This window comes from Carassius carassius, chromosome 30 (genome assembly GCF_963082965.1).
Source record: "Carassius carassius chromosome 30, fCarCar2.1, whole genome shotgun sequence".
In the NCBI taxonomy this organism is placed as follows: domain Eukaryota; kingdom Metazoa; phylum Chordata; class Actinopteri; order Cypriniformes; family Cyprinidae; genus Carassius; species Carassius carassius.
The window spans coordinates 23234577-23378755 of NC_081784.1; the positions used below are offsets into that span (position 1 = coordinate 23234577).

Genomic DNA, 144179 nt, shown 5'->3' on the forward strand with positions numbered 1-144179 from the left:
CTAATTTTCAGTTTAACTGGATATGATACACAATGAAAATATTCTGTTCATAAATGATATTTACCTTGGTTTTTCTTTGTTTTCTTAACATTTTCATTTACTTGACTGACACATTTTGGGTAAATACATTGTTTTTTTATTATTATTAGAAAGATTGTTGAGTGTGACATATTGTGCTTTATTTACAGTTTTACAGTATTTATTCATGTCATTATTTTCATATTTTAAGATTGAAGGTCTGGATCTAGTAGAACAATAAATTAAATCTAAACACAAATGGCAGTAAAACACGTATTAATGTGTAATGTTTTCATGTGAACAAAACTGTAAAAGTTAAAATGTTTTTATAAATCAACCTCTGATCTACTGACTAAATGAGTTTGTCCACTTTTTAGGGAAAATGGCTTTTGATCAGATAAGCACTCTTTAAGATTTGTGAGAGGATGGTGGTTTCTCAGTAAGGGAAACAGGTCAATTTAGCTCAAAGGGAATCATTTAAGATTTTAAAGGGAATTTGAACAGAATCACTGTTTCACGGCTGATCACTGAGACGCCCTGCGATTCACTGAACGAGCGATATTAATATCCAAAGTATAGTGAAAACACTATCAATTAGCACAGTAACAAGATCGGCAGTTTAAGACATTAACTTGTAAGCATAAAACACAAGATACTTCTCTTTTCAATATGAATAAGGCTTTATTAGATAAATCTAAGACATATAAACTAATCTAACACATAAGCACATGCATTCACACATTCACACAAGAAGATAGAAAGTTAGGGAAGAATGAGTTTAAGAGAATGAAAATGTGGAATCCCAAGTTTACAGCAATACGTGAAATTGCATAGACATGAACAGCCATCAATCACTTAATTAACCCTCGCATTGAGTTCCTCAATGAGGTTAATATTATATTAGATACACCAGTATGTATATATTAGTCTGGAGGTAATTGCATTGCCTGTGTAAAGGGATTCCCTTTGTTGTCGTTGAAAGGGGGTTTCCCGATGTTGCTGATTGGCTGGAAGTTCAGTAGTCGGTGAGTGACGTCTTGGGAAGCCCGTGGTTGGGCTTTGGCTGAAGACGCGGAGTTGTGTGGCTGCTTGAAGTGGAACGGACGCCCGAGGTCAGACTTGGAGACACGGCGTTACAAAACTTAACTCAGAACACAAAACTCTCAAACGGAAAAGAAAACAAACTAAAGTAAAAGAACAGAACAGAAGTAAAGTTTGACGAGACTAGGTGGTATTTCTTCTCATCGTGACTAAGTAGCAGCAGGCGTGCAGTCCGAAGCACGCTGGAACCGCGCTCAAAGAACGCTTACAGTGATGACTAAAAGCATGGCTAAAAGCAAAGCGCAAAGCAAACTAAAAGCAGGCATGACTAATAGCAGAAGCAAAGCTAAAAGCTAAAAGCTAAATTTGATGGTGTCCTGAGAATTTAAACTGGCCTGTTGGCCACACCTCAAATGTTGTCTTGACCAATCAGATATTTTCTTTGCTCGGGGTATCATAAATCATTTGTTATCTCATAAAGCATGTGGTCCGAATTTTCCCGCTCTTGCAGGGTCTAATTTTGGACATGATTCCTATAACAAGAATATGATGCATTTGACAAATAACTGACGGTCAGGACTGTTTCAAGCTAACAGATTCAAACACGTACACACTAAACATGAATATGTATCCTTAAGCTTTATCCCCGGGAACACATGATAGGTAAAAAGTGATAGCCTGAATGCACTGTAAGTCGCTTTGGATAAAACCTTCTGCTAAATGCATAAAATTTAATTTTAAGCTATCCAATAGTTATTAAAAGACATACACAATAAGTGATTAAACATGATAGTCAAATGTGTGGGTTACAAATAAATGAATATGGAGTTAAGCGGTGGACTGATATTCATTTATAAGTCATTTTGAGTTCATTTTGGTCCATTTATATCTAGAAAAGACAGTTTCTTTGCCATTCTCTGATATAAAGATTTCTGTGGAGACCAGAGGTTAAGAGGTCCCCTTAGGAATTTCTGTCTGGTTCTGCTAATTGGGGGGAAGTCAATCCAAGCATCTTGTGTATTACTCTCATGGGTTTACATGTGATGTCCGGCGTTGCATCTTGATTACTTGCCCCAAATTTGACAATCTCTTCTCCGAATTGAAATGGTCAATAATTGTTCTAATGGTGTTAATGTCAAAAGCTGTTCTGTGAAAGAGTTGGTTGGTTGGTAACTTGTTTCTGACTTGTGGCACTAGGAATGAATTACAACATCCTGTTGCCTTTCTGAGGAATTCGGCTCGTGCTTCAACCACAGTTCTGATCGGCTCTTTAATTTGTCTGGTTCGGGTCTGATACGCTACAGCTCCAAGATGATTGTATTGCCTGGACTCAAAGTATTGCAAATATCTCCCCTGTGGGGAACACAAGAGCTTCGTTCAAATGAGTCCCTGCCATTAAATTCATGTGACTCATATAACTGGAAAAGCATGACAAAAAGCCATCAGCCTTATTTTCTGATTGCCCACTTCAGCTTCGCTTGAATTGAAACTCTCTTTGTAAGGGTACAGGGGTGAGGCGTCAAATTGTTTACAGACATTGTAATGGGCCTAATGTGGGACTAAATCACACAATAAGAGTACCTTGTTTTTTTAAAGATGAGCCATAGTATGACAGCCATAATCATCAAAAGGACTGAATTTAGCTTGAGTTTGTTTAATGAAGTATAACATCCCATTATAGGGTCATTGCCAAAATGAATAATAACCACCTATAGAAAACAACTATGAAGAGCAATTCCACAAAAAATAAATAAATAATAATAACAATTTTTGTTTCTTTGCTTTTCTTCTTTTTTTGATCTTCTTTTTTTCTTTTTTTGTAATACACTTCATAAAAAAGAGCTAGCATTATTTTAATACACTGCCTGCGCATATCGTCCCTTTGTAATGAGCAGCTGATATTAATATTTTAATTGGTATTTTGCTGAAATTGTTTGGGTTTGATGCAAGCTGCAATTTATGTGGTGCCAGATTTATTTATTTTTTTCTAGTGGTAATGGAGGTGTGAGCACATGGTGTCAGTATGCATTGGGCACACTTAATCTGTCCCTCATCCTGCTGAGGAGTGAAAGACTGCATCGGCACTCGTACATGATTGACAGGTGGCTCTACACACTGAAGCACACACTTTTTTGGTTCCCTCTGTGATAGAAGCTGGACTAAACAACTTCTGGAGCATTTTACTGATTTCAACATTCTTCTAATCAGACATCTCCTCATACACAATCATCACTCAAATATCTGCTGGCTATCAGAAATTCTGACACACACACACAGGGGTGCACACATACGTTTTCACTCAGTGGAAAGTAGAGCAGGATGGATTCGGCTTTTCAGAAGAAATTGAAAAGATGACAGGAATGACCTTAACTCCACTGTCAGAATGTGGCCTATTTTTATACTCTCAGGCCAGACTCGGAGATAATCATCTGATATAAATTATGAGTTTTCCATTTTACTAATTTGACACTGCAAAATGATCAGTGTAACTGCAGATTATTGGAGAAATGTTTCTGGAGTGAACAACTAAAAAAAATACTTTTTATACTAAAGGAATAAGGAATGGATCTTAGTTTGGCTAGACACTGTAATTTTGAGGGGTTTATGATTGACACAAAGACACGCAGCAGCACGTATTAAATGGATCGTGCTTCTATTCTGGAACAGTAGTCAAGGCAAAATGTCATTAAAATGATAAAAAGGTAGCAAAATAGAAATGTTTTTTTTAATAATAATAACACATAACAGTAAACATACTTTATTGTTGCATTATTGCATAAAGTATGCATTGTGTTGATATAAATTTATCAGTCATGGTATATGATTAAAGCTTAAATGTGTTTTCCAAAAAAAATAAAAAATAAATAAAGTTTTGATTGCCCACTTTTGTGGCATGTGCACTCTCTAGTGGTAATAAATGAAATAACAAACACTAAGGGAACATGGCTAAGATGGAAATTGTCACAAAACTTGTTGACACACAGGAAGTCATTTTAGTATGAGGAGAGATCTTCATGCATTCAGGACTAGAAAAACATTTGTACTAACTTCTAGATCACATATGAGAATATATAAAGGGCCATAATAATCAGAAACAAATGAAGATATGGTCCTCTCCTTTTTAAATATTAATTACCTTCAAACGAACAAAATATACCAGGCTGAATTTAATTGCACATTTATGTTTATAAAACATGTTCATGTTTTACAGTATACCATGTTCAGAACAAAAAAGGGGAAATATTTGTTAGCAACAATCAGTGTTACTCAGGTTATCACTTTTGTTTAGGATCTACTTGTTTATTTTAGTAGATAGCCTTCATGCTTTTAATGTGAAACTAGCCACGGCTAGACAGAATTTCTTCTCAAACCTTATAAACAGTAACTTAAATAACACTCGTAATCTTTTTGCTACTGTTGAGAGACTGACAAACCCCCCAAGTCAGATTCCCAGTAAAATGCTCTCAGACAGCAAATGCAATGAGTTTGCATCCTTCTTTTCAGAGAAGATCATCAATATCAGGAAGGCGATTAGCACATCCTCAAGTAAAGCAGAGGTCAGACTGATTAGGCCACAATATCAAAAAGATACTACGTCTATTTTTGAAGCAATTGATATCAAAATTCTGGAAGACATAGTGTAGCACCTAAAATCGCCAACCTGCTATCTTGAGACACTTCCCACATCTTTTTTCGAAAGTGTGCTTAACTGGTAGTTTAATCAGCTGAACAAATACTTAAACTCAAATTTTCAATCTGGTTTTCAACCGCATCACAGCACAGAGACAGCACTCATTAAGATAATAAATGATATTCGCTTAAATTCTCTGGCAAAATAACAGTGCTGGTATTGCTAGATCTCAGTGCTGCGTTTGACACTGTCAATCGTAACATACAACTAGATAGACTGGAAAACTGGGTCGGGCTTTCTGGGATGGTTCTCAAATGGTTCAGGTCATACAGTGCTTAGAAGGGAGAGGCTATTATGTGAATCTAGGAGAGCATAAGTCTAAGTGGACATCCATGACATGCGGAGTCCCACAAGGGTCAATTCTCGCACCGCTCTTGTTTAGCCTGTATATGCTCCCACTAAGTCAAATAATGAGAAAGAACCAAATTGCCTATCACAGCTATGCTGATGATACCCAGATTTACCTAGCCTTATCTCCAAATGACTACAGCCCCATTGACTCCCTCTGCCAATGCATTGATGAAATTAATAGTTGGATGTGCCAGAACTTTCTTCAGTTAAACAAAGAAAAAACTGATATCATTGCGTTTGGAAACAAAGATGAAGTTTTCAAGGTGAATGCATACCTTGACTCTAGGGGCCAAACAACTAAAAATCAAGTCAGGAACATTGGTGTGATTCTGGAGATCGACCTTAGTTTCAGTAGTCATGTCAAAGCAGTAACTAAATCAGCATACAATCATTTAAAAAACATTGCAAGAATTAGATGCCCTTGCGAAAGGAAAATATATTTGCCAATATATTTCTTAAAATATATTGTAATACATTGTAATATATTATTTTCCCTTTTTATTTTCTAATATTTTATATATTTGAATACATTTAATAATATATTGATGATTCATATATTATATAATATATTACAAAATATACAAATGATTGCCGCTTTCAATATATTGCAATATATTGGAAAAAAATATATATATAAAAATATATGCCTAATATATTACATGATATTTTCCAATATACTGCAATATATTTTTGTTTCATAAGGGTGTTTTGTTTCCAGCCAAGACTTGGACCAGCAGGGTGGACTATTGTAATGGGCTCCTCACCGGCCTTCCCAAAAAGACAATTAGACAGCTGCAGCTTATCCAGAATGCTGCTGCCAGGATTCTGACTAGAACAAGAAAATCTGAGCATATCACCCCAGTCCTCAGGTCCTTACACTGGCTTCCAGTTACATTTAGGATTGATTTTAAAGTACTTTTACTCGTATATAAGTCACTAAATGCCCTAGGACTGAAATATATTGCAGATATGCTCACTGAATATAAACCTAACAGAGCACTCAGAACATTAGGATCGAGTCAGTTAGAAATACCAAGGGTTCACACAAAACAAGGGGAGTCCGCCTTTAGTTACTATGCCGCCCGCAGTTGGAATCAGCTTCCAGAAGAGATCAGATGTGCTAAAACACTAGTCACATTTAAATCTAGAGTTAAAACTCATCTGTTTAGCTGTGCATTTATTGAATGAGCACTGTGAAATGTCCGAACTGATTGCACTATATTTTCACTGTTTTTTATTTTATTTTTTATTTTTTTATGTTTTTATTTATTTAAAAAATAAAATCATTTTCTAACTGTTTTAAATTCATAAATTTAAGTTCTTTTATGTAAAGCACTTTGAATTACCACTGTGTACGAAATGTGCTATATAAATAAACTTGACTTGCCTTGCCTAGTTATACCTGCTAAACAACATTCTTAAACCACTGAGGTTTCAACTGATTGGGAGAAAATGAAAGTAACATTATTCCGCAGCACACACCAGAGACCTCAACCCAACCTTGGAAAGATTTTGAAAAGAAAACCTACTGAGATGGCCTACCAAGCTTCATTTTCAGAAGAAGATCTGCACTGCCCTGTGTGCTTTGAGCTGTTCACCAACCCTGTGGTTCTGGAATGCAGCCATAGTTTCTGCAAGACATGCATTGACAACTGCTGGAACGGTCAGTTCAAAAGAATATGCCCTGTTTGTAGGACGCCATGTCTCAGTGAAAGGCCTCCAGCTAGTTTGGTTCTGAGAAACATAGTGGAGAGTTTTCGAGTCCGGCAACAGTCTAGTTTAGAATGGACAGAACAATCCAAGGAAGAGAGTCAAGAAACGGAATCAACACAGAGTCCTGAGGAGCGCTGTAGTGTGCATAAAAAGAGATTCTTCTTCTTTTGCGAGGATGACCAGGAGGCTTTGTGTATGGTTTGTCAGCGATCTAAGAAGCACAAGGACCATCAAATTATTCCACTAGAGGAAGCTGTCCAAGAACTTAAGGTCTTGTAAAACATTAAATTTCAAGCATATAGATGCTTATGCAGTGATTATTATTGTAAGTACACTAAATCAAGCTGCAACGGTTCTGTAGTAAAAACAAGTGTATTTGTGTATTTTGCATCCTCAAAACGTTTTAAAGGGTCAAAGCATGAGAATTGTATTTATTTATTTATTATTGTCACTTTAAAATAATGTCCTATTAGTTAAAGCTGCGGTATGTAACTTTTGCCTTTCTATCGCCATCTCTGTTTGAAACATGAAACGTCTCTTGTGACCTACATAATATAACCTCTGTTCCCTGAGAGAGAAGGGGACGAGACACTTTGGGGTTATCCCCTCCTTTCTCAAATCTACTGAAGCCTTATGAAATCTTGCTGGAGACAATTTGCCCGCCAATGGTGTTCAAGTGCACGAAATAGAGGCGTGTTTACTCAGGTAATAGGTATTAGGTAAACTTAGGTATTAGTTCATGTCACTTACCTATGTTATCAAATGGAAAAGTATTCTAAAGGGTTACCTTTTTTTGCAGTTAATTGTATTATGTTGTAACTTAAAACTTAAAAAAAGTGTCAAAAATGACTATATATTGAAAAATAAATGTGAAAATTTTGCAGACATATGTTTAACAAAACAGTGAATGGCAGGAAAGGCAGGTAAAACAGCAAAAAAAAGTTATTCCAGCCGATAAACAAACGCAGGCAGGACCGGAAACTTTAGGGTACTTACGTAACCCCGGTTCTCTGATAACATGAGTGAGGTATCTCACAATGGGAATCGCCTCAGGCATGACCAATCCTGGAAGCACCAATTACACCACGTCTGTCGGTTGACAGACCAATCACGACAGTGATGAGGGACACCCGCCTCCCTAGTATAGACCACTGCATAACGGTCTCCACTTCATTCTCAGCAAATCTCTTTCCCGTGCTACTGCAAGGAGGGAAGTGTGGTGAGATACCTCGCTCTCCACGAGGTGACTAATCCACGGGCACTATGAGTCTTCAGCCCCTCTGTAGGACTTAGACCCATGCTATTATAACAAAATATAATAGCTTCCACCAGCCAGTGGAACAGGCGCTGATGAGAAATAGGTTTACCTTTATTAGAATCAGCCCATGAAACAAATAACTGATAACTCTTTCTTAATCCCTACGTCCTGTCCACATAGTTACACAACGCACAGACAGGGCACAAACAATGAAGCCGCTCGTCTTCCGGCAAAGAAAAAGGGGGACGTGAAAAGCCAGTAAATCCACCTGTCTACAGGCGAAAGTTGACTCGCTCACCTTAGGCACAAACGCTGGGTTAGTCTTGAGAGATACTCGTCAGAAATCCTGTTCAGACGCCACGCACCCCTCATAAACATGCACACAAGTGGCTGTTGGCCTATAGTATTCCTGTCAATCCCCACATGGCAAGCAGAAATTGTAGCAAGAAAAACCTTTACGGTAGAGAATGCTCTCCCCTTATCTAAAAGAAAACACAACACCTCTGCCACTGAACATTGAAAAGGTACAGTTTGCCTTTGCGCAAACCACAATTCAAATACAAACAATTTCCTATCATATGCAGAGTGTGTCGAAGCCAGTCTTGCATTTTGAATTGTTGCAATTACCCTCGGAGGCAAACCTGTAACAGTTAAATTCAACCTCTCACGGGCCAGGCCCAAAGAGCCAATTTGTCCGGTGCTGGATGAAAAATCTCGAGCTTGTGAGAGGAGGTATCTGTGCAACGGGAGAGGCCTACGTTCAGGGTGATGGAGTTGGAGGTGTACTGGCCTACTTTCACCACTTAGGTCTTCCAGTGAGGAAATCAAGAATCCAGTTGCAGAGTGAAGAATTCAGGCCGAGGTCCATGAGTTTAGAAACTAGCTTTATGGGGACTATAGTATTAAAAGCTGAGCTATAGTCTATAAATAGCAGCCTTACATAGTTCCCGTTATTGCTGTCAATGTGTGTGAGAGAAGAGTGCAGGATGTGAGAGACGGCATCATCAGTGGATCTGTTTGGGCGATAGGCAAACTGAAGAGGGTCCAAAGTATCCGGGATGGAGGAGCAGATGACATTTTTAACCAGTCCCTCGAAGACCTTCATGACTATTGATGTGAGGGTAACTGGACGATAGTCATTCAGACAAGAGGGTTTATTGTTCTTAGGCACGGGGATGATGAAAGATTTTTTGAAGTAGGTGGGAACAACCGATTAAAAATGGATGTAAACAAACCAGCGAGCTGATCAGCGCAGGTCCTCAGAACACGGCCAGAAATCCCATCAGGTCCAGCTGCTTTCCTGACATTCACTCGCTTTAGTGCCCTCCGAACCTCGTCATCTGACACGGTGATCACATGATGATCACTGCTCTGACTGCTGCTTCCTGACGTGCTGATCAGCAGACTCGCGCTGCTTAGATCGCTTTCAAAGCGGCCGTAGAAAGTGTTTAGCTCATCAGCCAGTGACGGATCTGCTCTCACCTCTGCAGAGGATTTATTTCCAAATGCACAGAAGGTCGTTAGTCCTTGCCACATGCGTCGGGAGTCATTTTGCTGGAAATGTGACTCTATGCGTTCCCTGTATCTGTATTTGGTGGCTCTTACTGCGTATCGGAGAACATAACAAGATGCTTTATACTCGCTCATGTTTCCTGACAGAAGATCGGTGTTATAAGTAGCAGTGCATTTGTTTACTGCTGCACGGATTGTTCTGTCCACCCACGGTTTCTGATTAGAGAAGGTCCTTATAGTTATTGTATCCAAAGCTTGTTCGGCTAGCGTGCTTATAAAGCTTAATGCTACATCCGTGAACTTGCTGACGTCAGATGAACTTGCCCAAAACATGTCCCAGTCTACATTTATTTATTCATTTAGCAGACGCTTTTATCCTAAGCGACTTACAGATGAGGACAGTGGGAGCAATCAAAAACAACAAAAAAGCAATGATATATAAGTGCTATAACAAGTCTCAGTTAGGTTAACACAGTACACTTAGCATGGGATTTTAAATAATATAATATAAAGAAAACAGTTAGAATAAAAAAAGAATAGAGCAAGATAGTGTTAGAGGTCTTTACACATACATACACACACATACAATTGCATAATTAATGAAAAGAAAATGGAATATAAAAAGATTAGAAAGGTAGTTAGATTTTTTTAAAGAATAGAATTAGAATAGTGAGTGTTAAAGGTCAAATAAAGATGGAAGAGATGTGTTTTAAGCCGATTCTTGAAGATGGCTAAGGACTCAGCTGTCCGGATAGAGTTGGGGAGGTCATTCCACCAGGAGGGAACATTTAATTTAAAAGTCCGTAAAAGTGACTTTGTGCTTCTTTGGGATGGCACAATCAAGCGACGTTCACTTGCAGAACGCAAGCTTCTAGAGGGCACATAAGTCTGAAGTAACAAATTTAGGTAAATGGGTGCAGAGCCAGTGGTAGTTTTGTAGGCAAACATCAATGCCTTGAATTTTATATGAGCAGCTATTGGAAGCCAGTGCAAATTGATAAACAGAGGTGTTACATGTATTCTTTTTGGCTCATTAAAAATTTATCTTGCTGCCGCGTTCTGAATTAATTGTAAAGGTTTGATCGAATTGGCTGGAAGACCTGCCAAGAGGGCATTGCAATAGTCCAGCCTGGACAGAACAAGAGCTTGAACAATGAGTTGTGCAGCATGTTCCGAAAGAAAGGGCTTGATCTTCTTGATGTTGAATAAAGCAAATCTGCAGGATCGGACAGTTTTAGCAATGTGGTCTGAGAAAGTCAGCTGATCATCAATCATAACTCCAAGGCTTCTAGCTGTTTTTGAAAGAGTTATGGTTGATGTGCCTAACTTGATGGTGAAATTGTGATGAAACGATGATTATTAAATTATTAAACGAGTCATTAAAGGACCTGCTGAGATCAGTAATAGTCTTGTTAACTCAGGTGAGAATGTTGACGAGCACAAGGCTGGAGATCATTATGTCAGGCTGATTGGGTTAGAATGGCAGACTTGACATGTTAAAAGGAGGGTGATGCTTGAAATCATTGTTCTTCCATTGTTAACCATGGTGACCTGCAAAGAAACGCGTGCAGCCATCATTGCGTTGCATAAAAATGGCTTCACAGGCAAGGATATTGTGGCTACTAAGATTGCACCTAAATCAACAATTTATAGGATCATCAAGAACTTCAAGGAAAGAGGTTCAATTCTTGTAAAGAAGGCTTCAGGGCGTCCAAGAAAGTCCAGCAAGCGCCAGGATCGTCTCCTAAAGAGGATTCAGCTGCAGGATCGGAGTGCCACCAGTGCAGAGCTTGCTCAGGAATGGCAGCAGGCAGGTGTGAGCGCATCTGCACGAACAGTGAGACGAAGACTTTTGGAAGATGGCCTTGTGTCAAGAAGGGCAGCAAAGAAGCCACTTCTCTCCAAAAAAACATCAGGGACAGATTGAGTGCTACCATCAGTCCTGTGTCATGCCAACAGTAAAGCATCCTGACACCATTCATGTGTGGGGTTGCTTCTCATCCAAGGGAGTGGGCTCACTCACAATTCTGCCCAAATACACAGCCATGAATAAAGAATGGTGCCAAAACACCCTCCAACAGCAACTTCTTCCAGCAATCCAACAACAGTTTGGTGAAGAACAATGCATTTTCCAGCACGATGGAGCACCGTGCCATAAGGCAAAAGTGAGAACTAAGTGGCTCGGGGACCAGAATGTTGAAATTTTGGGTCCATGGCCTGGAAACTCCACGGATCTTAATCCCATTGAGAACTTGTGGTCAATCCTCAAGAGGCGGGTGGAAAAACAAAAACCCATTAATTCTGACAAACTCCAAGATGTGATTATGAAAGAATGGGTTGCTATCAGTCAGAATTTGGCCCAGAAGTTGATTGAGAGCACGCCCAGTCGAATTGCAGAGGTCCTGAAAAAGAAGGGCCAACACTGCAAATACTGACTCTTTGCATAAATGTCACGTTGAAACGTATGAAGTGCTTGTAATTATATTTCAGTACATCACAGAAACAACTGAAACAAAGATCTAAAATCAGTTTAGCAGCAAACTTTTTGAAAACGAATATTTATGTAATTCTCAAAACTTAGGTTATGTGTGTAAAAAGAGAAAGCAAAAGTAGGTAAAAAAGTAAATAAAAACACAATCTAAGCAGAGCGACCTGGACGGTGACCGGGCTCAGCAGCGCCATCTTGAGTCAGGATTTCTGTACCCTGACTGACCCCCCCGGAAGGAGAGGCAAACCCTGGATGCATGGGTTGAAGTGGCCGAGCAGTCGGCTACCTGGGAAGGCATGTTTCAAAAACTTCCCCATCCTTCTTGCGCAAGTTGTACAGCTGACACATATTTGTCACTGCAGTTCCAAAAAGGACTTTTGGCTCCGCCGGGGCATTGAGAAAATCTGCCTTCTCCCTTTCTGATAAGCCCATCAGGCCCAACCACAGAGCCCTTTCACCCACCACGGCCAAGCCCATGCTGCGGCCACAGCTCTGGACCGCTCCCCTTGATGAACGCAGGTTGAGATCTGCAATGACATAGATCTCTTCCCACAAAGCTGAATCGGGTGACCCAGCATCAATCTGCCTCCCCATTTCCTCCTTGAGCTCAGCTTGGTATGCTGTGAGTAGTGAGGTGGCATTTAGGGCTCTGACAGCCAGGGCAGAGGAGCAGTAAATTTTTTGAAAATAGAAGCAGACAACCTCTCTGTCCTTCCTTGTAGAGAAGGAGAGGAGGAGGATAGGGATGCACGTCAATTGGGGTGGAGGTGACTTGCCACTGACAATTTGACTGGAGATAGGTTGGACATCCCCAACTCTTCCATATTATGAACATCCAGCCGAGAAAAACCTTTAACAAGAACCCTATCTGAGAAGTGTGTCCCAGTAGCGCCACATCTCTGTAACATATGCTGGAACGGCTGGTAGCCGTTGCTTGATTGGGGAAGCACGTGATGGCAGCCTCTTCCCATCATATAAATCTTCCTCCTCGTTGTCCCCTGCCAAAGGGTGTGATTCAAAGAGTGTAGCAAGTTCCAGAGATATCGTCCATTTACTCTCCCCAGCTGTACTGAGCCCGCGAAGCAAACTCGTTCATTTCAGCGTGAGGCGCCGGAAAAACTCGGGTCCCCTTTATTCTTACTCTGTGCTCCAAAACCCTTGACGGGAAGTGAGAGCAGTGCGGGTAGCACTCGGGATTAGTAAGCGCAGCATGTGCATGTCTAACTCTCAAATACGCTATGCACAGCAGGTGAGAATCTTTAGACGAGATCATTGACCCGCATGTGCATGGACGAGAGGGATCTTTCCCTTTCGCTGTGCAGCTGGATGATCTCGCAGTCACCGTAACAGAGACGTGAAAACCAAGAGATCATAGAGGTCACCACAAAGTGCCTCTCGATAATGGGTCTTACCGCAAATTATTCCAGTAAATGCTCCGAGATCGTAACAATTCATACACCACTTAATGTGAGGGAATATTAAGAGAAAAAGCTGTAACCTCTCGATAAAGAAAATGAGAACCTGCCTTGACGCACTGGTCCCCAATGCAAAATAAACAACAGCAAAAAGAAAATATACACTTTAACAGAGAGTATTTTCCCATCCAAACAGAAGTGGCCACCGACAGAAGTGGTGTAATTGGTGCTTCCAGGATTGGTCCCGAGGCGATTCCCATAGTGTGATACCGAACGAATGTTTGAAAGAGAACTAGGGTTTATAAGCCAGGAAAGCTATACTGACTGACTTGCTATAAATTGCCAGGCAGAAACACATAATCCATCAGAAAAGCTATGTAATCCTAGACAAAACAAATAGGATAAGACTTAACAAACAATGCAGCAGGACTGGTGCTGGTAATAGCTGGGAAACACAATCTGGCAGACTACAGGAGAATGAGGATGTAAACTTGATATCTGTAAACAAAAACAAGCAAACATGAAAAATAGAGAAAAATTATAGTTTTTTATCCATTACAAATGACTACCTTGGGGTCCAAGGGATGTAGAATTTAGCATTGTTCTCACACCTGAACCTAATTCATAAGTTTCCAACTTCAGAAAAAGGTGAGGCTCTCATTAACGCCACTTAAGGAGGATCTAATGACCTTCCAGACACAAAAGGAAGAGTGTCTTAGGACAACACGGCTAATCAAGGTACTGACCACAATCACCAGAGTCATAGTGTAACTTCATCTGCATATCACATTAAATGAGATACACCGACTGAAAATTTTTCCCACAGGAACAAACCAAACACACTAGGAATTTGATCAAAAAGGATTTTGAGCAGTTGCATCACTTCCTGCGGCTGGAGGAATCGGCACGGATCTCAATGCTGGAAGATGAAGCAGAGATGAAAGGTGAAATCATGCAGGAGAAAATGGAGGATCTCAGCAATAAAATAGTCAGCTTCTCGGACACCATCCAAAACAAAGAGACAGATCTAGAAAGAGAAGATATCCAGTTCCTCCAGGTAACCAGACAATAATGGATAAAACATGCAGTGCTTCCTGTAAGACACTTACCTCTAAAAAATATTTTTAGTAATTTATGCTATTTAAGTTTTCAATATTTATTGTAATTTTTGTTTCCTCCATTCCTATAGGCTTATAAAAGCTACACTGACAGGTAATATGAGAGTGTATCTGAAAACATTTGCACACTCGCACGCACGCACACACGCACACACACACACACACACACACACACACACACACGCACACACACACACACACACGCACACACACACACACACGCACACACACAAATATTTATATATATATATATATATATATACTATCACAAACTACCATGAACTATCAATTTAATGTTAATAAAACAAAAAATACAAAGAGAAAAATCACTCACTGCTCTTTAATGCAGTTGTTTTAATAATAATCGATGTATAACTAATGTACTATATAGCATTTTATTTTTATATTTTTTTTATACAATTTCTTGAATTCTGCTGCTAATTACACATACTGTATGTATCTGAAAAATAAAGGACTGTTTTATTTATTTGTATACAATATATTATGTGTATTTGTAGTGCGTATCTTTATTCTAATTTTAATGACAAATATTCTTATCTTCTCCCACTTTGGCCTAAATATCTACCATTCTTTATTAATATTATTTTATATTTTGTTACCTTGTAAGACTTTGTTTTCAAAATAGGGAATTTGGTTTGGCTGTACTGCTCAGACAACTTGCAAAATAGTAAAACCAACATGAAAAAGATAAAATCATGAATTGTGATATTCCTGAAAAAAAGGACACCCCTAAAGTACATTGTTTCGAATCAATATGTTTGATTTTATTTTTTATTTTATTGAGAACACAACCTGGAAATGTTCTTGACAGTTTTCTAAGATTTACTCATATATTCATCCATGTTATTTAAATAAAGCAGTATGTTCTCTTCCATTATGAATATGTTATGGTATATCATCAATGTAAAGTATTTGATACATTTTATGTTGCAGTGTTCCTTACAATCCTCAAGACTACAATGTTTTAGTGCCAGATTCTCTTGTAGATGTCGCTAAACACCTGGGAAACCTGAAGTTTAAAGTGTGGGAGAAGATGTTGGGACAAGTGCAGTACAGTAAGTGTTAGGATCATTTAAGGTGTGTTCACACTTAGCAGGTTTGGTTTGATTAAAACAATAGCAATAGCTCTGTTTGTGCAGTTAATTTGAAGAAGTGTGAGTGCTGCCATTTGAAATATTCATCATAAAAGCTGTCCAGGCATGATATGAGTTATGACAGTATCCATATGCTTTTGTTATGTATATTTAGATTCTGAGTTAAAAACGACTAGCCAAACCAGACTAAATGTATCACTTATTTTTGGTCCAGACCAAAAGAACCAAGAGAACAGAACTGCTACAAGTGTAAACACACTCTTAGATTCATTGAGCATTTTCAACCCTGTCTACATGGACTTAAACTGTTGCACATTTCAGGTCCCATAATAATGGATCCAAACACTGCAGCTAAATGGCTAAAACTGTCTGAGGACTTGACCAGTGTACATTTCGGAGAGTTACAGTCAGACATCCCAGATAACCCAGAGCGCTTTGACCTCTGTGTTTGCGTTCTGGGTAACGAAACTCTCGACGCAGGAATACACTGTTGGGAGGTGGAGGTGGGGAATAAGACTAAATGGGACTTGGGTGTTGTGATGGAGTCTGTGAGCCATCAGGGCATTCTGAATGTCAACTCCGAATGTGGATTTTGGACTCTGGCTTTAAGAGAGGGTGGCCAATACAGTGCCAGTACAATACCGTGGACTAGACTCTACTTGAAAAGAAAACCACATAGGATCCGTTTCTGCTTGAACAACAACAAAAAGGAAATCTCCTTTTATGACTCACTTGACATGACTCATATCTACACCTTCTCACGTCTGCCCACCAAAAAGCTCATTCCTTTCTTCTCTCCATGTGTGAGTGAGCAGGGCAGTAATACTGAGCCGTTGAGAATTGTGCCAGTGAAGGTGGCAGTAACCATCACTCCAGAACTAGCTGACTAAACATACTGTATCAACATTCTCAAGATATCCTATAGACTTTACATTATACTGTACATGTCACATACAACAAAGTACCAAAATGATTATTCATAGTTTTCAAAGACATGGCGGGCAAAACATCCATAACTGCAGCGAAGCCTGTCAATTTTCCATCTGTTTCCAATCCACAAATATTTAGATCATGTCTCAAAAGAATAAAACAACGATATGTGAAGAAAATGCTAGTTTTGGCCATTTGCAATTCATATAAAACACCCACAGCAAAATATTTCTATTAAAAACAGCATGACATTCAAAAAAAAATTATGTGAAAACACTTAAAGTGCTTTCAAAACAGTGATATTAAAAGATCATATTCAGTACAGGCCTTATTGATGGTGCGTGCTGCGGGCAAGCAGATGAGCCCGGAATATGAACGCTACATGGCTAAATGTTTTCTTTATAACTGTTTGGTATGGGAAAACATTTGCACATCACATTTATATTCTAAGTTCATCTGCTTGTCTGTGTAAAGTATTTATCATCAATAAAGGGTATACTGAATTTACTACATTATTACTTAATGCAAACCTCATAAAAATAACTGGTGGTCAGCAAAGGAAAGCCTTGTTTTGCCCTCCATGTGGGGGTTCCTGTAAAGGTGTAATGTCACTTGAAAACTATGAATTGGCTTTTATATATATATATATATATATATATATATATATATATTTTTTTTTTTTTTTTTTTTGTTTTTTGTGTTTGTGTGATGCCAAAGATCTACAATACATTTAGATACATTATCATTAAGTAAATACCGTACATACTGTTAAATATATGTATCAAGTAAAGATTCACAGCATGGGAGAGAATGGTTTCTTTTGACACTCTGATAATCTTATTTAATCTTTATTATAATCATTGCTATTATATTTCAAATTTTCAGTCCAATTCATGTGAATAGTGTTAATTTACTTATTAGGAATGTAATTTTTTCCTTTTTTCGAGTGATATAATATGGAAATGAGAGCATATGGTGATCTGTGTACATTATATTATTTTATAGAGGCAGTTTTTCAGAGGCATTTACTCAAAGAGGCTGCTTGTTTTCTGTGTTGTGTCAGGTATGTGTTCTGCTTTGTTATTCTCATAACCATAGGAAAATGTTTATTATTCATTATATCTGTCTGTATGTCAAGCACAGCAGGCACATCATATCCTTCTTAACTTCCAATTACAACCAGCTCATTATCTGTTCATCATGTGCTGGATTCACTTATGCACGGATATCACCACACAGCACAGGATGTCCCACAACAGAAGCGTTCCCAGATGACACAGCATTAAAGAGTTCTGTTTACAGATAAACACAATGTTCTCACATGTAGTGTTGATCTCAGGAATGTGAACTGGTGGGAAATGAAGTGTGACAGAGGTAGTGAACGGCAGCTGTCTTTGTATGCTTCATGCATCATTAAAGTGTCAGCAGTGGGAGTGGTGGTGTTCGCATAAAGTAGATCAGGGGTGTCAAATTCAGTTCCTGGAAAGCCTTAGGCTGCAGGCTTGCAGAAAGCCAAAACAAAAACCTTGGCTTTCAAATAAGCTTGAAGGACTTGATTAGCTGGATCAGGTGCTTTTAATCAGGGTTGAATCTAAACTGCAGGGCTGGGGCTTTCTAGGAACTGAGCTTGAGACGCCTGACAGATGAAAAAGATTAAGGGGTGGGTTTACTGTTTGTTTGGTTTTTTTTTTTCTAGGCTTGATTGTGTTTATTGGGTGCATTCTAACACTGCATGCACTTCATGCTTCATTTTTTTTTTTAAAAACACATTATTTTTTCACATAATTTACCTTCATTCCACACCAATCTGTCCCTTCTCTGACAAACGCCTCAATTTATTTCCTGTTATTATGAAGCCCCTCCCTCAAAAATACATGATGGGCTGAGATTGGTCAGCTCTGTGTGTTGTGATTCGCTAAACCGCCTTGAGCGCGTCTAAAGATTTGAAAATACGTGTATTAATGGAACAGTTTGTTGGAGCAGTTTGTCACGGTTCTTCTTATTTGTGAATTCAGTTCACTGGAGACTCGCACTAAACGGTTCATGTGAATCAGTGAGTTGTCGACACTAGAACAGCTGCAATCAGATCATTCTAATTCGTAAACGAACCGTTTGGCGTGATTTCCAATCCAATTCAAAAGGTTCATTGAAAAGACTCAGTTCGTTCGTAAATCAGAAACCGCTTCTGTGTGTCGGAGCACGTGATAAATTATGAGTAATGACATGTTTTATGAAATGTAGTGAAATAAAAAGTACGATCTTATGCTTTTGGAATATACTGAAGTAAAAGTTACTCAAAATAATACTTCTCCAGTATAGTACAGATACTTCGAGCTACTCCGTTACTGACCACCACTGTGATCAGAATGAGAGAGAGAGAGAGAGATGCAGAGTAGGGAGACGCGAGGAACAAGATTGAGAACCACTGCTTTAGAACATTGGGTTTGAAACTTGTTCAAACATTAGAATCGTTAGAAGACAGAATCGTGATTCATATATGCACAGATTTTTACATGCAGCCCTAGTTTTCTCTTCCTCTTCTCTAAAGCAGCGCACCATGGCCCCACCCCATTTGTTGTGTGTTCCCGGAGGGCGGGGTTTATCTGGGTTTGTGACATAACCACCCCTTTAAACTCTTGCAATTATATAAGTAATACTGCGGTTACCACACCTCAAGACATCGATCAGATTATATATTTAAAGGGATTTTTCCGGTTTTTGTACTTAAATCGCTATTGTGAGTAGGTTTATTTCTTCTGCATCTCATCTAACGCCTCTTTTGCTAGTTCCAAAATGTAATTTTAAACCTGGTATTGGAGGCTTGAGCTGTTGATAGCATTCTAATGCAGTTATTATTTAAGTTTTTAGAAAGAGAGTGAGAGAGTCACAGAGAGAGAGAGAGAGAGATAGAGAGAGAGAGAGAACTTGTGTGAATTAGGCTAATTCTTTAAACAGCGCTTTCTCCTCACTAGCGATAAATATCATGTGTGGCCTTTAAGTTGCTACACTATAAACCCCTTCCTCAAATCTTGCCCTGAAGGTCCAATGCACTTCAGAGTTTAGCTCCAACCCTGATCAAAGTCACCTGCCTGTAATTTTCTAATGATCCCAAAGACTATTGATTGGCATTGATAATCATGCTCAGGTGTATTTGATTAGGGTTAGAGCTAAACTCTGCAGGAAAGTGGATCTCGAGGTCCAGATTTAAGGATCCCTGCCGTATAGGCTAACTGATAAAATCATCAGGGCAGCGCTGACAACTACTTTTTGTGCAAACTGCGTGACCGTTATCACAGTTAACTATGCGAAGTGATATGGGACTGTAATGCGGTCAAGAGAGCTGCCGGGAACTACGTTCGCTGTGAAAATTTCCCAGAAAATAATTGCACACGTCAGAACGTTCATCAGCCAATCATATTCAAGCATTCAGGCCCTGTAGTATGACTAAATTAAATCAACCAAGTATTAAATTTGCTTGCAATTGTTTAAATAAATCATAAAAAAATAAAAATAAAAAAATATCTTCATATTACATAATTATGCAACATATTATTTAAATAATATATATATATATATATATATATAGCCTATATATACATAATATTTATACATGTATTGAGCAGGTTAACCAAAATCATTACCGGATAATGTATTTAAAACAATAATCTAAGCGAGATTCACATTATCATGCCTAATTTATTAATTTAATAAAACAATGTTATATTGTAAATACATTATTCTTAATATATTGTTTATTTAATATTTACATATATTCGTTAGCTAATAAGTTGAGAACAGTGTTAAAAATAGATACTTCAATTAAATGATCATCATTGCATGTTTTAAAGATGATAATCTCACAATTTAGTTATACAGTTTATATTTCAGAACACATAGAACTGAAATATTGTCACATGATGTAACAACAAAATATATTGTTACATATTATGTCTACCCAGAGAATGTACGTATGTTTCAATTATACAGGTTTTATGGCAATATCACTCTTTATAAAAGGCAATATACATCACATACTATTACATTTCCATATGGGCTGGTAGTATAGGCTATGTCAAATCTTAAAAGTGTATTTTATATATTAAGTATGTACTATAGTATATTATAATACATATTATTTAAATTAAAGGCCATAAAATGATACACTTTCATGTTTCTTAACACTTTGTAATCAAAACACTACAATATCCAGTAAAGCAGGGTTTATCTGTATATTTTATGCTGACCTCATTCATTCAGAGAATACTCTTTCATCATTATGTGTTCCTAGAAGTATCAGTGGAGATAAGACTGTTTACGCTTTGCACACTCTGTGTTTGGTGTGTGTTTGAAACACGTGATCCTGCGTCTCCACCCCTATAAAAAAGCAAAAGTTCATATTCCAGCAGTTATTTCAAAACCACAGACCCAAGATGAAAGCCTGGTTCGTTCTGTTACTGCTGCTGCCTCTCTGCATGGGTAAGTCATTTCAGATCGTTTGCCATCACTGTTGAAGAATGTTACTTTATTGTTGCAAGCTGTGAATCCTTGCCGAGAACAGCTGAAATGATATTGATTTCTACAACATCAACTTATTTTTGCTTTCAAAGAAGAGTATTTTTCCAATTCTCTAAACACCCATTTTAATTAAAAACCTTTATGTAAATATAACATGTTACTACAACAGGGGGGCACGGTGACTCATTTGAGGTCCATGCTGACCCGGGAGTTTGCATGTTCTCCCCGTGTTGGGGCGGGGTTCCTCCGGGTGCTCTGGTTTCCCCCACAATCCATAGACATACAGGTCAGGTGAATTAGAGATCCTAAATTGCCCTTAGGAGTGAGTGAGTGAATGAATGTGTGTGTGTGTGTGTGCTGGCTCTGTGATGGACTATACATCCGTCCAGATATGCTGGAATAGACTTGCTTATTCCTAATATTCCTATGGGCAATTTAGAGGACAAGCCAGTGTGGAGAATGGTTGGAGGTTATTACAAAAAAGTAAAATAAATAAAAGTAATAAAAGGCAATGTCTAAATTCAATTCGAGTTTTGCTAGTAATTTAGTTCATTAGTATTGCTCAGCATTTGTGAATACACAGTAACATGAACATAAAATGTGAATAATAAGAGTGGAAATGCAATGTAATTAATAGATAAAGTGATTAAAAACACAATTGTGGTAATACCATAGTAATATGAGATAAACACTATAATCAAACAATCAAAATATTGTGAACTATTATTACATTTTAAAATAAATATTTTCTATTTGAATATATTTTAACTTGTAAGATTACTGTGATTCAAAGCTGAATTTTCAGCATCATCTTAATATGATAATTAGGTGCTCGAGAAACATTTCTTGTTATAATCCATGTTGAAAAAAAAAGTCCAAGTTCAAAATAACATAAATGTTTTTACTGTCACTTTTGATAAATTGGCAGCTTCTTTGCTGAATAAAAGTATTAATTTCCGCTACACAAAATGATAATAATAATCTTACCGACCCCAAACCTTTGAACACTAGTGTAACATACAGTATTTTACTTTCTATTCTTTTGAGTTACCATTGCAATTTTCTGAAATCCTTCATAATGCTGTTTCATGCCTAACTGAACAAACTAAAGGTCCTTTTGTGTTTGTGGTGCAGCGGATCACTACATTGAGTGCTATGGTGAAGATTTCCTGATGGTGAGAAACATGATTCTGCAGTGCACGAGTAAAGTTGCTCAGGCCTGCTATACCAGAGGTAAATGAATGTAGAGCAAATTCAGCCGAGACTCAAGGGCAGCTTCAGGGCAATATAAACACTGCATGTTTCTGCACTAAACAATCAGGGGAATTATATAAAAATCAGATTTCTAAGAACAGTGGATTTCATAATGGTGATAAGTTGTTGACACAACAAAGCTGTGATGATCAGGATGTTTTGTAACAACCCGTCATCTTCTAATAAGAAATATTTACAAGTGCAAACAGTAATAACACAAAGTCATAGTGGAAAGGTAGAAGTCATGAATGAATGGTAAAACCAACGACAACCACAAAAAAGCAGCAGTATTTTAAATAAAAACACACCTTAAAGTAAAGATACACCTTACTAGCATTTTAGCTGTCAGGATAATATGGGTAACAACAATATAATATAATAACAGAAAATATACTTTTTTCATTTAACATTTACATATATTGTTTATTTAATAAGTTGTGTGATAGATTCTTCAATCCTCATTACACATTTTAAAGATGGAAAGATTTATTCATACAATTTTTATTTCATAACAACCCTTGTGGATAAAAGTCCATTCATTTGGTTTTATCTGTATTGTAAAAAAACGCTATACAAATAAACTCGAATTGAATTTAATTGAATCACTTTGTAATAATGAATAATTAAAATTTTGCTTTAAAGCATATTTTAAATAATAATTATTTTTTTTAAATAATCTTTAATCTTTTTTTTTGAAGTTTTTACTAAGATACTAAAGCAAATGTAAAGTGCTTTAATTTCAACTGCAGTATAATACAATGTTTTATATTATTACATAACATTTAAAGTTAATACGTTTTAGTTTTTTAGATGAAGTCGTAACTTCATCAGTGCAAATGTGTAATTTTTTAATTATAGTATCATTTTTAAATGCATGCAAGTTTCAGTAGAAATTACGTTAAAGCATATTGTAATTTACAATAAATGATTGTTCAATACATTCATCAGAAAACTTGAACCATATTTAAAAGACAACAGAATTATGAAATGATATATAAAGATTTACTTACGTCCTACTACAAAAGATAATACTACAATAAGTGATTTGCACACATCTTACATGTTCTGTTACTGATCTGATATCTCTTCCACAGAAACTGGAGAGAAAGGCTGCGTCAGCGTGGAGTTCTGTCAAAGGAAAGGCTGGACGTGTTGTTATAAAGACTGGTGCAACGCTTGATCCTCACATAGAGTCTGCTAACCGCCAGCTTGATTTATGCCTCGGTCATTTGTTTTCATTTTATACTCTGACACTTAGTGCAATTTTATATTGTGACAGTATTGACTTAAAATAAAAATAAGTCATTTTCAATAGGCAGCATGTGATGTTGTGCTCTCACTTGGCCATGTTGCCCAAGGTTTTGCAGATAGCACATTACACACATACACCAAACTTTGGCCCAGTCAGTTTATTTATTTATTTGCACAGCAGAGAACAGACCGTTTTGCTGAGTCAAGAAGCGTCTCTCTCAATGAGGTCCTCATTCTCTAACACAGACAGAAGAAATCAATAAAGAACATAAACAACATTCAAGGCCTGCAATTTTGCTTGTTTACTGATCCAAACTTCAATGTTTACAGATGTACCAGGCCTGAGGGGTCAAGGTTTGCTTGGGATGACTCCATTAGCCCCTGCTGGTAGATATCGCTAGTTCATGACCACACCATCTGCCAAAAAAAAGAAACTTTCTTCACTGACAAGTCATTCAGAATTAGCTGTGTATACTGACAAAAGTTATTTGGAAGCAACATATTGCTAATATCGACCAAGTGTTGAATTTTATGACGTGAGAAAGGAATGGATAATTTAAAGATTTACATGTGCTGAATATTTACTCTCCCTTTGTTTGTTTCTTCATCCAAATATATTTGGAGAAATTTAGCATTACATCTGTGAATATTTCTCTCCTCATTCAGATGATCTACTATTTTGTTCCAATAAACTAACTCTATATCTTGAAATGGCTCAGGGTAAAGGCATTTTCATCAAATTGATCAAGTTTTGGCCGAACTATTCCTATAAAGAGATAAAGTGGTATTCAGCTAGTCATGTGTGTAGACACCACTTATATTTGCCACTATCAGTACTATTCATTCAGGTGTTCACTATAGAGAAAAAATAAGAATTTTATATGCACAAATGACTCCGGGCTTCTTCAAGAGACAACACAACTGTTTTTAAAAATGTTTCTTTATTTTCTAAATTCTTCAGTATTTTCTGCCTATTGGCAGGAATGCATAAGAGACAGATTGGCTCAAACTTTGTCACAAAAAAAAAAAAAAGCTTTGCAAAATTTTCAGATTTTGTTAACATCATTGGATCATTTGCAGATCATCACTGTGGTTTTCATAACTGTCATTCTGTTTATCGAAAAAGCTTAGCTTTATCTCCGCACCTTTATTCGATGAAGATATACTGTAGTCAAATGCCCTGCAAACAGCAAAGCATTTGGAATTCCAGAGTTGTACTCAAGCCCAACATTTCCTCCAAATGTAGATACAATCACCAACTGGACTTTTCCATTCCCCCTTTCTCTCCCTGTGTATGCTTTGAAAATTAGCTCTTAGATATTAGAGGATATAAAAATCACAAACAGCAGTCTCCTCAATGATGAACACCAATACATTTATATCAACGGCTTCTGAACAGTTTCACTCGTATTTTGAAGACTCTCTCAAAATACCCAAACCATTAACCAATACTACTACCAACACACTCACCATTCTTTTCAATATCAAAATACAAAGGCAAATAATCTGTGACATTCAAGAAACAGTTATGTATGCAATGCTTCATTCGGCTAACAGGTTTCAGATAAACAAGTATGTTCTTGGAAGTGACAGGTCTATAGAAAAATCCCTGGAGTCTTCAAACTGAGAAATATCCAGGTGGAGAAACAACAGCCACAGTGCAACAAATCCTAAAATCTGAACTCATGCCACAAGGCCACAATACCTGCATCTGGAGAAGAACAGTCCCCCAGCTTTTTTGTGGATGAAAACAAACATGGAATCGTAGCCCTTTCAGAGAACCTACCAACCCACAAAAGTTATATACATACAGGTACACCAATATATACACATTAAAGCCAGCCCTGAATGCAACAATAAAGGTCTGTGAAAGATCAACATCCTCGTTTGCAACTTGTGTAAAGCTTCTGAGAGTTGCCCTTTTGATATCAATGGTGTCCTGAAGTTTTAAGAGGCCAGATGTTCAGGAGAGCCTAGATAGCGGCCTTAAAAAAAGTATTCTGATACTCCAGATACACTTGAAAATGTCTTATGTAATTTATGCAATACCCCCCCAAGTTCAAATGTGTAGAATACATTTTGAACTTGAAATGCTTTTTGTCTTGCTTTAAAAGTGTGCTTGTTTTATGTTTCTGTAAGGTAAATGCTACTTGCATTTACTTGACACTTTGCCATCTAATGCTAGGACATTCATACATTTTTAAGTGTGGCTTAAGTTTCCTACTGTATAGGACAAGGAAATCTAACTAAAAACCTAACTAAGGCAATCTCAGTGAAAACCTTCTAGCGTGCTTAGAAAAACAGGAAAAGTCCATAAAGCATTCATAAAAAGGAAACTGCAGACCAGCTGAGAAGCATTCAACTTATCACCATCTACAGCGCACCATTGCATAAAAAACACCAACACCACGAAAACAATCGGGTATCATTCCATCTATCTACAGTATCTAAACATTGCCAAAGACACATAGTCCACTACTACATCAATTCTATGCACTTAAAAATCAACTAAAACAACTGGATCAGACATATGAATTTGAGGCAGTTGGGTAAAATAGTTAGCATCTGAAAGCTGATGTGTATTGTGTTATACACATTACAGAAGATTGTCATTCTTTCACAATCAAAAATTCAAATGTAAATGTAATTCAAATTGTAAATGTATATTTGAAACAGGCTTTTCAATTCCATGCATCAATACAGCATTACATCCTTAAACCATGTAAACCATGTAAACCTGTAAACCATGCTTTTTCAAGCACAGAGACTGCACAAATAAATGTGTTTTAATACTCTGCAATGCTTTAAAATCTAGAGGTTGCCTCCAAAGCTGGTTTGAGATCTGTATTTCTTTTTTTTTTTTCTGGTGTAATATTGATGATTTAGGTTCACATTCATCAAGGAGTACTGGAGGGAATCTCTCTCAGCAGCTGTGCTCTTTTGTTTCTCTGATATTGATTCATTTCAGAGAAAAGATTCGCTTCAACTCGATATCGACACCTCCGAATGCTGTTTAATCTTCTTTTTCATCCATATCTTCATGCATTGTTGAGGGACACATACAAAGGCTTGGGAGAGCATCCTCTTACAAAAAACTACTGTGGCAGTACAATGGTATCATATGGTAATACCAAATTATATTTCAATGCTTTTGCATTCTCTTGTGTTCTCTCACAAATCTTTTGTGATGGACATGATATAAGATGGGAAGAAAAGCTATATTTTAGTGCTTTTTAAGAGCAAACACAAAGTTTCTCAGGGGGATGCAGTAGTTTTGGAAGAAAAAAGCAATTGTTTTGTGAATGAATGCAAACTTTCTCGGGAGAACACAATACTTTTATAGAAGAATACAAATGTTTCACAAGACAATGCAAATTTTCTCAGGGGAACTCAACAGTTTTGCGAGAAAACGCAATTGTTTTGTGAATGAGTGCAAAATTTCTCAGGGGAATGCACTACATATCATGAGAATGCAAAAGCATTTAATTAAATTGCGCAAATTACCTAAATTAGCCATATATGGTACAAATAATACCATGGTATAATATTGGTACTTTCTGGTACTGTTTTTGTAAGTGTTACAAAAAGGAGTGGGGAAAAACATTTCATCCTTTGACTTTCTTTCTCTTTGGGACTCGCTCCAAAAAGAGTGCTCCTGAGAAATGTGTGAGAGAGGGGGAGGGCGATCACCCTTCAGCGGAATGAAAGAAGGGGCAACCTGCGTGCACATAAACACTCACGCACGCACGCACATTTAAGACTCGTTTAATCTATCGTTTCTCTCATATGATAAAAAACAAGAACAACTCAGTCCAATGAACAAAATGACAAGAAAAACAGTCCCAAAATGAAACCTAAAAACAATTCAGTCTCAGTGAGAAGAGAGTCATTTGGATGCAAGGTTAAAATGGATGGAATGAGTACAGAGGAGGTTCTCCAGTCCAACAGATGAAACTGAGGGAGATGTGAGGCTCATATGGCATCTTTAGACAGGTGGGTTTTTATATAAAATCTTGGCTATCACCATGCAGACCCTATTTTGAGGCAGGTCAGGCTTGTGTGTGAGTGTGTGTTACTCTTGTTTGTGCTGAATGAAGTGCTTTGCTGTTTATGGCTATTATTCTGTAAAGTGGCGATAATTGTGCCGAGTTGAAATTCAAGGTGTCCGTGACCATGGTGACCGGCAGAAGCAGCTTGAATTATTGAGGTCCTTGAGTCCGACCAATGAGCCAGCTGCACCTGCCTGGCATTATCAGATATATACGTGCTGCAGTTTTGGCTCAGGGACAGATGCTAATCAAGCATGCAAATCATCTTTACATGCAGCCCTCCATCAATATTCACAAAGAGTGAGAGGTTTACTCATTTAAAGGGATAGTTTACCAAGAAAATTAACATAATTTACTCAACTTCATGTTGCTCCAAACCGATATGACTTGCCTTTTGCATAACAGATAAAAATATATTTTGAAAAATGAAAGTCAAAGTGGTCCAATGTTGATTTGGACCCAATTGATTCCCATTGTATGGACAAATCGAAAAATCGAAAGATCCTCAAAACATCTTCGAAAGATCCGAGAAAGAGCTTTGAAAGATTTTCGACAGATCTTAGAAAGATCCTTGAAACATTTACGAAACATCTGTGTGTCAAATAAAAGAAAGTCAGTCATAGAGGTTTGGAACGACTAGGATGAGTAAATAAACACCGAAAGTTAATTTTTATGGGGTGAGGAAAGTAAGGAGAAGTTTGGTAATTCAACTTAATTCATCCTTAGTAACTGATCCTTATGCAGTAAGTGTATTGTTGTATATGCCAAATGCCAATAAATTGAAAGCATGTGTCCAATTTACAGTATGTTGTACTTTTCCATTTAACTGCTTACATGAACGTGCACTTTGTATCTAAAACCGGTAAATAATTAGTTTTCTTCTCTTTTTTTAATGTATCACAGTTATTGATGTGTCTATGCAAGAGTGTATTAGTGTTTGTGTGGTAGTGTGTGTGTGTGTGTGTGTGTCAGTGTAAACTTGTAGGTGTGCTTAATCTTTCCAAAGGTTTTTAACTACACATTCCAAAACTCCAACCATCCAACCCAAACCAATGCCTCCACAACCACATCTACTGAATGTCAACATAACAACAAACTAAGACACAAAATGAAAAGAAAATCTTGAAAGGATAAAAACCGAGGAGACCCTGCTTTTGTAATCCGACAGGGAGGCTCCAGTGACATGCTGGTGCCTTTGGGCGGGCTATTAAGCAGGCAAGAGAAGGGTTGGACTGCCTTATAAGGGCGGGTTAAAGGTCGTGCCCTCATCACTGGGTGTGGCTGTATCGTCGCTAGGCTCTAGGCTGTCCTTGGGGCTCAGGGTGCTGTCGGATGTGGGCGTGGCCTCATCCGAAGGGGGCGGGGTTTCAGGGGAGCCATCCTGCTGTCCATTAGGAGTAACCGTGTGCAGTGGTTCGGGGGGAGTGGGAGGGGAGGTGTTGGGTTGGGTGCTGATGGGTAGCAAGGCTGGCACTTGCATGGGCTCAGTAGGTGTGTGGGGAACACTGGGTACCGACGCCAGGGTGCGAGGTGTGGAGTTGTGCAGCAGGGAATCGCCCAGGCCCAGGCTGGAGTCGCTGTGCACCAAGGGTGAGGTTTTCTCCACCAGACGCCACTGCATGATGCTCATGTCCTTGCCCCCTGTTGAAATCAGGTGACTGTCACTGTGCATGAAGCTCACGTTTGTCACGTGACTGCTGTGGGCGCTGTACTTGTGACTTGGGGCCTGCAATTAAAAATAAAACTAGTGAAATTTCAGTTAAAGAGATTAAATAATATCCCCCAGGCTTCATGAATTTCACCCAATTACAGCTCATGCTTTGTCAAGAATATATCCGGTAACAGGTCATTACCAGGGGAATGTATTTATACGTTAAGGTTCAAAAAACACATTTTCCACATACTGTACATTATTGTTTCTCCTCTATGCCCCGTCTTTCTGAAATGCATTGATTTTTACAAAGCTTCTCGTTCTGAAAAGTGAGGTGAGCTTTAATTGGCTAGCTATCCAGCGTTGTGATTGGCCGAATAACCTCATAAGTGTGACGGAAATGTTACGCCCCTTAACATATTGTGATGCGTGTCCCAGCGTTACGAAACAAAAAAAATAAAAGCAATCACAAAAGAGGCATTTCTTGCATCCAGTGGGGACCTAATTACTGATTATAATGACTTACAGTGTATTTTTATGCGTTGCATCATGTCGTGTAAAACAAAAAACAATGTCTGCATTTGTGATCCAAGAAAGGACAAACAACAAGCGCTACTCTACACCGCTCAAACTCACGTTTGAATCATCAGTGGCAACTCCTTTACATATGTAAACGTACTTACAGACTGTGAGTGAGAACAGCTGGCATTGTAATCTACTCAGGAAACAGTCCATAAAATGCGTTGCACACACACGAATATTTGTTTTGAACTGTTCTGGAACAGTGTTATACATACAACTTATTTTCAACTGATTTCTAGTTGTGTTTTGGAAGGCCAAACAAAGCATTTTTGCTTTCGCAATGAAACACAGCATCTCCATGACATGGCCGCGTTGGAAGCAACAACACTACAGCGAGAATCAAAGTTACGTCGTCTTTCTTTTCGTGAACATTTGGGTGGTGTTGTGCAAATCTTCCCACACAGTGACGCAGACGTGGGGGCATGCTTGAACGAGGCATTTTAAAAGGGCTTGGACGACTCTTTACTTTTAAATAGAATATCTCTTTGGGTTCGAGGCTTTAGTTTTGAAACTTTAGAGATTTTATCTATTCACAAACAGCTTTTGAGAAAGAGAAAGGGAAACTTGAAATCGCATCATATGACTCCTTTAAAACAAACTGAAACAAAACCAATTAATCATGAATCAAACTGACTGTTTCACACACTTAGGTCTGCTTTCAGATATTTAACCAACAACAAATACACATCATGTTCTAAAATGAAAAAGTAAAGATACTCTTTTAAATATGACAGTAAGGTGATGTGACAGACCTTCGGTCTTGAGCAGGGGTACTGGAAAAGGTGCACTTTACAGAAGTCATCAGCCAGAGCGATCACCTTCCTGTTGTGAGAACGCACAAGGGCATTGATATCTGTCCCATCTGAACCTTCCGGCCAAACACCTGTTACACAGCAAACAAACACAGAGACAAATCAATGTACAACAATGGGGAGTAAACAGCTAGAAGCAACACTACAGACTTAATTGCCACATTCATCAGCAGCTTGTCAGTATCTCAGGCTGTATCTTTTCCAAAAACAAGTAATGTTTCCCAATGTGAAGTGTAGAGTCACATAAAATGCATGTATACATATATTTTTTGTATCATGTAGGGAGTCAGTTTGGTAAATCAAAACATTATTACAGGTTATATTACAGGTATTTATTTATTTTTACATAAATGAAGATGTTTCATACAAAAAGTAATCGCTCTTCTGTCCCTATCATTTTTCTTTAGTTAAGCAATTATGTTTATATCACTGTTTTAACTTAAGTGTTTACTTGAGTTTATACATTTTTATTTACTTTAAAATTTTCAAATTTGATTTAATGTGTCCAAATTTAACGGTGAGATCCTAAATAAATAAATACATAAATTGTTGTGCTTGATAAATGCACTTTTATGTTGGTGTTAATTTTATATTCTATTAAAATCCAGCTTAAACTGGTAGCAAGAAGTAAGAAACGTAAAATCCTAACTGTAACAACGGAAGGTATTTTAGACCTCATTACTATAATAATATAAAATCCATAAGCACCTAGATACCTCACCACATTTAAAATCTATGATCATGAATGGATTAGCAGCCTACAAAAAGATTACCACACACACACACACACACACACACACACACACACACACACACACACAGTCTAAATGTGCTGCCCTCTTCAGCATTACAGACCTGCACACACTAGACGGCTCGCTATGCTGACAGATAAAGTGAGTCTGTGTGGGCTGAACTACTTTTGGTTCACCAATCACCCTGTTTAGACATGAAGTCACTCAGAATGAGAGCGAAATTAGAAAGACAGACTATAATTGTGCATATAAAGACTGAAAATAAGTGAGATGAAAAATGCTGCAAAGGGAGAACAGATGACTGACAATCAGACTATAAATAAAGGTAATGTGCAAAATGTGTCCGCAGAAATTAGCTAAATATGATAAAGCATTATTTTGCATAAACCAGATACTAAATACGGATTATAGATGGATGGATGGATAGTATATAATTTACAGTAGAAGTCAGGTACAGTACAGACCAAAAGTTTGGAAACATTACTATTTTTAATGTTTTTGAAAGAAGTTTCTTCTGCTCATTAAGCCTGCATTTATTTGATCAAAAATACAGGAAAAAATGTAATATTGTGAAATATTATTACAATTTAAAATAATTGTTTTTAAATTTATTATACTTTAAATTATCATTTATTTCTGTGATGCAAAGCTGAATTTTTAAGATCATTATCACATGATCCTTTAGAAATTATTCTAATATGATGATTCATTATCAAAGTTGGAAACAGTTCTGCTGCTTAATATTTTTTCAGAACATGTGATTTTTTAGGATACTTTGATGAATAATAATAAAAAAAGAAGCTATGTTTTTAAAATATAAATATTTTGTAATAACAATATACACTACTGGTCAGTAATTTGGGGTCAGTAATTTTTTTTCTTTCTTTTTTTTAAAATAAAATCAATACTTTTATTCAGCAAGGATGTGTTAAATTGATAGAAAGTGATAGTAAAGAAAATATATTATTAGAATATAAATTATTAGATTTTTTTTTTTTAATAAATTCAGTTCTTTTGAACCTTTTATTCATCAAATATATTAGACAGCAGAACTGTTTCCAACACTCATAATAAATCAGAATATTAGAATGATTTCTAAATGATCATGTGATAGACTGAATGTTACATGTGACACTGAAGGCTGGAGTAATGATGCTAAAAATTCAGCTTTGCATCACAGGAATAAATTATTTATTTTTAAGTATATTCAAATAGAAAACTATTATTTGAAGTTGTAATAATATTTCACAATATTACAGTTTTTTCTGTATTTTTGATCAAATAAATGCAGGCTTGATGAGCAGAAGAATCTTCTTTCAAAAACATTAAAAATAGTAATGTTTCCAAACTTTGTATTTCCCCTCATTTTGACGCCCAAGCAAATGTGTGTTGATGTGTGTGTGTGAGGAAGAGAATGACTAAAATAAACCACTGACAGGAAATGAGTGTGAATAGACCAAAGAGTTCAAATACCAGCCACACATTTATAAAAAAAATAAAAAAATACCATCGAGGCACGCACACATACTCATAATATATAAAGAAAGCCAATTTTCAGTCATAAGTTTAAAACACATACACATTCATTCCGCGACAGACCCTTAGAAGGTGGAAAGATTTCAGCAGTGGGTACCAAACCCCTACTGGCAATAATACCCACAATGCATCACTCTGCAGATACTGACCAAAGACTTGGAATCCTAGCACGCAGGTATATGTGGCCCAGTCGATGTCCTTGCACTCAGAACGGTTACGAATCAACTTACAACCGTTTGGAATGTCCCCTGTGGAAGAGGGAAAACAACTTGTCAGGAAAATCTGGAATATGGTACAGAATGGAAGTTTCAACAGATTTTGGTCCAAAAAAACACAAACCACAAGCTGAATCAATAATGATGTTTCAACCAACCCAATGAGACAAAAATTAAATATGATTGGAGATGAATGTTTTTCAAAAGAACCGAGCCAGAGAGAGCTCGTTGCGGTGGTCCACTTACAGTAAAGGATTTCGTAGTCTCCTGAGTTGGACATGATGAACTTGTTGTCGGGGGACCAGTCAAGATGTGTAATGTAGCTGGAATGTCCCTAAGGACGGAGATTAAAAGATTAGACAATGAAAAAGGAGAAAGAAAACAGTTCTATCACAGGATTTTCAATAATCAGAATTGAACTGCAATGGATCACAGAGCTGCTTGAATCTTCAACTGAACACAAATGTAGAACTTCTGTGGAATATCTAAGCTCATCTTTTCATTGCGATGACTTTGACAGTGATTCCTATGGTTTAGTTCCAAAAAGCGCTAAGAACGCACACGTAACATAGCACATGTAAAGTATTTCATGATAATTATCTAATGTGTATTATTTGATAATGCATTTCAAGCTACTACCTCTTAATTGTAATAAACTGTAATTTCATGAAGTCCTGCTAACTGCAATCAATATACATTAAAGAAATGTTGTGATACTTTATGATACATTTATGGTGCTCTGTTGTCCTTTTTGGAACTTGGCAGAGTGAATTAATATCCATGTTCATTGTATGGAAAACAGCTGATTGGACTTTCTGCAAAATATCTAATTTTTTTCTTCATGATGGTAAGTCTTACAGGTTTAAAACAACATATAATGACAATTTAATTTATCTGCACACAGAGTCCCCAGTAGATTATAATTTGCACTCGTCTCTCTATTTCCTGCTTTTCACACACAGATTGACGTGCTTCAGGGATGTGCACAGACATTTTGAGGGGCAGGGGCTCAAGTGAAATAAAGGGCACTTCTCATAATTAGTTTTTTTTTTTTTTTTTTTTTTTTTAACAAAAAAGTATATATATATTAACGCAACTCTGACTTCCTTTTAAAAAAAATAATTTAAAAAGTTAATTAATTTTATCTTCCTCAAACTCACGCAATTGTTTCATTTTCAAAAGATGTCTACAAAATAATCAGTTCACAGAAACCATGGTCTCCTTAGTATTCACTAGGTTTATAGAGCAGCAAAGGAAACCATTCCACAATGTGCATGTTTTGAAAACATTTTCTATGCTACTAGTTTCAAGTATATATGAAGTGTTCAGATGCAAAAGCCTCTAAGTGCCATCTGAAATTTTCTTATGAGCTTTTTTTTTCAAGCTCGTATTTAAGTTCAGTAATTTAACTTAAATGACAATTAATAGGTAATTTTCATTGCCAGTAATGTGAAATAAGTGAACATAAACATACAAGCTTGATAAAAATGATCATTATTGAAGGAAATTTCAGATGGCACTTAGAGGATTTTTCATCTGAACTCTTCATATTTAGAATAACGTAAATAACTGCATCAAACAGAGGGGCGTGTTTTACTAATAATTTGTTTATTTTTGCACAAGGCACTACATCGTTTTAATTATTTTGGTGTTATCAGAATACATAACACTTTAAAATTAAACTTACCAAAATAATTGAGTAAAAATTCAATAAAAGCCAATGTCATGTATGTATTTGTGGTGGTATGGAATACTATTTTATAAAGGTTTCGAGGAAATAAAAAAAGTTAAATTACTTAAATAGTTAATTTATAAATACTGTTATTTTTAAAGTTTAATGTTAACTTATTTCTACTCAGTTTTATTTATTAATGTACCAGATGCAGTTACTCAGATTTACTACATTTTTTAGAGTGTATCCTCCATCTGTTTACATCTGTAGATTTCTTCTAAATTCACCAATTTAGATTTCTAAATTTCAGGGGGAAAGACTCTTGATGTAAGTCAATAACTGGGGACGTTCTGTATGCAAATTAGGCGTCAACTAGTTAAAATGCGCACATTTGCATCTAATTGACAGGGAAATGCAGGTAAATAGGATAAACAAAATAACTAAAGCATATCACCTGGTGGTGATATATGCTTATTTTATTAACTTATTTTATTACATGGCTTGGTTGAATTCCAATGTAGAATGCGGTCTGTTATAACCAACAGACCGCTGTGCGGACTATAACAGACCGTTGCCATGAAAAACAGAGCGTTGCTATGGACTCACAGGATTCTAACCGTAGAGACGGAGCGGACTATTTTCTTTAGCGGAAGCAATACAATCGGGTTTAACAATCGGGGGAGAGGGAGAGGGAGCACTTCAGAACTCCTGACCTGATATTTAGATACTATATTTCAATAAATATATTTGTTTGACAGGGAAGCTGTGTGCAAACAGAAATATATATTATTTTTCAAAAATAAAAAAAAAGCATCCCAGAAAAAAGGGCACTTTCTCTCCAGGAATAAAAAGGGCAGGTGCTCAAGCCCCCTTTCATGTCTATGTGTGCACGTGCCTGACGTGCTTTATGTTTCCACTATCCTAGATCCTGAAAATCTTTTCTATGGCTGTCGAAAGAGGTCAGTAGAAGCCAAACTTTCTCACACTGCACTGTAATGCAAAAGGTTTATAGCTCAATGGTGGTTTGCTCAGATTTTTTTACCTCAACAGTATTCGGACACTTTTGCACATTTAAGTCACATTTAAAAGTGTATGAATCTCTTATGAATTGCTTAGATAAACTATTAAACCATGTCATCTGCACTCAAACGCTGTTGGAGCTTTTCTCAGAACTTAACTATTTCCCAATACTTTTAATAAGCTGATGTTTTGTGATATTTTCTTGAAAATGTATTCTGTGATCGAGCACAGATGTTAATGACATTAAACTTCTCAACTGATGAAAAACTGCACAGAAAAATACTAAAAAAAGCAAGAAAACGTGAAGAATCAGACAAACAGTAGTGTGATTCAGAGTGTGTTGAATGGAGTACAGTCGAGCGAAACGAGACCCAGGTCAGACATGGGCAAACGGTCACGCACAGTAAAGTTTTTTTCTCCACTCTGCCCTGATCCCTTGAATCCAGCAGAAAAGGGAATATTGAAAATAAACAATGATACAGCCATAAAAAAATTATATGAATTGTAAAATAAATCTTTATTCATGGCTTCATGACAAATACATTTTAAATGCATGTTGCAAATTCTTGCAACCTTTAAAATAATGTTCTTTGTATTATTATTATTATTTTTTTAAATTCTAGAACACAGTCACTTAAATGCCAGATACTCACAGTGCATTTCCCATATCTGCTGTACTTGCGTCCCTTATCCGACACCGTGTAGAGGTAAATGAAGTTATCATGTGATCCCACTGCCAGCAGGGTGCCATCTGAGGACAGACAGAGAGACGTTTGTCTGTCTGCTCAACACAGAAATGCAAGAAGAAAAAAAACGAGTATGCAAACAAACAGCACTCCTACTCACCGACAGAGTAGCGCAGTAATGAAAGCTGCTCATTGCCGTCTGTGTGAATGGCCACCAGGTCTCGGGTCTCTGCATCCAGAGCATACCACCTGAGACGCAAACAAAACAATGTCTGAACCAGCCATCCAACCATTTTTATGTGAAATGTGTTAGTTATTCATGTAAACTTGATATAGAGATGATGCACTTACTTCCCTGAGTGAGTACCAATGGCAACAACCGAACCGCTAGGATGGAAATCTGCGCAGTGCCCGTGCTCCTAAAAACACAAAAACACCATCAATACTGTCACGCTCATAGTACGGGACTCTGAGATGTTCAAAGAGCAGATGTTCTAATATACAGTATCTCTAATTTCTACGATATTTATGCCGAAATTGAAGATGCTTTTAAACATTTACATACACTAAAATTTGCAATGCATTAAAATAATTCTAATTAAATATAATAAACACATTTTTAGAATTTTAAGTGTTTTAAGAACTGAATGCATCTCAAATGGACACTTTTTTAGGAGCAATGCATCTGCATGACATTTCCAGTTTTTCATGATGTTTTAAAAAAAACCTCACACCCCCCTCACATACAGTATCCTGGTTTTCAAAGACAGAAAAAAAGCAAGCAAGAAAGAAATGATAACTTTAATACATTTTCCACTATATACTACTGTATTAGTACATTTTATGTCCTTCTTTGAAATGTTGAGGCCCTTTAGTGGGTCCCGGCCACCTGGTTGAGAACCACTGCTCTAAATGCGTGGATGAGGTGACAAAAAAGAAATCAAAACCTGATATACAAACTAAATACTTTATTACTGCATCAATTCAAATGTAAACCGCCTACAGTTAAGATGACAAGGGGTATTTAGTGGTTATTCGGGGTATCTTTCAGTCTTTGATACAGCTGACCATAATCTTAGCTCAGAGACAGACTGTCCAAAAACAATAACAGCTCTTACATTAAGTGCTCCCATGGAAAGAAAGAAAAACTAAATCTGTATTTACCAAACTGTGCAAGCTGACTTTTTACTGATGTCTTAATAAAAGGGTTTTTCAGGAACCACTAATGTCATAGCATGTGTCATAATGTTTGCAGAGCAGACAAACTGCCAAAGCACATCTGCATATTCTGCTTTGTTTTCTGAGATGCCATTGAAATTTTCAGTATGTATGACATCTGGATAAAGAGAACGTTTCCACAAACAAGTTTCATTCTTTGGTGTTTTCAGAAGAACAAAACACTGGGCCTTAATTTAACCGGTCTAAACTTTGTTTACAGAATATGACAAACAATGCAGATATTGCATAATTTATGCCAGTAACCAGTGAATTGAAGTCTAAAGTATAGAAAATGACTGTAGCACTGGATGGTTTTGACTGTTAAAAAAACAGTTATGCCTTTTAAGGTCATCTCTAACATAACCCTTGAGGCTGATGAACTATATTACCTTGTGTTATATTGTGTCTATTATTAATATTATTATTATTAACATATGTTATATTTGACAGGACACCAACCGTCAGAGCATGTGTATGTAAATGTGTGTTTGTAGGAGTGTCTTACGTCCAGCAGTCTGGTCCATTCCAGTGTGTGGTCCACTGAGCTCCACAGACACACCTGTCTGTCCTGAGCACAGGTGAGGAACAGGTCCTTGAACGGGTGGGCGGCCAGACCCCACAGCTCATCCGTGTGTCCCTAAAAATAGCAACTCCCATCAAACTAACTCCACAACTACGACTGCAGGTACAAGCGGGTATTTTTAAGAGTATAAGGCTGCACACGAAATGCACACAGTGTGACTTAAAGATGTGGTTTACCTGCACTTCCACCTGGAATCCGTCGTTGAAGGTGCCTCTCAGAATGAAGTTGCGTGAGGTGCCCACCAGAAACTGCTCCCCCTTGCCCTCGGCTACTGCACGAATAGTGCCATACTGATCTGGGACCTGAAGAAAAGCAAACAGACATTATTGATATGCTATTTTTTATGTTGTTATAAGAGCTTATTATGTTTCTCTTATTATAACCTTTGATTTACTGGTAACACTGTATGTTAAGGTGATATAGTTACACATACTAGTGTAACAGTAAATTATGCATAATTACAACTAATCCTAAACCAAACCCTAAAGTATGTATATGTAGTTATTTAATATTAAACACTCGTTCTTATTTGTGTAATTGGCTAAAAGATGAAAGGTCTCATTATGGTGTCTGCATCAATTTTAATTTCGGGGGGCTGGGGAGGGGCCGAGAGCTGTGGGAAAGGAGCGAGGCCGGTGGAGTGATTGGAAATGAGCGACACCTGCGCCCCTCACCGGTCTCGAGTCCCACGGAGGAGATCAGAAGGATAAAGAGGAGGAGTTATGACAGTGACGGACGAGAGAGGACCAGGCCTGGGCTTTATTTTATGTTTTGGTTTTGTTTGTGCACGGCAGTCGCCCGTGAGGGGCTGTCGTGCTGTTTTTATGTTTATTTTATCATTAAAGTTTTGATTTAAATGTTCGCCAGTTCCAGTCTCCTTCTTCCCGTACTACGAACTGCATTACAGCAATTTTATACACACAGAATACATAAAAAATGATCATACAGCGACTACTTCAATATTTCAAATAACTTGTGAAAATAAAATGTCGAAATATGGGCGAAATAATGTTTCATCGTCATTCTGTGCAGCAGATACTTTTATGCTAAATTGAAACAACATACTTATTCTGACCTGTACACCTAAATACAGTATATATGGAAGATTATTATATTTTAAATAGGTAAAACCTAAATAGAGTCTTTTAACGCCATCTAATGATTCTTGTTCTATATATGACTAACAAGATTATTTGGAATATTAACTATTGTTACAATGAATGACATTTTAGTGGTAAAAATCATTTGTGATAGTCATCATTATTTGTTCAGAAATTTATATATATATATACAGGACACATTCTAATGTACGGGAAAAAAAATAAAGAAAAAGTAAAGCTATATTAAACTTTTATTGTTTTGATGCTTGAAAACCCCTTTTCATCTTTGACCCAATTTCACTGTAACACTGTCTCCAAAGTGTAACTTATCTATATTTATCAGAATCATACATACTACGGTTCAAAATTTTGGGGTCACTTAGAATATTTATTTATAATTTTTTCACAAAAATACACAATATTTCTGTTTTTACTGTATTTATTTTTTTTTTTTTGATCAGTCTGCATAAGGCTTCCTTCAAAAACATTAACAAAAAGGTTTCATTATTCCAAACTGTTGACTGGTATGGTATGTCAGATATGTATCTCTTTAAAGACATGCATGTGTGAGTGTGGGCTTCAGCTCAGCTTGCTCTCGTACCTCGATGTCTCTCTCTGGATTGAGGTCGTGGTCCCACAGAATGATCTTGTGGTCTTTGCCGCCCCCTGTGAGCAGAGTGCCGTTCCTCATCTGACAAAGAGTGAAGACGCTGCCGTCGTGAGCCTTGATCTGACGCGTGATCTGAAACGCTGCTGTGGGGACGGGGCGGGTTAGTTAGACAGATGGAGACCCACTCGTGCACAATTTCTGGGAATAGAACACCACAAATATCTCTGCTGGCTAATGCGGTTTTAAGTGCCAGACTGTTTTGCTATTAGGGATGTGATAGGGCTTTTAGAAAGAGGAGCTCATAGATATGCTTGCCAGTGAGGCCGGCGGAGCGTGTGTGTGTGTGTGATGATGATGTTGCATTCTGGAAATTCCAGTAGATTATCACTTCTCCCTGTAATAATACTGATGGCTCAGCTTTCTACAAAAAGAGCCAAACCAAGAGAAATGTAGACCCCTGGAGTGCTGAACCGGCCCTGTCAATACACACAACTCCACACACACGCTCACTTATCTGAAACAGATGTGATTCTGAACAGACTGACATTACACACTGTATCACACCTACACTACCACATTTGTACAGTTACATGGTATCTGCAAGCATACAGACAGGAAATCAGCTAGACGAGGCCAGTTCAGCACATGACATATGCAAAATGACTTAAGAGGGAAAAGAAGAAATGAATTTCAGCAGCCGATGCAACACATGTACTGTAAGGCTTCATAACAGGAGGATGTAACTCAACTCGACTCAAGCAGAAACTCACTTTCATAAAGTGTGTGCTTGTCTGTCTGCTGTTTTTGCATGATGACAAACTAATTTAGCATAATACTAATCCATAAAACCTACAAGAACAGTCTATGCAAGTAGAATTTGAATTGCCATTTCTCTGAACAAGTCATAATGTAAATCATAACACAACACGTTGTCTTATGTAGACTGTGGTGGAGCAACAGTTGGAGGAGAATGAGGTAAAGTAAGCTGACAACAACAGGGATCGGCATGTTTTTGCAAGAAACCTCCTATGCTCATCAAACTTATTTTGATCAGAAAATACAGCAAAAACAGTACTATTATGAAATAGTATTACAATTTAAAATAACTGTTTTATAATTAAATATATATTATAAAATGTAATTTATTTTGGTGATGCAAAGCTGAATTACTGAATGAAGAAATTATTCTCATATGCAGATTTGCTGCTCAAGAATTTTTTTTTTTTTGTGGAAACAGTTTCTTTCAGGATTCTTTGACTAATAAGACATCTTTTGTAACATTTTAAATGTCTTTACTTGCTGTCACGTTTGATTGATTTAATGCATCCTTGCAGAATATAACTGTTAATTGCATTGAATATAAAAAAAATAATAATAATTAAAAAAATCTTACTGACCCCAAACTTTTGAACGATATCTAATAATATTGAAGACTGTGACCATGTGAACCAAGCTTCTGATCAGGAGTCATAGATATATAAATATGGACGGTCATGTGCTCATGTATTAATTTGTTTATGTAGAAGATGAGCTACAGGCAGACTTCTGTGGAACCAGGAAAGAGTTTGAGTTTTTAAAATTGCTAATTGTTTTAAAAGTTTAATGGCATATTTTATTTCAAAATACAAGTCAAACTATGGAAAGTGCTCAACTGGACTCAAAGACTAGTAGCAGTAGTAGTAGTTTCTGTCCTTTAGGGGGCGCTATGTCACAGAGCTGTAAGATTGAGGGGGTAAATAAAGAAGTGATAAATGAGCAGGAGCTGGCAAGCGTTTCAGCCTGTGTTGCAGCCATTCCAGTTCCACAACATGCCAGTGAAAACCATTACAACTCCAGGATCAGCACAGAGAAAACAATCTGTCAACCTGTGCACACAGACACTAGCAAGCGTGCAGTTTCAGTCACATATCACGAGCTGTCGACTTCCAATGAAACTCTTCTTCCATTGAAGCTACTCTCTGTCACGGATTTCTAGAAGTTTTCCTTTCCTGAAGTGACTGTTGGCCTCATTAGCATAACTCTCAACTGATGGACATTATAGAACTGAAGACACAAAATACAACATTAAGGTACCTCCATGTGCCAGGGTACTAACATTTCTGATGGGGCACACATGGGACATAGTAGTAGTGAGGTTTTACTTGTTGCATTTACCACAGTGTAATAAATTCCTCTTTTTAACTGAATGTATTTTACTACTGAAGTGAAAAACTATGGAATGGCAATCATAAACTGAGCTTTTCGTGTCATTTTTACATGAGAAATAAACAAAGATTTCCTACAGCAGTGTTGCCAGAGAGGTAAATCCTACAGCTTTTCCTGATCTGTGCAGTAACTGTTACTGTTAATATGGCATGTGTCTTTTGGTAGAACAGAATGTGGTTATGCATTGACCCTACATGCACCTGGCCTCATTCTACTTCCTTTATTTTCTTTTATGGTGAGCAGGAACTTCTCTTGTCTGTTTGGTTTGAGAGCGTGCAGCAGAGCCGGATCAGACTGCGTTTGGAGGAGGATTGCCTTGCCACCAGAGTACTTTTTTGTAAGGAAATGCAGGTGACGGAAAACATTAGGAAAATGTTAATATGAAGGCTGGAGGAGCTAATAATGTGCCTGTGTGTGTGTGTGTGAGACGAGTGTCTACCTTTCGGCCCTTTCCCTGGTGCTGGTTCAGCTGTGCTGCGGGTCCATATCAGCATGATTCCTCCCGAGTCTCCGGTCAGGATGTCTCCATTATTAAGGAAGGCCAAACACTGCACAAATTTGGGCTTCTCGTATTTCTGTGACAGACACAAAAACAAAAGGAACTCTATGTACTAAGTACAAGTCTGTGCTTTGTATATCAAGCTGACTGCAGCATTAGTCTTTAATTTTTATTTTTATTTTTTCGTAATGTTGCTTAACTAAAATTTAGCTTGATATATGTTTTTCCTTTTCACTCTATTTCATACATAGCTCAATATTTATTGCATTTTCTCTGACTGAAATAGTGATTTGTTTTTTCTCCCAGTCAGTAAAAATCTATTTATAATATTCATGTTATGTTTTTCACATTGTTATTCATTAAATGATCACAGATATATGAAACATTATAACAAAGTACATAGAAAAACTGCAATATTAACCTATGGCACAACTATTTTTTACTAAAACAAAAAATGCATCATTGACATTTCTGGGTAATTATTATTAGAAATCCGTCATTAAGACTATTTTAACTTCAAACTGTTGCCTAAAATACAAATCTTCTAGCTTTAATATTGCTTTCATAATGTGAGAGGACAACAAGGGATGGATTTTTCACTTGACGAAGCGTTATTATGGAATATGCATTCATATTTTAGACTGAATTTATGTGTAAGGTTTAAATGCTTTTAATCATGGGTTTATTTCTTAAAAACAGGCATATTTTATCAGCTGTTAACTGATAGACCAGAATCAGATTTCTTATGGATTATTGTGATGTTTTAATCAGCTGTTTGGACTCTCATTCTGACGGCACCCATTCACTGCAGAGGATCCATTGATGAACAAGTGATGTAATGCAGCATTTCTTCAACATTTTGGGTGAACTACCCTTTCAAATCCCCATGAGGAATATACGTTTGTGTGTCCTTACGCCAAAGATGCCTTGTTTGCGGGCGAGTGAGGAACCGCTCCAGGTCCAGAAGAAAATATGGGATTTCCCACAAGTGACAATGGTGTTGGCGTCAGTCGGGTGAAACTCCACCACTAAGACCACTTCATTGGTTGTCTAATAAAACAGCACACTGGCAAAATCATTACATGTAGAACAAAGAGATAAGAGGAGGCAACAGAGCAATGTGCAGCAAAAAGGTACAGACATCGCAAAACATAAAAAGACGAAGAAAGACAACAATATGAAACAAGATGAAATGGACTGAGAAGAATGGAGGAGAAGGAAATAAGATAAGGGCTAAGAAATCTAAAGGAAAGGAACAGAGGAAGGGAGTGGTGACAAGAGAACCAAAAAAAAAAAAAAGAAGTGTGACTCTAACCTTAAGCTCAGCGATTTTTGATTTCTTCTGCCAGTCCCACACAGTGAGCATGTGCTCATTAGATTCATCAATCACACTGAGATGAGTGCCCGAGTCCTACACACACACACACACACAAAAACACACAAAGATTTCAATTCCATAATATAATATTTTAGATTAAATTACTGTGTATAAACAAACACTCAATCACAACACTTTCAGTTTCTTCAGTCACCTCAGAAAAGAGCTGTTTCTATTAGGACTTTATTCAAATCTAGTCATTGAGAATGACCGAAAAGTGCAGCGTTTGATGTTGAAATAAGCAGGTTCATTAAAATGTGCACCATTTGTAAAGTGAGGAGCTCTTGTTTTATCCATAGATCACCAGAAAAACTGTCACAAAGGCAAAAAAAAAATAAAAAAATGTAACTTTACACAATTACAAGTTACAAATATTACAAAATATTATCAAGAGCCAAGTTACAAATATGAATAAATATTACAAATATTACAAACGTGATCAATACTCATTTGATTTTCACACAATTTATATTATTTTATGGCAAAATTTGATTTCAAGGTTAGAAATACTGACAAAAGAAAATGCTAGCATGACCCAGATCCATGAAGAGCACAGTGCAAGACTGTGAAAAATATTAGAATAATTAGAATAAAAAAAACACCAAACAAAAAAAATAATAATCAGGTTTATCAATTGTCAAACCAGATGTTAGGCAATGCTAATTAAACACATAATGGAATGGAATCAAATTAGATGGCTGCCATTCGACTCACGGCTTTAGAGAAAGCGAGGGATCCGACTCCTCTCTCAAAGGTGCCGAGGCCGATGATCTGCAGCGTGGACAGACTGACCGAGTCCCAAACTCTGACGTGAGGCTGAAGCGGCTGCAGGATCAAACACAGATCACAATACAGAGACGTCAAACATCACAGCAGGGATTCAGAAGAGCTTATTCTGATGACATGGAAAAGAACAACTTAGTAACACAGAAAAATACAACTTCTCTAAAGTGTTTTTACAGTGCATGAAGGATGATGTTCTTTAGGGATCCTTTTGAATACTTGCCAGCTAAACGTGTTTGTTTTTGCACTTTCAAGGCATACTGTTTGTCTTGAATGTTCATTGCTAAAGCCAGTTCATTCTGAACCTGTTCTCCTGTTTTGCATAACTAAAGCCAATGTATTTTTTTATTATTTAATTAAGTGCAGTAGTTGAACATGGAAAGAAAAACATGTACAATGAGTATATTTTATGAAAAGATAAAATAAAATACTGACAGGACATAATAGAAATACTACACAATGTGTATGCATGTATTGTAACAATATAAAAGTCTTTCCTTTCACCTTTGCTCAATTCAATGCATCCTTACTAAATAAAAGTATTAATTTCTTTAAAAAAATCTATCCCAAACTTTTAAACGGCAGTGTACATTAAGGCGAACATAGGTTTGTGCTTTATCAGAGTAGCTGCACTGATGGAACTCACCCTGCCATCCTTATCCACGCCTGCTATCTGTCCTGTGGCCATACGGATCTTATCTGGATGAACAGCAAGACTACAAGAGAAACAGACAGAGAAAGCTGAACATTCACTGAACAACACTGCTGAAGATCACATCAGCTCATTTGTTTAGTTCAGGGCTCACAAAAGACATTTTCCTGTCATTTCCATCCTGCAATTACAAAGCCTCAGGAAGACAAAACTAAACCGGAATTCACAATGACAGCCGTTTGTTCACAAAGAAAATCTTTCAATGAAATTTTCAGTGAGAGTTGGTTATTTAATCACTGTCTGTGTCTATGTCCCGACTGCCGAATGATAAGACTAATAAATAACTGCATGTCCCATCAATCTCACCATTTGACACAGTCAGTGTGTCCTAAATAATGCCTTTGTGTCCTCTCCTCATAGTTGAAGAGAACAACCACCGAGGCGATGAAATACACAATCTCCCCGGTAGGAAGCAAGTACACATTTGCACGGCAGTCACGTCCCCTGTAGCCATATCTATCAAGGAGTCAAGGGAAAACAACAATATACCAAAAAAAAAAAAATATATATATATATATATGTTATTTTTTTCAATGCTTGACATAAACCATCATATTTACTTTACAGAATCGCAGCAAGTTAATTGAAATTAAATTGGCTATTAATTAAATTTGACAACCCTAGTTAATATTTGATTATTTTCTTGCCATAAAAGTTTTAATCCATTTTAAAACCACCATTGTGATATTCAATACGCGCAAAGCATGCTAGAAAGGATACACCCACTCCAGTTTGAGTCTCTCTGGGGGAAGTTCGGTTCGGACATCATCGTAATTCTCCACGTCCGATGGGATAAACATTGTGATGGGTCGTCCTCGCATGAACATTTTAATATATTCTCCCTCTGTGGAGAGATTTGATGAAGGAAATATATAAGAAAATACTAGAAAAAATACTACATGAAGTTATCTGAAATTTGGTCTTTCAGAAAAGATCGTGAGAGTTTGTTAATTTTAGTAACATTTAAACACATAGCATATATATTAGCTTCTAGCATTGCTCCTTCTTACATACTTAAAAAAAATTCTAAATGAAGCTCTTTGATGGAGTTAAGCTCGTGCTTTGAACTCATTCATAAACCCAAGCAAATCAAAAGTGAAGCTTTGAGTGGTGTGTAGAAGGGCCAGAACAATGACAATGCCAAAATCTGACTATGATTCAATAAAGAAAAGAAAAGTGCAAGAAGAAACCTCAAAATGGGCAGAGACAGAGCGAGGCAGAAAAAAAAAATACGTATTTTCTCTGATCTCCAGAATCATTTTGTGCAGTAGCACATTTTATAATAGCATCGTATAATTCTATAAAGTATTTAACACTGACCACAGGTAACCTTTAAAAACTATTTAGTTGGCCGAGAATCACCAGAACATTCCTCACTGATACCGATATCCTTAAAGGGATAGTTCAGCCAAAAATGGAAACTCTGTCACCATTTACTCATGCTAATGCTGTTCCAAACCTGAAAAAAATTGAGAAATGTCTGTGTGTGTGTGTGGTGTGTTTTAATATTAAGATATTTATGTTTCACAGCAGAAAGTAAGTCATCAGGTTTGGGATGAAATGAGGGTAAGCAAATTTTCATTTTTGGGAGAACTATCCCAGTACTATGCTTACTGAATTAATTAAGGTATAAAGGTGAATCTTACACAAACTTGTCTAGGCCAGTAAAAGTTACATTATTTTATGTATGTTTTTTTTTTTTTTTTCATTATGACCTTTTGCATTTTCTCATTATTTCAATGAAAATTAAGTATTGTTTTAATATAAATTCCCCCGCACACACTATAGTGATGAGAATGAGACTATTTAGCATTATCGTACAAAAAGCTTTGCTGTCAGAAAAATGTTGTTACAATGTATAGTCATAATAAATGTGAATTTCAAAATGCACTTTCTTGTTTGTTTCTTTCTTTTGATTTTGCAGTGATATCTGAGCTAGATATGATTCAGCCACAAAGCTGTTCTGGTATTTTTCCTTTAGGACAAACGCATTCCTCTTCTAATAAGTAACTGGTGGTGAATCTACAGTAAGTCATCTATTTACACCAACTGAATTGCGAGAAGAAGTGAACAAGCGAGATGTGTGTTTATCGACATGCCAGTTGACAAGCTGGGAGGAAATCCACTTACTTTTGATTCCTCCAGAAATGTAATTTAAGATTTTAAGGAGCAAGAGCAGCGGAGAGACAGAAGAAAATAGGAAGAACTGACTGACCATTGATCTTTCCAATAGATCAATCAACATGTTAAGAGAATTAAAGTGGGATTAGAGCCAGAAATGTTTAGATTCAGCCTGAAGCGGGGGAAGGGAGGGGTTAAAAAAAAAACACTTTCGGCGGCTTTCGGCACCCTATAGAGAGGACGGCCTTACCTTGACTGTTTTTTTCACGGGTTGACATTTTAGCTGGGTTTGGGACAGAAATAATAATATCTCAAAAAACAAACACAGAATGACAGACGAGGAACAGTTTTATTGATGTATGCTAAGAGAGGCCTGTCAACAGTTTTTAAGATGGGTGTGATCATTAGAAAAGTCTGGAAGAACAAATAAGGAACCACAAGACACAGGAATGCAGTTTGTGTGTGTCTTTGCCAAGATTAAAATGACTTGAGAGATGGAGGTGGTGCTCACACCTGTACTGTTCTCGGCCCAGGGCTAAATCCAGATTCGGGATAAGGTTTTTCCAGGGCACACTCAGCCTGTGACAACTGGCATGAGACCCGTGCTAACTGTATTTTATGGTGTCACCTATAATCTCACCCTGGGGCAAAGCCAAGTACTAAGATGTGGCAATATGCTAGCTTTTATTTATACTTATGAAATGCAAGATGGCTGCAGGCCACAGCTTAAATGTTTTTACAAATGAGAATTTGTATTGATCTAAAATGCACAGAAGGTCTGACATATTGCACGAGGCACCAGTTTGCTTGAACCATTGTGATACAGGAAATGAGAGGAGCACATGAGAAAAAGACGAAGTTGAAACACAATAGATCACGTTGAGGCAAAATTAGACTTTACCTTGGCTGATGACTGGATCTCTGTGTCTAAAGAGGAAAAGGGAAGAAAATCAAATACTATTAACACGAGACAAAACGTGAGTTCCATGAATGGCATGTTTGTTCAACTACAGGAATGTCTTAAAAGAACAGTTCCAAAATGAACGTTCCTTTTATTGTCATCATTTGCTTACTGTGGACTTTTTTGCATGACATATGTTGAAATTTAATGAATTTTGTTGGTTTCATTTAAACTAATACAAAAAGTGTTGAACAGTAAGTAGCAAACTAAATACTGGTAGCTAAAAGCATATTCATATTAACAAAATTGAATGGAACATGGAATGCATTAGGTTTTGATGTAACTTCATAAATCCAATTCTGTGGACTTTCATTGAATATATTTTTTCAAAGTCAAGAAAAATGACTTTAAAAAGCCTGAAGTATTGTTTCAAAAAAGTTTTTTATACTTCTACTACCCCAGTTGGATGACTTATGAGGACTCAAATCTACAGTGTGAGTCTTAGTAAGGCAAAGGGGATGGAAGGAACCTAACACTTACTTCTCTGCATTCTTCACCACTTTGGACAGCAGTTTGGAGGTGGAGGCTGCTTTCACCAGCTTATTCCTGTTCTCCTCTCCGCTGTCCCATGTGCTACTTTGAGAACGCTCAATTCCTCCACGCTTCGTACTGCTACCCCTGCTGCAGACACAAAAAATAGGGATTCACTGGAAAAGAAAGCGATAGCAGAGAAGCTGAAAAACGAGTCCAGGGGAGAAGTTACAAATTTAGAGGAGCGGTATTGTAAGCTTGGAGGAAAACAATCCATTAAATCTAAATAGATCTTACACAGACCCACCAAATGGGTCACGGGTTCATTCAGACAATTTTACTTAGGATGGACTACAAAGTCTAGATGCTAATTCTGTCCAGGTCCTCCAAACTACAATAACCACTCCTCTTTGGTTAATTTCAAACTGGAAGCCAGAAAACAAGCAACAGCCCTTGAAAGTCAAAGATGCATCCATCAGGTAAAAGATCATGCATATGGCAAAGCATAATCCACTCGATAGTTAGTACACACAGAGGAGCTGAAAAACCTGAAACCCAGTCTTGTAGTAAATTGCATGAGATTGCTCAGGGAAAAGACGCCAAACAGCATAGCTAAAGGAAGGTAGAGAAGGAAACACATCAGAGGTTTAGAAAGGGAAAACAGAGCAGCGTTATCCTCACGCAAAGCTTTGTGTAAGGAGAAATCGTTAAAAACAAACTTGTTTTCTGGACCAAATCTTCTAGACTAATATTCACCAACCCAATTTCCAATTTATTCGATATGAGAGCTGAACCAGAGGCTCATTTTGACAGAAAAGTGGGAGGTGCAACAAATATGATGGGAGAATCTGAACTTTGATTAATGATGGCTCATCTTGGAGCTTGAACCAACAAACTTCTGGTAATCACCAGCCCTAAACTTATAGCCATACAGCCATTTACACCAGATCTCTCAACCTTAGCAGAGAATATGAAGTTCAAGGCAGGGGTGCATGGGAAGACATTTTGGTTAGAAGTGATCCAGAAACTCACAAATGTACACACAAACATTAAAGCAAAAAGTATACTTCAGTTTTTACACTCGGTTTTTAGATAGAATTCTTTATACGCATGTACTCGCTCCTTGAATGCCACTTGAAGTATCGCACAAATTAAGTTGGTTCAGACGTTGGTTCACAGTTGAAAATGAAACCGATGAGTTGGTACAACGACAACAACAACAAACTTGTCAAGAGTGCACCAACAATAGACATCCATGTTACAAGCTCTCGTGAGAGGGAGTTAAGAAATACTCAAAATTCTAGTTTAAGGGTTAGGTAACGGGTACGAATACATTTTTATCGGTCATAATTTCTATAGAGCACAGACACTGGACAAGGATGAAACATTCTAGAGGGCAAGTGTCGAACGTCTGTGTTTAAACGGTGTATACTTTGAAAGGCTGTGTAATCAGCTGTACGCACATGCTGCATATGCTAAGAGTTTAAGTTCAAACTGAAGTATACTTTGGGCTTTAGGCCATTAAACAGGTCAGAGGTGTAGCAAAGTACCTCCAACCTTACCAAACATGGGAGTAAGAGAGGAGGAAAGGGAAGGGAAAGGGAATGGATAGCACTCCAGGGCAGAGCGGACACACTTCCACATGTGAAAAACTGGCTTGAGTTCTAAACATGGGGCCACCTGTGAGGCATACAGGTCTAACAATGTCGATCCCTAGTATATGTGTGATAATAGTTGTGTGAGTGCTCCATATGACTGTATTGTAAAATACTATCACAAAATGACCATGTAATACCATGGTACTAACTTATTTGGTCTACTAGCTTCACCAGTTGAATTGCATTACTAGCAGAAACCTAGACCAGCATTAACATACTCTCTATGCTCGTTTTCGTCTTATAAGCAAAAAACACCACATAAATATAGCCCTCCTGCATTCACTGAAGTTTCTATTAAAGAGTTCTTCTTTACCAAGGAAGCAGACTTCATAACCACATACAGTATGTGACCCTTTTGAAATGGAGATTTATACATTATCTGAAAGCTGAATTCATTTCCATTCCATTGATGTATGGTTTATTAGGATCTGACAATATTTGGCCGAGAGACAATTATTTGAATATCTGGAATCTGAGGGTGAAAAAAAAAAAAAAATCAAAATACTGAGAAAATTACCTTTACCTAAAATTACCTAAATTGTCCAAATGAATTCTTAGCAATGCATACTACTAATCAAAATTTAAGTTTTTATATATTTACGGAAGGAAATTTACAAAATATCTTCATGGAACATGATCTTTAATATCCTAATGATTTTTGGCATAAAAGAAAGATCAATCATTTTGATCCATACAATGTTTTTTGGCTATTGCTTAAAATATACCCCAGCGACTTTAGACTGGTTTTGGGGGGTCACATATATCGCATCACTACTATGTACAATCTCTGCAGGATTTGTAGAAAACATTGTGCTAATCACAACAATCACAAATTTAGCATCTCTGATGCCAATTACTTATAAGAAAGCTCAAGTCTTTGCTAGTGTGAGTTGAATCCTCATCGACTGCAGTGGTTAAGTAATGTGACTGTGGACTAATCCCGGCTAATGATCTTCTTGCTGCATCATCTAACAAGCATGGATCGGGCCATGAAATTACATTACGGAGTCAGCTAATTGGTTTTCCACTTCTCTTTAGCTAATTGGATGGGACAGCTTTCAGAGTCAATATGAATAACTGGTTGGCTCTTTGGTTATTAAGTAGAGACTACAAGGTTTGCTAATGGTGTTGAAGCATGGCTGGTCTAATGTGTTAGCCTGATTACTCTGCAGATTATTAAATGAGAACCAATGGAGGACATCACATCTGCTTTCCATTACTGTCCATTTCGGGGTGGACTGCTCGGAGTGATCCAGAACATACTGTCAGCCGGATGCTAGCAGGACATTTAGCAGAAAATGAGGGACAAACAATGTTAAATGATGAGAAAGCAATAATTTGTCACCCTGGACCCCAAAATCAGTCTTAAGTCGCTGGAGTATATTTTTAGCAATAGCCAAAAAAAAAAAAAACACTGTATGGGTCAAAATTATTGATTTTTCTTTTATGCCAAAAATCAGTAGGATATTAGGTCATGTTCCATGAAGATATTTTGTAAATTTCCTACCGTAATTATATCAAGTGTTTGATTAGTAATATGCATGGCTAAGAACTAATTTGGACAACTTCAAAGGCGATTTTCTTAATATTTAGATGTTTTGCACTCTCAGATTCCAGATATTCAAATAGTTGTATCTCTGCCAAATATTGTCAGATCTTAATTAACCATACATCAATGGAAAGCTTATTTACTCAGGTGTCAGATAATGTAAAACGGACACTGACACGTTTGTTTTGATATAATTAATTTAAGAGCCTAGAAATGAGGTTTCTATAATGAGTACTGATAGGAGTTGTTTCTTCATGTCTGAGAAACTAATGTGTGGCTATTATTTGCAAATGATGGAAGTGAATTGTTCTCCCTAAATTATAAAACTACTTATACATTATATCTGTCCTCTGCAGCACTTTTATTCAAGATGCATTAAATTGATGTAAAGTAAATGATGGAAGTAGAAAGTTGAAATACTTTTTACCAACCACAAATAACTTTTCCTATACACTTATAATAGACAGACAGACAGACATACAGACGGATGGATAGATAGATAGATAGATAGATAGATAGATAGATAGATAGATAGATAGATAGATAGATAGATAGATAGATAGATAGATAGATAGATAGATAGATAGATAGATAGATAGATAGATAGATAGATAGATACTAATCCTAATGGAGAACATGAATGGGAAAGATACTTCTGGAACCAAGGCAGATCAAAAGTGAACTGTTGTGAATAACAACTGTTGTGCTCTATTGATCTTGATATTGATTGAGGAAGCATGTCAGCCCTGCCCCTTGGCTTTACGTCAATAGGTTGCGAAAGTGCTGCAAGCAGATTGCCAAACGCTGCTCGAACACAGCCAGAAATTGCACGGCTGTTGGGAGGAACCTTTTGGCCGGGGCTGACCCCTTGTTCTCCGAGAGCTGTCTTTGAGGCTGTGGGGGATGAGGGGAGGGAGGGTTGCTGGAAGGGGACGGTGCCTGAGGGGTGCTGGGTGCTGAGGGGGTTTTATCGTTAGCTTGTAGAGGCTCCTCTTTCTCCCTGATCCCCTCCATCGGAGGCTTGTCTTTTTTACGCTCGCCACCACTGCAAAAACAACATGCAGGTCAACAGAGGAAGATCTGACACACATGAAAAGGAGAGCAGAGCATCTCAACACTGAGGTGAAACACTCACAGACTTTCAGATGAATATATTTCTTCAGGCTGAAAGAACATCACACATTAAACAGAGAACATCTAATTGGACCAACATTTGAATATGTCAGCAAAAGACGAGTTGTCCATATTCTTTGGAGCATTTTATCATACGACTGTTGTCGTGTGTTAAAAATGAATTAAGAGTGTGCTAGCACAGTGTTTCCCAAACCGGTCATGGAGGTTTGCCACTACAACTCTGATTGTCTTCCTAATCTAATACACCTGCTTCAAATCATCAGCTCATTAGTGGAGAGCTGAAATGGGTCAGAGAAGGGAAATCATCTAAAATGTGTAGAGGAGGCTATGAGATCATTTGCAAATTTCTGTTGTGCGTGTATGTACCTGGTATTCCCTATATTTTGAGGACCACATGTTCCCACAAGTATAGTAATACTAGTACATTTTGACCTTGTAGGACATTTTGTAGGTCCCCAAGAGGAAACAAGCTTATAATTCATACAGAATGAAGTTTTTAGAAATTATAAAAATTGCCTGTATTTTTGTGTGAGGGGCAGGGTTAAGTGAAGGTACAATACAGTATAAAAACCAATATATCAATGGAATGTCCCCACAAAAAATAGAAACCAGTGTGTGTGTGTGTGCGCACATTACCTCTTAGCAGCAGAAGAGAGGGTCTCTTTCTTGGCTATAGACACTGTGGAACTATCTCTGTGAGATTTGCGGCCACTGGAACTGCCATTGGCAATACAGGACATTGAATAGGACTCACGCAGCGGGGTCTGACCTGCAGGAGACATGTCACACATCAGTTTTAGTCCATCTTATACCTCAAAACAATGGCTGAAATCTCAGCACTGCAACAAACTTACTGTACAGACCTTCTATTAGGATTACCACACCCTTTCACTTTTAAAGTTCCATGAATTTTCAAATTTAATAAGTTTTAATATATATATTAATGGTCTTTTTATATTAATAGTAACACTTTGCAATAAGGTTCCCTTTGAAATAATAAATAAAAAGGTAATTGGAACTTTTTAACTGTGACTTTTTCTCTCTTTTTTGAGATAAAACTGGCATTTGCGAGGAAAAAAAATCTGAATTGTCAGATAAAAAGAGGCAAATAGCTTTTTTATTATTTCATGGCAGAAACAAAACTAACAAATAAACACACACACACAGACAGACTGTTTATTTATTTAATTCCGTGGCAGAAATGTGCTTCCCTATAAATGGGATCTTTTACAAAATGTTACCAAATTCATGCAGAATATTAAATGAATATTCATAAAAAGTATTAACATTTTAATGCTGAACATAACTATATAAGATCCTAAATATAAAATATTTTAATATTATATTTAAATACTCAATAAAAGATTTCGATTAAATACATTTCCAGACTCTCCTGTGACTTAAGATTCTACTTATTTCTAATACTTGGAAATCATACAATTAAACACAATCAACAGTCAGGAAATAGAGAGAGACGGGATAGACTGTAAAGGGAGGATCGTGTCTGACTTAAATAGGGCAGGAATCCAGACATGCTAACTGGATCAGTCACCTGATATTCTAGTCCAACCTAATTACAGTACCACTGACATAAAAAGATGCAATGACATTCATACTGTAAATTGTAATAAGTTTGGCTTAAGTGTTCAAAACTTGGTGCCACTGTATACAAAATATTTCAAATAACATGATATAAAAGTCACCATAGCAACATCAAACATTTTCTACACTGATAATTATAAAAAAATAAAAATAAAAATTCTTAAACATCAAATCAGCATATTATAAAGATTTCTGAAGGATCATGCGACACTGAAGACTGGAGTAATGACGCTGAAAATCAGATTTGTGAATATATATATTTAAATAGAAAACATCTGATTTTGATGTCATTTGTATAGACAGTATCATGTACATATAATGTACTGATCTGTATTCCTAATATATAGTGGGTTCCAAAAGACCGGACCAGAATGAAAATCTGTGATTTATTTTTTTACATTTTACTCTGATTTTGAATACATTATTCTACTGTATATTTTACATTATTATGCAAAAATTAATTCAATTAGAAAGAATCATAATAAACAACAGAAGCAGTCTCAGATGTCTGGATCATAGCTGAGACACACAGACTCATGTTGAACTAGCATTTGACCTTACTGTGGTTGTGTTGAAACACTATAGAACAGACTGAGGTGTCCATTTGAGCTTGGCATTCTCATGCTAAACATGATTGCAATGGTTTGCATCAGCCATGCTATTTAAAACTCTCTCTGAATGGCCTGCATGTGGAAATATCTGATTTACCGCACCGGTCGCTTCACTTTGACCCCTTAATTTTGTGAGAGAGACTGAGGTCTATGTCGCTATAGTGCTACCAACATGCATGGGGTAGGAGAAAGGTCTCATTTTCGAATTACAGATGATGTGATTCTGTGAACGTTGGGCATTCAATAAAGGAATTCTGTGTTTTTCCATGTTTAACAGTTAAAGTCAAACAAACTATACACAGTCTTTTATTTTTGACATCGTACTGTTATAGTTAAGGAAATCTTTCAGACTCGTGTTTCAGTAATAGGTGACTTTACTGGAATCTCCCGCTGCCGTCACAACAGATCATGCGTTTTGGATCAAATAAATATTTAATGTGTGTGTTTAGAGAGTTGGCTTTCATGAACAGAGATTGAGCATTCAAGCATAAGATGATCTTTTCCTGTGTATGGTTCTGTATGGGTGTGTGTGTGTGTCTAGTCAGCACAGCCGCACAGGAAGTCCTCATGTGACCTCACTCCAACAGGAAACCAAGGAATTATCTGCTTTCCATCAAAAACCTGGCTGTCACTAGCTGTTCTTCACCAAAACCACTGGTAATCTCCATCACTTTCATGCTCAAACTACAGGAGTTTGCTGGATTTACGTATATAGTCACTCTTAATCACATTCAGTGTACTTCATATGATAGAAGACACTCTTATTAGCATTAAAAACCACTCTATAACACCCTGTCTTACTGAACCAGATAGCTTGTGAAAATCAATTCCAATTTATTTCATGGTAAACCAAGTAACCGATCAGATTTTTCACAAAAACAATAAATCAAAGTATAGCATTCATCTGTAACTGGGAAAAGCAGTTTGTGAATTGAGCCGTTTCACAGATATTGTACAGATAACAGAGCTGGTTAAGGATACACTGAGGTTTAGGAGAGGACTTGAGTGGGGTTTGGGGAAAGACACTAGTGTGTGGGGGATTATGGGAAAAGAAGGGGGAATAGATAGAGGGATTGAATGTGATAGGAGCACTGAGTCAGCATGGTGAGAAAAAAAGAGAAACGGAGGAGTAAAAGTGAGAAAAATGGGTCATAATGGGCGCAGTCAGTAAATATGGGCAGTGGAAAGAAAATCTGGTTCATTCATGGACTGAGAATGTGAAAAATGAGAACAAGCAACCACCATATGACACAATTTATAATGAAAATGAATGAAATGTAACCAAAAAAAGAAAAAGAAAGTCCAAGTACTCAAAAAAATCAAAAAAATCTGAATAAAAAGTAATTTATTCTTCTGATGGCAGAGCTGAATTTTCAGCACCATTACTCCACTGTTTAATGTCGAATAATCTTATCACATTTGCATGCTTTCTGAATAAAAGTATTGATTTCTTTACAAAATCTTTACTGAACAGTAGTGTATAAAATACTATTGCGGGATTGGGTTGGAACTGCTTAAGAGATATTCTGTCAGCCTCTTTACTGATGAAATACAGTCTCAACTAGCTTAAGCACCAAGCTATTTTGAGATCCAAAGAATTGTGTTGAATTCAAACAGATGAAGCCTGAAACCCAGACAAATCAAATTTAATCTAACAAATCGTTTTTAGAAGGAATGCACCCTTTTGTTTTCATTATGTTCACAATAAAGATTCAGTTTGCTATCGATTCATTTCATGTTTAAAAAAATAAAAAATAAAATGCCTTCATTTTATGACAAGTGTTTTAAGTAAGGACTGCATGCTTATAATAAATTATATCACTATTTTGAAATTTGCTTTGGCTATTAGCTTCGCGTTTTGATGACTATTACTGTAAAATGTGGAAAACAGTCATGATGAAGAATGAGTAGTGTAGCTGTCCAAGCTGTGTTCTGTGTTGAGTCAGAGGTTGGCCTTCTTTCTGATGGTTGTCTGGCAAATGAACACACAATTCTCTCTTCTATACACATACTAATACTGCGTCACACTCGACTTAAAGCTAAACAATAGCTGCGGAACACTAGATTTAAAACAATATGTATACAAATGTATAATAAAACAATAATACTGTTTATTCAAAGTATGTAATTTTACTAGGCAGAAACCTGAAAATAACAGTGAATTTCAGGCCTGGAAAAGTCCAAGTAAAATCTTCTCAATTCATGGAAATCCAACTCAGCAGTCTTGTGCTAAAATAAGATGCTGATTTGCTGATGCTGATGAGAATAAAGTTTTAACACAAAGCACAACGAATACACAGAATTGTACTTCATTTGTTAGCATCTGCACAGGCACTTGACACTTGCACATTAAAATGTTTCATCCATGTCTAGTATTTGCACAGTTTCTATCCAGAAGTTATGACCAACATAAACGCTTTTGTGTCTACGTGCGACATGTAATATGTGATATGTGTGACAAACATCTTCCCAAATTCTTAATAAGAATCATCTATAAATCTGCATGCAACAAAAAGAAGCACTAAGATCTTCCTGCGGGCTTCTGCCAAAACAAAAGCCGCGAAAAAGTGGAAACTCCAACGCCATTCATAAATAATAGTATTGCAATTTTACTGTCATTCTGTAAAGTAAAAATAAAAAAGATAATAATCATAATAATAATGGGGGGGGGGTGTTTGTGAAAAACCGTGTTTGGTATTCGGCCCAGCGTTTCATTTTGTTCAGCTTCGGCCAAGATTTTTAATCTCAGTGCATCCCTACTCTACACCTTCTATATACAGTGGGTATAGAAAAGAATCTGAGTAAATACTCTGAGCAAATACAGCTGGATAAAACAAAAACTGTGTGTCTTCATTTCAGGCTGCAAATCAACTAAAATATACCCACTGTCTTAGTATACATAGTAAATCTATATACTTTTCTATAAAGTATCATTTGTAAATTGCTAAATGTAAAAGTTGCTTTGTAAATATTTATTTCTACAGAATTATTCTGGCAACCACAACTGCCAGTTGGGACAACTATGTACCATAATACTTTCTAAAACATTTATTGAATAAGAAACATTTACGGTTTATTTTAAAAACCGAGTGGTTAATAGTAGATTAACAAGTAGTCTGCCCAAAACGTCATTGGCTGAGCAAGCTGTCATACAAACAGGGCAATGTTTTGTCAATGCCACACTGTTTACACCCTTCATAAGTCATTCTTAGGCCCAATCCCAATTCTACCCATTAGCCCTTCCCCTTTCGCATGTTCACGTGAAGGGGTAGGGGTGTCTTGATTCTCTTTTGGTTGGAGGGGAAGGGGTAAGGGGAAGAGCCAGATAGCCCTTCAAACGAAGATTTTTCGGGACCACACTTAAAACGAAGGGGTATGAATTATCATGGCAACATGGCTGCTACAGCGAACAGAAAGACACATAAATGTAAGCTTTTTTGGCATAAATAAAAATTTTAACGAAAAGTAATAATTTGTTTTATGTTACATTCAATTGTGAGTTCATATTAATGGTCATGTTACTCAAATAAATGTTTGCAAAAAATCGCTAATATTTGCTACCGTCATATCATTACAGACTGCATGATAGTGCCACAGCATATGTCTGATCAGGGAGATAACTGCTGTAGACAATGATGGGGGCTGATCCCCCCCAGTAATTAGAAATCGCTAAACCATTTTCTCAAATATTGCTTATTCGAGAGAGAGAGAGAGAGAGAGGGAGAGAGAGAGAGAGGGAGAGAGAGAGAGAGAGAGAGAGAGAGAGAGAGAGAGAGAGAGAGAGAGAGAGAGAGAGAGAGAGAGAGAGAGAGAGAGAGAGAGAGAGAGAGAGAGAGAGAGAGAGAGAGAGAGATGGAAGTTGCGTGTATTCGCGTCTGTGCGTTTATCTTTTTAGAGTGAGTTTACTTAAAAACAGCGATTGATCGCTGGAAAATATAATGTAGCGATTTAGTATTTTAACTGTATTTAATAAATGCCCTGGGGCAGCGTTGACAAGTTTATTTTCTCCTGGATGTGTGAGCTGCGCGATTTCCAATATGTGTGTGTGTCCGTAAGCAGCTCATTAATACAGAACGATAATTAAAGGCTCTAATGCACACCAGCACACCAGTATATGTGTGTATTGTAAGAGCTAGATGACGAATGATGACGTGTGACGTCATGGTAGTGGTGTCCCAATCCTTAGGGGAATATTTTCTCCCCTACCCCTTGACACTGTTTCAAGGGACAAGGGGATGGGGTAGGCGGAGGGATATGGGAAGGGGTATAAAATAGAATTGGGATTGGGCCTTAGTCTTAACATATTAAAAAATATTTTAACATCAAAAAATTTTAAGCTGCATAAAGTATACATAAGTTTTATACTTGTGTGTGTGAGAGAGCGAGAGAACCAGGACAGGAGGCAGCCAGTGTGTTTTATTGGCGTTTTAAACGGAGAACAAAGTGAAGTCAGTTTTAATGGTCAAACATTAAAATGCCTTCCCTCAAGCAGCACCCAAGATCTCTCTCTCTCTCTCTCTCTCTCTCTCTCTCTCTCTCTCACACACACACACACACACACAGACACACAGACACAGCTGCTATTCAAATGAAAACGTTCAGTGCTGTGGGTCAAGGCTGGATTGAAACTGTTAACAGATCCTGGTCTGGCTGCGCTCCTACACTTCCTCCATGTAAACATTGCGAGGATCACTGGAGGCAAAGACGCACACACACACGCACACACACGTACACACACAGCAGTGCTAGGTTACCTTTGCTGTTTTGCTGTTTTTTGGCAGCAGCGGCTGAGTCCTCCGACTGAGCCAGACGTCTGAGCACTTCTGCCAGCGCGCCCTTCATCACCGTCAGCTCATCTTCCTGCTGCTGCACCCGCAGCTCAAGAGACGACAGGCGATCCTGCACATCTGACGTGCTCGCTGCAGAAATACTGTCATCTGGCAGAGAAAGAAAGAGAAAGATGCCTTTCTCATCATATAGTACAGCTGCATGATATACATGGAGAATGGGTTTGCGGCTGTTTATACACAAAACGGAAAAAGAAAGAAAGAGGCAAAAAATATGAACGAGACAGTGGGAGATGAGCAGCACAGCTTATCAGTTAGCATTCCGTCTTGGCGCTTTCCTCTAGTGATTTCAATGGCTGCTGATATTCATTCTCTTTGGCTTTTAATGCATCTAAACACAGATAGGCTGCAGTTCAGCTTGCAGACGATTGCTATGCAAAAGTTGGAAGTGCTCGTGAGGCTTTAGCTCCGCACACAGCACGCCTCCATGAGCTTGACTGTTTTCAAAAGAGAAACGCGAAGCTGTATCCTTCTTTTGTAAATCAGATAAAACTAAAGACTCTTTGAAGATATGAAGGCTTCAATACTACATTATAGGTACTCAAGATTAACATGAGATTGGCAGAAACTGTGTTTTGTCCCTTTAAAAGTTACAAATCAAAATTAGTAAATGATTTAATTTTGTTCTTAGACTAACACAAGTGGCACAAACAGCAGCAGGTATATAGGCTGCTTTTACTTTAGGACCTAATGCAATGCTTGATGCACTTTTTTCCCCTCAACTGTTTATGTTCACTTTAGAAAAAACAACTGTATTTATATTTTGTGGTATCTGTTAAATGCAATAAATATTTTCACACTATACAAGATAGCTTTTTGCATGTATGTTTGGATGTGTGCGCAGGAAAGATAACAAAGTCAGTGCCAAATTTAGTTCATTTTCATGTCGTCTTTCACTTGAATTGTTAAAAAAAAAATCACATTAAAATGCACACACGAATCAATAAGCAGAATCAAAATGTGTCTTACTGAATCCACTGTTCTTTGAAATTTGGAACCAATTCTAAAACCAAAACCGTTTTCTTACCCAAACCAATTTACTCACCCTCATGTTTTTCAAACCTTTCTCCTGTGGAATATTTTGAAGAATCTTAGTAACCAAAGATGTTTTGAATTTGTGTATGGGCAAAAACAAAATCAAACAAACAAAAAATATATATAATAATAGATATTTCTCAAAGTATCTTATTTGATGTTTCAAGAAATAAAGTTATTTGGAACAACATAAGGGGAGCTTTTTCATTTTTGGCTAAACTTTCACTATAAGTGCATTTCTTTGCAGAAGAAGTTTAGCAGTATTACTGGTGCTGCAGTGCATTAGAGAACATTAGTGTTGGGTTCTGGATGGGGGCATTGGACGGTGTTGCAGGACTGCAGTTGGCTGCCAGGCGTTACTGTGGTTGGGATTTTGTTTTCTGGACTCGTTCCCTAATCGAAGGGGCCCTGCATTCTGAGCTGCGGTTAGCTAGCTTAAGGGGCATAAAATACCATATAACAACTCAAACTCTCACACACCAACACATTTCCCATCCAAGCTTTAAACCAAACCATAGGACATTTTTACACCACTTATAAATCACTGAAAGTACTTACAATCTCACCCACACAGTATTCACAAACATGGACACAAATACAGGAGGCATATTACCACACCGCACGTTCAACTCTTGAAAAACCGGCAAATTCCCACATAAGGCTAATAAGGGTGTCTGCAGTCTTTAGGTCACTGCAGAGCTTCGTGTGGAGATGGGGAGGTGGTTCAGGAATGCCCTGGCACACACTCACACAGACCAACCCACAACCTCCTAACTGGAAGTCAGTGGGTAAATACCCAAACAAAACACGTCAAACAAGCCAACAAAGGGACCCTCTTGTGCACTGTAACCCAGAGTCTATTATTAGACATGAAACCAAGTGCATTAGCTAGATACTAGGTCAACAGCTGAGCTAACTCGCTTTACAGTTAGCTGTTAGCACAAAGACCAATCTGGCAACTGCAACGCGCACAATTTATAATGCAACATGTCAGCAGTGTGGAAGCATTTAAAGCTGAGAAAGAGGCAAAATTCATTACAGACAGCTACAGCAAAACACTATTAGTACTGCATCACATGACTTCGATGAGAAGAGGAAGGGTTGATGGTTGCTGGTTACTGTACAATGGCTGAAATTGCGAAATGGCCTTAAACAATTAGTAAATAAACTGCAGACCATTATGTATTCTAATACATGCACAAATTGCATGTATTCTGTTGCACAAACTCACAGTGCTATCTCCTTGTTAACCAGGGTCCAAAGCGCTAGGAAAATCTTAGCTGAAACATTTTTACAAGGCATGTGACAATGCAATACGTGCAACGTATTCATAATGAAACTCATTTATAAATCAGCTTTTATCAACAAAAAAAAGCACATTCTGGCTATTTAATTTATGCAATGGTGAAAAGATAAAATAAAATGGGCAAAATACATGGGTGAAAAAATTGACAAACTGTGTATGGTATTCTGCCTTCAGCCCAGTCTTTCATTTTGTTTGGTTTTGGCCAAGAATTTTAATTTCGGTGCATCCCTAGTAGAAATTATGTGTTGGTATATTGTAGACTGATCATGGCAGCAGTAATTAATTAAATGATAGATGCCAATTGGGATCAGCAATAATTTTCTGGTTATGTTCATAGCAATACCTGCATTTACATATCCTTAAGTGATGCTAAATCAAAGAAGACAGCATGTGCAAATAATCAATGTAATCAGCAAGCAGAATGATTGAATTCCTCTCTCCATAGTAATAACGAATGCTTTCTATAAATTGGGTGGATTTTGAGGCAACGTAGCCAAACGTAGAGTTTCTAGTTTGATGAAACCTTATGTTGGAAGATCATACCTGAGGCACTAGTATGGAATCAGAAGATTGTTAATACTATTGCTAATCTCATGCTACAACTGAGAATGAACCAGTTAAGTCAAGTTTTCTCCCAAAAGGTTTGCAGTCGCAACAGGACTAACAGAAAGCTGCTTGTTTTGAATGTGTTTTCTATATGAGCTGTGCTTCATACAACAGTGTACTATTGACAGTAAAAAATTTAGCTTTTTTGCCTGCAAAATTCCACCAAACTTTTGATAATGTGAAGCCCATTATCTTTAAATGAATAAAACCAGTTGAGAACCACTGAACTAAGGAACCTGAACATAAGCAAACATTCTCAAGTTACTACAAATACACCACTGCTGTGTATATATATCCACCAGACACAAGTCCACTCACGCTAACGTTGCTCAACTTTTTTATCTTAGTCAAAAATTGACCAAGAAACTAAAAGCAAACATCTCAAAATTGCAGGAAGTAGTCAATAAAATCCAAAGTTAGGAGTTCTGCGCAATGACACAATATTTCATTTGGTTTCAATGCCTGTGGTTTCCTCCCTGTCTGCAGGTCCTTCCTCTCAAACCATCTTATCTCAGCAGCCCACGGAAATATGGAGAGGGCAAACGTTTATAATACAATGCATTTCTTTTAGAGGAAATCATTTTGGGAGGTTGTTTGATACTGGCAGTGCATATGGAAAAAACGAGGGCAGAGGGAGCGCGCTAAATAGTGTTCCTGTAGCTCAAGTTGTAGAGCATTGCGCTATCAAGCGTAAGGTTGGGGGTTCGATTCCCCGGGAACACATGATAGGTAAAAATTGATAGCCTGAATGCACTGTAAGTCGCTTTGGATAAAAGCGTCTGCTAAATGCATAAATTAAATTTTTAATTTAATTTAAATAGAAAGAGAGGCTGGAAGGTGACGGAGTATCCCCCAGGTAACCTCCACCAAACATATCAGAGCTGTGACGTTTCTCCAGAATGGGGTACTCCTAAACGGAGTATAAAAGTGCCCTTTTCCACATTTCTACCCATGATTCCTTGCAGGCTAAGAGGAAGGAAGGCCTACGTACATGTCAAATTTCACAATAGCTCGTCACATTCCTTAGTTTTCTCCCTCATCCCTTCAGCACGTACACCTAAATGCACACACACTTCCAACCTAACACACATCACCTAAGAATACAACCAATTTATTTGGCATACAAGATGTGCAAAGCTCGGACCACAGCCCAACATACGCTTATTCGCACAACTCCAGTGAGATCCTAGACTCGGTACGGGACAATCCCATGGCACATGGCCAGACTGCATGCTCGTAAGACTTGTTTTTGTCATGCTTCATTTTGACTGGAGGTCTATGGAGGAAGTCCTCAGGATTTGATGGCAGATTTACAGCTGAGATAAGACTCAGTGGTGCAATCAGCCACATTCATGCTCTAGTCGCAAACAAACACAATATTCACTAGCATTGATTGATATGTATTGTTAATGTTCACCATTTGAAACATATATTGTTAACAGATAGCCCCGGTAATCTGTTGTGGTGTTTAGTTGTAAGCTTCCTAGGTATGAGATAAGGATTAGATGGAAGCATCGACTGGTCGCACACAAAACTGGGTTAGACTCGACCCTCATTAAGCAATAGAGATGTCTCTTGTGTACCTGGCAAGTAAAATAATCAAGTAATGCTGCCAGGGCAAGGAGATCACTAAAAAACCTGGCACACTTGTAAACTAGAGTAGAGCACAAGGCTGCACGTCTGAACTGGTTATGTGTGTGCGAAAGTCTTATATGGTTTAGAGAACAAAACATTTAACTGAAGTAGTGTTATTATACGCTCACACATGCATTCCATAATTAAATGTTCACTGAATGCTTGCAAAAAGTACTATGGAATTATCATGTTTTATTAGACACATACCACATTCTTTTTGTACACAGTACCATTGTAACACCCTTTTTTGGACATCATACTATATAGTATTATCATGTTTTTGGTTTCACTTTATTTTACACATGCACATACATTGTACTTACTCAGGAAAGTACTGAGGACTGTAAAATAAATAACTGTGTTGTACTGTGGTACTTTCAAGGATACTGTGATACTTCTGAACGCCACACCACCAATCTACCCTGCACCTGCTCTTTTACTGCACTGGTCACAGTACTTTACACACATGCATTTGCACTAATCATATTTTGCACAGACTGCACACTGTTCTAAATGTTTTGTTCTCATACAGGGAAACCTTAAAAATCATTTTAATCAATCCCTTTTTGTTTTATTCCAGCCTGCGTTGAGCTGTAGTTAGAGTGGTTCAGCACAACTTTATGAATGGGATTCCTCTGCCTTCAGCAGACAAGCAGGCATGTAACAGACATAATTAACTACACAGCACTGAAGCTTCATGCTAATGATTCATTGTAATGGCCCGGGGTGTGACACACAAGATACACACATACGCCCCCCAGACAAAACCAAACACACACACACACACAGAGAGAGAGAGAGACACACAGACACACTCATACATCTGTGGGGCCCATGTAAGATTAGATAATGATAAGTGGCACAGAACAATGTTGTGACATGCATTTTTACCACCTTTTCTCCTTTTAAGATTATGGACAGATTGAGCTGCGTTGCTGTCAAAAGACAAAATAGACTAGGTTAAGCCAATCCACAGCATACAAAGGCAGCACAGCCATCTGCCAATTAACATCTGGCTGTTCAGAACAGCATATTAGACCATTTTTGCAGTAAGCCTTATAATAAGCAGCATACCATGCAACTTACTGCATTGCAATGCACAGATGACCCTGCTGCACTTGCACAAAATAGCAGTACACACTGACTACACAGTATTACTTTATCCCACAAATCAATGTGCTTAACTTGACCTTATGACTAATAATCCATAAGTAATTTGAGTGTGTTTTGAGTGTGTTTAAATAGCATGCTAACATACTAGTCTTAAAATTTGTGCACTACAGTTTTTATTTTATTTTTTTTTAATTTGTAAATAAAAGAAAGTGCAACAAATGGTAGTGCAACAAAAAAAATGCAACATCGTCTATCGGCACTACCCTCTCCAGTTATTATTCGTAAATAATAGTAGGCAGTATACAATGCACACTGCACAGCATGCAGTACGCTAGCATTCCACAGCCAACATGTTTACAACAATGAAATCCTGTGCACAGAAATTATAAAATGTGCGTCTGCATGAAGTGCTAATTATTGCATTGCAGTGAGATCTGCTGCCTGCCTCGCAGTGGAGTTAATATTGTTTACCTGGTGTGGTGACATGTTTGTTTAAAGACATTAGGCTGTGCAGCCGGGCCAACTATATGCAGCAAGCAAGCGGAGAGACAGGTTTACACCGTGACCTGCTCACTAATGGATGAGCAGGATTATCACAGAGATGCACAGAGAATGCCACATCCCCTTTATAAAACCACACATTGATACAGCCTGTGTTACTTAAGTATACATCATCTTGCTGTCAATAAGGTTACACTTTATTTTAAGGTGTTCTTGCATTTAAGTATAGAGTAATATTAATTGAATACATGTACTTACTATAATATTAATGTTTGGATTAGTGTTACTAATCCATGTAACGTGTAACAAGGACATCTTAAAATAAAGTGTTACCCTGTTTAATACTCATATCACTACTATACTGACCTTTAGACACCCTGATCTCTAGATATAGCTATCAGCACTTTATCAGCAAATAATTAGGCAGAATCACGTCACAATGATGGTATCAGATGGTAATACCATCTTCACAATACCATGGTAATCCAAAGTCCTTCAAAGAAAGCTACAGAATTAACTAAGGAATGGATGTCCAAAAACAGACTTTACTGTGGCCAAAATCCTAATGGTAATACCATGGTAGCTTTTTGGTGATATTTTGTTGTTAACAGCAACTAAAAGGTGATTTCCTCATGGTATATGACTATTTTAAAATAATTTCTATCTCTGTAGATGTCAAGGGAAATATAAGCGCAGCAGCGAGTAGTTACTGTTCGCATGCTCTCAAGGTTTAGATATCAATTGCACAATTTCAAACTAGCCTCTGACCGCTAGATAAACTTAAACACACTAACACATCCTACACAAACACACACACACACACACACACACACAGCAGACAGCAGTTGTCCATCTGTGAAAACTGTCTGAGCTATCCTACATCAACTCCAGCACCAAATACAAGCAGACGGGCTGTATTAGAACCTGCATGTGTGTGTCTGTCTGTCTGTGTGTGTGTGTGTGTGTGTGTGTGTGTGTGTGCACGTGTGTAGCTACCTAACCATATTTTGAGGACACATTTGTACTCAGAAGTGAGCGGAATCCTCATTTTAGGAACATCCTCATTTGTAAAAATACAGTACAAATATAATGTAAATAATGTTTGTTTCATGAAATAATCCACTTAATCCATTTCATTCATATTTATACAGTTGCATGCAGTCTATTATCTGCTATTTGTGTTGAATTTAAAGCTCTGACTTTCCTATTTGAATAATTTTATTGCCATTTAAAACTTTGACTTTTCATAACTTTTTGAAGTATTAAAATAAGCAATCAGCAACCATCCGGTTATTGCAAGTCATCACAATATGCATATGATGATTTGTACATTTGCGATATTTCAATAATTTCAATATCGCACAGCCATAAGCGCTGTATATAAAACCATAAAAGTATGTAAATGGTCCCATGCTTATGAAAGACGTGAAAAGATAAAAGAGATATTAAAGAGAGAGATGAACTTTTGTAATATCATTGTTACGCAACTGTCATGCAACATCATTTCATTTTCCCATTTTAATTGCTTTTCTCCAGCATGCAAAAATAATTTTTTCAAACAGGTTTCCGTCATCTGCCATATTGGTCAGACAAACCCCTTGGTCGAGCCTTTGTTGTCATGCTGGGCTGGTCTGGATGCTTCAACAAACAAATGTTTTAAGGGGCCACAGACACACAGTGTTTACACTTAGAGGAAATAAACCTGTAATGGTTTGCTTACAGTTGTCTCTGCACACAAACCCAGATGGGAGAAAATGTTTTACCATTTTAAAAAAAGACAAACTTTGGCTTTCATTAAAGAAAAAAACAGAAGGAAAAGTTAGACAGAGGAGGAAGTAAACAGAAAAGCTTGTGTACAATCTGCAAACACACTCCGTACACCAGCTGAACACATACAGGGAGATACACAAATGGTGTGTGCAAACAAACATACACACTCACACACTCCCTCTCTCTCTCTCTCTCTCTCTCACACACACACACACACACACACACACACTAGTTAATCGTTCACATTTTTATTGTTTCTTTAACCAGCATTTATTACAATGAAAGGAAGAAACACCCTGACCAGAGGCAGTATTCTGCCCACACTGAACTTGAGTATTTCTGTTTCACATCCCCAGCAGTAATACTCTAACCCTAACCCTTCACACACACACACACACACTTTTACAAAGAGAATTGCTTATACTTCCCCCAAGCCAGTTCACCATGAATGAGACACCACAAACAGACTCTGTACAGACGTGGCATCCCAATAAAAAGCCACGAGACACAGATACGAGCATCTACACACACGCACGCTAGACAAAAACAACAACTTGGAAAAAGACAGTTTGCCAAGATAATCCTTGAATGTTGATTTGAGAAAGCCTTATCTGGAAGGTCAAAATGTTTGAAATGCCTTGAGGACTGAAGGTTATATACACTGACACTGACTGAGATAAAGACAGACGGAGAGATATCTACTACTGTTAAAACAAACAGCTTGCACAGAAACATTTTTACAGTCTTTGTTGTTCAGTGTGTGGATGAATATTACTGTATCTCACGAATCTGACTAGAAGAGGAAAGTACTATGAGACATATAACCAAAAAAAAAATGCATAGTTTAAGCAATTATATAGAATATATACCACTGTAACTAGACCTAATTCTGTTTACAGACACTACTATTCAAAATTCTGGGGTCAATAATGTTTTTGAAAGAAACCTCCTATGCTCACCAAGGATATATTTATTTTTAACAAAAATTATAATTAAAAATACAATTAGATATTTTTTTCTTCTTCAATATTCTTAATTTTTTTACTGTGATAAAAGCTGAATTTTCAGCATCATTGCTTCAGTCTTCAGTGTCACACAATCCTTTAGAAACCATTCTAATATGCTGCTCTAGAAACATTTCTGAATATTATCACGGTTGAAAAAAGTGCTTTTTCATATTTTTGTGGAAACTGTGAAACATTTATTTTGCATAGAAATCTTTTGTAAAAATATGAATCTCTTTAATTTCACTTTTGACCAATTTAATGTTTCTTTGCTGAATAAAATCGTAAATTTCTTTCAAAATCTTCCTGACCTCAAACTTTTTTAATGGTAGTTTAGACCTGAAATTTCACACCAAACTGAAAGCTCTGAATTTGAATCATTATTTAACACTTAGAACAAAGTTTTAAACACTTCTCTATATATCATTTCTAACAAAAATCTTAAATGGGAAATCATCCACAGTGTACCTTATTCTCCCAACAAAAGTCCAAGGATCTGCTACAAGTAAGTTTAATGGTTTGAAAAGATAAAGTGTAATAGCAAGAAGGGCTGTGCCAAGTTTGTTGCATTTAGTTTGAACACAGTGAGAAACGTTCAGTGTAAATACATGGTTTTTGCAAAGTTGGATCATCTGCTGTGGGAAAACTGCATGTTCAGTTAGTTAGGAGAGATACGGCACGCTACGTCAGAACAAACTGCAGGTCTGTGCCGAGTGTGCTTTCAATGGATGTCGAACATTCAAAGCAGAATGGATTTTGGGGGGCGATATCTGATCATCTATTCTCTGAAAAGCATAAGCTGAATCAGTTCGAAACTATCCAGCAAATGAGCAATTTTGCAGACACTATGCGACGACTGTAAATATTAAATGGTTTATTTGAAGTACAACTAACCACACACAACTCTCTATTGGTGTAGTGACCAGCATTCAAGAAAAGCATTCAAATCAACTTCTTTACTCACTAAAAACACACACACACACACACACACACACACACACACACACACACACAGAGAGGTGCATCAATGTAGAGAGGTTAGAGAGTTACACACTTCCTTTCTGTGTGGCGTGCAGAAGGGAACCTCCAAATGACAAAAAGGAAGATTTGTGTTAATACATTGCACACGCACATAGACACGCATGCATCTCAGTACACACACACAGCCCTCCCCACAATCCCGCAGGGCTGCATTACCGGTGCAGTGGTGGTTCAGCGTGGCTGCAGAGTTGCACACTGGAGCTAAACCTGTTGTGTTGCCTTCCATTCTCCACTCGCGCGTATGTCTGCAATATTCACTGCTGCACGTCCGCTTCTACGCTTCCCCTTGTGTCCTCCTTCCTGGTCTCTTTCTTTGCCGGTTGTGTCTATCTTTTTCTGTCTCACACACACATTCTTTTTTTTCACAGACAGTGCTGCACACACATACACCCGCTCACACAAGAGCCAGAGCGAGCGAGTGAGCACGAGGGTGAGAGAGAACAAGGGAAACTAGAGGAGGAGGAGATAAAGGGATAAAAAAAGAAAATCTTGGTTGGCTAAGGGAGTGGCTAAAGCTTGCACGTCTTTAACCTCTGCCACACACACACAAACACACACACACACACACATACACACACACAGTGTATGTTGTTTTAATTTGTGCTGAGACGGGGGGAAGGGAGAACCAGGAGAGGGGAGGAGACCACGTGGAGGTGTCAAAGCTTCCAGAAACCGGCCACGCACACTACAGCAAATTACAACAGCTCTGCAACCCTCGTTCAAATGACCGTGCACTGACTGCTGGAAGTGCACATGCTGCAATATGTCACATCATATGATTTAAGAGATCAAGATGCAAAACAAAGCTGTAAATTGCTATTCCAAATAACTGTTGAGACTATTCCAGGATAAAGAACAACTCAAGCATCCTAGTTTGCATACTACAGCATTTAGTATGCAAGAGTATAAATAGTGATAAGCTCAATAACAGTTGCTAGGCTGGTGCATGAGGCTTCAGAAATACACAAGCTGATTTCAACACTGTCGCTCCCACAATAGTTTGATTGACAGAAGAGTTTCAGCACAGACTGGACTGGTGTCTAACCCTAGACCAGCCCTGAGCGAGTAGAGCTGGGCGCTATATCGCATGCGATTGTCAGACGCATTTCGTCAGTAGTCGGTTCCCTGATTAGCGGTAAATCGCCAACACCTGCTTTCAAATAGAGCGGCATTTAATAAACAGATCACTGACAAGCTATGCAATATCGCGTTCATTATTGCAGATGAATTGCCTTCGATAATGAACGTGATATTGTGTAGCTTCTCAGTGATCTACGGCTCTGTCGACCGCTGGAACAGATTTAGACAAGAATGACTCCTAAGCGACTGAGGTGTTCTGTTGTAATAATGAATGTAATAATGAACATAGCATATCATTTACTCCAGACATCTGAGCTGCTAAAGACGCACTGGATTAAAGTTGTTTCTGAAGGGAATGCACCCCCAATTAGGGCTGTGCGATATGAAGAAAATATCTAATTGTGATTTTTTTTGACAGATATTGCGTTTGCGATTTGATTTGCGATTTTTTAATTTGCAAAGTCAAGCTACAGCTTAATATTGTCAATAATGTGCAGCACAGTATGATTACACAGTATGATTATCATTAACCTGCTGATTTTTTTTTTTCAGCAGACAAGATTATAATGGTATAACTAATTTTATAGAATTAACTTAGTTACTGAATTTCACTATTTATTTATTATATAAATAAAGAACTGTATTTCTTTAGTCAATCATTAAATTATTACAACCCGAATTCCGGAAAAGTTGGGACGTTTTTTAAATTTTAATAAAATGAAAACTAAAAGACTTTCAAATCACATGAGCCAATATTTTATTCACAATAGAACATAGATAACATAGCAAATGTTTAAACTGAGAAAGTTTACAATTTTATGCACAAAATGAGCTCATTTCAATTTTGATTTCTGCTACAGGTCTCAAAATAGTTGGGACGGGGCATGTTTACCATGGTGTAGCATCTCCTTTTCTTTTCAAAACAGTTTGAAGACATCTGGGCATTGAGGCTATGAGTTGCTGGAGTTTTGCTGTTGGAATTTGGTCCCATTCTTGCCTTATATAGATTTCCAGCTGCTGAAGAGTTTGTGGTCGTCTTTGACGTATTTTTCGTTTAATGATGCGCCAAATGTTCTCTATAGGTGAAAGATCTGGACTGCAGGCAGGCCAGGTTAGCACCCGGACTCTTCTACGACGAAGCCATGCTGTTGTTATAGCTGCAGTATGTGGTTTTGCATTGTCCTGCTGAAATAAACAAGGCCTTCCCTGAAATAGACGTTGTTTGGAGGGAAGCATATGTTGCTCTAAAACCTTTATATACCTTTCAGCATTCACAGAGCCTTCCAAAAAATGCAAGCTGCCCATACCGTATGCACTTATGCACCCCCATACTATCAGAGATGCTGGCTTTTGAACTGAACGCTGATAACATGCTGGAAGGTCTTCCTCCTCTTTAGCCCGGAGGACACGGCGTCCATGATTTCCAACAAGAATGTCAAATTTGGACTCGTCTGACCATAAAACACTATTCCACTTTGAAATAGTCCATTTTAAATGAGCCTTGGCCCACAGGACACGACGGCGCTTCTGGACCATGTTCACATATGGCTTCCTTTTTGCATGATAGAGCTTTAGTTGGCATCTGCTGATGGCACGGCGGATTGTGTTTACCGACAGTGGTTTCTGAAAGTATTCCTGGGCCCATTTAGTAATGTCATTGACACAATCATGCCGATGAGTGATGCAGTGTCGTCTGAGAGCCCGAAGACCACGGGCATCCAATAAAGGTCTCCGGCGTTGTCCCTTACGCACAGAGATTTCTCCAGTTTCTCTGAATCTTTTGATGATGTTATGCACTGTAGATGATGAGATTTGCAAAGCCTTTGCAATTTGACGTTGAGGAACATTGTTTTTAAAGTTTTCCACAATTTTTTTACGCAGTCTTTCACAGATTGGAGAGCCTCTGCCCATCTTTACTTCTGAGAGACTCTGCTTCTCTAAGACAAAGCTGTTATAGCTAATCATGTTACAGACCTGATATCAATTAACTTAATTAATCACTAGATGTTCTCCCAGCTGAATCTTTTCAAAACTGCTTGCTTTTTTAGCCATTTGTTGCCCCCGTGCCAACTTTTTTGAGACCTGTAGCAGGCATAAAATTTTAAATGAGCTAATTAAGTGGATAAAAGTGTAAAATTTCTCAGATTAAACATTTGCTACGTTATCTATGTTCTATTGTGAATAAAATATTGGCTCATGTGATTTGAAATTCCTTTAGTTTTCATTTTATTAAAATTTAAAAAACGTCCCAACTTTTCCGGAATTCGGGTTGTACATGTTACACTGTATTTTGGATTTTAAGAACAAGTGGAAAATGTGCTGAATGTTTCATTTCATTCAAGTGAAATTAGCAAGAAGTTAGACTGAATTTACATTTGTTTTAAATGAGAGCCAGGCGCAAACCTGCATCGAGCTTCATTCATACTGCCAGATGCGCTCGTGGAGATTTGGTGCAGGGCCGCACCAAAGAATATAACCGGGCCGCACCAAAGAATATAACCGGCCGGGAGAATATAACCGAGCGTTACGAAACTGACTGCGTGAGTGCGGCGAGTGTGAACGGCTCGTCCGTGACACGGGATTCGCGCCGCGTAGGGAAGAGAGGGGCGAGAATGAGTATGGAAAGCCAAGTGGACCATAAAACACGTGCTTTTCAACGCCGTATTAATTTTAAAACGCCGTTTTCATAACGCCGCCAGGTGTTAAATAAGCGCCGTTACGCGATAAGTTAACGCCAGACACCACCATGCGTTAAAATAACGCCACACGCTGACAGACGTTAAGTTAACGCGACACGCTACTTAAGATGCAGATTTATTTACTCATCTACATGGACACACCTCTCATGGCTACAAGGACTCTATGGCAAGTCAGAGCATCCAGTTTGCAAGAGCGCGAAGAAGGATAGCCCTTACAATTATACATATAGCTTTTGTCTCATAAAGTTATCACCCCAGGCACGAATGAGTGCAAATTTGGAAATGATTTTATTCAACAGTTAAATTAATAAGTAATATTATTATTTTATTATTATATTATATTTTGAGTATCATTTCAATTTAATAAATAGTTGGCGATAGTTTCACAAAAATAAAAATTCTGTTTATTTACATTTACTCAACCTAATGTTGTTTCAAACCTTATGCCTTTATTGCGTTTGAGGAAGATATTTTGAAGAATGCTGATAACCAAACTGTTTTAGTCTGTAAATATATTCAGATGCAGCTTCTGAAACAAAAGTAGAGCATATGTAATTCTAAATTAAATATAAATTTTCTTATTTATATATATATAAACATAAACTGAAATGATAATCATAGCTGAATTAAGCAGAACTGCGGAGCTGACCCCCCCTAAAAATAGACTTATGGGAGTCCCCCATGATGTTTTGTATTAGCATCAACAACATAGGCAAATCTGAAAATAATAATAATAATATTGCAGTTAGGATAGTAAATAAGATTAAACCGAGTATGAGGATTGAAAGGCAGTAAATGTTTATTGGTTCACCTCAGATCGTGAAAGCAGACTGCAGTATTGTCATTCATCATAACAAACAGTGTAGAGAGGGCTCCCTCGGAAGAAATCCTGCAGGCGCCCCTGAACATATGGGCTTAAATTTCAGGAACACTTAATTTGCTCTATTTCTTAAAAACAAATTCAAACAAAGTCACAGCTGATCGCGGTGCATCTCCAAACAAACACACAGCTGTTTCTGAACAACAATTTTGAATGAATCTGCATTTTTTAACAAATCTAGCGAGTCAATGGAGTACCCATCACCAACTCTTAAAGAAAGTAATTTGCTTTGTTCTTAAATGAATGAACGAATCGATTAAATAAATTATTCATTGATAAGGCAGTGACATGCTGCCACCTACCTGTCGGTTTCGGTTTTATTTGAAAGTATAAATGAGTCAGTTAAATAGTTTAATATTTCCATTTTCAAAACTTTATATTTTAAACATTAATTTCATTACATCGTTCTTATGAAATACATTAACGCCACCTCTAAGTCTTCTCAAAAAGTCTGTATAATCCTTAATGCAACAGCATAGTTCTGTGCCTTGCAAAGCTGAAATGTTGATGCTGATTTCATTTGTCTGGTATCTTATTCTTCTGGATTGTATTTTACTAATATAATAAAAATGATATGGAAAATGGGATCAAAAAGGTAAAAAAAAAAAAAATCTAATATTGCACTATTAATTTATTTATGTTCCTAAACAAAAAAAAAAAATATCAAAAAAGAAATGTAAGCATAGAGGTCTGATACTGTAACGTTACCTTTTAAAAAACTAATTGCAAACATTTATGCAAAGTGTATTATGTACAAATAATGCAATACTGTACCCCTAAATAAGAAAGGTTTTGAGGGCAAAGCTAATCAGGCCAATGAGAGAAAATTAATAATGGTCTCATTTTTTATCAAATCATTCTTTCATTTCACTAATCAATCTTTTTTATTTATTTTTTTACACACAAAGGGGTCATTAATGATGCTTACATTATAGCATGTGCAAATTCACAAACAAAGTATATATAATTTGGCCAAAATTACAGGTACCTATATTAATATTCAAGAATGAATAAATGTACTGTTATTATAGATTACAAAGGTATTTATAATTAAATACATTCAAAAGGTCAGGACTTGCCATACATTTTCTTATTTAACCTTTGTAATAATTTCCAAATTTGGACTAATTTGTGTCATTTGTGTAATTTGTGTCAAAAAGTACCCTCAGAAGATATTTTACAGCCTAATTGTGTTAAATGTGAAAAAGCAAACAAAATGTAGCGTTAAATATTAATATTTAATTTAGAATTACACATGCTATACTTTTGTTACAGAAGCTGCATCTGAATCATTGGGTTGAGTAAATGTAAATAAACAGAATTTCTATTTTTGTGAAACTATCGCCAACTATTTATTAAATTGAAATGATAGCCTACTCAAAATATAATATAATAATAAAATAATAATATTACTTTCTTATTAATTTAACTGTTGAATAAAATCATGTCCAAATTTGCACTCATTCGTGCCTGGGGTGATAACTTTATGAGACAAAAGCTATATGTATAATTGTAAGGGCTATCCTTCTTCGCGCTCTTGCAAACTGGATGCTCTGACTTGCCATAGAGTCCTTGTAGCCATGAGAGGTGTGTCCATGTAAATGAGTAAATAAATCTGCATCTTAAGTAGCGTGTCGCGTTAACTTAACGTCTGTCAGCGTGTGGCGTTATTTTAACGCGTGGTGGCGTCTGGCGTTAACTTTTGCGCAACGGCGCTTATTTAACGCCTGGCGGCGTTATGAAAACGGCGTTTTAAAATTAATACGCCGTTGAAAAGCACGCGTTTTATGGACCACTTGGCTTTCCATATATGAGAAGCATTCAGAGACACAGCCTGTGTGCGGTCTTCTGAATTGGGAATAGCGAACATGCAATAAGGATGCTCTTGATATGCATTGTGAAGCAGCTCTTGTAAATAATAATTTTTGTTCGTTGTCTGTCTTTTCAAAGCTTAGGTTAATGAACGTTTTTCTTTAGTTTTAATTTGCCTAACTACTGACCTGACCCTGTAGATGCCTTAATCCCACTCCGTCTCTCTCCTGCTTTCTGTTTTTTTTTTTTTTTTTATGGTGGCCGTTTACACAGCTGCCTAGAGCAGAGCTGATTGGGGAGAACGGATATGCGCTTACTCTATTGTTTAGTAAGACTGTCACTGAAGGCTGACAGTCATGCATATGCTGGAACAGAGTAATATCGCGTCCACATTGCAGGCTTTTGCGATTAGCAAATCGCAACGTCTCAAATCGGGATTTCGATTAAATTTCGATAAATCACACAGCCCTACCCCGAATCTATCTTAATGTGTCTATCTTCTTTTAATATTTTTTTTCATAAATCTTTGCAAATAGCCTTTCCTAATAATGTAATTAGCAAGTTTCATGATGAATGCGGCTAAAGTACAGTCCCTCAGAGAGCGGCTAGGAAGAGAGGGGCGAGGTCAGTAGAGCTCATTAACATTTAAAGGAAAATGCTACAAATGTCTTGCTCTGAAAAAAGCTGTTTTTGACAGGGTAAAAAGGTGTTTTTTACACTACCATTAAGGAATGTATAACTATAGTACAAACTTTTTATTAAGACCCTAAAGAATCACATCAATTTATGGAAAATGGGCATCCGATGAACACTTTAAATAAAAGGCCACTCAAAGGGATAGTTCTCCCGAAAATCAAAATTATGTCATTAATAACTCACCCTCATGTCGTTCCAAACCCGTGAGACCTCCCATTTATCTTCGGAACACAGTTTAAGATATTTTAGATTTAGTCCGAGAGCTCTCAGTCCCTCCATTGAAACTGTGTGTACGGTCTACTGTCCATGTCCAAAAAGGTAAGAAAAACATCATCAAAGTAGTCTATGTGACATCAGAGGGTCAGTTAGAATATTTTGAAGCATCGAAAATACATTTTGGTCCAAAAATAGCAAAAATCTATGACTTTATTCAGGATTGTCCTCTCTTCCGTGTCTGTTGTGAGAGAGTTCAAAACAAAGCAGTTTGTGATATCCGGTACGCGAACGAATCATTCGATGTAACCAGATCTTTTTGAACCAGTTCACCAAATCGAACCGAATCGTTTTAAACTGTTCGTGTCTCCAATACACATTAATCCGCAAATGACTTAAGCTGTTAACTTTTTGTTAGCAGCAGCAGTCTTTCTGTAGTATATCTGGTTGGTAAAATCACACAGTTTCTAGAATCACAAATTGGATAACTCTCTTTTGAGGAAGTCTTTATGTTTATTCACTTGTTCAATTGCATATTAACTGCAAATCTGCAGCAATATTTGATAGAATACTTTGGTGGAATTCACAGAAAACGAATCACACCAAAGTGCAGTTCATTTGCTTGAGCGCTAAAGCAGTTCTGCAAATCGAGGAATGTTGCAAACGTATCCAGTGCATTATTGTTGCTCACAATTTTTCATGGGTCAAATGCAAAGCACTAGGTTCTAGGGCTGTGCGATTAATCGAAATCAAAATAAAATTGCGATTTGAGTGTGCGCGATTTTTAAATTGCTTTATAGCACGATTTTTCGTGGCCCCGGCCTCCCGCAGTATGTTAACTGAACAAATCAGGATGCAGCGCGCCTAAGTGGAGCGCGAGAACAGAGCTGACTGGGCATATGCCTAACTCCAGGTCCACACACTGTCTGTGATGCGTAGCCTTTTTTTTTTTTTCAAGCCCATGTTAACGGATCAGAACGTTCACACTGCACGAAGTAAAAAGATGAGAACAGAAAAGGTTATAAATAGAAAGGTGCGAAAATATTTAATATGATCTGAGCACGTGCATCTGGTTTTGTTAACAGAGCAAAGAAAATATGCGTGCGAGCGGATAGATTCGCGCTCGCGCATGATTTTAATGTGCTTTCGCCTTACAATAATGCGCTCTCGTCGCTGCTTCTGAACCGCGAACACATAACTTACTGTATACAGCAAGATATTTATTTAGTAAAATAAAAATGTTTTATTCATTATCTGTATGATCCACAAAGCTCTGGACTCTGTAGAGTTTTCTGGGTTCAAACTGTTTTCAAGGTTTGAAATGTGCTTGAATTTTGATCAGTTGCATTTCAAATCAAAGATCCATTTCACTTGGGATATAGTCATCAATGTAGCTTAGTAGGTTTTGGAAGAAAGCTAATATGTCTTTTTAGATCTTTCAGATGTAGGCGTACTCCCGGTTTGTGGTTTGTAATTACATTGTAAGTTGAAATAAGTTTGGCTGAATGCAGACGATTAGTGTGCAAATGCATGCATATGCGTGTGAGAGAGTTTGACAGTCCCTATGATTGGCCTTTGACCTACTTTCTTTTCATTCCTCGTCTGTAATTGTGTCAGTATGACACTCATATCCCAGTGCGAGATGACGTTTCCACCTCGTATGCTGTCTCTTACACTGCGATTATCTTCTCAATCTCCTGTTGTTGGGTTTATGGGCTTTTTTACGCTGAAGGATTGTGGTGTACGTGGCCACGGTATTTCCTCTCTCCTCTGTTCTCCTCTTTCTGGCTCTCCTTCTGGCTTCTAACTAGTCGCTTTTTGTTGTTGGATTTCCTTCCAACTTGGCAGCTGTGCGCTGAAGGAATGCTCTCTCTCACTTGCTCTCCTTCTTATTGTTGCATAGCTCTCTTCAGCGACAGGCTGGCCCCTTCACAAACGTGGGATAATTAAATGTTTCATTCTTTTTTAAACACTGCTGCTTTGCTCCAATACTTGATTGTAGGATTCTACACTTCATAAAATACTATCCAGATTCATCAACCGCTTTGTTGTGTATTATTTGCACTTACGACACCACATTAGCATTTAGCTAAATTCATTGTGTAAAATTGTATACTTCCTAATGTTAATGTTTAAGGTTTCTTGGATTGGCACTACAGTTACAATTCTAATCAAGTACTTTACGAAATTGCAAAATTGATAAAACAAAATTGTGATTTTTTTTTGGTTTTTGTCCTATGGTTTTTTTTTTGTCCATATTGCACAGCCCTACTAGGTTCTAGAGGATGCAGCAGACCAGCACAATCTGGCAGACTTTACTGAGACCATATCGCTACATAATTTCAGAACTAATATTGCCATGATGAATGGAAAATGTATGCATTGAACACTCAGACACCTAAGTAGTGTTATCCATTTAGAGTTGCAAATGTTCACCACTATTTTTTTGATAGAGAAAAATAATATATTTGAACCAGTAAGGATATCATCATGAAAAGTTAAATTTTTTTACTATTTGACCATTTAAATACTGTATTAAACATCAAGATTTGACCCCCTAACGCCCAGTATGGCATTTTTGTTTATTAATAAAAATGTCTGTCGAACTGCATCTCCCTGCTGATGAAGACAAAAGTTGTAAGGGTTAAAATAAAATCAATAAATAATATAATGATCATATAATTGTTGTGTAAAGTGTAATCTATTATTAAAATATAATAACTTACTCCACCTCTGTAAAAACATGACAAATTCTATTGACTTAACCACTCCCCATCAATTAGCTGGATTAGAAAGAGTTATTATCATTTTATTTTTATATATATTTTTTTCAATTCATGTACACACACACACACACACACACAAACTTCACTGGGTGGACCCTATCTTGGAAGAGGTGGGGGGCAGAGGGGGGCTAATAATTTAAGCATAATTTATGAACCCTTGTGTTTAATAAATTTAAATTAAATTTAAAATTTAAATTTATGCATTTAGCAGACGCTTTTATCCAAAACGACTTACAGTCCATTCAGGCTATCAATTTTTACCTATCATAAATAATAATAAAATAATAAAATATGAGAATGATTTAAAAACAGCACCTGACAAACATTTAGGGGATATTTGACTCAAAGTGATTTGCAAGGGCATCTTTGTAATGGAATTTTTTTTGAACCTTATTAAATGTGTCATCTTTTATGTCTAATTCCTACATTTATATTTATAAAAAAATAGATATATTGAAAACATTATATTAAATTGAACAATAAACTGCTCAAGAGGCTCAGAAGTGGCATGAATGCATTTATTTAACAGTATTATGCGATTGTTTTAATTATAAAGTTTATAAAATAGAATACATTTGGGCTGGTTTAGGGTCAGTTTGGTGGTTTTCAAACATCTAAACAGTACAGGCTACTTGGTAAACTAAGAAAACCCAAGTGTGCATGTACAGCATCCAATCAGTCATCATGACGTTACTAAACACACACTACCACTGCAGATTCAGCTGATACTGACGCTGACATCGCCAGCCGCACTTTTAGCCAATCACGAGGGATCAGCAGTCAGAAGTGATGATTCATGAGTGACAGGTTTTTAGCGTGGATCAGATTTTGAATGTATAACTGTATATTCAAGTAATCACAATACCAGAGTGGTCTAAACATAACCTATACGGTAAAGAGTGCTACAGTAGATTGACTCAACTCTCAAAAAGTGAATTAAACCTATGGAGGCCCTATTATCATTTTAACTCTGAAATCAGAGCACAGTTGAATAATTTAAATCTAAATCTGCACTGAATATGGGACTGTGCCAAGTTCTGTATTATGGTCTACAATATGTGCTTCACAAAAGGCTTCCTCTAGTTCTGTCTGAAGTTAAAGTGTGACACAAAGGTAAGGGCATTACTGTTGTTGCTATTGTTATTATTATTGGTTGGATTATCGTAAAGTATGTATCAATGAATGACACAGTTCTCCATTAGCTGCAAACTGCATGTTTTATGGCCAATCACAAAAGTGGATATTGCGCAGCTAGCGATATACAAAAATATCCTGTCTCGTTTTACTACATTTCTGTGAGGAACTTGGATCGCTTTCATAGGCTGGAGGAACGCATGAAATCTAGAAATCTCTTTCATTAAAAAAATTAAATAAAATCTAACCCGCTGGATGTGGAACGCCATCCACTTCCATGTATTTATATGTATTTTTTTTTTTTCAAATCTTCTATATTTTTTTTAAGAGTATGGATGAATAAGATGCATAGGAAGCTATCAATATCATTTTATAAGGAAAGGGCACACTTGCACAACTGGAAAATTTTGTGAAATTAGACTTTTGATCTATCAATTAATTTTTCATCAGTAGGTTGACTCATTTTGTGAGTCAGGTCAAACTGGGCATGTTTGTCATGTGAGACCTTTAGGCAAATTTAACACCATTGAAACGGACTTACACAGGTGTGCAGATTCACTAATTCAAAATGTTGACATGTACCATAAGTGCTGGTGTTAGACAGGTAAAACATGCAAGATTCATTCTTCCAACCTTTTATGTCTGTAAAATAAAAACCCCACTTCGCTCCCTTTATAATATTTCATTCACCTGTCTCAATTCTTGCCAAATGAAAGGCCTGAACCACAGACAAAAACATGTTGGCAGACTGCACAAATCCCAGAATGAGACCTGCAAAATAACTTTGCTGCAGACACGAGGCATGTGCCACTCCCCATGTCCCAGCATGCCTGAGGAGCGGGACCCGCTGTTGTGTGGCCTGGCGGTGGACACAGTCATCTCGAGAAAGGAAACCGAGGCTCGTCAGAGGCCCACAGACCTCACACTAAAATAGAGATGACAGGAAGGCAGCCGGTGGCACACAGGAAAGAGAGAGTGTGCGAGGGGTGAAAGCAGAAGGGCTGATCATACTTTCAGTGAAGCATCTGCACGAACACCCGACGCCTTCCCAGAAACACTGTCACCACTAAAACGCACTGCTACAGCAATATCAAACACCCCAGCAGTTTATGAGAGTGAGTAGTCATTTAGCAGACACTTTTACACTTTATTACTATATTAGGGACGGTCCTCTTTGAGCAAACAGGGGTTAAGAGTAATGCTCAAAAAGCTCTGGGGTCTGAACCTACAACACTCTGGTGACCAACCCAAACTGTTAACCAACACACCACATCACTCTGTGGAGTCAAGAAAGAGTCACTTTCAGCCTCAGATGCAACACCCATGGACCAACTGCTGCATGTCGCACATAAAACTGTGAAGAACTTGCAACAAATCAGCAGTTCCAGTCCGATTTGGCTTTACTAGCAGTCCACTACTTTATGAATATTACTAGAACTTTCCTAAATATGCAATTTTTGATCAGAATAAGCTGTAAAGAAGACCTTATCTTAAGTCGGAAATTCTGGCTAGGGGTGACTAACTTCAGGCAATCAGCATTTGAGTGATGAAACAGCATTTGAGTGCATAAACTCTGCAGTAAATGTAAAAAAAAATATATAAAATGTGTTGCGAAAGAGCTGAAATTCTCAGTGCTTCAATCAAAACTCTTTACCGGTGACTCACAACACCCACTGAGGCCAGACAAAACTTAAAAAACAAAAAAAAAAAACAAAAAAAAACATTTTCAAGGGCACATTTCCAATGATTCTTCATTTTAACAGTGGTGATAAAGAGGGAAGGTACAGATCAAGCAAGCTTACACTTGAGTAGGTAAACACAAGCATATCCATTCTGTGGTGTCAAACCCAGCTGAAGAACTCCAATTTGATTAACTGCATTATTATTCCTCTTCACTATTCATATTTTTAAATTGCTCCATATCTCTACATCTCTGTCCTGCATAGATCATAATAAGGCTAATGGTTTTTGACATGACACATTTGGACATGTCTGAACAGTGGTGTTTAGGCTTACACAATATTTAAGAGTAATGCACTCTGATACCAGTATGATCAGTTTGGCTCTTTCTCTCTTGCTGAAAGAGAGAGGTGTTAACGTCAGAGACTAGAGTGCACTAGAGTTTGAGAGGCCGAATCAGGGGATCCTAAAAACCCTTTACTATCATGTTAAGAATCCCCTTCCTTATAAGTGGGCAATTCTTAGTTACAAAGTTGACTATACATTTTACAAATAGTTAAAAGTCCAGCCCTGTAAGACTAGGAAAGCGCTGCCTTAAAGTCTGATTAGAGGGGTTGATTCGTTTTAGATTTTTCTTATTTTTAGTTCTGATATTTCGGCTTTATTTAGCGTGTCCTGTGACCACATGCTTTGCTTCAGCTGTTGGGACAATTTGCACGGTAAAACACTTTTAGAAAGTTGCATCTTTAAATTCATTCTCCTGGAAGCAAACACAGGCATCTTTGGCCGCTGCTTTGAATCTTGTGTTGTTTTTTAGCATCTTGCGCAATCTGCCAAGGCATGTCAGGTTGAAAACGGTTCAAAACAAAAAACTCAAGAACCTCTGAATTTCCTTGCATTCAATTGTGCTCTGTCAGGCTTTGAACATAAGAACACGCCCCATCTGAACACCTGATCATGGGAATGTAAAGTAAAAAAGTGACTAGATAGTTTAAAAAATATACTAATATGTACTAATGATAAATTATTGTGATGTATATATATAGTAAATGTGGTTTTGCACATCTTTAGCTGCTATAATGCATTTCATTTTAAAGCAGGTTAAAAAAAATGTGAAGTGTGTGTAATTTTCTAGACATTTGCACCACTGAATGAAATAGCAAAAAATAAATAATAATACTAAAAAAAAATATTCTATAGCTCAAACTGTAGAACAAGGCACTAACATGTTATTTAAATGTCTGAAACTTTAAATAAACACTGCATAATTGTGATTTAATGACAAGCGAAGAGCGTCTTCAGTACGTCTCTGGCTCAGCACCAGCCAACACGCGAAAGCAGACTTTCAATTTGGCAGTTATGTGACATCACAGAGCATTTGAAATCCCACATGTGGGACGGTACCACTCAAAAGGTTAATATTTATCTAAGGTAAAGTCTTTTAACATCACACTTTAGCTTCAGAGATTCTGTAATATTGTTACAGAGCTCCACCACTCCTTCCTGTGATGAACGTGGTTTGTTTAGCCTCGCTAAACGCACATGCATACATATGCACAGCTGGTCCCTACCGTGATAAGGGCATTTGAGGTCTAACGGGCTACTGAGATAATGACTGTCATGAGTTATAGGACTAACACACACACAAACATAGTGAGGAATGACAGAAAAAGAGACATACACAGACAGAAATAAACCACACTGGGGTGAGCCTGACAAAACAAGGCATGTTCGACATAAAGCAGTCACACGCAAACTAGCATTTAGGGAAATGCCTCTCACATCAGTTCGTCTAATGTAGTAAGACTTTTGAGAATCAGCATGAAGTCTGGTCCACATTGCAGTTTATGTTGGTCAAAAACTGCCCACTTAAATAAGAAAGGGCTGTTTGACCGACATGTATAGTGACCAGCCACGGATTTTGAGGATATTGGCAACTATTCTTGCTTGCTTGGTAAGTGACTATGTAACTGTAAATATCTAAATGTAATAGGGGTGTGACGAGACACTTATCCCATGAGACGAGACACGAGACTGGGTTCACGAGAATGAGATGAGACAAGATTTTTAGACTTTTTTTTGAAGAAATCATCAATGATGAAACATATAGGGAAAATTTGTCTTTTATTCAACTGAAAAACACAAAAATGCAAAAAATGAAGGTGCATTTTGAAATCAACTTGTGCTTTATGAAATTAAACTTCTATTTTACTGAATTATATGGAGCAATAAAAAACGTAAACTAGAGTCGCACGATTCTGGATAAATTGAGGACCATGTTTTTATATACACACACACACATATATATATATATATATATATATATATATATATATATATATATATATATATATATATATATATATATAAAAATGAAAATCACGATTCTCTCACGATAGTAAAAAAAAAATAAAAAAAAATAATAAGATTAGAAAACTAAACAAAATAACAAGACTAGTGGTTCTGACAAAATGTTCATTGCTTAAGTCTTTTTAAAAAATACATTAATTTTAACAAAAAAATAATAATAATAATAATATTAATTAAATGAAGGAGTCAGTGTCTCAATTCATAAAGACCTGTTTCTCAATTAGAATCTTTTGAATGAACGATTCAATGACGAATACTTTTATTTATTTATTTTTTATTTTTTTTACTGACAGTTGTCACCACCTCGTGGCGGAGGAGGATAGGCGTTACAATACATGGCGTTACAATACAATACAATAATTACAATAAAAAGATATTGTCATTTTGATCGCTACTGTAGAAGTGTTTATACCTAAACTAAAAACTTTTATATCGGTACTTCTGTTATCTAAATGTCTGAAACACAGAAATAATGATGTGTGGTTGAAAAAACTGTTAGTGTTGCTCTTTCTGGATCAGCTGTAGCATGAATGATTCATTAACATGGACAGCAACAAATCACGCTTCTCACGCTCCACTGTCACTCGCGATGTGTAACAGCTATAATAGACATAGCTGAATCGTTGTCATTCCGGAATAAGATTGCGTTGGTGTTCGCCATCTTTAAACAATTAATTGTGCAGCTCTAATGTAAAAACTGCAAATTGTTCTGCGAGAATATCGACACGTTGTCGCGAGATCCAACACGAGATCTCGACCAAGCGGCAACCTTCCGCTCCCTCTCTTGAAACCAACACAGAAGTGACTAAAACTGTAATTCATCGACTGGCTGCTGGAGACTGGCTCCATAAGGGAGTCAATCCCATAGACTCCCCATGTTAAAATGCCCAACTTTACAGCAGAAAAAAACGTTTACAACCTGGTACAAAAAATTATTTTGGTTTATATAGCAAATTTTGCCCTACGCAACATTTGTGAGGGGGTGAATTTTGTTTTAGAACTCACCTGTTTAAATTATATTAAGCCTTAAAGTTCTGCATAATTAAGGGCTCAGCCACTTGAGTGACAGATGGATTGCCGCTGCTGTCACCGCCGTCGAGCTAGGTGGGCGTAGTTTCAACAACCAGCTCCCGCCTTTTTTGCCCATTTTCGATTATCCGGGAGTGACGCTCGGTGACGCACTGCCAAGATGGCGACGGCTGCCTCCGCCCACTTTTGGCTTTAAAAATGCTCTTTTGGAAACCTATGGGTGACATCACAGACACTACGTCCATGTTTTTATGCAGTCTATGATCTCGTCACCTCCCTAAAATCGAATACTGCACACTTACAAAAAGCTGCATTCTGACGCCAAGAAATTAAACAAAGCAAATGAATCAGAATAAAGCATGTTGTTTTCTAAGTGTTTGTCATTCTTCTGTGTAATTTGCATCATATGGTCCATGAGAGGGCCTTTTGCGGTTGTGATTAAGATGCTAACAAAAGCGTTACATAAACATCCGGCAACATGGTGGCATCATAAATTGCATTGTACAACACAGCAATGCAGTCTGAAGCTTTTTTGTTGCCTAACTTGGTCACAAAACACTTTTGTGGCTTTTCAGCAGCAGACTGTTAAGAGGAAGTTTGTGTTAGTTACTGATTTCAATTTATTATTTTACATCATTTTGCACCATTTGTTAAATAATGCCTCTGTAGATTCATCCGTGATACAGAAAACACTGTCAGGGTATTTTATTACATTGCATCTGGATCTGAATAACCAAAAGAATGCAGATGTTCAATAACCTTTTTAACAAAACCATTATGAAAACCATTTTGTATTTATATATATATATACATATTTAAAAAAACTGGTTCGATCTTCAAGGTAAGAATGAGTTTGCAATTCCCAAACCCCAAACACATGCGTTGGATCGTTGGATCGCCATTATATCAACAGGTATGGCCTACAGTAGCAACTAAACCACTTTGTTCTCTAATCCACACACGTTGTACGTCAAAGCTTACAGTGTATGTGTCTGTCTGATTGAAGAATACATGCACAGAGAGCCATGATTCCTGCCCTCCTACCATGCCCCAGCAAATGGGTGTGTGTCAAGAGTGTGTGTGGGTGCAGATTTGGCCGCCCACCGCTGAACCCTTCAGCAGCATCGCCTGCATTCCTCGCATCCCTGTTTCCAATTAGCCTGGAAGAGAGCTGCAGTACTGAGGGGCCATGAGAATGGAGTGGAAACAATACTAAGCCGCAATGTTCTGTGCAACATTCGCGTTTCACCTGGATCTGTTGTGGACCGGAAAAAGTTGGCTGTACATTTCTTGCTGGTATTTCTCGTTCTTCATCCGCCCTGCAAAAGGAATAACTACTGCTACCAGACGCTGTTATTAGCTTCTGCATTCTTGCGCATGCACCAAAGGATCATTGCTGGCGGTGCCAAAACCAAAAGACAATTTACATGCAAATTAGGCTTTGATGTTTTGACATTCCACTGAATCTTGCCTTCCAAAACGCGTACATGTTGAGAGCAACGAATGTCTAATGGCGTAACCCAACAGTTCATCTAGTGAAATGCCCCAAAAACATCATAAACCAATCTTTGTGGTATTCTGGGCAACAATCTCTGTGTACAGACTCAAAAAAGCTGTGTGCAATGATACAACACATTAAACCCCACAAATATGTTTCTGAACATGTCATTAAATCTTTGGTATGGTAATGCAAGACTTGATGAACCTGAAAGAGTTGCATTTAAACAAGTTTCAGTGTCTTTTGCCACGAATTCTGCTCACCGCACACACACACACACACACACACACACAGCTCACACAGATGAGAGCTCGCTCGGCTTTCTGCTGCCGGCAGCGTTTACAGACACCACTGCCTGAGCGAAATCACAGGTGTGTAGCCGTCTTACACTGTGTGTGTGAGGAGGGGGTGTAAACATAAGGAGAATGCAAACAGCATGTCTTAAATGTTAATGGATTTTCCTGTGGTATATAAAGACTGCATGGACTTATTCCTAGTGGCGAGGAAGAAAATTAAGCTTTAAAATATATTGCCATCAATGCTTCAATCTGATTAAAGGAGTGGTTTGGTCTGTGGCAGTTCAGATGCCTCCATAAAGCACAGGGGGCCCAACATAAGAAATGAAAGAATAGTGTTTGAAAGTCCCCAAATATATTCAGCAACAGCAACAATCTGCTGCAGTTTATCTGCCCACCCAGAAACTGGATGAATGTTAATGCTAATCTTGCCATACAACCAGGTCAACAGCATGAAATCAGAGCAATATTGAAGTATGTTATGTGATGAATGAACCTTCTTTCTACTACATGAGGAAGTTAATCATCTACTACAACTGAGGGTAATAAAAACCTTCTCATGTACAGTTTCATCTCTTGCTCACAGACACAAAAACATACAGCTCATGCTTCGATGCACATTAAATGAAGGAAATGCACAGTACTCACGCCTGAGTAGAGCATACAGATGGCAGGACACAGTTCAAATAATCTGCACTAATGAAAGCCACATTATCAGTTAAATAATAGCAGATGGATTGGGTGTGCAGTAACTGAACTAGAATAGAGGACTATACATTGATCAGGGCAAAGTTTCATGCAGGACAAGTTTGTAACTGGCAAGGCATTGGCAAATCATTAACAATCACTCCAAACACCTTAAATCATTAAGCAACACCCTGAAAATCACCTACCTCTCTTGAAAGGTCAAAACTTTGACTGCACCTTAAGACGTATAATTAGCATCTTAGCTCATGCCCATTCAGACTTGTATGAAAAAAACTGTCTTTGAATCGCAGCACGCAGTCCACAGTGTCAATCTGTGCATGTCAAGTTTTGGCATTGAGGAGTGAAATCAAATGAAGCACGTAGCTGGAGCGCTGCAGGGCTGCTGGAGAATTTAAACTGCAAACCTGACACTTACTGACAAGCTGACACTCGTCTGACTGGAGAACTGCTGTCAGTAACTTCTCTGGCTGTCTCTGCCAATCCCCCTTCTCTCTTTTCCAAACGGAATCTCAGATTTAATCACATTTAATTTCGCTATCCGTGAGAAGAATGTCCTTAAGTTACAAGAGCTCACAATATCACAATGACTTGGGAGGCACTGTAGCATTAATCTTGAATAATGTTATAATTTTAAAGCACTTTTTTTTTTAACCACCCATTAATTCTCAGAAAAAGCACAAGTGACAGATCATCAGCTAGCATCCCAACTCTTGCTTGTCTTGCCATCATAGGCAGCAACTGTAATTATGTTTTTGCTTCTGAAGTATAAATCAGTCACTGCATTCAAAATCACATAGTCTTTAAGTAGGTACTATATTTCATGAACTTACTTCATAACCATTACAAATGTATATTCTATAGGCTATAGATCAAATGTGAGTAGCACATAAAGTTGCAACTACAGTATAACTTTTCTAAAAGTTTTCAGAATTAATCTAGCGATTATTGTTTGTCCTCAATAAATGTATTGATTTTTTTTTTCTTTCTGATTAGTCTATTGATCTTTGTTAACAGTATATAAATGATAACCATAAATTCTGCCATTAATCTTTCAATGATTTATTAAAACATTTTATCCGAAAAACAAAGTCAGGTTAGTTTTATCACAATTGACATCGCATTATGAAATAGATAAGTCCAACCAAAACTGCTCTATTATAAAGCTCAAAGAATAAGTTTGAGCCACACGCCTCACAGCTCACACCCATGACATGCTGGTTTTGTCATGTGACTGATTTGGGTCGCTTACCTGCCATTCATGACTCCTTACCAATGGACTCATTGGATACTAAAGTGCCCATCAAATGTGAAAACCAGAATCAGATCATCGGATGTCGTGAAGAATGTTTCATCCATTTTTGACATTCAGTGATACATTGGTAGTATACATTGGTATTAAAATCTGTAAGTTATATTATTTTATGTTTCAAAGAAGAGAACAGCAATTTAGATACAGATAACGAAATATAAAAACAACTTCTTCTGTTGCTATTCATCTTGCTTTGGACTTTTTTTTCTATATCTTTTCACATATTTCTCTTATTTACTCTCTTTTTACATCTGTTTCTCCACTTTCACTTATTTTATGTCTGTCTCTTTTGCTATTTAGTTTGAAGTGCTTATGCAAGCTTTCAAATTTATTCAAGCAAGATCAAAATGAAATGTTAGGGGAAGTACACACACTCAGACCCCAGTGTGGCACTTACAGGAATTAATGCCCACTATCGGGAGTGAAATGGTTCCGATGGCAAAACCAAACCACACAGATCTAAACTGTTCTTGCAAAGTCTCACAATACTCAGTCTGTAGTAGCTCACTGGAGATGTACATTCACCACAGCAATAACAGTTTATCCTTCTTCCAAATGCTTAATTACAAATTATTTGGATTACTTAAAAACCCTTAAGAGGGTAATGCTAGGTACTAAAGATTTGTCTCTAGAGCAGAAAACTGAATGCACTCATGGTGTTAACTAGATGCTAGGTGCACTAAGCATTTTTGTTTGTTTCACAGCTGGTAAAACAGTGGTTCGTCTGTGTTATACTGACACCTATCACAAGGATGGAATTACATAAAAAAGCTTTTCAGTTACACTAGTGTGTACACTACAGTTCAAATGTTTGGGGTCTGTAAGACTTTTTAATGTTTTTTAAATGTTTCTTATGCCCAATAAGACTATTTATCAAAAATACAGTAAAAGAGTAACATTGTGAAATATTATTACTATATATATATATATATATATATATATATATTTTTTTTTTTTTTTCTTTATAAATATATAAACTGTATACCACTGTCACATTTCCAGTGAATTTCTTTCTTTGTTTTTTTTTTGTTTTGTTTTTTTACAGTTTAGTGTATAGATGACTGGTCATTTATGTCAACATGGTGCCCAAAAAAACAGGTCTTCAACTTTTCTAGGTCACTTCTAAAACTGGATCTTCATCCTTCACTTTAAACATCTGTCAAAAGCACTAATCATTAGGTGACACTGTGTTATCTGTTGCACCTTTAATTACTGATGAAAAATACTAACAAAAGAATGAAAGAACTCAAAATGAAGTCTTGAAATGTTATGTTTAACGAACAAAAAGGAAACAAACACACAATTCCCTCAGCTTCAGATCCAGTTCTCTAAAGTGTCTGCAGTGCCCCCTGTCTGTGCCTCACACAGATTATCTGATGGGACAAATTGTGAGCGACTACTGCTGCTGTGCACCTGGTGAACTTGGAAATCATTTTACCAGCCATGTTTGAGCTGGATGCTATGGAAAACTACCAAAGAGAAAGTTGGACGAACTGCAGTGGCCTGCCTTTAAATATCCAACTCTCCTGTGTGAAAATGCAGAGTCACTGGGTTCTGCTGCACTGCGGGGACAGAATGAGGCCATCGCTCAGTCCCACCTGGCTGCCAGACAGACCCACGTTTACGTGGAGCATAAAATCTGCAGTTTCATTGTGTTGGCTGACCTCACAGAACAAATGTCCTCTCCTCTCATCCCTAATTATGTAGATAAAATACAGAAAAAATTGTTTAATTTTCCTAGATGGACAAAAGGGATTAGTATGTCCTAACTCCCCACAATAACAGCATCTAACGTCCAGCTTGTTAGTTCCTTGCTTACCACTTAAACTCGCTTTGCACTGGGAATGACCACCCTCAACCCCAGCATGTCTCTGCAAGATTAGCTGCTTCTTGTGCCATGGCCTGATCATGCTCTTTAATCCACACTGCCATGTCAGGGCTTATCGGTACGAACACGGAAGTGCATAGGAGAGAGCAAAACAAAACACAGCTCAAAAATGTGAATAGTGTTGGGCGATATGCTCCATAATCATATTGTCTTATTGTCAGTCTTTGAGATCACCGATACACAATATTATCATGCTGATTTATTGAATTATTTTGTTTCATAGCCGGAGAGTGAACTAACTTCAGGGTAAGGCTAAAAGCAGCCTAACGTTAATCTAATCTATTAACTACAAACTAGGGCTATACATTTTAGTCAAGTAGGATATGGATGTCATGTCATAAAATATTTTTAATGAGACTTAATTTGTATTTAACGTTGTGACAATTTAATAAAAATATTGTAGGTCACTAATTGTAATGCTAACATTTCCTCAGTTATTCAAACAGCAGTTACAGAAAACAACAGAAGAACTTTTACATTATCAAAGAACATCATGATTGCCTTCAGTCTAGCGCAACTTTATGCACTTTAAAAAACTCCCGTTATAATCAGTGAAGCAATCTACACTGAATGCTGAATATATCTCTTATACTTACAACCTATGTACTTCTGCACTTTTTTTGTTTATGAGAGAATTCGCGAGAGAGCAGAATTCAGTCAGCGAGCGCGCACTGAACAAAAATGACAAGCGATTACAAGTTACAGCGATGACTTATCGGAACAACTCTGATTGGCCATTGCATTCATAAGCTCATCAGAATTACGTGTAAATGGTTATCATGTGCAACGCAGTAAAAATGTGTAAAAAGAAATATGAAGGAACAAAAAAGCTGCTGGACGCCACTTTTTCATGTGCGCACGTATGACAGTTAGCGAAAGCTAGAGATTATGGTTAGTAAAGTTGTAAATATGGATATTTTTCTTGTTATACAAAGGCATCAATTCACTTCTGAAGGCCTTTATTAACCCCCTGGAGCCGCGAGGAGCACTTTTTACGATGGATGGATGCACTTTATTTTGCTTCAAAATCTCAATGCCCATTCACTTCAATTATAAAGCTAGGAAAAGCCAGGACATTGGTAAATATAACTCCAACTTTATTTATCTGAAAGAAGAAAGTCATATACATCTAGGATGGCTTAAGGGTGAGTAAATCATGGGGTAATATACATTTTTGAGTGAAATCTCTCTTTACCATATTTTAAAAAGAGATCTTTCACCTAGGTCTGGGACGGTATTGAATTTTTCTTACCGCGGTTGAAAAGCAATAAATTCTCGCGGTATTGCGGGAAAACCACAACCCGCAAACACCCCAAACCCCACTCACGCATTAATTTGCATGTTTATTTTCCATATTTTACCTTCAGATTAGGCTACAGTCGTCGTCATCAAACAATCACTTAAACTATAACGACTTTTGCGCACACAGAGGCTAAGGCAATTGAGCATAAGGAACACGTTTATTTAACATTTATTATTTCACATTTAGAATAAGAACATTTAGAACAGAAATTATGTCTGAAAAAAAGTGCTGGCAAAACGAAACCTACGCTATGGTTTACATCCCAGCCTTCATATTTTTTGCTAGAAAAAACTAGCATGTTCACTTTGTCAGGTTTAAGGGAGGCCCTGAAAGACGTAACGACGTTACCTGCAGCACTGAACACACGTTCTGAGGGAATGCTTGTAGCGCAAATGGTCATATATTTTCGGGCTACTTTGGAAAGCAGAGGGAATCGGACACTATTGTCCCGCCACCAGACAAGAGGGTCTGCGTGGGAATCCAGGGCTTCCTCCTGCAAATACCTTCTGATCTCTGTGTCAACACGAATTCTCTTGGGGGTCGGAGTAGATGTTTTTTCTTTTTTTTCCCCAAGTAAGTCAGCCAGATTCGTTTTTTTGGGAGGGTTGGGTGCACTTGCTCCCTTTCCATCGCCGTCATCACGCTGCTCTTCGGGGACATTCATCATCTCCTCCATGAGCTCATCCTTCACCTCGTCAGAAATGTCAATGTCCTTATACCTAGGGTCGACAAACGCGGTCTTTGCCAATAGCTGTTGAGTTGAGGGTGCACTGTATTTTTCCATCAAAACGGCAGACATTTTTTCTTTCAGGTTGCGCGTCAATTGGGTGTCCTCCTCAGCGGGGAGCAGCAGATCCTCGGTGACTAGCTGCAGCACCGGTTTCAAAGAGGATGCAGTCACTGCTCGCTCAGAAGACAGTGCATCCGTGAAATCGGCAACATTTTTCAGGGCTGCATTCATCGATTCCATGACCTCCATGTCCTGCCACGTCGGAATTAGGTGTTGTGTGCACCGGTCATCCAAAACCCTCTGAATGGCAGGGCCTTGTTCAAGAATGCGCGCAATCATTTTTTGCTTTGTTCCCCACCTGGTGGGGCAATCCTGTGAACAAATTAAAACACATTTAGGATAGACTTTGCTTTAACATTATTTAAATTTACATATTTTTATATTACTTATATTATATAATATATGAATTATATTTAATATGATTTATATTTTATATTACATATTTGTACATGTTTAGCTATATTAAAATTTACATAGATATTACGTGTGTGCTTTTTTGTCTCAGTGGTTAATGAAGGCTATTTAACGAAGGCATATAGAGTAATATAAATATGTAGACATATAGGTTAAATTAATATAAATTATTTAAAAATCTATAATATATATAAATATTATTTATATTGTATATTTTTACATATTTATATTTATTTAGCCTATATCTCGTGTGCGCTTTGGTCTCAGTGTGGTTCAAGGCTATAATTTAACGAATGCCATTTAATTTAACAAAGTGTTGCTGCTAACAATATTGTGGTTGTTTTTTACTTATAAATAAGATAAATATAAATAATATTTATAAATAAGATAAATATAAATAATATTTATAAGTAAAAAAAAAACAATGACGGTATTGTGAGCAGCGACACTTTGTTAAATTAAATAGCATTCGTTAAATTATAGCCTTGAACCACACTGAGACCAAAGCGCACACGAGATATAGGCCAAGTTAATATAAATATGTAAAAATATAATATAAATAATATTTATATATATTATAGATTTTTACATATTTATATTAATTTATAGGCCTATGTCTCATGTGCTCTTTGGTCTCAGTGTGGTACAAGGCTATAAATTAACGAATGCTATTTAATTTAACAAAGTGTCACACACTGCCGTGATTGTAAGCCTGGATATCTTTTTCGATGGCCCTTTAATGAAAATGGAATTTCAGAATCACATACTTAAATATTTAATTGCCTACAATAGATTATTTATAGATTATATTGAATTAAATCTCACAGGCCTAGCCTATTTGTAGTTAATCTTTCCAAAAACAGAGTTGGAAGAGAGTTCAAACTTACCAGTACTAAGGAGTGCTGAGGCAGGCCCAGCTCAGTTTGTTCTTTCTGAAGCCGTTGTTTCTTTTGCCAGCTATGGGAGAAAGCGTTCACAAGCATTCGACACAAACCCATGGCCCGGGCAGTGCGTTCTTTTTCTGCATTCATGGAGTTAGTGACGGCTAAATGGAGGTTGTGGCCGAAGCATGGTAGCCATCCCAATCCAAGTTTTCTCACCGCAGCCACAATGTTTGCTCCGTTATCACTAGTGACACAAGCCAACCTCTTCTCATCCAGAGACCATTCTTCAAGAGCCGATCGCAGAGCCTCTGAGAGGTTATCACTTGTGTGACTTTCTGGCATAAAGGATGTCTCCAAACACCTTGACTTCAGCTCCCAGTTGGTGTTCAGGTAATGAATTGTCACGCTCATATAGGGCATCATATTAACGCTTGACCACATATCTGTTGTGATAGAAAAATAGTCAGCGTCCTTTAACTCGCGTGTCAAACTGTCCTTCATTTTCATATACTTCTTTGGTACTGCCTTTTTTGAAAAGTATTTTCTGTCAGGGGGGACATATTGTTTGTCGAAGGCCTGTAGCATCGCCTTAAAGGCTGGCTTCTCGACTAAGTTAAATGGCAACTTCTCCTCCACTAGGAGGCGAGTCACACTATCCGTCAGGGTTCGCCACTGATGGCTGTCGCGTTGGTACTTAGTCCCTTTAGCAAACGAGTCTGCGATGCACAGCTGTCGTCCCTGGCCTGAGGTTGTGGGCCGATCTTCAGACGAAGCACTTGTGGTGCCCCCAAGGGCAGCAAATGTTGCCGGATGATGGATTCGAAGATGCGTCCTCAGGTTGGACGTATTTGAACGTGATACCGGAATCTTTGTGTAGCAAATTCTACAAATGGGCTCATTAAAATTGCCTGGAAGTCCTTTTTCATCAGGTTCAAAGCCAAAATGTGCCCATATTGGCGACGTGACATTTGGCTTTGCCACCAAGTTAGCCCTCTCTGCCATGTTTCGATGGAATAGTAGCTTAAATGCGCAATTGTCGGCTGCGCAACCACATGAGAGAATTGTGTTAAGCAGAATAAGCACGTGCAATTAAAAACAGAGGTCCTGCTTTTTTGGCTTTCTCATGAGTCATCCGCCTGTATTTTATGCTTTAGTAAAATGAAATGAAATTCAATATATAGGCTACAAGACATTACACAGGTACTCTAGGCCTAATAGTCAATACAAATGGAATGCTATTAGCCTATTAGAGGTGCATAAATTTTTTAATCTAGATTAATCTCACTGTAATCTTGGAATTAATCTAGATTAAAATGGTTCATTTGACTTCTGCCAAAAGGTATTCAGATTTGCAGGCCAATGTTTTTTTTTTTTTTTTTTGTGCGGTGATGACGGTTACAGGTTTAGACCCGCGGTAGGCGTCACGTGACCGCGGTATTGCGGTAATGCAGTAACCGTCCCAGGCCTACTTTTACCCACACACGCAGCTCATGGGGGTCTCATCAGGCACAATCTCAGAGGAGTGAAACCTTTGGCAGTAAGTCTCTGCACAAGGATGGTCTCCTTGACTTTGTCATAGTCCTTTCCCATTTACGGAGGAACCAATTTTATGGCCTAGTGGGTCATAGTTTAGGACATCTGCATGCTGTTGCCATCCTATCAAAAGTTTTTAAGAACTGTTAAATTTCCTCGTCTCTAGTCAAGGGATGTAATCTCAGCTACATCAGTCCTGAGTAGGGGTGGGCGATATTTTGATATTTAAAATATATCGAGATATTTTTTAAACACGATATGGATTTTGACATATCGTATATATCGATATATTGTTTATATTTAATTCGGATTCCGCCACTTTGCTTGTTTGCCTTCTCTGTGCTGTGCTCACCTCCGCTCGCTCCGAAGAACATCTCCAGAACTCCTCTGAGAGTCACTTCATGAGCATCTGACCGTTTGATTTAAGTAAAACTAGCATCATATATCACATCATAGACTGAAGTATCACATACACAGAACTGTAACGGTTCGTCAAAATAAAAGTATGAGTGCCAGAAATCTATTACTATTGTTCAGCAGAATGTACATAGCCCACTACTACTAAAAAGAAACGAACATAATTTTTAAAGGAATAATCACACAACATTTCTTCCATGTTTTTCATTTTTAATAGTAAATCCCCTTTATTTACCAAAAAATGAAGTTTGCTTAATTTTAAATAATTAAAAGATAAATTAAATGAATGTTTTATGCCTTCATTTGATAACCAGAAAAATGTAAATACACAGAATTTCTGAAGAGAAAAAAACATTTCACATAAGGCTATTGTAGTGTAGAATTTTTAAGAACTAATTAAGTTGTTTTTATGCATTGAAATAATTACACATGCTAAAACACAGAATTAGGTAACAATAAAACATATGTGAATAAAAAATAAAACGTTTCATAGGGCCCTAAACAGGTAATATTTGGCATATTTGTTTTTGCAGTAGTTTTTGGATGCGAAATGCGAATTTCATGCGCTTCGCATCAGTAAAGACACTCCTGTAATTAGAAGTATATCTCAAGCATGTGCGTTCAGATCAGGGTTGCCAGGTTTTCACACAAATCCTGCCCAGTTGCTTCTCAAAACTAGTCCAAAACTAGCCCAATCGCGTTTCCAGGAGGTTCCCCAATAAAAATGTATTTCCGGGGTTAAAATATACGTTTTTTTGGCAGGGTTGCCTTAGTAAAATTTGCATTTAAGGGGCTAAATATCAGGTTATTGGTATTGTCGCTTCGACCCGCGGACATAAAAAACAACCACAGACTTGGCAACACTGGTTGGCATTTATTACACAGAGCCGTAATTCACTGACAATCTACACAAAATCGATTTTAAAATCGCAGGCTATTCTTTGTCGATTTTGAAAGCGATTTTGTGTTAGTTGTCAGTGAATTACGTCTATGTGTAGGCCCCTAAAATTCAAATTTTCCAAGGCAACCCTGCCCAAAAAACGAATATTTTAACTCCGGAAAGCAATTTTTTATCGGGAAACCTCCTGGAAACGTGCTTGGACTAGTTTTGGACTAGTTTTGAGAAGCAACTGGGCAGGATTTGTTGTGAAAACCTGGCAACCCTGATCTGAACGCATGTGCTGGAGATATACTTCTAATTAAAGGAGCGTCTTTACTGATGAGATGCGCATGAAAATCGAATTCGATTTTTTGCACAGCCCCAGATCCAAGTATGTTTATTTCATTTAAAACACAGTTTTTGTGGTTAAACCACACTAGCTTACTTAAGCTTAATTATGAAGTCCAACCTTGTGTGTTTACTAGGCAGTTGTACTCAGTATTTTGTGTGTAACCCAATTGTGTGTGTAGGGGAGCAACTGTTGGCCGGCGTGTGGTACAGTTTAGCATTTCAGGAGAATAGCATTGGAGGCGTCTGATGGCAGAAAGTGACTGACGCTGCACATTTGTGATTTATAAGTGACAAAACGGCTAAAAATAAGCTGCACAGCATGGCAGAGAGAGACAGAGACACAGTAACCCACAGCAGTAGAGTGAGCTACTGTATCCGTCAGCACATCACACACAAAAAAGACCTCAGTCAAGTACAGTTCACTTCCTGTCGATTAAGAGAAGTGGTCATTCGCAGAAGTTTCACAATCTAGACAAGACTAGTCTTGTCAGTCGTGCACATCCTAAAATAGTTTGGAGTAAATTTTGAGTAAACATTGTGATGATTCCATGATATTCTAAGGTTATGTAAATTTCCAAAACAAATCGTTTGTGCCGTAAAATTTTTCATTTGTGCCGCTTAATTTTTTTTGATATTAAAGTAATAATTTAATGGACATTGAGAGTTCACTCTCAAATAGTTTCGATTGTTTGTGCTTCATTTGTGCGGTTTAATTTTTTTGTTTTTTTTGCCAGTAATATTGAAATTTTTATGACTGTATTTTTTAACAATACAATTGAAGTAACAAGGTAAAATCTAAAGGGCAAACCAAATCACATTAAATAGTCACATTCACTTAATTATTTGTATCATTTATTCAATTATTATATATTTAAAAATATAATTTAATTATTTATTTTTAAGAAACGGAAAAACTAAAATAGAGCTATGTTTTTCAGATTTTTTTGTTCATGTAGAAAAATTTGTTTATGATTTAATATTTGTTTGTGTGGGCAACCATGAAACCCTTTTCATCTGATCAGTCAATTCTCCCCAGTCTTCTGTACAACCACAAACTCAATTCCAGCTTGTTCATAAGAATCCTGTGGCCTTGTCATGTACTGTTGGGACGCTTACAAAAAATAAAATATAATTGTTTTCACGGCTGCTGCATGTTTAAAAATAATATTCAAATCACAGATTACATTATTTATAACCAATAAAACACCATTTGGTTTTTATGTGATTTAAAACAAGAAAACATGATACCAGCAATGCTGATTTTAACATACTTTTTTTTGATAATAACATTGTTTGTAGCCTATTTCATCATATATATGTGTGTGTGTGTGTGTGTGTGTGTGTGTGTGTGTGTGTGTGTTCACCTTAATCACTCGTTTACTGAAAATCCCATCTATAGGATATACTTTATGAACTGAAGCAAGATCATATTATTGCCTTTACTGTTGCTATTTCAGGTCATTTATATATCAATATATTAATCTTATTTCATTTTGACTAAATTCTTTATAGGTCTTTGGGTGACTCTGGAGCATGTGGGAGGGCTGACTTCATTGCATATAACGTAATGTCTAATGTTTTAAAAACCAAAGCAGCACAAAAGAAAATATTACCGGCACAAACCAGCACAAAAGAAGCACAAACAAACAAGACTATTTGGGCTGAATCTGGAGCATGTAGGGGGCTAAGTGACGGAGTGAATATTGTTTTAATATTTAAAAACCAGAGCAGCACAAATGAAAACACTAAGCCATTGACTTTAGAAGGCAAGCTAATTGAAAAGCAGATAATCTGGCACATCTATAGCAGTACATTTAATACTGACCCAGCTCCCGCTGAGTGCACACCTGTCCTTTGCAACACAGAACCTATTTGTGTGTGTGTGTGTGTGTGTGTGTGTGTGTGTGTGTGTGTGTGCCTAGATGGGTTTGTAAAGAAAAACAACACTGTAAACAACTGTTTCTCCTAACACAAATTTTAGTGCACCTCATGGACCCTTTATAGAGTCATAACCATAACACACATGACCCAGATGGTATTTTTCATGACCATGTGCATCTTGAACTTAATACGTGTGTCTAAAAACTCTGAATGGGTTCTGTGAGTGGGGAAAGATTGCCTGAAACCTCATCCAATAACTGTGTCCAAACCTAACCATTAGCTTAATCCAACCTGTACCACTTCAGACAACAGGCTGTTTTTACTGTACATATGGATTTATCTCCACCCTGAGATTACAACCCCATCTCTCACACACACACACACACACACACTCGTGAGGGATGACAGCACATCCTGATTAATCCCTGATTAAGGTTATAATACAGCCACAACCAAAATCTGGGCCCTTATGTTCACCACTCACCAGCACGGTCCAGAAACAGAGAAAAACAGATCTCAAATTAGTTGAACTGACTGGATTCAATTCTCAGTTCCATGGCTGCTGGCTCCAAGGCCAGGACTAATAAATCAGTCAAGCCTTGTGTGTTTAATAGACTTTCTGTGCATGAGCTTCCAGAGTAAACATGGAAACTAGGGTTGCATGATATTTTAAATACTCTCATTTATTTACAAATATGTTGTTATTAAAAAATAAGTAACATAATTAATATAAGATAATCTTTGATTTAACTCTTAAATCTTAAATCAGTATGTTATTTGTTAAAGAGTAACTAAACCCTAAACCAACTTTTTTTAGTTACTGATCTATAAGATTGGGGCTTTATTAGTGCTGTTCATTGTTTCAGGTAACTTTTTTGACATTTGAGTATAAAGTGTTTTAATTCTATAATATATGGTGTAAAAATGTCTGACTGCTGCCCTCTTCAGGTTGAACGGTGGCTACTGCAGTTGATTTTTCCTATTGGATGTTGCGGTGGCAAGTGACGTAAGCGGTGGCAGGTGACGTAAGCTCACCACGCCCCTTGGTATGAGCTACCACGCCCTTGGCAGTATAAAACCATCTTGTTTTGTCAAAACCACTGTAGTGAGTCAGGAGTTGGAATAGCAAGATTTGAAACCATCTGGATAGACTATTATAGCATCTATTTAGCATATCAATTATATATTTATTTAGATCTTCAAGTTGGTGTAGATTTATCTGTATTTAGTACAGTGGTCAGGATGGTACGTAGGTGTGTTGCTGGTTGTGACAGCACTGCTGGACTGCATAGTTTTCCAGCAGACTTTAAAATTAGGCGCCAGTGGTTGCATGCACTTGGCCTGGAAGACCGTAAGTTCCCGCCTAGAGCTGAAGTGTGCAAACTGCATTTTACACGGGATTGCTTTTCCAACGCAATGGAGGTGGAGATGGGCTTCTCCACACAGCTCGCGCTGAAAAGCGACGTGATGCGGGAGTTAAGACCGCAGTTTGAGCCAGTTGCTCGAATTGATATGAACAGACACCTCGACATCCTCCACTTCAGGTGAAGGTAGGTGAGAAAAGTCCTCTACTTCAAATGATCGCTCTGTTGCAAAGCTACTTGCGTCATTACAGTCACTCTCCATTTTAGCGTCTCTGACAGCAGCTGTCAATCAATCCGTCACTGCGGGTCTCATGTTCACGCCGCACTCGCTCAGCCCCGCCCTTGTGATCTGCCCACTTTTCAGCATTTTTCAAATATTGTCAGTGGGTGGAGTCAGGCTCTGACCAGGTGTTTAGTTACCCTTTAAGGAGGATGAATTTCTCTTTAATCAGTTTTAATACATTGATTTGCAATTATTTATTAGTATCATTACTCAAAAATATTTTTTATAATGGTTAATGTATTAATATGTTTTAATTAGTTATATATAAAGCTTCATATTTTATATTGATGCACATATATCGCTCAAAAGTTTAGGGTCAGATAGATAAAAGAGATATTTAAGGGTGCATTAAAAGTGACAGAAATAAATGTTGTTCATTTGAACTTTCTATTAAATCAGAGAATCCTGAAAAAAGTATCACTGTTTCGTTTACACAGGAATAAATGACCTTTAAAATTAGAAAACAACTATATTAAACTGTAATAATGTCACAATATTACTTTTTTAATGTATTTTTGTTCAAATAAATGCCGTCTTATTGCGCATAAGAAACTTCTTTCAAAAACAATTTGAAAACAGTCATACCAACCCCATATGTATGAACGTTAGTGTAAATGAAAATTTGTGAAAAAGTTAATTTAATCATGTTTGCTATATTTTAGTTAAAAATTTTGTGAATGGGCTAAGAATGTGAGTTTGGTTGAAATGATTGCTATGGTTCCTATGACTGAAAAAATATAACAAAAACTAAGATTTATCCATTTATTTTCAATATTCAATTAATAATCAAAATATAACACTGCCCACCCATAATGGCAACATTCAAATACTACATACTCATCTGCACGTGTGTATGTGTGTTTCTTGATAATAAAAATAAAATAAAAAAAAAAACAGACAACAGAGGTTGTTGTTGACTAATCATACTACTTCCTGTTTTCCCCTGAGAACCCTAGAGGAAATGCAATGGAGTATTCAGGCAATTTTCATCAGAAATGAAACAAACATGGATGACAGACCAAAAAAGAAATCGAGATACAACGTGGGCTTCTGGGAGAAGTTCCAGACAGTCCTTCACTATCTCTGGACTGGACCATACGAGTGTCCTGTGCTGAGAAACTACTCAAATTAAAGGATGTGACACTGGACTGTATGGATGTTTACAAACGGTATCCAGTGGCCCAAGACTCTGACTGAACTGTATTTTGCATTATTTCTCTACTCGTGTGTGTGTGTGTGTGTTTGTGCAGCTAAACAGCTACCTGTCGACTGATTTAGTTTACGTACTCAAAGGCAGCTTTTACTCACATTTGGCACTAGGTGAGTGTTTTGGACCCAGTGTGCAGCACAAAATAAGGACGTGCATATATACTGGAATCTGTGGACATCTACAGCTCTGCAGTTCATCACACTTCATCTATCCGTCCTGTCCAAACTCACATACACATATTTCTCTTCGTGCTTCAGCTGTAATCTCATCCATTGTTATGAGGGAAGAAGGGAATGAGGAATGCAAAAAGTTGGGAGGCAACATTCCAGCATCTGGAAGCATTTGGGCACACGTGTGTCCCTTTCCGGATCTCTCCCTCCCTTTGCTTTCTCTCTCTGTCTGTCTGTGTCCTGCTTCCCTCCATCTTTTTTCTTTCTTTCTTTAAAAAAAAAGGAATTTTGAAATATGATCCTCAACTTGTCTTTCCAAGTGCAACTCACACACACTTTAACATTAACAACTGCCATATGCAATCACAAACACACCAAAACCACATCACATGTCATATAGAATGAAAACAATCAGATACTTCCAAAAGAAACTGGCGCAGAAAACCTGGTATGACACATTACAAATGAACCGTGAGCGATGCTGGAGACCCATTCATCACAAACCAACATAAGTCTGGGTTTTCAACAATGATATGGTCTTCACATACAGTTACAGCCTTCACAGAGGTCACATTGTGTTTATCTGGTGACATTAGAATTTATTTGCATCTGACTCTTTTGGGGTTTTCACAAACACTGAGGAAAGCTGAGCACACAAAGACATGCTGTAATGTTTCCTTGAATAAGAAACCTAAGCCAGCGCACTGGTGCAACTAGCTAGTTCCAATAAATAAGTCAACAGTCATTTAGAAGATGCTTTTGTCCAAAGACATTGCAGTGTCCTTATTGTGGATATACAGTTTTATCGCTGGAGGTCTCTGAATCTGGACTTTTGACATAGTGGTTGTTCTTTAATGCTTAATAATGAAAATAAGTAGATTTTTTTTCTATTACAAACTGGAGCTAATGTTCAAACTAAAACATTTTCTTTGCTAGCTTTCATTTAGCAAATTAACAGCTTGGCCTACCAGCTTAGCACAGTGCTAGGGCTGTCACGACTCCTTGATTCAACTAGAGTACTCAATTTAAAAAAAATCCTTGATTGCATTTTGCCATGTCGAGTAACCGGCAAAATACCGGAAGTGGCGCATTCCACGGATGAGAATCCATGAAACACATTATCAGAACGTCTTTCAAGACTGCATGATATATAAAACCCATTTTAAAATCATAATAAAGCATAATGCTTTTGTGAATTCACAAGCACTACTATTCAAATAAATAAATAAATGCAATGCAGGTTTAATACATGCGCTCTGCTTATGTACATGTGTGTAGGTTATGTGCATGCGTCTCAGAGCGGCTCCGTTTACAGTAAATGCTGCACCGCACAAACTGTTATAATTTACATGTGTGGAGCGTCTCAGTCAAACCCCATCTGTTGTGAGTTTGGGTTTATTGTAACATTCATCTGGGAACTCAATGTGCACCATTTTAACAGATTTCTAAGGGAAATCTTTTATAAACCTTCACAAACACAGAATACATCAATAAATTAATCGATTTCAAACTAAAAGTTTAAACCCTCGCTCTAAGTTTAAATGTTTTGATATACTCATATTGAAGAAATTACAGTGGCTATAGCATTTCTGTCATAAAGAAATGGCCAAATAAGTGGACATTCATGTGGATTGTGCTGTACAGTGTAACATCAATCATCAGGCCGTTGGAAGTGAAGCCCTCTCTTCCTTTCCAGTTGTGTTTGTCTTGTTATGGAGGTGAGTGGTCATGAACAAAAGACTAAGCAACCTCTGCCTCGAATTTACAGCTAATTATTCAAAAGGCAAATATAGTTAATTTGTCTTGCTAACATCCATGACTCATGAGCTACCATGTAATAAGTTAGCTAAAGTTTATATTAGGCAATATATTGTGGGCATATAGGCTAATTTAATGGAGAAACAATAGGTGAGTACAGAACAATTAATAACGTCATCAGAATCGCCACATTGATATGCAAATGAGGCGTTAAGTAGCCTAATTAAAATGCGCTAATTTGCATATATTTGACAAAAGGCATTGCAGGTGAATAGGATAAAAAAATATCAGCATATCACCACAGAAACTTCCCCAGTTATCAGTTAATGACTTACATCAAGAGTCTTTTCCCTTGAAAAGTTTAAATATGCAGACAGGTTGTTTCGGTTAATTTAGAAAAAAATCAAACGAGGGTAGTATGCTTAAACCAAGCACCTTGATGTGTGTTTTGGAAATGTCCTTTCCATTAGAGCAAAAGAAGACATGGAAGCAAAATAGATCAAAATCTCAAAATAAAACAGTTAATAAAGTGTACTGCCCTAAACAGTAACTTCATCATTTTGATCTCAGGCTACTCATCTTAATGTTAATAGACATGTATGTTAATAGATCTTAACAGCCTTCCCTCAAATGTGAAACAAAGTTCTTGTAACCATCAATTTGTGTGTGTGTGTGTGTGTGTGTGTGTGTGTGTGTGAGCGTTCGCAAGAAAACAAAAGTGTAAAACTGAAAGATCAATGCACATACACAAGGATCTTATTACTTATTTTTTTATTTTACTTGCTTACACATGCAAGTTGTTTGTATGTTTATGTATTTTGTCAATTATTGTAATGTATGCACAATTTTTTTTAGCAATTTTGCAGGGCAACCTTTTTTGAGCAATGTTGCTTGGGCACTAGTGTTGTCAAAAGACCCGGTACTTTGGTACCAAGTCGGTACTAAAAAAATTAAAATGTCATGCTACCAGGTTTCTCGAAATACCGGTGGTACCGAGTACCCAGTCCGAACGCTATGATTTCCGCGAAGCAGAAAACGCGGATGGAATCTCAAAATCCAGTCATGAAAATGAAACGTACATTTTAATATGGACAGTCACGGAATTTGTCAAAGTTAGCATAAATTAATCAAATCAAATCTCCATATGGACCAGTATCCGTAAATGTTAAGCCACAAAAGTTGGGTAAAATCTGATTCATGCATGTTCTGTGCGTCTCTGTGTGAATGAAAGAATAGTTTGTTTACTACATAGACTGAAGCACATGACACTTGCAGTAATTTCAGCATTTGCCATCTCAATGAGGACAGAAATACATAAACAACATCACCAGAACTGTTCACAAGCATTTTACCATTTCATTTGAGTAAAACCAGTGTCATAATAAAAGTAAAGTACATTTTTATATAAAGGCATTGTGCTAGAAATTTTACTATTATTTAGTAGAATGTAAGTGATGCTGCTTCTACTGTTGAAAAAATTAACTTAATTTTTTAAAGAAATAAATCACACAATATTTCTTCCATGTTTTAATTTTAATAGCAAACCCCCTTTATTTACCAAAAAATAAAATGTTTAAATTTCATTAATTAAAAGACAAATTCAATTTGGGTGAAACTTGTTTTTTATAATTATATTACTTGTAGAAAAAATGTAAACACAATTGTAAATAAGTATAAAGAATGGCATTGGTTTTATTTTTAGTGATAAAAAGTGTTTTCTTTTTTCATTAGCATATTTTGTGTTTTTCTTTGGTACCGAAATTGGTACAGAGAACCGTGGATTTTCACTGGTATCGGTACCGAATACTGAAATTTTGGTACCGTGACAACACTATTGGGCACTTCCACATTGAGAACTGGATACTCGCATCTGCGTCTCATCTGGTTGCACGTTAGCGGCAACATTGCTCAAAAACTTGTCCCGTGTATCATCAGCTTAAGGAAAAAAAGTGTGAGCTGTGAGATGGCAATTATCTTTTTTTATTCCATTATCCAATAACTCAGGTAGTTAACTGTCAACTGTCACCAACTGTAACTGAAAACAAATAGCTTCTGGTTGCATTTTCACTTCAAATTGCATTAAGTGTGAATGCCCCTGTGGAAAACAGTGCCATAATCAAGGCCACACTAGGTCACAGCTCGAACCTTACAGGACCTAAACCAGCAACCATCTGGTTATCCTGCCTGAGCTCTTGGTCACACCGGCCTGGTACAGCGGAGTAACCCGCACACGGCCCCACAGAGGCCTGGGATTGAGCAATAGAGGTGGGGAATGCACCTGGAGGTGGAAGGAGCTGAGGCAGCTGCTATTTTTATTTTGAGTTTGACAGTTAGGTGGCTAATCGGGTGCAGGGCAAAAACTGATGCCATCTCAGCACACTGAAAAGACTTGAAAGAATTTCCCTTTTATCACACCCATATCACAGGTGTCATGAAAGGGAATCAGTCCGCGTTCTATTACATGCACACATCTTTCGAGTTTAGCTGTGCAAGTTTTGCTTTTCTTTCGTCATGACCAAAACCACATTATACATTTTCAAAAACCACATTTAGATCTTCCAAGAACTAAAGTGAGTCAAACGGAGCAGCACGTCATACTGAAAACTTTGAAAGAGTGGGTTTAATCTCAGCCGGTGCCATGTGTGACGCAGACACAGAGGTGACAAGAGGGTAAGCGCCAGGGTTTGTGCCAGGGTTGCGTGCGGTCGTTCTCTGACGGATGTACCCGTCGTGCAAAACTGATACTAGATCTGGTTTTCTACACACTTGGTGCACTTCTGTGTCTGAAACCTTTACCTCTCGCATTAGAAAAGCAGTTTCGGGGAAATCAAAGCCTGTACAAAATAAAGGAAGCTTACTATTTGACTGATAACTCAACAGAATAATAAAATGCATTTAGATTATGTACTTTGATAACAACTAGCTTATTTATAGATAAAAAAATAAATAGTTTATTTATGGGGGCAAAATGAGAAAATAGAAATTATTGGTAAAAGTTGAAGGGGGGGGGGGGGGGGGGTTGCTGAGCAATGTAGGATATTTCAGAGACTTTAACACACACACACTGCAGTTCAGCAGCAGTCATGTCCAATAATTCAGACCACAGCATAATCTCCATATGCATAAAACTGTACTGCCATTTCAAAACAGGCCCGAAATAAAGTTTTCCAGTTTTCCATGTTTTAGCCTACTACACCTGCAGAAAAGACTGAATCTTTTCTCTGTCGGTCACTGGCCCTTTACTTTATATCGCATCCCTGCCAGACACTGCGACATCACCAAGGTAACTCAGAGCAGGACAAACCCTCCTCTGAGCGTAACCAAGCAACAGAATCAAGTTATATAATCAGCACAGAATTTCATTGATCAGCCGTTACATGACAGGATATTCAAACAGCCGCTCTCAGATAAACTATTACAGGGCAAATCCCACACGACCTGACACTGTTCCAATCAAATGAAGCACTCCAGCATCAGAAAACAATGAATTTGAAACATGAATTAAATCATATTTTTATACTTCTAAGTAACTAAAAAATTGATTTTTTTAAGAGTTGCTTATGTTTGTGTATATATCGATGAAAATATTTATTTTAAATTAAGTTCAACTTCAACTATATTATCTGTTAATTATTAAAACCCTGTGTTAGGTCAAAACACTAAAGTAGTTGATTACAGGATTTTATTTATTATTATACATCTGCTTGTATTCATTTCATTTAATAAAATACAAATAAATATATAAAATAAAATATTAAAAATTAAGCATTATTATATATTATTATTATTATATATATATATATATATAAATTTTACATTAATTATTTAATGTGGTTTATTTTATGTTATTATACATTGCATTATTAAATGTTAAATACTATGCAAGCAGTAAAATTGACCCTTTTCACAGACTGAGATGATGCATTTCAATGGTTATCAGCATACATTATATATATATATATATATTTTTTTTTTTTAATGCATGTACATTTACAACACTATACTTTGCATTACATTACCTTTGAATCAAGAAAAGAAAAAAGTGCCAGTATCAATCCCTCTCTATTTGTCCTCTTTGTGAGGGTTGTGAAAACACTATTGTAAAGTTTTTTTTTTCTTTGCTATATAATCAAAGGGGAATGCAAAAAACATATCTGATGCAGTCTACCATTCGCAACTATTTACATTTTACCCCACTTCTGCTTCTGCTAAACCCGGAAATGTGAAAAGAGTCCATACTGAACTGATAATCTGTCCAACAGAAAAGGCCTTGTAATATTTTGTAACACAAATAGACTGCTTCAGCAAACATGCAAGTGGTTTATGAGTAGCAATAAAAGCTGGTCATGTCATTCTCTGTGTTAAAACACATTCAGTCCATTATGCAATTACACTTGTCTATCTGAGAGACCGGACCACTTTACCTCCAGCAACCCATCTGACACGTCTGACTGACTCAGTACATCAACAGATCTGCACATTAACAAACCACGAGTGGACCCTTCATAAACACAATATACATTCCTGCTGCCTCATGTGTCTCTGGCATGGACTGTTATCTGACCAAATAATCTCCACTGACAGCCAGAGCTCTAAAACCACCAACACCACGATCACACAGCCTCCACTGCCGCTCTATTCATTATTCATAGATGGTTTGTTTCTTCTTCTTCTGTACAACACAACTTCTGTGCAGATGAATCATGACATTAACTTAAAAGGGGACCCAGTTCACTGCTGGTTTCCTTATGAATTTCCTGTGTTTTTATAATTGTTCCTTTTGAATTATTAGTAAATCAAGGTCTGTGGTTAATATAACTTTCATGTTTTGTTCCAAAATCCAAATTACCCACAGTAATTTAAAGTCATTGTGATTTGCAAAATAAATGAATAAGTTGCTGCAAATAATGACAGATTTGTCAAGCATAAACTCACAATATCGTGGTTGTAGTCCTCATTCAGCAACATTATGTGTGTTAATTTAAGCCTCGGTGTGCTATGTTGGTTTTATAAACCATATAATTTTGAAGAAATTGTTTAAGATTAAAGGTGGAGTCTGACCCAGTCGACTGCGTCACTATTAAAACTTGCGATTGGTCTCTTCTTGAATTTATTTGCATTTTCATTGTGACTTCCTAGGCCTGGTCTTCTAGCTATACATTAACTATTGTAGCATGCATGCCGCGTTATTGCAAAAGGCCGCACAAGCCAATAATGCGATTCTCGTGCACTGACAAAAGAACATAAGAAGCTAGCTGAGTGTTATGACACTCTGACCCAGCACATTTAAGCATAAAGTACCTGTAAGGTTAACCCTATCCTTTTGCTTCATTGCAAGCAAGCACTGGTAGCTATTTCCCTGAGAAATGCAGATCTGGTATACAGCGTGAACTGCGGTGTGTTGTGTGTTCAGAGCAATCACTACAGAGTTTAACAACGGAAAGAAACACCAGGGTTATGATATACAGCCATCGTGAATCGTGGAATGAGTTTCTTGACACAACGCTGCTCTCATTATAGCTTTCTGCCCACGAATGCAGTGTCAGAGGAGCGCGGCTATACAGACATTCCACTGTTGCGTCCTGCCTGCAGAAGACGCATCTATTAATAGTCAGCATTTCAGCACACAGACAGACGCACTCACCTAAACTACCGGCGAAACCGTCCATTTCTGGGGTAGATATCCAGGGAAATATTCCTGGGGCGACTGAGGGAATTCGTCCTCTGTTTAAGAAGAAAGAGAAGAGCTCGTGTAATGTCACGCTGGCTCCTTTGGATGCGCTTCAATGCAAGAACAACGGGGCGACCGTCTGGCGGCTGAATCTCCGTCCGGTTAACGCAGCGCTTTTCTGGGGCAGTCGATCACGGCGGCTCCCTGAGCTGCTCCACCACAATCGTTTACACCTCCGGCGGGGGAGGGAGAATAATGAGCGCAGGGCTTTCGCGTTTCCGACTCCGCCTGCTTTGTCACGGCGAGCTTCCCTTCAGACGCAGAGCCGCGCTCGCCGCTGCGCGAGACCCACTGCGCCACGCTCTGACCTCACACACACAGCAGCTGATCTAGTACTCCAGTGCGCACTGCTGTCCGCGTGAAAGAACCTCAGGTGTCTGTCTTCGTTTGTTTCTGTGTTTGTTTATACAAATGTGTATTCATTTCTGCAGGTCCCATTTGACATGCTGTTCCTTGAATGTGCATTTATAAATCTATACGTTTATAGATCTTCATATCCTGCCAAATATCATTGTACTCTTCTGAAGTACCTGAATACTAATCTTATAGAATACAAAGATTATAGTCTAGTTAAATAGTAAATAAAACAAGGAAAGGATACAGTTGTCATACCTAAGCAAAGATACATTCGAGAAAAATTAACTTTGAGTGAATTGAAGTAAACGTATCAGTTGATTTCTTCTTCTTGTTTGTTTTTTTTTTCTGCATAATACTATGATGTTCTTTTTTAAGTGAAAAACATTGGATTGTTGTGTAAATACTACAGTTAATGAATATAGAAATAATTCGGGGAAATGTTATTACCACCTGGAATTATTGTTTGTTAGAATTAGAGAAGTCCCATTCAAAAACAGTACTGTATGTAGACAAAAATGTACTGTGATATGCAAACAAAATTATATTTTTGGCATGTAGCATGGAAAATGTATTCTTTAAAGAATAGTATCAATATACTACCATAGTACATGGCACTACATGGTAACACTGTAAGTGATCAAATTAAGCTACAGTGTTTATCGATTACTATAATAATAATAATAATAATTCCTTACATTTATATAGCGCTTTTCTAGACACTCAAACCGCTTTACATTATCAGGGGGTATCTCCTCATCCACCACCGGTGTGCAGCATCCACCTGGATAATGCAACAGCAGTCATAGTGCGCCAGAACGTCCAACACACACCAGCTTACTGGTGGAGAGGAGACAGAGTGATGAAGCCATTCAGCAGTTATGGGGGTTGTTAGGAGGCCATGATGGTCAGAGGCCAATGGGCAAATTTAGCCAGGATGCCGAGGTCACACCTCTACTCTTTTCGAAAGACATCCTGGGATTTTTACTGACATTATGATATTATGACCTTACTCCATGCTGTTTTGTAAGACAGAGAGGAAGGATTAAAATGGGGTCGAAGGACATCTGCCCCACAGGTGCCCGCTGTCATAGTTTTTAGCACATCGTGTCGGGGTCCAATGCATTAAGTTTGTAGGCAATGAAAATCTACACCATGGATAGTTAAACTATTGCAGTGTGACTGCAAATTCTGCATGCTAAGAAATATTTCACATGGACAATTCCATTGTTTCAAGAGCATTCTTTCAGCTATTAATGCTTCTAAAGTGGAATGTGGCTTTTTTTCCTCATTTGATTAAGCATATATGGAAGGCGCCAGTAACAATGCCTGGAATATCAAGTTGTCTGGCCACTCAGCACTGGACCATTTAGAAGAAAACAGAAGAGTGTTTTGGTGAAGCAGTGAAATGTCAAAGTTTCAGACTATTGTGTTGAGCAAACAGATGCTGTCTGTGTGGGACTGCTGCTGCTGCTCACTGTTGCTCTTTTAGTCCCAGCTGCTGGGTCTTTGTAAATATGATAGACTGAATCAGGACAGAGACAAGATTGTCCTCCAGACTGACCCTTGAATCAGCATGCTGGAATCTTCTCTGAGAGATTATCATTGTGTGTATGGGAAAGAGACGTGTTCATCTCGGGCTGAGCTGTAATGTCAGCATTATAGCTCCACACGATGACTTCCTGGCAGGGTCTCACCTCTCACTCCAGACAGAAAAAAAGAGAAAAGCAGACAAAGATTTCTTTATTTTTCACTCCTGAAGGGGGTGGGGGAGTAGTGGGGGAATATGAAATACGGACTGGAGAAAACGTTTTCTTTGTTTTCCCACTCTTTCTGGGCTAGTGAAGAGCATGACACATAAGCCAAAGCCGTGGTCTCATTCTGTGCAGTAGCTATTTTTCCTCCTCTTTAAGGATGATGAATCACCCAAACTCCAGCCAATATGCAGGACATTATTAATTCATCAGATGACTATAGGAATATATTGAGTGTTAAACACTTGTAGTGAGTCATCCCATACATTATGGCTTCATGATGCCGCCTGACATTATTTTCCTTCCAAGTCTCTTTTTGGGAGATGACACACTTTTCAAATGGCCCTATCCAGACGTGAACAATGCATTGTCTGGCCATGCCTAAGCCAGTTTAAATCCCACCTTAACCTTTGCTGGGAATACAAATGAATCCAAGAACAATTACATACGCTTCCTCTGTCAGAGATACTAAATAGAATATTTAACATATTTTAACAATCCACTACTAGAGTACAGAAGCATAAGGTCATGATCCATTCACCAACTATTTGTTAGACTGAAATTGATTACATTTAATGCATATTTGTGCAATATTTTTTCAATTAAATGATAATGTACATTAAATAGTGTACATTAAAAAAGACACCAGGTATAATAATATAAAAAGGTAATAAACATAATTGAATTAATTAATTAAAGATTATTTGTGTATAAAACTACTATATATAGACTATACTTTGTGTATAATAATAATAATAATAAAATACTTTGAAACGGAAAAATAACATAATTTATAGAACAAATAAAGCAAGCGTTAAACTTAACAAAGCAAGTATTTCATGGACACAATGCTTCTTTCTTTGAAGAAATACACAAACAAACAAACAAACAATGTACAGTCTTAAAATATATATTATATTTTTGATCCAAGCAGGGATTTTTGATGCTACAGAACCTTACCCAAAGAGGAGCTTTTAATGAACACTTCTTATAAGAATGATGTTTCTTAGTGTGAAGAACATTTTAATAATCTACAGAACCTTCTTTACTATAAAGAACTTTCAATCGAAAAGTTCCATGGGTGTTATAGGTTTTTCATTGAACAATAGATGCTATTAAAAAAAAAACTTTTTTAAAAAATGTACTTTTAAAACGTCATGAAAGGCCATTCCCTTATTATTATTTCTATTAACCATTGGCCCCCATTTTTAACTGTGCAATGCCTCCCTCTAGTGGCTGCAGTGAGACGTTACATTACAGTGAGACGTCAGTGCAACTGTCCACAAAAATGGCCCATGTCTGCAGCTGATGTTTGCAGCACACATTCAAGGAATTCTGTAGACTAAACATTTGTGGTGAGCCCTACTGACAAATACTGGATGTCCTCAGGCCAGATATTATAAATGAGTGAAGATACAATAGGTTTTGATAATAGGACAAGTGTTCTGTTAGATTTTTTTTTTCCTTAAAGCACTTTTATTTGTACTTGTAAGAGCTCAGATTCGCGTGAATCAATTCATAAATCTGATACAATTATTATGATACAATTTTTTTTGCTTTATCATATATATATATATATATATATATATATATATATATATATATATATACGGGTAGATTTCTTGAAAATTGTAATCCGTTACTGATTCTAAATTACATTGTAAAAATTGTGGCCAGTAACGTAATCCGTTACATTAAACATTTTAACCTAACTAGTTTATCATATTGATTTAAATAGCATAATCCCCTACCATATTGCTATAAAAATGCAAAGAAAAAGAAAATATATTACATTTGACATTTTCTGTGTGCTCAGTTGAAGCGCAAACAGTTGAGCATGGCTTGCGCAATGTAAGCATCAAAATCGTAACATAAAATTTGTTTGCATATTTCGCAACACATCAGAGGGTTTACATTTTGCAGGCATATGTGAACCTAAATGAGAAGTCACAAAACTTCAAGAAAAAACATCATAGACTAACCACTATTTTCAACAAACAAAAATATCGCTGCAGCCAGGTCATGTTGACCCTCAACATATTATAAGATGTACTACCAATGGGACCGCTAACAGTTTCATTTACTGCTGTGAAGGAATAACCTTAGGGCTCCAGAAACTGCTATACCTGCTATACCTCATTACTTAGGGCATGTAGCACCCTGAAGAAACAAAAAATCAACCTCTGGCACATCTCTCCCACTTCCCCCAGTAATTCCTCTTAAATGCTCCCACCCTTTTCATGCGAGCCGTATAAGCTGGCGCAGAGATGGAGGGCAGATAAACGGGTACGAGGCAGAGCGGAGTCATTAAGGACGTGTTGATGGAGGGATTCTGAATTATGGAGAAGGTAGAAGAATGTGTGGGCTTCACAAGGCGCCCACGCTTTTAACACAACTGCTCCTCATATGAATGAACAATCCGCTCCCTGTCTGCACACGCTTGCTTTCATCAAACACCACCAGCGCTGAAACCTTCTATTAGCTCAGGTCTCAAAGCCACAAAGGGGAGAAAGCTGCTTCAAATGGCTTCTGGAACGTCAAGGCCTGTGGTTTTTGTCTCAAAGAGTTATATCAATAATGTGAGTGGGTGTTACTTTTATGATTAAGGAAAAGTGCTTTTAGTCCCAGTACTTGGAAAAACCTTGGAAAAATTTGGTCCATATCCACCCTCGTGAAAAAGGAGTGCGCTGATTTGGACTGAATGTGAACTTGTGTGTTTCATATCTTAGAAGCATACATTAAAAAACTGTACTTCTAGATAATGTCATATTCATGTCATAAAAGTTTACTTAATTGTACTTAGATTGCAGTACACTTGCATGACAATGTGTGGTTGCACTTTGATTTAAGGTCTACTGGTAATATTGAGTATTGAGTAATATTAATTAACAACATTCACTTATTCTATAGTGTTGGGATTAGGGTTTGGTGCGCTGTAAAATAAAATGTTGTCCTATAGCCCACTGGCAACTATAGTTGCCACACATTCAAATACGATTTTCAAGAAAATAATCTAAAACCGGATAATAAATGCAGAATATGTTCACATAGGACACTATTAACATTGACTATATGCATGAAACCATTCAGAAAAATGTGGGCACAAATTGGTTAAGTACACTTTTAAAAAGTGTTATTTTTATTAATTTCAAATGAAAAAGAATCATTGTTAGTTGAAGTACACTGATTTTAAGCACATGTACAGAACCGAGTATGATTTTACCTGCCAAGTGTTATTTGATATTATGTGAAAAGTTTATATATTTTAAATGTATTAAATTACATCTTCACCATTACGTAAAATTACAAATCATGTAATTACAAATATATTAAATGCATGACATTATAGTTTCAATAGAAATGACATTAAAATACATTTTACACTTCTTTTTTTTTCACTTTAGTCATATTAAAAAAAAAAAGTAATTATCGGATTATATGAATGTATTTAAGTCCTACTTAAGTGGGTTAAAAAAGCGCTTAAGCTAACTACATTTATTTTAAAATGAAACTATGAAAATTGTTCATTGAATTGCGGTTAACATACAGTTAAGTGTCCATATAATTACATTCAGTTTGTACGTATGTATATACAAGTTTATTATTTCCATAATATCGTTTTAAGTATCTGTATTTTTCAGAGGGTAATATCCCCCCCAAAAAAGTGTATTTTATTTTATAACATATTTTTAGTGTCATTAAAAATTTTTTTATTTTATTTTCATTAAAATCATTATTTAATAAAAAAATGTATGACAAATAATGTAACATGGTGAACATTTGCAATGATAACTAGAAACTTTAATGTTTTTTTTTGTTTTTTGTTTTTTTTTTTACATCAGTGGATGTAAGTTCAACAAAAGGCAAAAGAACGTACCCTAATTAATGGCCTTATAGCATAAGTGACATGTCGACAACTGGCCTGAAACTCTCTAACACATTGTTGAGACCTGGTCAATGTCTTTACAAAGAGACATGTTTGCTCACTTGAAATGGTTTCTTCACTCTCGAGTTGGCAAAGCACCATAGACAGTCGTCCTGGGAGCTCAGTGGTATGTAAAAAGTAATATCCCTGATTAAAAAAACAACAACAAAAAAACAGAACAATAGACCCACCTGATGATCTTCATTATCAAGTGAAGCAGAAGCAAGAGGCGCACGGGGAGCTCTGGTGCTTTCTTGACTATGGCATAGATGTTATTCTTCTAAATATTTTTTGGATATATGTACTGGAACATACCAAAGTGGATGCCTTCCTCCCCCCTCAACTTTCTTTACATGAAAGAAACCAGACCTAGTGTGAAGAGAGAAAACGGATAGCATGTTGTTTCTAGATGCTGCCACTAGGTGGCGGAAGTTGTCTGTTTTCTGTAAAGTCTGTATTAGCTTGCTATCTGGAAAAAAAAAACCACACACAAAAAAAAAAAAACACACAGAATGATAATGTTTTTGGAAATGCTAATAGCAAGTGCTATTTCTGCTAGTTCTATGTCATAGAACACCACTACTGTCATTCACCATTTCCCAGATACTTTTCCGCCTTTACTTTCTTTCACAAGAATGCACACACACCCAAAAACCATCCAAAAAACCAATCATACCTCTGCCAGGCAATTCAAACGTCAGTGCCAACATTTTATTCCTTGTTTTAAACTTGAAAGTGTAAATTTTCACCACATGTCTAGATTTAACTGTTCCCAGCTGGTTTGCACATTGCACTATGGAGCAAGGCTTTAGTTTTGACAAGTGGGTGAATGGAAGAAAAGAAGCTAGCAGGCCTGTTTATACATTAAAGATGTGACCCTTAAAAGAAGAGACCTGCCAGGAATCAAAGTAAAGTGCATGCAGGGTTCAGAATTAACATGTCCCAACCCAATTGGCCCGGGAACTTTGTTGGGAACTGCAACATAATGTTTAAAACGAATAAACATAATTTTGAAGTAATACTGAAAGGATGACAGTCTGACATTGTGATGTAATAAGCAATGCCATCCTACAGTTATATAGGATGCCTTAACTTTTGCTTTTTACCATATGGTGGTTGAATTAATATTTCCCACAATAAGCCAAGTGTCTTTCTGTTTCTCCGAATGGCTAATCATATCATTTAGTTTTTATTTTCAGTGCAAATTAAGTTCATATTTTCAAGTGTATAGGTCATAAAGTAAGGAGTGTATTTGGTATATATATATTGGTGTCTCTTGATTGCTTTATTTAAAGCAACAGGTCAAGATTGCAGTTTTAACAGGAAGTCTTGAGACATATGCATGTTTACATTCCCCCTCCACAGGCTGTGCACGAGTTTAGGCAAACTTAGCGCCGACGACATCCCAAAGAGAGCAAGAACAGGGGAGTCAGGAGAGAAGAAATGTGAGTTTGGCATCTGATGTTGATCAGGTTTCCAGTAATAGGACCAGACCTACCGTTTAATTTTTCTTCATCATTACACAGACCACCAAAGGCAGGAGTGGAAAGAGATCGGCCCAAATCCACAAATGATTTGGCTGCCTTACCATAAACAGTCAACTTAAAGTCAAATCCAGTTGTGTGTAAAAAAACGAGCATATAGTATCATATCGAAGATGCTGATCGCATTTGCTACAGTGATCTGAGCAACCGACCTTAGCAGAACAAGCAGAACACAGTGTGACAGCGTCTGGCTGCGATTCTTTGCATCTGCAGTGTATTGGGGTATAACTGTCTGTGATGGCTCTTGGCTAAACATTTCTGGAGCAATCTTGCATATGCAGTAACAAAAAAAGAGCTAAAATAATCCACATAATCATTTGCAAAATTACAATCTAGACATCCATGCAGAAATTTAACAGATGCCGATGTCTCGTGGGCACTGGCTGCTTCCACAACAGCTAACAAATTGAGTTTTGGTTTCTTTGAAAAAAAGTTTATACCTTTCCATTGGCTTTGCTTTTTGAATGTCATTAATTGTGAATGTTGGTCTATATAAATAATGGGCATTTTGTTTATTCAGAAGGGCAAAATGTGAACAGATCCAAATCCTTAATTAGTGACTAACCTGAGCTATGATGTGAAAATCAACAAGCAGGCAGTGAAAATGTTTTTAGAGAGCTTCCGAAAAATACTGGTTAAAAACTGCTTTGTAATCAACAACACTTTTTTTCAATAAAACAATAGTCCACTTTTTAGACATTCTGCTGACTACTTTGCAACTCCATGTCAACTAAGAGGCACTAGAGTATTAGTAGACTGTGTGTTTGATATTTGTAACAGTTTATTTTGATTTTCCCTCAACAGACATTCTACTGACTGTAAGTAACTTTATAAGTAAATGTCAACCTATTCTACTGACTCCAACCCTAACCCAAAGTGATCAACCGAATACTCTAATGTATTTGCAAAGTTACTTTAGTTTGTAGATGTTTTTAAGTGGACAATCAAAATGAAGTTTAACAAAAAAACAAAAAAAAGAAGGAATTTTTCAAAATTTTTTATTTTGTCAGTATACAGAGCTACTTTTTAAGGGCCTTTATTAGAAAGATGCCTTTGCCTGCACTTAAGACATACATGAGTTTAGATTTTTGACTGTTACATTATGTTTTTATAATAGATCAAACATCAAAATCTTAATAAGACTACCAGTAGGTGGCGGTAGATATCTTTCTGAGTAATTCATTGAGTCATTCATTTATTCGATTTGTTCAAACGGCTGATTCATTCAGGAATGAAGTAAACGGCTCTCTTTATGAATGGGCCATTGAATCATTGGTTCACCCGATTCATTTAAAACACAGATTCATTCAGAAATGAATCACAGCTGTATTGTTAAGAGACGCACAACAGTTCAGCTGTGCCTGTATGTTATATTTTTGTTGGCAAAATTTAGCAAAAACAGACATTGTTGTAGCATATCCAAAATGCAGAACAATGTAAACCTCTTATTTATTGAACTATTGTATAAAATAATATTTGCACTTGTGCTATTCAGGGCAATTAACTGCATTTATATGCTACATTGAAATTGGGTGAATCAGTCTTTTTGCAATCCATATTGTTGTCACCCCTTCTCTGAAGGCTTTGAAAGGTCTGACCGCAAGCCACTGTGAAATTGACTGACTATATATGTCTGGGAATGTTCTGGATATTTAAGATTGTCCTAGGTGTGGTTGGTTTAACGACAGCGACTTCTCTTCAAGCCAAGTCTCTTCTCAGCTGCTCTCTTTACATCTGAGGTCCAGCCAGAATAACCTCTTCCCAGCAAGGAATATAAAACAGATAATGTATACTCGAAATATGAAATTTCACTGCATAAAACATTGTGGAAAAGAAAAAAGTAGGCTACACTAAAGCTGGGCACCTTGAATTCAGTGTTTGACTGTTCAAAACACAAGGGAGAACACACAGATTGTGACATTTTAAATACCTGCTTTTAAACATTTATGCCACAGACTGCAGAATTTATTAGCAGGAAGCACGAAGTCTGACAGGTTTACACTGAGAGGATCTTAAACACGTCGCCTGTCCTTATACATCATCTCTCTCTTCCTCCCTCTGTACAGCGGGCGGCGCTTGCTCTATAGCAGTCATTAAAAGTTTTATGTAACATCCCACAATGTATCATGACTGTTATCGCTGTGCATTTTTTGGATGAAAAAAGCATTTTGCGCTTTATTTTTTTCTGAAAAGTGGCGCTCTCTCAGGCTTTTGTGTAGGGTCAATGTTTCAGTTGTATTATTTCAGCCAAACACTGGCTTCAACTGCTCTAGCATCTTTCATGTGGTCTTTCCAATTTCTTCGACCCCTAGAGTTGTAGAAGCTTCAGCATCCACATATACTCTCTTATCATTGGGTTGGTCTCAACATCTGCTGCTCCGATTGGCTCAGTTTCAAAAACTTGAGCTGCCTTGCTTTCTATTTCCAAGGCAGCACACTAACAGAAATTGATTGTCGTAAGTGACTCATATGAGCAGCTCTACACTGGCAGAAAATCTGTGTTACACATTTAGGACTCATCATGCCATATGTATGGCTTGACTCACAATTACTTTCAGAGCTTGGTGTTAGTTTGTAAGTCAATGACGCAACATATGCATATCCAGGGTTTCTTATATACACCTGTCGTTTCACATTGATTCATCCTCTGGGTTCAAATGGATTACTGTCATGATGACTGTATGTGCTTTTTAAAGCATAAACATTTCGAAACCTATGCATGATGAGAGATATTTCATTTTTGGATGAAGTATCCCTTTAAAATGCTACCTATGTACAGTGATTATGTGTTTATTGGAAGAAATGTGAAAATCTGCTGTCAACGATACCTCAGCAGCGATGTGTTGAATTCCAGGGAGCCAATGTGAGAGTGTGTTTTGTATTCCAGACTCACACATGCAGCAGTGTGTACGAACATATGCCTTAACACCGGAGACTCATACATCACTGTCAAAGTGTACACACTGCATTATACACTAGTTGCCTTGGGCAGGGCAATGTGCAACAAATCTGTTTCGAATCAAAATGAGACAAAAAAAAAGAGAGAGCTTTTAATGATACTGAACCATAAAATATTGAATGACGGAATAGTTTCATAATAATCTGTTCCCTGAGGTCAGTAATAAAAATGATTGTAAACAAAACCGAACATTTCAATTCTCTCCACTGTGCTCTTTAGCACAGATTTCAGCACTGTGAGCAAAATGAGGGCATTGTACAGAAGTGTAAGATTTTGGTAAAGGGAACCTGACCTCACAGGCTATCTACAGTATATAAATGTAGGCAAACATCTTGACAAGCTTGTTGTTGTTCATGCATGCAGTGCTCAGGCATCCTTTGCCTTTTAGCAGCATCATAAGCAGGGTTGGATAAATTCCTGTTAAGCAGATGGGTTGAGTTAAGAACAAAGTTACGATCCGTACCACTATCTGTCGTCTGCTCCAAATGAACCAAACATATGGGCATGAACCCATAAACCAATGCATGTCCTCTCAACAGCCTTAACTGAGCTAACCAGCTCTGGCAGCCCACTGACTCAGACCACATGATTCTTTTTATAAAACTGCAAATTCTGATTGGATGAGTCCAGTTGTAAAACAAATACACAGGCTGCATGTATTGTACAATTTGCGCATGTGTGTATTTGTGTGTGTCAATCAAACACAGCTGAGTTTCAGCATTTTACAGTATTTGATGTGCTCTACAGTATATGTGTGTTGATTAGTGTTTGTATGTGGAAAAACATAAAATAAAAATTATATATCATATTAAGCAATCATGTCTCAGTCAATCTCTTCTTAGGACTTGGATGAAACTGCTTTATACATACTGTACTGTATGAATTACTTTTACAATTTATTTTTGTACTTTATGATGTGCGAAAATGTTGGCTGGATGTTCTTTTAATTTTAAGAAAATTTCATTATTTATAAATAAAATATAAATTATGACATAATTAAATTAGGGGGGGGGGGTAAACAATCCCTTTAACTATAAATAATAACACTTAAAAATGTCTAGAATTGACAAGTGATGTTACGGATCACTCGGAGACAGAGGAGTAACAGATGAAAGATGTAGTTTATTAAATGGACACAAGCAGAGGAGCGGGAAGTGAGGAGTGGATGGGTGCTGGGATCCGTGCCGGGAAGGAGGGTACCACACACACGCACCTTGGGGTCTTTAGGAGGATCTTGGAGGTTATCCTTGGAGAGAAGACGGAAGAAGAGACTTCGGAGGTTATCCTTGGAGAGAAGGTAAAGAGGAGTTAGTCCTAATAGTTAGCGCAGGAATGATCTTGTCGCGAACGTGACCGGACAATGACTGGGTGCGTGTGTGTGGCTTTTGTGGTGCTGTGGTGGATGATAGGTGATGCGGATCAGGTGGTGATGATTAGTACTCAGGTGAGGGTGTGCGTCGTGATTGTGTGGAGGAGGAACCTGGCGTGTTTGTGACAGTACCCCCCTCCCCAGGGCCCGCTCCTGAGGGCCGGGGACCCCGACGTCGTGGTGGGCGTCCTCTACCCCTGGGAGCTGGTCGGTTGGGGTGTCTTGAGTGGAAGGTATCCAGCAAGGAGGGGTCCAAGATGTCGTTGCGTGGGACCCAAGAGCGTTCCTCTGGACCGTAGCCTTCCCAGTCCACTAGGTACTCAAGCTGCCCACAACGCCGCCGGGAGTCCAGGATGTCCTTGACCGAGTAGGCTGCGCCGTCATCTAGGAGGAGAGGAGGGGGGGCTTCCGTCTCGCCAGGTTCTGTGGAGGGAAGAACAGAAGGATGGTTAGGTTTCAGGAGTGAGACATGGAATGTGGGGTGAATCCGGTACTCGGGAGGAAGTTGCAGTTTGTAGGTGACCGGATTGATCTGCTGAGTGATAGTGAACGGGCCAATGAATCTGGGACTAAGCTTGCGGCAGGGTAGACGCAGGCGGATGTCCCGGGTAGACAGCCAGACCTTCTGACCGGGTTGGTACTGGGGGGCCTCGGAACGGCGAAGGTCGGCTGCCGTCCTGCGTCTACGGAGTGCCCGTTGAAGTTGGTGATGGGCCGCATCCCAGACCCTCTCGCTCTCCCGGAACCAATAGTCGACCGCGGGAACATCAGAGGGCTCTCCAGACCAGGGAAACAGGGGTGGCTGGTAGCCGAGTACGCACTGGAAGGGTGTGAGTCCAGTGGTGGGTTGACGGAGGGAGTTCTGTGCGTACTCGGCCCACCCCAGGAATTGGTTCCAGGAGTTATGGTGGCCGTGACAGAAGGTACGGAGGAAGCGTCCGATCTCCTGAACCTTCCTTTCCGTCTGCCCGTTGGACTGCGGGTGGTAGCCGGAGGACAGGCTGATGGCCACACCTAGGAGGGAGTGAAATGCTTTCCATACCCGGGAGATGAATTGGGGGCCACGATCCGACACTATGTCCTCTGGGATGCCGAAGTACCTGAAGACATGGTTAAACATCAGTTCTGCCGTTTCCATGGCAGTGGGGAGACCCTTCAGAGGAAGAAGACGACATGCTTTAGAAAATCTATCCACAACAATCAGAATACATGTGTTATTGTCAGAGGGAGGAAGGTCGGTCATGAAATCCACTCCCAGGTGTGACCACGGGCGGTTGGGGACAGGCAGAGGATGGAGTTTGCCAGATGGTAGATGGCGAGGACTCTTGGACATGGCGCAGCTGTTACATCCACTCACATCCGAGGCCATGTTGGGCCACCAGAAGCGTTCCCGTAGCAACGAGAGGGTTTCATTGACCCCCGGGTGACCAGTGCCAAGTGATGTATGGGTGGCGTGGATGAGAGGAGTGCGACGTGTCCTGGGGATGTACTGGTGCCCTGGTGGGCAACCCGGCGGAGCGTTGGCAGGAGTTTCGGCTGGAGGTAGGGTTTCGGCAGACCAAGTGATAGGGGCAACAATAACTTTGTCTGGGAGGATGGGTTCGGGGTTCTCAGACCTCTCTTCGGGTGAGTAACATCTGGACAGAGCATCGGCCTTGACATTCTTTGCCCCAGGGCGGTAAGTGATGGAGAACTGGAAGCGGGTGAAGAATAGCGCCCAGCGGGCTTGTCTGGGGTTGAGTCTCTTGGCTGCCCTAAGGTATTCCAGGTTTTTATGGTCAGTGAGAACTTGAAAGGGGTGTTTGGCTCCCTCCAGCCAATGTCTCCACTCCTCCAGGGCAAGCTTGATGGCAAGGAGCTCCCTGTTGCCAATGTCGTAGTTCACCTCCGCTGGGTTGAGCTTCCTGGAAAAGAAGGCACATGGATGGAGGCGGCTGGGCGTCCCCTGCTGCTGAGACAGGACCGCACCCATTCCGGTGGTAGAGGCGTCCACCTCCACGACGAATGGTAAATCTGGGTTAGGATGCACGAGGAGTGGGGCGGTCGTAAAGGCCAGCTTTAGGGCCTGGAAGGCTTCGGTGGCGGCTGGAGTCCAAGACAGGGACTTGGGCTTCTGACGAAGGAGGTTGGTTAGAGGACTGGTGATGGTACTAAAGTTCTGAATGAATCATCTGTAGAAGTTTGCGAAGCCCAGGAATCGCTGTAGTTCCTTGATGGTGGTAGGAACGGGCCAATCCCGGACGGCGATTACCTTCCCCTCGTCCATCCGGATGTCACTGCGGTCGATGGTATAGCCAAGGAACTGCACTGAGGGCTGATGGAATGAGCACTTCTCTGCTTTTAGGTAGAGCTGGAAGTCCCTCAGGCGTTGCAGGACCTCCGCAACGTGGCGTCGATGTTCGGCCTGGCTCCGGGAATATATCAGGATGTCATCGATATACACTAGGACGAATTGATGGAGGAAATCCCGGAGCACCTCATGCATGAAATCCTGGATTATGGAGGGGGCGTTCACTAGCCCATACGGCATCACGCAGTACTCGTAGTGGCCAGTAGGGGTGATGAAGGTGGTCTTCCACTCGTCCCCCTCGCGTATCCGGATGAGGTTATACGCACTGCGGAGGTCCAACTTTGAGAATACAGTGGCACCACGGAGATGTTCTAGGGCCGCTGGGACGAGGTGAAGAAGATAGCAAAACTTCTGAGTAATTTTATTCAGGGCTCTGTAGTCGATACATGGCCGCAAACCTCCATCCTTCTTGGCCACGAAGAAGAAACTCGAAGCAGCAGGGGAGGTAGATGGGCGGATGTATCCTTGAGCCAGCGCCTCCCTGATGTAATCCTCCATGGCCTTCTCCTCGGGAATGGATAGGGGATAGATCCGTCCCCTAGGCACTGGTTCACCCGGCAGCAGATCTATGGCACAGTCCCATGGCCAGTGTGGAGGCAGCTTGGAGGCCCGCTTCGGGCAGAAAACATCACTGAAGGGGGCGTAGCACTGGGGTATGGAGATGGACTGGTTGACGACAGGGCTTTCAATAGAGGTGGTGTAGACTGGTAGTGATTCGGAGGGACGTTCCACGGGAACTGGACAGCCGGAGATACAGGATTGAAAGCAGGCTTCGCCCCACTTCAGGATTTATCCGGTCTTCCAGGAGATCACCGGGTTATGCTGCTCCAACCACGGGCGCCCTAGGATGACGTCAGCGGTGGAATCCTCCAGAGCCAGCAGATGAATGTCCTCATGGTGAAGGAGTCCAGTTTGGAGAGAGATTGGACCCACGCAGTGGCGTACATCTTGCTTAACGGCCTGCCGGTGATGGTGTGGATTTGGTAAGCGGCCGCCGTGGACGAGGTTGGGAGCCTGAGTTGACGGCAGAGGGCGTTCTGGGGAGCTGACGTTCTCTGGCCGGCAGAGCGGAGAGGAGGATTGCGCCTGGCCCTGGTGCTCTTCTAAGCACGACTGCATACGAGTGGTGAAGCGGATGGACAGCTGGATGAATCGCTCGAGGCCGATGGTATCCTCGTATGCAGCGAGATGCAACCGCACTCTGGGCTCCAATCCTTAGCGATAGGTAGTGAGAAGGGCCTGTTCGTTCCATCCACTAGAGGACGCCAGAGTCCTGAACTGCAAGGCATAATCATTGACAGACATATTCCCTTGTTTCAAGTTGTATAATCTCTCACCTATAGAGGAGTCCCAGGCAGGTTTGCCAAAAACTTCCCGGAAGTGTTCGATGAAGCTAGAATATGACTGGGTTACAGGATTATTCTGGGTCCAGAGAGAGTCTGCCCATTGTAAAGCCTTGCCTTGTAACTGGGAGATAATGAAAGCTACCTTGGCTCGATCCGTTGGGTACGAGAGCAGTTGCATCTCCAGGACCAGTGATCACTGAAGCAAAAATCCGCTGCATTCCTCCGCCGAACCAGAGTAGGGCGCTGGCCGTGCCATGGGACTGGCGTGCACGGCAGGTGAAGGAGGGATGATAGGATCCGCAGAAGTGCTCGCTGGTGGTGGTGATGCAGGTGCTGACATAAGTGTACGGCGGAGTGCATCTACTAATTCCTGGAAGGGATCCGTGAGGCTCATGCTTGTGTCTCTCGGTGCTGGTCCGGTCATCTGTTACGGATCACTCGGAGACAGAGGAGTAACAGATGAAAGATGTAGTTTATTAAATGGACACAAGCAGAGGAGCGGGAAGTGAGGAGTGGATGGGTGCTGGGATCCGTGCCAGGAAGGAAGGTACCACACACACGCACCGTGGGGTCTTTAGGAGGATCTTGGAGGTTATCCTTGGAGAGAAGACGGAAGAAGAGACTTCGGAGGTTATCCTTGGAGAGAAGGTAAAGAGGAGTTAGTCCTAATAGTTAGCGCAGGAATGATCTTGTCGCGAATGTGACCGGACAATGACTGGGTGCGTGTGTGTGGCTTTTGTGGTGCTGTGGTGGATGATAGGTGATGCGGATCAGGTGGTGATGATTAGTACTCAGGTGAGGGTGTGCGTCGTGATTGTGTGGAGGAGGAACCTGGCGTGTTTGTGACAAGTGAACTTTTCTTTCGTGAGGTGATGTTTTTCCTTTTGAAACAGGTAGTTTGGGTGGGATTTAGCAGCCATCAACCGTGATTTGCTACTTGCTACTTGTATTTGATTGAACAACAACAAAATCTGTGTAGAGCAATATGATTAAATCCATGTATCATTCGTTGATTGTTTTTTTTTTTTTTAATTTTGGAAGTAGAAAAATGTGAAAAAGGTTCCTTTTTTCAACCCCCAGGACACTTGTGTGTATGTGTGTGTGTGTGTTTTGTAAAAGGAAGGTAAGCCTTTAGGACTTAAAGGTGAGTTACTCTAGTTCACAAAGTTCCAATATATTGCGATGGGTTAAATTAACTCAGTAAACTAAACAAGCAGACAAACACGACTACAGTCAAGTGAAGTCTGCAGAGCAGTAGCCTATTGAAGCAGGCACAACTTTGGTTTTGCTGAGTTAATTAAATTATTTATTTAATATTAATTAATTTATAGTTGTACGGAATATATATATATATATATATATATATATGGACACACCTTCTCATTCAAAGAGTTTTCTTTATTTTCATGACTATGAAAATTGTAGATTCACACTGAAGGCATCACAACTATGAATTAACACATGTGGAATTATATATGGAATTATATACATAACAAAAAAGTGTGAAACATCTGAAAATATGTCATATTCTAGGTTCTTCAAAGTAGCCACCTTTTGCTTTGATTACTGCTTTGCACACTCTTGGCATTCTCTTGATGAGATTCAAGAGGTAGTCACCTGAAATGGTCTTCCAACAGTCTTAAAAGTGTTCCCCGAGAGATGCTTAGCACTTGTTGGCCCTTTTGCCTTCTGTCTGCGGTCCAGCTCATCCCTAAACCATCTCGATTGGGTGGCGCAGCACCCCATCACTCTCCTTCTTGGTCAAATAGCCCTTGATGCCTTCAGTGTGACTCTACAATTTTCATAGTCATGAAAATGAAGAAAACTATTTGAATGAGAAGGTGAGTTCAAACCTTTGGTCTGTACTGTGTACACACACACACACACACACAGTCAAACATTCTAAATGTCTACAAAATGTCATACACTGCTTCAGTGTGTCTCGGTCTCCTTAAACATCTTTCTGGCATACGCCATAAACATAACGCTATACAGTGAATATACTTGACGCGCCAGCTTTTAAATGTCTACATTTAGATTATTTGACATTAAATGCATTGTATAAATTACATTGGAATAAATTACAGCATGTATTGTGATAAATAATAAACGTGACTTTACAGTCTGGAAAATACGGTAGGCTAGAGCAAATTATTTTGCGGACCCCCTAGCACTTTGAGAACTACCGGCCCTTTCTAGGCTCTGCACTAGTACAGATTGTGTTGAGCTATTCATTAGTCTGGTTGTTTGATGAGAAAAAGATGGAATAGTTGCAATAAACACGTTAAGAATCTGTAAACCTGCAGCAGCAGAGGATATTTTTCTGCTGCGCGGAACTACGGAAGAACTGATGTCGGCACAGCTTGACTTCAGCTGACCAATTAGCAGAAAGGGGTGTTTAATTCCCGCCCACATGTAGAAATCATATATTCAAGCTGTTTATTCTTTTTTTTTTTTTTTTTTACCCCTGAAAAAAAAAATTAAGCAGAATTTTAGATTTTCGGTTTTTGGGGAAACATTTTTTTTTAAAAAGGAGCCGTTTTCTAATTGGTCTACATTCAATATATATATATATATATATATATATATATATATAAAGAAATAAAAAACACGAATGAACGAATGATACACGGATTAGGATTCATCACTATTTTAGAGTTTAAGTTGTTTATCTGCTAAAGATCATGGACAATTTTTAAAAGTAGTATACTGTACAACACATGGATTAAGAGTTAACAGACATGGGCCTAACAAAAAGCAAACACATAGCAATATGACAGAAAAAACCTCAAAGCACTGCCCTAGCAACCACCCACAAATCCATTTACTTCAGAAAATATAAAAACCTTGATGAGTTACGAGATTACTTAATCTAGGTTAAGATATTTTATTTTCCAGTAGTATATCATGTAGCTTTGTTCTGTCCTGCATTGTATATAATACTCACAGTGGGTTTATAGTCCATGAAGCTCCACACACAGATATGTATGTAGCATATTGAGGGGCACATTATATGAGGTCCACATTTCACAGAGAACAAAGAAATTGCTTTCACAGTCAGACAGACTCAGGTGTAGCTCTCCTCTATGACCATCTGTTATTTTATCTACTGTATGTTCAGGTTCATTTTATTTTCAGAATGATGAACAATTCTGGAACCAAAACTGGTTCTCCTAATCTATGGCATGGCTGTGAAAACCTTGACTGACACCACAAGAAAAATGTGGATACTGAGAATTACTAATTGTTTGCTAAGGATTATGGTATAGGTTTACTTACTCTGACATTGGCGGCATCAAAAGCAGTCTGCTCTGTCAGCGTGATATGTGATTGGATTACATAAGCCCAATTAGGGTGGAAATTAATTAAATCCTTATCGATTGTGTCCATTAACAGTGAGTAATTTCTTCACCGATGTTCTCACTGAATTTTAACGCACATTTATTTGATTACTGTACTTTTTGAGCATTTGAGATGATTGTGCTAACCCACCTCGTTCTTCCCCCTCCTTAACGCTCTTTCACGCCACATTGCACAGGAATATTTCTGACAGATGTTCTGTGTTCGAGCGTGGCAGAGGCGATGTGCAACAATGCTATTCCCGGCGTTTCCACAAAACAACCATTGCGGCTACATCTGCCTACCTCTGTCTCTGTCTCTCTCTTTCTCTATACCACTCCATGTCAGTTCTTGTTTGAATTCCTCTAATGACAGTCCGTGATCCTACAGTGAATCTGGAACACTACTTATTGGAAAGAGCCCAGGTCAGAAGTCATTATTTGGAGAGGATCTTGTACAGAAATCAGGCCCATTTTAGAGTCTTGTATACCATGCCTTCCAATGCAAAAGGCTTATGGGACGTGCACAATGGTTGATTTGTTTGATTGTTGAATGTCGCAATGTAATCAACCAGTGTGGGGCTGAAGTAAATGGGTGAATCTTGCAAAATCTGTCAGGTATTTTAGATATTATTTTATATATATATATATATATATATATATATATATATATATATATATATATATATATATATGTATGAAACATTGACATTTCCAGTTTTCTCGTTGTAATTATAATGTTATTTAAAGGTTACAAAAACGTTTCTCACAACATTCTGATGAATACACATATACAATTCAATATCAATGTTAGCATATCAGCCTACAAATACAACACTGATTATTTTTGTTTATATTTTTGGTTCATAGCTGCCTCATGTCTGCCCACTAAACATGCGTCATGCACTGACTGTAAACATCCGATTCGCTCCTTATTCTGAGCACACACTCTGTTTCCATGGCTACACATAGCCTCTGATCTTCGAAGGCCGGTTTCTAAGCTGAGCTGCAGGTCTAAATCAGCGTCAGTGAGTGATGGATGATGTGCCTGCAGTAGCTGAGACGGACATCTTCACCGTCTCAAGCTGACTCATTCTTTGAAGTGTTTGGCAGTTGCCATAGCGACCACATCACAATGTCTGCCCTAGTCTTGCTCAGCAGACTTGTTTCAACTCACAGTCAATTTTTTCTCCCCACCTCCTGCCTCCTTGTTTCTATCACTTTTTCACTCTAAAAACCAATCGTTTTTTTATTAATGTTGTCTCACTCTTACCTGTTTGCTCTCTATCATTCTCCGCAACCAAGGTAAACATCATTTATCATATCATAAAATCGACTATACCTAAAATGTTTAAAATGTAATTTCACCATCACTATTTCCACCCAAAGTGAGTGGTTGATGAAAGTTTAGATAATAATGACAAAATTTGCGTTTGGTTCATATAAATGCACTTTGTACAAATCAAATGAACCTCATTAAATAATGATTGTGAAAAGTGTATTTTAAGACAGTTTATTTTATGAAAGTCCACACGTGCCCATATTTGCCGCATAACTCCTTAATCATTGAGCTGTGTGGTTCTCTGCCTCAGGCTCTAATGTCTCTGTGTTTTGAGTTGGGCAGGGCAGCGTTCTGCGGCTCATGTCTGTTCTTCCTCCAGCTGTCAGAGAGGCAACAGTACCGGACTGTCCAACTGAAGGAGTGCAAGAGCATGGAAATGTACCCTGTTCACAGCACTGCAGCCTGCACACCGCACCACCAGCACACGGGTGAGGCTGTTAGTTCACTTCCCCAATGATTCATTAATTACACATTCAGTACCATGGTTCTTATGTTTCATCTTACATAAATTATCAGTTGGTTTGGTATGCATGCTTTGGTTTTACATTAAAGTATACCATTTAAATCTTTATGATTTAGTATTATTTTGCCATGCTTTAAAAAAAGTAAACTTATTTTGATGTGTTGACTAACATGCTAAAGCTATAGCATGTCTATAGCTAATTTTAAGTTTAGTATTATTACATACTACATTTAAAGTGAATATATTTTTATCATTTTAAAAAATAACTTAATTATAAATGTGTAATTACAAATATACTAAATTTCAACAAGTTATATAAGTTTCAATAGAAATGACATTAAAGTATATTTTAGTTCACTCCGAATGCTTATCAGTACATTAAGCACTACACTTTAATCATATATATATGAAATGATTAAATTACATGTTGTCACGTGTAGTTTCTGTTTAGTTCCTGTTTGCCCTTATTTGGTTCTGTTCCTGTTCTCGTTATTAGTTAGTCGCCTCTTAGTTCTTTGTTAATTTACTCATTAATCCCTCGTTTGGTTCAGTATTTAAGCCCTGTGTTCTCCTAAGTTTCTTTGTTTCTGTTGATGTGGATTTGTTCTCCAGGTTATTCTCCTGTCCTTTGTTTAAAGTGAATTAAAGTCTATTTTTGTTACACTTTCATTGTGCGAGATTGCTACAACCACATACCATGACACATATATAGATGTGTTTAAGTCCTGCTTATACGTACAGTGATGGAGAGAGCTCAACGCACTGCAAATGAAAACAAAAATATATATGTATCATCTACACATCTACATTGGTTTGACAATGCTTACGCTGCAAAAACTAGCAACACAACCAAATACAGAAATACACTGCAAATATTAACAATTACTCTATATGCTCATTTTCATTGTGTTGTTGGGTTCCCCTTGAAACGCTTTTCTGTATTTGATTGTGTTGCAAGTATTCATATCACGTTTCTGTATTTTGAGTATTTTGTTTTCAGTATACAAAGATATAAAAGTATGCAAAGCATGCTAAAGTGTACTTCTCACAAGAGTAACAGTGAGTTGTAATTGTTATTGGATGCTTTTTTGGTTAGGATAAAATCAAATAAATGTGTATTGTAAATGATGCACAGTACTCGTATCAAATGTAGTTTGTATGGTGTAGAGAACATAACTGGCTGTATAATATTACACACACACCCAGGTAAGAAACATTTCTACTAATTGCTTTTAAAATGTTTTTTTCCTATGGTATGTAATGTTGGGAAATCCGTTTCAGTTTAGTGAATCAGCTTTTTCAGATGTTTTGTTTACATTTAGTGGTTAAAAAAAAAAATTTCTCATTGTCTTCAAGTAGTAGAAATTACAGTGTTAAATAGTTTTCTGTGTATATCTGTTAATGTATAAATGTGTCACCATATGAGATTATTTTTGCGTTTGAGTCAAATGCTGCTGTAACTGCAAATATATTTAAATATACTCATATATTTAAAAAACCTATAAAGAGCTTTAATATGCTTACTTCTCATTTTTGTTAGTAGCTTGTAGCGTTGCTTTTTCAAAATGTTAGCTTGACTGTAGTTCCTGCTTGAACTCGTGATCATCTTGGTTTGTGAAGCTCCTCAGCCCTGCAGGTGTGTTGGCTCTCTCAGCCTGACCGGACACAGCACAGACCCCATGTGCTGAAAAAGTCCCTCCCGTGCTCCTACTCTCTTTGCCACCTCCACTATCTTTGTAACCAGAGCAAAGGCTGATGGGATGTCAGTGCTTTTTACCTTAACAGTAAACAGAGCCCTGAACTATGGAAGGCCTCAAGGAGCAAAAGCCCTATGAGACCAGTGTCCTGCCCCAGGTGTGTGTGATAATATCTCTCATCTGTCAAAAGGGCTGAAAGCCAGATAACTAAATGACTCGTATAAATGTGAGAAAGACCAGACGCTGATGCTCCAACATGAGACCACAATGATATTCAAAAATAGATTGTTTTTGGCACTATAGTACCTCTTATATAGTACTCTTATATATAATATAATATAATATAATATAATATAATATAATATAATATAATATAATATAATATAATATAATATAATATAATATAATATAATATAATATAATATAATATAATATAATATAATATAATATAATACTCTTTTTATTGGTCATTTGGAGCCTTTTGTGGTCAAATAATTTTATAATGTTGGTAAATCTATAGTTCTGTTGAGTGAACTGTTCCAGTTTGGGCTGTTTCTATAGGAAAGATATCTAATCTGTGGTTTATAGAAGTACAAAAGAGTATTTTAGTGCCAAATCCTGAAAACTAAATTGAGATTAAAAAACATATGGTAAATTTGGTAACCTTTGTGCAAGCAGAATCATTAATTCTCGACTGAGGAATTATTTTAGCCCCATTACTAGGGCCTGCATTAACGGTCTGTCATTATTTATGACTACATATTTTGTTTAATATATGGCAAACAGCACACATACTGAAAATTCACCATTGCTTATTCATTGTTTTCTCACCATCACAGTTAATCGTGGAAACTGTTGTCATATGCAAAGTTTGTGCAAAACTAAAGAATGAGTACATTTTTACTTGTTTTCCCTGTGAAATGTTTGCACAGTTGATTAAACTGTGGCCCTGTTTACATTATTGTAGGCTGTATTCTTCGACCATCCTCTTCCGGTGAGACCATGGTTGATGATGTGGTCCACAAGTGTGGCTCTTTTTTTCATCAGGGACTCTAAGTCTTCTCATCCTAGCTCTCCCTCTATTCTGTCTTCCCCTAACACCAGCACCTTGCATTCTCAAAAATTCTAGTGATTGAGCTTGTTGCAAAGGCAGGCCATTGGCCAATTTAGCAGATTTTACAAACTTTCCATTTCACCGATATTCATGGGATATTCAGTACATGCATGCCTGACAGATTTTGAGAAATGAATGGATCCTTTTGTATGTGATGGCTCAGACATTGAAAGAATGTTTAGAAGTTTTGAAGAGATTGACAGTTTTACTAAGAATCAGCTAATCAGTTTTGATCAACAAGCCAAATGTTTTAGTTATTGTGCAAATTGTTGAGAATTGCCAAAACACATGCAATTTGCTTAAATCAATAAGAAATTCAAGTCTGATGTGAAAAAAGCTACTTGTTCAGGGATCCGAACTTATTGTTTCAATAAAAAAAGAGCCTGAATCAAGAAATGAGCCAAAGCAATAGAAAAAAAAACTGAGAAAACACCTTTTTTTTTTTTTTTAAACATAGACCAGAAATTGAAATGTCCAGCTTCAACTATCGTAAATATCGAATGCTTTGGTCTCTTTTAAATGAAGACACTTGGTAGATTTTTGGTGGATTTTGACCTTTAAATGGATGTGGATGAAACATGCTATGGGGCAGCTATGGCCTAATGGTTGGAGAGTTGGACTTGTAACCTCAAGGTCGCATGTTCGAGTCTTAGTGCTGTCAGGAGTTGTACTGTGTGTGTGTGTTCCCTACTCACTGCAAAGCCAAGGGGGAAAGAAAGAATAATGAGTAAATTTTTCTTATCAGAATTATGAGATACAGTATAATCTCGGAATTGCAAGAAAAATAATCTGAATTTTGAAACTCAAAATTACCTTTTTAAATTATTTCATTCCATGGCTCAAAATTTATTTCATTTGTGTTTCCATTGCAGTCACTGTACAAGTATAATTTACTTATAGAAACAGTATAAGTAATTATTTATTTATTTATTTAAGTACCATTTAACCTTTTTGAATCATGTCCATTATTTTGTGTGTGTGTGTGTGCTTAGACCTTTACCAAGTTTCTTACCATTCCAAAGAAGTAATATATATATATATATATATATATATATATATATATATATATATATATATATATATATATATATATATATATATATATATATATATATATAATTTAAATGTATTATTTACTTATTTATTTATTTATTTTTCAGAAATGACTGAAGAACTCCAGAAGGTTAAGTACTACATTATATTAATTATCAACATTTAATTAGGAATAAGCTTAGGATTTGAGTTTGGTTTAGGGTTAGTTATATATAATCATACTGTTATTACTATAGATATATGCAATATATATGTACAAGTAATACATGTAATGTGTAACAAGAATACAATAAAATAAAGCGTTACCTATTATGCACATGGACACAAAGAGTGCACTATGACAAACAATCAAATTTTAACATATTTTGCAGAATAATACAGAATAAAGACTTTAGTAAGAATCCCAGCTCACATAAATCCTGTTTTATATGAGAGAGAGAAGGAATACTGTCACTCCTGGTTTTGATTTCGGCCCAGTAAAACAGGCCTGTAAAAAGTATTCTGTTTGAACTGAGCAGGGCTTGTAAAATACAAGATGTCCCTCTCTATCCAAGAGAGACAACACTATAACTTATTAAATCATCATCTCCGAAGCTCTTGATCTTTCCTCAGTCATTTGTTTTTTTTTTTAAATAGACATTTATGATCCAGAAATATTCTCTGTTTTTTTTTTTTTTTACTGTGGCTGTCTGTGTCCAGCACTTACTGGGCTTGAGCACACTCTCTCTTTTTGGATATCCTATATACCCCATAATGGGGATTGCTATGTGGTGTATTTGGGCCGCACACACCGCCGTGGTTCCTCCCAAGGCAGTGGTGTCTGCTGCAGAACCTTCCGAGGCCACGGCATCCGCTTCAGGTCCTTTCATGGTGGTGGCGCCCACTTCTGAACTCTTTGTCTATGATGTAATGACCATGGAGTTCATCCCTGAATTCTCTGTCTGCCACGGCCAAGGAGGCTGTCTGAGAACCCTCTGACTGTCCTGTCATGGCCAAGGAGGCCATATGTAAACTATCTGCCTGTCCTGTTGTGGCCAAAGAGGCCATTTATGAAGTCTCTGCCTTTCCCTAATTCCCACCCAGCTTCCCTCTCTTACTGCTTTTGCTGGTTACTGTCTGTCCCTCAGCTCATCCTCCGTGTGAGGTATGATGCGAGGATTTTCTACGTGACTTCCAGTCTCCAGCTACATCATGGTTAGAGGATCCCTGGTCTCCGCCTCTGAATCCAGGACTCCACCTCAGCCCTTCGACCCATTGGTTCCACCATGGCTCCTAGTTCCCTTGTCTCCACCATGGCCCATCAGCCCACCAGCTCCGCCGGGCTCCCTCGTTCCTCCGGCTCCGCCTTGGTCAGTCTACCACCTGCCTATGCTTCATGACTGCACTCCTTCAGCTTTACCTCATCCCTGTGTCCATCTGGCTCCGTTGGGGTCCTCCCTCTCCCTGGCTCCACCTTGGTCCTCTATTGCTCCGGCTCCACTGTGGTCTTCCAGATCCCAGCCTGAGCCTTGGTCATCAGAGTCGTCAGCTCTACCTTGGCCATCCGGATCCTCAGTGTCACCTTTACTCTGCAGCTCTCCATCTCTGCCTTGCACTCCTCTTCCACCAGCTCCACCTGCCCTTCCTCCACCATGGCTCCTCTCACCGTTTACTCTGCCCTGTCCTCTTGCTCTGCCTCCGTCTCCAGCCACCCCCCACACCCCCCCCCCCAACCCATCACATCAGCCTCCACTCCACCACCCTCTTGGACTGTCATGCTGTTAGTAGATGGGGGGTCCTGTCACAATCGTTGTCTTGTGTGCTCTGTGTAGGTCTTTTATGTTGATGTGTTCCCCTTTTCTCTGTATTCACTTTCTGTGTTTTAGATCCTGTTTCCTTTGTGCCCTTGCCCCTTGTTTGTTTCCATCGTTACTCATTGATTCCTCCCGCTTGATAACTTGTTATCTCATGTGTATTCCCTTGTATTTGCCTAGTTCTTTGTCTGGTTTTGTCCTGAATAGCTGTTATTAATGTGCCCTTGTCTTGCCTTGTTTTTGCCCTATTCCCTCGACTGGAGGCACTTTGTGTTTTGGCTTTAATAAATGGTTAGCTGCATTTAAATCCTCTGCTTCGATTAAACGTAACAGAGGGACTCAACTACTCAGTCAAATTTGCAACTATTACAAAATGTTCAAATGCTCACTAATGCTAAAAAATAATCCTAAAATAATTAGAAAGTAGTCTGATAATATTAGGTTAGCACTTTATTTTACAGTCCCGTTACTTGTGTACATACTATGTACTTATTATAGTAATTACAATAACTAGTTAATAACTAGGTACTTACCCATAAACCTAACCATACCCCATTTACTGTAGTTACCTTATATTAGATAGGTACACTTTAAGTACACTGTAAGTACATGTAAGTGCACATACTGTAAAATAAAGTGTAACCAATATTAGCTAATATGTGTAATGTCATGGATTATGTTACTAACTGTAATTTTTGTCATGTACTGTAACTTGGCAATGTAATTAGTTACGGACTACAGTTTGTAAGAAATCTACCCAGTACTGCCAAGAGGAGACAGAAGAGAGTCATTCATTATTACCACATTATCTTGTAATACCTTGTGAAATTTTCTTCCTGTCAATGTTAGTGTTTGCATGAAGCCTGAAGTGGGTGCTTTTGGATGGGTGTGCAGTAGGTCAGTGACCCTGTGGTGTGCAGTGGCGCACTTGAGGACAGCTGCTCCCTGTTTGGGGTGTGATTTATGCAGGCTTGTTGCAGATCGCCTTTTCTGTACTGCTGGAGAAGAACCTGGCCAGGCTGCTCACTTCAGTCCTATAAATCAATCCTCGCTGGTTTGTCTCCCGTGTTCTACTTTAGCTTCTGGAGTGCTGTAGCTAAACTTTACCCCATTAAAATCTCACCATCCTAAAACTGCTATCTGTCTTCTTGCATGCATTCATGTCTTGGAAGAAAATGTTGAAATCTTTACAGTACAATACACAATTAATCACTTTTAGTTCATGTGTGAATTTGAACTGAACTGTCCACATGCTACACATGATGAATTGGAAAAGAAGTGAAATCCAAATATATCAAAGAAATCCAACATAGTCACAGACAAAGGAATTTCATTAGCACTTTCCATCCAACAAAACATAAATTATTTTTTTATAAATAATCATTATTTTTTGACATATTATGCTTAATATATTATTAAGAATCATTTCTATATATATATATATATATATATATATATATATATATATATATATATATATATATATATATATATATATATATATATATATATATATATAAATAGCATACACACACATGCGCACCAGGTGCAACAATAATACTATAACAGGTTTTGTTTCGTTTGTTTCGTTTAATATGCTTTTAGGTCTTGATTAAATTTAATATGAGGAGATCCGTGGCTGTGCTTGAATGCCATGTGTTATGTGTGCAAATACCACCACAAGTCTCCATATAGCCTGTGAGTTTGAGTGTCTGGCCAGAGCCCAGCTTGTCCTCTGCTGTCTGCTAACAAGTCGTGCCAGTGCCAGCTCAGGGGCGGAGGAACTCTGGCCCGCTGCCTGGCCAACTGTGCTTCAGAGCCCATGTCATCACGCGCGGAGTCAGGTTCTCTCACATACCCAGAGTGCTTAACAGGACATAAAGTCAAATTAAATGAAACGTGTGAGTTTGAGAAGGCAGGACGGTGTATTCAAGTCTAGTCACCTCTTGTTTGTTTATTTGTCAGTTGCATGCTTACACAGTGTTCACGGCACATTGAAAGGCTTATGACAAGGGTCAGGTTGCAGAACAAACACAGACACAGTGTATAAACACAATGTAACTAGTGATCTAATGAACTGTTAAGCTTTACATAATGTAATGTTTGTTATTGTTAATGTAAGTTATTATAAATTCATATCTGTTGTGCTATCCTACGAACTACCAAAAGTCCAGCCTTTTGTGAAATTAGGGAGCGTGATGGATTGTAGCGTGGTAGAGGGATAATTAGGTACGCAGGAGCTAAACCATTTAGGGCCTTAAAGGTAAGTAATAATATTTTACAACTGATACGGAACTTATTCAGTATTTGCATTTGTCAGATGTATATTGTAACAGGTGGTTGAATGCGGGGGAATGCTTGCTGCTTAAATAGACATTTCACTGTAAAGAATAATTGGTCAGATTTCAAAATTGCTGGATATGATTTTTAGATTTCTCTTTAGCAAAGATTTCATGTGGAAATCAGAGATTATCAACTTAATTGAGGGCCATAATATCCTATATACACTGAACAAAATTATAAATGCAACACTTTTGTTTTTGCCCCATTTTTCATGAGCTGAGCTAAAAAGACCTAAGACTTTTTCTATGTAAAAAAAGGCCTATTTCCCTCAAATATTGTTCACAAATCTGTCTAAATCTGTGTTAGTGAGCACTTCTACTTTGCCGAGATAATCCATGTGTGGCATATCAAGATGCTGATTAGACTGCACATGTGTGTCTTAGGCTGCCAAAATAAAAAGCCACTCTAAAATTGAATTTTTATTACACAGCACAATGCCGCAGATGACGCAAGTTTTGAGGGAGTGGGCAATTGGCATGTTGACTGCAGGAATGTCCACCAGAGCTGTTGCCCATAAATTGAATGTTCGTTTCTCCAAAGGCGTTTCAGAGAATTTGGCAGTACATCCAACCGGCCTCACAACCGCAGACCATGTGTAACCACACCAGCCCAGGACCTCCACATCCAGCATCTTCACCTCCAAGATCGTCTGAGAGCAGCCACCTGCACAAACTGTCAGAAACCATCTCAGGGAAGCTTATCTGCAAACTCGTCGTCCTCATCGGGGTCTTGACCTGACTGCAGTTCTTCATCATAACCGAATTGAGTGGGAAAATGCTCACATTCGATGGCGTCTGGCATTTTGGAGAGGTGTTCTCTTCATGGATGAATTCTGGTTTTCACTGTACAGTGTGTATGGTGTCGTTAGGGTGAGCGGTTTGCTGATGTCAACGTTGTGGATCGAATGGCTCATGGTGGCGGTGGGGTTATGGTATGGGCAGGCATATGTTATGGACAACGAACACAGGTTCATTTTATTGATGGCAATTTGAATGCACAGATACCGTGACGAGATCCTGAGGCCCATTGTTCTGCCATTCATCCACGGCCATCACCTCATGTTGCAAGGATCTGTACACAATTCTTGGAAGTTCAAAACATCCCAGTTCTTGGATGGCCAGCAAACTCACCGGACATGTCACCCATTGAGCATGTTTGGGATGCTCTGGATCAGCGTACGACAGCGTGTTCCAGTTCCTGCCAATATCCAGCAACTTCACACAGCCATTGAAGAGGAGTGGACCAACACTCCACAGGCCACAATCAACAATCTGATCAACACTATGCGAAGGAGATGTGTTGCACTTAGTGAGGAAAATGGCAGTCACACTAGATACTGACTGGTTTTTGATTTGTCAATGGAATGATTTGAGCAACATACATATTTCCAACATTTTATTCCATACACAAGGAATACTTTTAAATTAAATGACAAGGATATTTATAATAATGACACAATTAATAATGAAATCAGCACTCATCTCGAATGGCTCAGGTATGCAGAGCATATATGGACTGCACTCTGTCTATACACATCCAGCTCATATATCAGTGCTACTCGTGCAGTCTCATCTGCGGCTGTAGACAGGATGTTTTGGTGCTGAGAAAGTGAGAACTGCAGGAGAACAGAGATTCTCCAGACTGCCTCTGTTTTAGTGGTGATTAGATAGCACATTACCCAGAGGTCACTGGGCAGAGCTGCTGACCTCATTTCCTGTGTCTCCTTTTTTAACTTGCATGCATAAATCAAGCTGTACATGATGACACTTCAGTATGTTAAACAGTTCATGAAATACAGCAAATGGCAGGATTAGAGGATATTTACAATTCTGAATGTGTGGAATTTGTGGAAGTGCAAATAATATTTATATTAATAATAATAAATAATAATATTTTATAAGGTTTTTGAAAAAAGTCTCTTAAGCATCTTAAGGCTACATTTATTTAATAAATATAAAATATATTCAAATAAAAATGTAATAAAAAAATAATAATAATATTAGGATTTAAAAACTGTTTTCTCAGAAAATAAATAAATAAATAAATAAAGGTTTGGAACAACATGAAAGTGAATCACCCATGACAGAATTACAAATGACTTACTACTAACTTATTTGTCATTTAGGTGAGACTTTTATCTAAAGCACATATTACAGCGACACCTGTCCTGGAGCTACATGTCTTACTCAAGCACACAATGGTAATAATTTATTGATCATTCCTTCTGAGGCTTTTCAGCCGAGATCTTCACCCATTCCAGGATGGGTTTGAGAGCCCTAAAGGCAGTGAATTTCTCCAGATTGATACTGACTTTAACAGTGATCTCTCGAGGAGCCTCAGCAGTCATCTGACAGGCCTGGTGAAAAGAAACCTTTCTTCAGCCCATTCATCATTCATGAAGCTTCTCAGCTCGGCTTAATGAGAATTATCCCTCCTGCTAACACGTCTGTAGACGTCCTCCTCCCGCTCTGATTTATTCTCCCTTCTTCAGGCTCTCTTCTTTCTTCTTTGTGCCTTATTTGCTTCTAGTCCATCTACATAATGCAGTGCATTACATGATTGTAGAGGCAAGCTGTTCTCTGTTTTTTTTTTTTTTTTTTTTGTAAATACTTTCATGTCTGTTTTTAGACATTGGCATCAAATAGATGTTCACTTTAGATGCAGATATATACAATTACAATATGTCCACTGGGCTTGTTTGTAAGAAAAAGCAAACATATTTCCAGCTTATTTGAGTCTAGACAGTCTAAACATTGCCAGTGATGCTATTTTCAGTCTTTGAATCTTTTCAGGATCTTACCCATATAATCTTTTTTTCCCTTTGTCCCCTTCTCAATCCCATTTCCTGTTTTCTTTCTTCATTTTCTAGATCTCATAAGTGCTGGATTACAAATATTTCCACAACATTTGTATATTATATATATATATATATATATATATATATATATATATATATATATATATATATATATATATATATATATATATATATATATATATATTATATTGTATATAATAATTCCAGCAGTTTTGATGAAGCTGAACACTATACAATGTCATGTTGTCCTTCACAATAGAAACATGATTTGAAAAGAATATAATTATTATTTTATTATTATTATTATTAAAATTAATATTACTACATAATATGTCCTGAAGAAAAAGAAATCAAGGTTATTTGAAGGTTTTTTTTTTAGAATGATAATGAACCTTGAAGTTATACTGAACAATATTCTGGAATTTATATATTTGAACGTGATCATTTTCATATACACTGAGATTACACTGAACTGTAGCTGATGCACATTTCATCATACTACATTCAGTACCACATTCATCATTACACAGTCATTCAGGCACATCTGGGCCTTACTAGCCCAAGGGCAGAACGCAGTGTTTGCTTAATACAGCCACATGCTGTGTGTTAGGTGCGGCTTTGAGCTTCTCAGATATTCCTCAGACTGTGTTGTAGGTTCACTGTGTAAAAATATATAAAAGACAAGATTAACTCTGGTAGCAGAGTTTACAGTGTGAGGGTAATCCTCAGTAATCCTCCGAATCCTTGTGGTTGAGCTCCAAAACATTCCCTCTCAAACGCTGGCTCCCTAGTAACAGCATGCTAACAACACCTAATTTCACTGGATGGAGTACATAGAGTCACATTTCTAGGACTGTACCGGAGTGAGAGAG

General features: G+C 37.9%; 2 protein-coding genes across 7 annotated transcripts; one reads left to right on the plus strand and one right to left on the minus strand.

The window, feature by feature from the left end:
• The first annotated feature begins 6584 nt into the window (after positions 1-6584).
• Positions 6585-16687, plus strand: LOC132111198 (zinc-binding protein A33-like). The gene is made up of 6 exons (XM_059518354.1): positions 6585-7084; positions 14130-14225; positions 14314-14544; positions 14677-14699; positions 15560-15681; positions 16042-16687. The coding sequence occupies exons 1-6, from the start codon at positions 6635-6637 to the stop codon at positions 16608-16610; spliced, it is 1491 nt and encodes a 496-aa protein (XP_059374337.1). The 5' UTR covers positions 6585-6634; the 3' UTR covers positions 16611-16687.
• An 11787-nt stretch (positions 16688-28474) lies between these two features.
• LOC132110932 (echinoderm microtubule-associated protein-like 4) lies at positions 28475-112126 on the minus strand. Of its 6 annotated transcripts, none has more exons than XM_059518042.1 (24): positions 111659-112126; positions 60595-60777; positions 54264-54396; positions 53341-53538; positions 49296-49436; positions 48756-48781; positions 48105-48137; positions 46454-46577; positions 46040-46189; positions 45668-45737; positions 44953-45063; positions 44176-44271; positions 43776-43910; positions 42801-42936; positions 40148-40299; positions 38623-38748; positions 38369-38500; positions 36997-37064; positions 36806-36894; positions 36613-36710; positions 33514-33601; positions 33202-33300; positions 30705-30835; positions 28475-29445 (listed from the first exon to the last, which is right to left on the minus strand). In XM_059518042.1, the coding sequence occupies exons 1-24, from the start codon at positions 111681-111683 to the stop codon at positions 28957-28959; spliced, it is 3033 nt and encodes a 1010-aa protein (XP_059374025.1). In that variant the 5' UTR covers positions 111684-112126; the 3' UTR covers positions 28475-28956. The 6 variants fall into 6 exon arrangements, with proteins under 6 accessions (XP_059374025.1, XP_059374023.1, XP_059374022.1 ...); XM_059518040.1 differs by lacking the exon at positions 111659-112126 and adding an exon at positions 70855-71125 and having other exon boundaries at positions 49296-49433; XM_059518039.1 differs by lacking the exon at positions 111659-112126 and adding an exon at positions 70855-71125.
• Positions 112127-144179: the final 32053 nt, after the last annotated feature.

Coding starts and splice junctions, on each gene's coding strand:
- LOC132111198 (XM_059518354.1), top strand. CDS start 6,635: ATGGCCTACCAAGCTTCATTTTCAGAAGAAGATCTGCACTGCCCTGTG. Junction 14,545..14,676: donor AAGATATCCAGTTCCTCCAG/GTAACCAGACAA, acceptor CCATTCCTATAG/GCTTATAAAAGCTACACTGA. Junction 15,682..16,041: donor GTTGGGACAAGTGCAGTACA/GTAAGTGTTAGG, acceptor TGCACATTTCAG/GTCCCATAATAATGGATCCA.
- LOC132110932 (XM_059518039.1), bottom strand. CDS start 70,924: ATGGAAGGCAACACAACAGGTTTAGCTCCAGTGTGCAACTCTGCAGCC. Junction 46,190..46,453: donor AGACTCAAACTGGAGTGGGT/GTATCCTTTCTA, acceptor ACTCCTTGATAG/ATATGGCTACAGGGGACGTG. Junction 36,711..36,805: donor ATTACTGCGCTACTCTGTCG/GTGAGTAGGAGT, acceptor GTCTGTCCTCAG/ATGGCACCCTGCTGGCAGTG.